The sequence below is a fragment of the Pempheris klunzingeri genome, chromosome 11 (assembly GCF_042242105.1).
Source record: "Pempheris klunzingeri isolate RE-2024b chromosome 11, fPemKlu1.hap1, whole genome shotgun sequence".
Taxonomy (NCBI): Eukaryota; Metazoa; Chordata; class Actinopteri; order Acropomatiformes; family Pempheridae; genus Pempheris; species Pempheris klunzingeri.
In genome coordinates, this window is record NC_092022.1 from 21,625,993 (window position 1) to 21,770,171 (window position 144,179).

General features: G+C 41.9%; 5 protein-coding genes across 7 annotated transcripts; 4 read left to right on the forward strand and 1 right to left on the reverse strand.

Moving 5' to 3' along the window:
- The first annotated feature begins 1,699 nt into the window (after positions 1 to 1,699).
- Positions 1,700 to 58,728, forward strand: plekhg5b (pleckstrin homology domain containing, family G (with RhoGef domain) member 5b). Of its 2 annotated transcripts, XM_070839664.1 has the most exons (20): positions 1,700 to 1,823; positions 11,489 to 11,565; positions 34,375 to 34,516; positions 35,431 to 35,530; positions 35,757 to 35,814; positions 36,235 to 36,326; positions 36,420 to 36,556; positions 38,222 to 38,388; positions 49,396 to 49,587; positions 50,887 to 51,057; positions 52,233 to 52,328; positions 52,553 to 52,753; positions 53,533 to 53,643; positions 53,765 to 53,914; positions 54,010 to 54,147; positions 54,240 to 54,359; positions 54,517 to 54,649; positions 54,961 to 55,076; positions 55,187 to 55,341; positions 55,442 to 56,504. In XM_070839664.1, the coding sequence occupies exons 1-20, from the start codon at positions 1,700 to 1,702 to the stop codon at positions 56,502 to 56,504; spliced, it is 3,543 nt and encodes a 1,180-aa protein (XP_070695765.1). The 2 variants fall into 2 exon arrangements, with proteins under 2 accessions (XP_070695765.1, XP_070695764.1); XM_070839663.1 differs by lacking the exons at positions 1,700 to 1,823; positions 11,489 to 11,565; positions 34,375 to 34,516; positions 35,431 to 35,530 and adding an exon at positions 56,951 to 58,728 and having other exon boundaries at positions 35,776 to 35,814; positions 55,442 to 56,500.
- A 6,756-nt stretch (positions 58,729 to 65,484) lies between these two features.
- LOC139209426 (ankyrin repeat domain-containing protein SOWAHC) lies at positions 65,485 to 87,451 on the forward strand. The gene is made up of 9 exons (XM_070839132.1): positions 65,485 to 65,622; positions 68,615 to 68,676; positions 70,517 to 70,738; positions 76,943 to 76,999; positions 77,430 to 77,547; positions 82,291 to 82,385; positions 83,583 to 83,655; positions 84,095 to 84,190; positions 85,171 to 87,451. The coding sequence occupies exons 1-9, from the start codon at positions 65,490 to 65,492 to the stop codon at positions 85,341 to 85,343; spliced, it is 1,029 nt and encodes a 342-aa protein (XP_070695233.1). The 5' UTR covers positions 65,485 to 65,489; the 3' UTR covers positions 85,344 to 87,451.
- A 6,759-nt stretch (positions 87,452 to 94,210) lies between these two features.
- irx7 (iroquois homeobox 7) lies at positions 94,211 to 95,776 on the forward strand. The gene is made up of 2 exons (XM_070838973.1): positions 94,211 to 94,429; positions 94,784 to 95,776. Exons 1-2 carry the CDS (start codon positions 94,211 to 94,213, stop codon positions 95,552 to 95,554), a joined length of 990 nt encoding a protein of 329 aa, XP_070695074.1. The 3' UTR covers positions 95,555 to 95,776.
- A 1,384-nt stretch (positions 95,777 to 97,160) lies between these two features.
- On the reverse strand, positions 97,161 to 103,628 carry cd40 (CD40 molecule, TNF receptor superfamily member 5). Of its 2 annotated transcripts, none has more exons than XM_070839567.1 (9): positions 103,481 to 103,628; positions 102,863 to 102,944; positions 101,600 to 101,725; positions 101,363 to 101,509; positions 101,172 to 101,265; positions 100,039 to 100,097; positions 98,887 to 98,979; positions 98,746 to 98,774; positions 97,161 to 97,879 (listed from the first exon to the last, which is right to left on the reverse strand). In XM_070839567.1, exons 1-9 carry the CDS (start codon positions 103,553 to 103,555, stop codon positions 97,598 to 97,600), a joined length of 987 nt encoding a protein of 328 aa, XP_070695668.1. In that variant the 5' UTR covers positions 103,556 to 103,628; the 3' UTR covers positions 97,161 to 97,597. The 2 variants fall into 2 exon arrangements, with proteins under 2 accessions (XP_070695668.1, XP_070695669.1); XM_070839568.1 differs by lacking the exon at positions 103,481 to 103,628 and adding an exon at positions 103,258 to 103,319.
- Positions 103,629 to 110,285: 6,657 nt separating this feature from the next.
- LOC139209324 (uncharacterized) lies at positions 110,286 to 139,891 on the forward strand. Its single transcript, XM_070838974.1, has 16 exons — positions 110,286 to 110,309; positions 110,459 to 110,533; positions 111,143 to 111,316; positions 111,502 to 111,659; positions 113,386 to 113,574; positions 113,849 to 114,479; positions 114,801 to 114,963; positions 119,727 to 119,838; positions 122,659 to 122,749; positions 125,114 to 125,200; positions 128,381 to 128,533; positions 130,155 to 130,284; positions 130,417 to 130,449; positions 130,820 to 130,917; positions 132,020 to 132,103; positions 138,554 to 139,891. Exons 1-16 carry the CDS (start codon positions 110,286 to 110,288, stop codon positions 138,662 to 138,664), a joined length of 2,313 nt encoding a protein of 770 aa, XP_070695075.1. The 3' UTR covers positions 138,665 to 139,891.
- The last annotated feature ends 4,288 nt before the right edge of the window (positions 139,892 to 144,179 follow it).

Sequence of the window (144,179 nt, forward strand, 5' to 3'; positions counted from 1 at the left end):
TGCTCTAATGGAGGCTGCTGCTTCCTGGCATTGCAATGGCTAGAAAACCCTCATCTCCTCATTAAAAGGTGATCTGATGGATGATGATGAAAGCGAGGCTGTCTAATGCCCCCTCTTGCTCCGCTCGTTGTTTCTGCAGTAGGTGGAAATTGGACCTTGTATTTGCAGCCCAGTTCTCATGCTGCACGACTGCTCTCTTCATTAAAAGGGAAGCCGCATGCTCAAAGCTGCTTCAGATTATTACCATATGTCTGCAAAGCCCAGAACTGAGCAGCAAACCGGCTTCCATCCTACCCTCTAATTTCTTATCCCAAAATTGGACATGTGGGTCGCTGTGTGTGACAACGTCCCTCCCTTCCCCCGGTCGGTGCAGTACATTCTCACAGTATTTCTTCTCCCATTTTTAGATATATAATAGCAGTGCATCAGCCTTTAAGTGACACTGGGGAAAATATTATGCCTTGCCTTGAGATATCTAACGCCATGTTGTTCTAACCCTTCAGCTGTTTTTATAAAAGATATTGGAGAAGTGGAGTGCATTGTCTCTGATAAGCGTCTAATAATGGGACTCTGGGTCATTTGGTGTTTCTCCTCTCCAAGAGGCCAATGTGTGCATTGTACTTCCACAGAAATAACTGAGCTCCATCACCACAGAGCTGGTGCATTCATAAAAAGGAATAAATCTTTGAGGAGACATAAAGGGCGAGGGCACTAATTAATGCAGAAAAATGTCAGCCTTTTACAGTTTGCGCAAAGCATAAAGAAAGTCCACTCTGGATGTAGGAGGAGGTTTAAAAGAGATCTTTGTGTCACCCAGTCCAAAAGCCATTGGCCCAGATTGCCTGTCCCAGCATGCAACTCACCTCTGCATGAATACAACACTTGTCTGATGGAGTGGGCAGAAAGCCCCCCTATCGCCAGGAGATCCTACACAGGGCCTTAACATGAGCAGCTTGCCTCACACACAAGTTTTGTACAGTTTGAGATACTTTGCCATGGATAAAGTCGGGGCTCAGGGAAGGCGACAACAGAGGACATTTTACCTGCTGGCGGAGATAAATTTGCAACACCTTTTCAGCAGTTGGGCGTTTGTAATTTGATCAGGAAAAGTGCTATTAAATGGATTAGGAGAGGGCAGCATTTGGTGCTTGACAGCACTTGGTGGTTGGCTTCTTCCAGAGGAAGATTAGTGGAGAACCGAAAAATCAGAAGAGTCAGCTGGAAGAGGCATCGAAATTAAGGCTAAGAGACACGTGTCTGCAGTTGGAAAGAAGTGTGGCCAGTTATATCACCTTTTAAAACCAGAACCAATGATATGGCCCCCTGGAGATGTAATGGATTGTACTTGAGGGAAGTCTGTTTGCTCGCTTGGACCGGCCTTGAAGTAGAATCAGACTTGGAAAGAAGGTTCAAAGCAAAGTGTTTTAAGGCTTAGTTGGATGAGGTAATTGTGCAGGTGTTGGCAGTTGGCAGTTGGGTTGAGTTAAGCTGGCAAGATTTATATTTTTAAGATGGTTGATGAGAAGGGTGTATTGATTGCCTGCAAAAGTTTAGATTCTTATTTTTTGGGGGGTCAGGGGGGGTCAGGGGGTGGTTAGACATGTGTGTAACACCATAGAATGAGTTCAGTTTTAGGGTAATGATTTAAACCGTTACATAATAAATTCCCATAAATAGTTAGCTGGTTGAAAAACTCATCATGTTCCTGTACTGGAAGAAGCGCGGGGCGTATGAGCTGGAGGCACTGCCGTCCTCTCTCACCCAAGTGGGAATAGAGCGCTACTCCTGGTCCTCATCCCTGGACGTCATCCATGATCTGTGTGGTAAGCTGGGGAACTAGGAGGATCACCTGACTAAGTGGCGGATTTGTTTTTGTGTGTGTGTGTGTGTGTTTGCCCACATTGAAACAGGAGGCTGGTTTGCGTTTGTTTTTCCATGTTATTTTTGATTATTTGTAAAGCTTTGGATGGCACTAGTTGAACCTTAGAAGATGTCAGGGGGAGTAATAAATAGGAAAATGAAAGATATTAAAATACACATGACAACATCCTATTCCTCACACAGGTGGGATAGTGTTATTGACTTAGAATTTGGTACACATGCAGCAAATGCCAGCATGCTAACATCAAGCTAAGATGGCGAATGTGGTAAACATTATACCAGCTAAACATCAGCATGTTAACCTTGTCATTGTGAATATTTTAGCATGCTGCAGTTAGTATTTAGCTCAATGGACTGCTGTGCCTCGGTCTCACAGTGCTGCTGGCAGAGCTGTAGACTTTCAGCCTTGTTTTCATGGTTGGGAAGGAGTAACCAGCTTTAAACTTGGTTTAGTTTTACCTATGATTGCATGTTGGAAATCTCTCTATTTATAACACAAGTCATTCAGCATAATGGAAAAATAACTAAAAGCCTTGTGTGTAGTTCAGACCCGCTGACGTAGGAGATACTGTGCAACATTTAACATGGATCAGACATTGCTTCACATTGTTCTGTGTAACTTTTCTGAAAGCAAATGATCTGGTGCACTTGCGCTTTTGAGCTAAGGATTTAAGCACCATCATGGAAAGGTTTTTTTTTTCCATTGCTCTGTTCTTCCGTGGAAAGCACTCAGTGACCTGGCATGAAGACAGCCTCACATGAGAGAGAAGACAGTCAAAGAGTGGATGAGACCAGGTCCACAAATGAAATATTTACCAGTGAAGAAGTGCATAGCTGAACTGAAATGCTTTCCTGTCTCCTCTCAGTGCATTTTTTTTTTTTTTTTTAAACGTGGCACAGGGGCACTTGCTTTCCGCTGTGCCGCCCGATTTATGCCATTAGTGAAGGGGAAGTGATAACACAGGGCCGGGGAAGAATGTTCTTCATCCTCTCCTCTCTGCCAGCCAGACTCTTAGAAATCCGGCTACTTTCTGGTCAGCTTAAGGACGGTTCCTGCTGAGGCACTGCTGTTTGGCAGAGACCGAAAAGAGGAATGCCACAGAGAGAACAGTGAGGCTTTGATCCTTACCTTTTCACCATCTCTGTAATTAAGCCATGAGCTTCTACTGAAAACATTTCCCAACACTGTTGGAGAGCTCGGCTTAAAGCTACTTCTCCTTTCTCCAAAATGAAACAGACTCAGTCCATACAAATAGTCCCTAACCTCATTTGTCTTGCCTTATTATAAGAGTCATAACTGCATTCCTGACCTTGGTTTATCATAAAAATGCAATACTTCAGTGCTGCAGGTAAAAATATCAAATTTGCATTTGTTTTCTTGAGATGCATACAAACCTGAGAGTCCTGTCTGTACTGTCTTTGTGCAGCTAGCATGTGCTAAAGCAGGCAATCTGTACTTTTCAATTCGATTTTCATGTGTACAGGTAAAAACAAGTTTCACCACACAATGAATTCTTGCTTTGCCCTTTCACCTTCAATGCCGCTTCAGGATTAAAGAAAGTAAATAAATAGATAAATAGGATAGTTTTGTAACAAGTCATTATGACTTGTCGTTATGAGCACAAATATGTATGGATCGTTTTCAAGCTGAAACAATCAATTAATCAATTAGTAAATTCCTTTGGGAAATAAATTACGTTGGAACACTTACTCCAGATCATGCCATCATACCTCTGCCTTCGACCGAGAATTGGGGGGGGTGATCTTGAATAGCAATAACAAACTGAGTTTGTTTGCATTAACTAAAATATTGCAGATTTTAGGGCAAACTAGGCTAAACGTATACAAAAAATATGAATATATAAAAATATACAGAAAATGAAACTGTCAGTAATGACAGGCTCCACCTCTTACAGAGGCTTTATGTCTTCAATAACATAGGAAAGATTGTGTGAAGTATTGGTTAAGCTTTTCAGATTGTTCACTTCACTGTTGGTAACAACAGAATCATTCAATTTGCAAAATATGTTACTGTAGGTTAGGTGAGGCCACTTTGCTGTTGTAGGAGGCAGTGCCATGATCACATTATCCTGATTACATTGTGACAGGTTGTGTTTCCGCATCATTTATTTTACAAAAGTCTCTTAAAAAAACGAAGACACCTTTAGTGTAATGCTTACTCTTGCAGATGGTGTTTTTTACACAAGATATCTTCGAGTAATGTGGATGGACGATTTATAGAATAATTTAAAAAACAACGATCAGTGGAAGCCCACAGTCATTTCACTGTCCATACGTAGTGCAATATTTTTATTTGGATAATCATGAATATGAGAAGATTTTTAAGTTGGTTTATTTAAGTTAGTATATTTGCATCATATAGGTCAGGTGACATGAAAAATATCAATACCATGATAATTTAATATACTTAATTGACTTTGATAATGAAAAAAATGCTTTATTGATATTATTTTTCTATTACCACAAGGACTCACCAATAACTACAAGTCTGACTAGAGACTGCATGTGGACCGGGTGTTGGCATTTTTTAGCTCTTAAAAGCGAAAGAGGAAAGATTTGGTTGCATTGTCCAGCATGAACAAAATTAGGTTGTTTGGGGAGTCCTAATTTGGGTTTCAGAAGAATTTCAGCTCATGGCTTTATCCCAGCTCTAACCTCCTGCAGTACACTACGTTCATCAGTCCAAAATATCTCCAGAGAGCGAGCACACTCTAACATTCCTCAGCTCATACTCAGCCACGGGTTCCAGTAACAGCAGAACAAGCTCCTATTTTGCTTGGAGTTAGCACCAATAAAGCCCATAAAAAGAATAGTCTGAAATAAAAGGCCACGCTATTATGTAATAATCAGCCCATACCTGACCAATTACTGTACTTTCTGGCATTAATGCCATAAAAAATTCTAGATATGCAGTAATCCCCTCATGACCGCTCTTAAACATGGTGACAGGGTATAGAGTTTTCGGCTAATACGTCGCCATAATGTGACAGTCATGGAGAACCCTGACATTCACAAGGAGACTTGAGAAAGCTGTATTGCTTTTCTTCTTCATTTTCATTAAATGATTCCAAAGTGAGTCAGCAGAATAGATCAGTTATTATTTTGTTTTCTTCCCTCATATAAATTGTAAATTGTAAACTGCTCCTCCGCCCTTCTCTGGAACAGTTTACACTTGTTGTTCTGTGGTTTCCAGTTTTATACACGGGGACCTTGGGTTCGCTCAGATGTGGTGGAGGAGGGAGAAAGATGGAGGGAGGGGGTAGGAGAGTGTGTGATGCACATGTGTGCGATTTAACCACTATGGGGGTAAAACAACATTAAGCAGGAGAGCTGTGTCCTGCCTCTGCTGCCACTGAACCCTCAGCATTAGAAACAGCTGCAACCTGCTCGTGTTTTAGCGTCTGCTCACAAGGCCCAGACTCACTCACCTGCAGAGGGATACTGTGGGGTTTCTGTAGTAAAGGTCTGGGTTGGTACTCACCGAGCCTTTTTAGGTGTCAGTGTTCACCAAGTGTGATTTCCTGTTTTAAGGGTAATGTTAGACATAATTAGCTTTGTCCAGAAAGCTAGGAAAGACCAATTTGTGTGTTCTGTCTTCAAAATGTTGTCAAACTTTCCTCAGTTTGCCACAATGGATTGAACAACTACATCACCTGACAGTCTTGCTGTCTTTCCAAGAGTTAGACAGGAAGATTGATACCACTTGCATATCTGTCAATTCAGTATGGAGTAACAGAGACTGCAGACGGTAACTGCTCCCGGCCGAGAAGTTGTTACACTTTTGTTGGACTTGGACTTTATGCTAAACTAAGCTATGCTCTCCCGGCCACCCAGATATGAGAGTGGTACCAATCTACTCGTCTCAAGTCTCAAGCAAAAAAATCAATACTAACCGTGCCTTTGAATTTGCTTTTCTGTCAATAGAGGCTTACGTTAATGAGACAGTATAACTGTTTGGTCCCAGATATGGACAAGATTCTCTTGATGGTGATGTTATAAAAAAAAAAAAAGATGCAAAATTGAAAAAAAATGTTTTAAATTAGCTATTCATGCTGCAACAACATTCACCAAAGCGTAGGCCTGACCTAACTGGAAATAATTTTTCATATTCTGCGAATTAGTTCAAATGGAAAAAAGTATAATTAAAGGTAGGTAAGTTTGTTTGAGTTGTCAGAGATGAAAAGTGTCCAATATAACTCTGGGACCAAGGCGGTGTCTTCAAATTCTTTGTTTTATCTGACCGTCAGTCCAAAACTAAAGATAATAACAGTAATAATTTGTGACGAACAAAAGCACTGGCATTTTTTGCTTCAGAGACAATTCGTCGATTATCAAAATAGTTGCCAACACTCCTCTAATATAAAGTGTGTGTGTATATTACTACAATATTTACAGCCAGATACTTTCCTTTATGTCTTTATTTTCATTTCTATATACATCTAATCTTTGTAAAATTAATTTGGGAGATGGAAGCTAGATGACTTGTGATATATTTCATTTATTAATCTTACATTTTAAATAGTTCTATTATTATTATATGTGTTAGTATATTATTATTATGGAAGTATTTTTCCCCTCTCTTCTTGCTCGTGCCCATGGATCTACCTCCTCACCTACTCATTTCACATTTATGTATAGTGTGGTCTCACATTTCTGCCCGTCTCCTACCCTGCATGTGCTGATATGGCTATCTCTTTGCCAGGTTTCCTAGTCCGTATGCCATCCCGCCTGCCTGCCATCTGTGTTCGTCTCTCAGGAGTCTTTTCATAACTATCTCCTGTCAAGGAGGGGCATGTTTCATTACATACGGGGCGGAGGGGCACTCAAGAACATGATGTGAAAATGAGGAGAGGAGTCGAAGCCTGAGCAAACACAAAACAAGCTCACCTCCTCTTTGTGTGCCATGATGAGATCTCACCAAATGGAAGGCAGAGCGAAGCATTCTTGACATTCCTCATAAAAACGTGCGCAAGGCTCGTGGCTAAACGTGTGCTCAGCTCGGCCTCACCCCACCTAAACAGGGAGTTTTGGTGAACACGGCGAGGCACGATGTGGCGATAGAGGACCAGGCTGAACCTTTTTGGAGTTTGATATTGGAGTGCATCTTTGACCATAAATGTGCAGACATTTAGCAGAGCATCCAAAGGTACAGCTGCAATCGAAAATGTATTGATCTCACCCCCCCTTAAAACTTGGTCACATTACATGACTTTCAAAGTCATCAGATCACTGCACTGTTCACACCACAGAACTTTTCTGTCTTGTAATTGTGAATCTTGAAGTCATTGTGGTTTGCACACTACATGAATGATCAGCGATAGGGTCACACATTACAAAATCTGTCACCAGGAAGAATCCCAGACGAGTCTGTCTGGTCTCTAAACTACTTTTTGTCATAAAAACGCTAAAAGAAGAATATTTTCCTCCGTATCTTGGGTCTCAGAAGTCCGTGGAAGTTTTCTCGTAGTCATGTTGTTGTCATGTTGCTTGTGGTTTCTGGCTGCTGCTCAGGTTCTCTTCCATCTCTCCTTTTCTGCTTGTTTTCTCCCCCAGCCGGTGTCTGCTCTGTGTTCCTGACTCTTTCCTGACACGAGCAGATATTCAGCCTGCTTGATATCTTGAGGCATCCGCAAGCTCTCTGATCATTGAACAGTTCACACATAGTGATCAAACACCAGTTTGCCTCTGATCTGGTGGTGTTTGTCGACGACTTCCAAAAGCTGTCTGTGAGTGAAAAATCATGGCTACAGTCTTGTTGTGAACTGGGCATTACTTGCTGTTGCCACACCTGTCAAGCTTTCCAGTATTGTGCTGGAAGTTTGCAGTTTACGGTGATAAAGGTGACACATTTACCATTCAAAATGGTAAATGATATATGAAATATGAGGGTTCCTTAACCCCAGACAATAGCCAGCCTCTGATTTTTGGATGGACTTGGTCAGCTGAAATCTCAACCGTTGCTGGCAGACTTTATCAGCCGTAGCTAGCTTGCTAATTAAGCTAACATTAGCTATATAGATGGGTTTGATACTCCATCTCTGGCGGACTTTTAAATGTTTCTAGGTGACTGATATGAAAATCCAGCCAGTGACATATTTCATATCAACTAGCAGTTAACCCTGTCACTGAAAGCTCGAGGGCTTCATCCAATGGATATGTTCATTCTCAATTGATTTCTTTTAACAAATGAATTGATAATATAAATGAAGGATAGTAGTGAAAATTGCCCATCACAAATTCCAAGAGCATGAGGAGACATATTCTGCCCAGATGTCTACAACTAAAAAAAGAAAATAAAAAGGTATTCAGATTTCAATAACATAAAACAGAGAAAAAAAACAGAAGTCATCTCTTTGGGAGGCTGGAAGCCACAGATTTTGAATCGCATTCATAGCGGCAGTATGGTTACAAAGTGATGAAGTGGAGGCTGACAAGTTGGAATACTTAGTACATCTTGCGTTTTGGAGTGTGCATCATTTTGAACGTACCCCCGCTGCTCTGGCTTATTTATGGGTGCCTAATGGGTCTTTGCCCCAGGCGGTGGCGAGCAAGCCAGCAGAGAGCTGCGTAGATGGGATGCTCCACTGTCTCTTTAGTGTGCAAACTCATTGTCTGCTGTCACGTGTGTGTTCGTGTATAGTGTGTGCTTGTGTTTGCTTTTGGCTTAATCAGCAGTGCTGAGTTCAGGAATTCCAGCTCATCAGAGAGAGAAAGAGGGAGAGTCAGCAAGATGTGAGCAAGTAGGAGAGAAGATGAAGCTTCACCACCTAATAGTGATTTTATGGCCCAACGGGACGGTCAAGTAGTAAAAAGAGGGCTAAGAGATTAAGCGGATAAGGAGAGGCTTGAGTTTAGGGCAGGAGGTAATAGAGGGGATTTGAGATTATGGCTCAGTTAGTGTTATCACCTCAGGTAATGTGTCCCAGGTAGCCACGTTCATTTGTGGTGTCTCTGCTGCACCTTTTGCATAGCGAGCTAATGACGACTCGTCCTGGTGTTGTTACTGTGAAGAAGAAATTGCAACTGAATTGCAAATTGAAACAGCCTTACCTTGATCCATCTATTTTGACAAATCATGGCTTCCATTGATAGTTCAGAGGATGAAATTCACCAGCTCACAAAGCTGGAGTGCAAGGCATGGCACATTGTGTTTATACGCTATATTTTAAATTCCGAATGATCATTATAGATCAAGTATTTACTTTTTCATGTTTCGGAAGTTTGAATTTTGAATAAGAAGTGACAATTGATTCTTTTGAATCTATTTCCCAGTTGGTAAAATATGCAGATGTTTGTATTAATCAAAAAACATTCATGTTGTCATTTAGCACATTACCAAATATAATCTTTCTGAAATATTTTAAGTTTTAGTTCTTTGAATGTTACTCTTAAAGCCGAGTTTTAACTGTTTAACCTGTAATAGTTGATTTTGTGGCCACTTGGGGGAGAGTGGAGATTGAACATTGGCATGACATCACCTTTTTAAGTTAATATCATGGCGACCTTGTTAGCAAAACAGTTTCGTATTTACTCATCCAGCGGATGCAATGCAACATTAGCGTCTATTTGTTTCTGTCCACCTCATGAACGTAAGTCATCTGTGAAGTCTCGCCGTGGTGAAGAAAGTTCTTCCTCTTTGGGAAGCACTCCATAAAAGCTGGAGGCTCCCTCTGCAGAGTGCTGCCTGTAAACCCTGAGGGAGCCATTAGCTTGAGGCCCGCTGGCAGAGGCCACAGTCAGAGCTGAGAGCGCGTCTCGGCCTGTTCCCAACACAGCACAGACGCAGGAGAGACTTTTTTACTCTTTTCCCAGAAGGTGGTGGAAGTTTGACACTCTGCATGATGGAATTGTTGAAAGGCGTTCAAAAAGGGCTTTTTAGCTACACAGTGACCCTAGGGATGGCGAGGTCAGTCGGTCGTTCACCATTTGGTCGCCACTCGATGGATTGGCATCAAAATGTGATACAGACATTCGTGGCCCACATAGGATGAATCCTCCTCTCCAGACTTTTCCTTTAGCGCCGCCAGCCGGTCTGGCTTATGGTGAAATGTCTTGCCAACTGTTAGATGGTTTCCCATGAAATTTGGTACAGACATTCATGGGATCCTCAGAATTAATTGTAGCATATTTGGTATTGCCAGAGCATCAGGACAAAATGTATGTAATTGTATGGCAAACAGTCCACCGGAAAAAACTACTAAATCAAAAAGTTTGCGTGCTGTGCATCAAATGTTAGCACTCTAACACTATAACCTAAGATGCTGAACAAGGTCAACAGTGCACCTCTTAAACATAAGCATGTTAACATTGTTAGCAAGTTAGCATGTGGATGTTAGCATTTAGCTCAAAGCTACAGCTCACCACTGTGCCGAAGTACAGTCCTACTGAGGTGCTGGAATGACCGTAGACTCAGTCTTGTTTTTATTCCTATTGAGTAAATTTCATTGCAGACAGGTTGACCCTTCTCTTCGCAGTGGGGAAGCTATGGGCTCTGTGGTATGCACCAATTACAGTGTTTTTCCCTCTTCCCCACAAGCACCCTTGACCGGTAAGTGTAGCTGTAGCCAAGTGGATGACTTAAGGTGACTTGTTTCCGTACGCTAGCTCACAGAAGGGCCTCGTTTGTTTTATCATTTCTTTCACGGTGACAAATTATTGTTTGAATTTGGCCTTAAAGTTCAGACACCAAGTGACTTCATTTTCTAGCAGCAGCCCGTCTCTATTACTGATGATTTAGTAATGATATTACATGTGTGGGTTGGCCAAGTAGGGAGACGTGACATTACAATGAACAGGTTATCTGATCTTGCTGGAAAGGTTTTGCTACAAAGTCCTGTCGTGCCTGGAAACTGGAGACTTTTTACAACAAGCACCCTCACTGTCGGTCACAGCCCACCCCCCCAGCTCTCTCTGCTTCCCTTCACTGCTCTTACTTTCTCCTTCCTGCACGTGTATTCCCTGTTTTTCTCATTAGGCGGAGGGATAAATATTGGTGCGCTCAGGGTCTCTGTTATGATATCTTTATCGTGTGTGTACATGTAGAAGATATAGATGTAAACTCTGCCTTTTATCATACCCTCAATGCAGCGTTGGCCAAGCAGTCAAGTAGATTTTAGAGGTTTATTTGACAACGGTGATTTGTTATTGTGGAGTGGAGTACGGCGAGCTTATCCACAATGAGTTCACTTTCGTACAAAAACCAGAATGGTGCTTCCTCTCATTTGCTCCATTTTCTCTTTGGTTATTATTCATTCCTCTCTGATCTCCTCCCGACATCGCATCCCAACCTCTTCCCTCTGTTTACCTTCGCTTCAAGAAATCTCTTTTAACCGGAGTTCTTTTCTGACATGGCTTCTTGGTCTCTATTACTGTGCGAGTGTTTCTTGCGCTCATAGTCATCTCCCTCCCTCTTTTCCACCCTGTCCTTATATAAACACAGGCAGTGACTTCAGTCTTTGTGTCTACAATATGTTTTTACAGCTTTACCAAGAAAGGTGTGTTAATGGACGTGTAGCTTGCTGGGTGGCTGGTTTGGTGTTTTAGTGATAAAGAGAGATGTCAAATTGACTGGTGTGTTCTGTTTCAGATGACAAGCCCGTCCAGGAGGAGGACTGGGTGGTGTGCCAGCACCCTGAGTGTCCTGAGCGCCGGAGGGCCTCTAAGGTAAGGATTCTTAAACCTGCCAGGTCAACTAAAAGAAGGTCAGGTACGACAGTTAGCAGGTTTAGTGTCTTCATGGCCAGGAAAATCTTAAAGCGTCTTTAATCCTATTTTCTTAACCCCAGATAATGCATTTGCAGTCTTACTTAAAGGAATAGTTGAGGCATGTTTGGGATACTAACACTTGTTCTCTTTCACTCACTCACATGTCAGTACTCGCTTGTTAGCTTAGCATAAAGACTGGAAGCAGATGCAAGCCTTAGCGAGCTAGCCTTGCTCTGTCCAAAGATACGACAATTCTCCTACCAACACTTGTAAAACTCACCAATTAGCGTGTTAAATCTCGTTTGGTCAATCCATGCACAAGCCGAAGTGTAATTTCACACTTCATAATATTCTCTGCTGGTTGCATGGTAACCTTGCAGTGGCTCCAGGAAGATAGAACATGTTAATAACTGAGCTTCAGAGATGCTGGCAGGCAGATTATTTTGCTTTTGGACGGAGCCAGGCTAGCTGTTTTCACCTGCCTCCAGTCTTTATGCTAAGCTAAGCTAATTGGCTGCTGTCTGTAGCCGTAAATTTAACAGATAGACATGAGGGTGGTATCAATCTTTTCATCTAAGGCTCTGCCAGAGCTTGAAAACAAAAAAAGTTAAACTATTATGTTAAGTTCCTGTAAGAGCTGTTGTCCTTGTGACAAATCAACTCAGTCACAGACCTATAAATTCTGAGTTATGACAGTTGTGATAGCTTGATTTTCATTTTCACTGTGGTTGCGAAACACCTCTTCTATTTTCTCTTTGGCTATTTTTGTAACTATCTTTGGGTGTTGTATGCCTCTCATTAGACAGGGAACGATAGATGAGAGTAAATGAGAGTAGAGAGAGAGAGACAGAAGGAAATGACACGTAACAAGGGTCCCCCGCCAGATCTCGTCTCGGCCAAATAAACGACATATTTATGTTCAAGTGACAAAAACCTCTAGCAGCAATAAGAATTATGAGTCCTATCTGTCTGAGCAAAGGAAGAAATAGTGTGATGTTGTTATAGAGCCACAGGACCTGGGGCGTTTGAATGGGTTAACAAAACATCAGACTTTGCCAAGGGATGCTGCTGTTCGTTTCCTGTTTGTTACCGACAGGCAACGTTGGTTTCTTTTAACCATGACCACAACCATTCCCTAATCTTAACCAAGCGGTTATTATAGTAACCATGATGATAAACGTCCCATGACCTTAACCAAGTAGTTATTTTAAACCCACATTATGATCATTCCCTAACCCTAACCAAGTATTTTGTGCCTAAACCTGACCAAACTTGAGCTTAAAAGTGCTTTTTTTTGCAAGTGATTTGGTATGGTTTTGGGAGGTGCTGACAAATGATACCCTGTTGATAGAGATGTCAAATCTGAAAATACTTACATGTGCCGGTTTTAGAGCAATTACCTACATTGTAGTAATTTGCAGGACTTGTTGGGCTTTTACATGGCCATCAAAAAGTGCTTTTCACTGTCTCTTCCTTAGGAACTAAAAACGAAATGGCTTTAAAATGAAGATTCACACACCCTGACTTTGTCGCCATGACACCTGTTGGTCCCTCTAAGTGTCTGACCTTCAGTGGATGTACTCAGAGATCATTGCATCTATCTTGTGTTGCATTACAACACAGCGGAGGTGAAGCAGCGAGTGGCGAAGCTGCTTTTCTTCCTTTCTTTTTCTTCTTCTCTTTTAGGTGTTAAAAGGGGCGTGAATGTCGGGGCTCTGTGTCTGGCCACTAGACTGTGAAATGAATTATTCCTTTGAAGCCACTGGTTTCTGAAAATGGGAGTCTGGCCAGAAGACCAAGAGAAACCGACATAGTGTCTGGTCTGTCTGTCGGCTGTTTTGGTTCGTCAGCTCCCTCCTGCCACTAAAGCTGAGCATTAGACGGATTTTCCCATTGAATCAAGATGCTGTCCTTTACTGTCCTCTCTGCGGAAAAAATGAAAGGGAAAATGACAGCCAGAAAAGATGGTGAAGAGAGTCGGTTATATATAGTTTTTCTCCATGGCAACCGGGAATAATAAAGTGGGGGAAGAAGAGAGAGCCAAAGAGCTTAACCCGAACCATCCTTGCTGCCTCTTTCCCTGCTCCTCACATTATTAAGTCTCCCAGCCCCACTTTTCCTGAGAGACAAAAACACTTGAGCCTAACTGGCCCCTCTCACACGAAATGATCCTCCCTTTTTAAAGATGTGTTTGCAGAGTTGTGAATGAGGGAGAAGGTTAGTTTGTGTGCTATATTGTTCTTTATAGTGCAGAATTATGTTAATGCATTTGCGTCTGTGAGACCTGTTGTTGCACAGGGGGCAGGTAGTGTGGGACAAAGCATGTCTGACGCCACCTGTCTCCTTGGTCAGGGTCAGGGTTGACATTATTATGTAAGGAGATTAGGGAAAGACTTGCAGCCCAGTGCGAACTGGGATAGAGGGACAGGCAGACAGACAAAGAGAAGGAGGGGGGCAGGTTGACAGCAGATACAAAGAGGATGAGACTCAGAGTGGTTAATCATGGGAAAAAAATAAAAATTAACAATAATTTCATTTCATTTCTAGCTTTAATATGTTCTTCAGGAGTCACGCTTTCTTCTTTTATTCTCTTAAAAACATGTTTAACTTACAAAACCATGGCCATTGCCTGTGTAGTTAGTAAGCAGTGTTGAATGAAGGGAACATATTCATTGGTTTGATTTATCACGTGACTGATGATGCATTTTTTTCTGTGTTCTTTTTGTACACTTACTTCTCATAGCTTGACCCCACAAGGATCCTTTCTGCCCTTGTAAAGAAGGGATATCCCAAGATGTCATAATTCTTAATATTTCTGGGGATTTTAGCACTTTGAGGTGTGAAGTAAGAACAGTGAGATGGTGAGTCATCACAGTTTGGGCATTTCCGGGCTATAAAAGGTTAAATTTAATGCGCTGTGCGATCATTTCTGACATTTTCTTTGGCCTTATCTTCATTGGCTGTTGCTCAAGAGGTGTGTATGTGCTGCCTGTAACAAGCTTTAAACAGCAGGGGGCAATGTCATGGCACCTCTGACCTACAAGACTCCCTCTGTTGCTTATTCTCAAGAGCTCACTCGCTCTGCATTTGCTTCTCAAGTTTTTTTTGGAAGAATGGCAACATAAATATATCCCTCGACTTTAGCCCACTCCACCCACTGCACAGATTTAGATGCTTCAAAGAAGGCATTTTTACACAGAAAATGAAAAAAAACATTAAGCCTTTATGTTTCACTTAAGAGTTCTTTAAAGTGCTACGAAAAGTCTCTTTGATATGCCGGTGGATTGGCAACAGGACACAGAGCAGACACAAACACAGACAGACAGACTGACAGAGAATCCTAGGCCGCTCCTGCACTGCATTTAAACCATTTTATTCCCAGACACGTCTGCCTTTGGTCTCCTACTTCCATATATCAGCTCCGGACAGGGCTGCATCTCTTCCAGTCACAGCACGACCGGCCTGGAACTGAATTAGTTCACCTGCACCATAATTTACTGAAATCACACCAGGTGTAACCCTAACCCTAACCCTGTACTTGCTCTGCTGTAGCTCAGTCAGCGCTGTCACATTACACAACAGCACTCAAAGGTTATCAGAGGGCTTGCTGATGTGTTTGGATACTTTGCTGTGGGTTTCTGCGAGCCAGTGGGATTTAACATCAGCCTGCAGGTGTCCAACTGGAAGATGACGTCGGATCCAGAGTCAGTTCTTGGCTGAGTTGGTGGGACTCATTTCAGCTTACGCTGGTTAGCACTCAATGCTAGTCTGAGCTTGCTCAGTGGATCTAGACTCCCACATAGACGGGCCTTTTCACTTTGCTCCCTGTCTCCTTCATTTCCCTCCCTCCCTTCCCCCTTAGCTTTGACAAGACAGGACCAGACAAGACAACTCTTAAGGTGTGGGTCGCCTTGGCAACGGGCCCCTCCCAGCCCAAACAGCTGGAGGCACTGGGATAATATGAAGAGAGTCAGGGTTTGACAGACAAAGGAAGGATGAGGAAATGTTTCAGTCAGCTGACTTTGACTTTGTGATTTCCCACTCACTTGTGGACGTGCATCACCGTTTTGCATAGAGAGAAGACCCTCCAACAAACTCATCCTCCACTCTTTGAATCCACCAGTAAACCCAAGGGCTCCCAGGCCGTCCGTCCCCGGGCACCGGTGGCAGCGCACCTAACCCTAAAGTTCTGGCACTCTTTTAATCATGCCAATGTGTGTCCTCTTCTTCTGCAGTAGTTTTGGTACCTGACTTGAGAATCAGTGCCACTGACTGCTTATCTCAATGTGATAGAGGATGGAAACATGCGTTAACATGCATTTTCTTTTGCCAATTTTCTGGAGATTCTGTTGAAATTTATGGATTTATATGGAAACCCTACTTTTGTATCTCATGTCGTCACTTACTCTTCACCCCCATTGTGTTTTCATTTGGTTTCCATTCTCTTTTTCTTCCTCTCTTCTGTCCCCATTCAGTCACATATTATGAGTAATCCTTTGCTGATGCTTTAGGGGAAGTAATATCATGTTAGTCAGACAAGCACAGACACACCCCCCGTGACATAGCTCACACAGAATCATCTTATTACTAGTGCTTGAATCATTCAGCTTTTACCAGTGCTCTTTTTTATAGTTGTCAAATGAGATTTTTTTTCTTTCTTTTACAAACACAGATGCATTGGCTCCTCCAACTTAACCTTGCTTTCAGTTCACCTAACTCACCTAGCTCACCTAACTGGCACTGACAGGGACCTGCTAAATCTTCTAGATAAACACCCTCATTGGGCTGAAGGGTGCCATTTCCTGATAGAGATGGATTAAGGCCTTCGTGTCATAAAGTTAATCTATCACCCTCCTACCCGCCTGACTAGTTCATCCTTCAGCCTGTGAGGATTCACTTCTCTTCAAGTGGGAGCAGTCAGTCTATCAGCCTGTATAGATTGTAGAACTACTTAAAACAGCTTTTGAGGAGTATTCTGTTGATGCTTGAAAAGGTCCTGATGGGCAAAACTTCCACGTATTAATGGATTGCAGGTAATTGATTTCAGAACATGGAGATGCGGTATGTTCATCACCTTTGCTTGATTGTCATCCATGTGTCTTTCTCACAGCTTGAATTGTACTTGTGTAACTTGAGTGACTGCAGACTCCATTTTAAATTAATTTTCTGGGAAAACATGTGAAAGGAAGTGACCTCAGTTATAACTTTAAAGACCTTGGAAAGTTGACTTTATGAAGTAATGCAAACACTGATGGAAATGGTGGTCTGCAGTGCTCCGATGACTCTGAAGTCATTTAGACATCAGGGGAGCTGAGGAAAAGTTACCTAATCACTTTTTCAACATGAAGCTGACCGTTGAGATACTCTGGTGTTAATTTGTTTATGAAGGGAAGGGTTCCCTAAGGCACTTTATTCCCTGCTTCACATTCATGGAAGTACTAATTCACACACATACACACACACACACAGAGCAGCTGCTCAGTAGACAGATTTTCTGCAGCTACACTGACTGGAAAATTCATAGTTGTTACTAAAGTGACTTCTTACAGGGCTCTACTGGAAAGGAAGCAGCCGTAAGATGAAACTACAGAAGCGTTAAACTCACTCCAGGGCTGCATGGTAGCTTTATGCTCAGTATGCTCAGTGCTCATCAGACTGCGGATACTATTCTTGGCTGCCTGCCGAGTTTGCTGAGACTTACTGCTGCGGTTTGGTTAATAATTAGACTCCTTGTAGTGTTTGTCAATGTTAATAACTGTTTTGTGTGTTGATTTGCATTCTTTAATTGCCCCCAGTTAATTTCTAATTACATAATCCAACATGTATACTGTGTGTATTGGTAGAATTCTGTTTATTTACCGAAGAAATGATACACACGCAGAATTAACTCAGTTATCACATGAAGTCAAATAAAATGCGCCGTGATTTTGTTATTAGCCATCAACTCCGCCCCCCCTAAATCACACTCCCACAAGCTCACACACATCCTGGCTGACGCAGGCAAAATCCCACTGAAACTCTGAAACTGAGCTCTTAGCTATTAGGATCCTTCACCTTAGAATATTTTGGGGGATAATGAAGCCATGCTAGCAGCTCTCTGAGGCTGTATCCAGGCCGATCTCAAATTACAAAAGGAAAAGTCAGATACTCATCAAATCCAGTAGAATATGTCATCTGGCGACGACACAAGAATGTCTTTATGAATTTTTGTGACAATCAATCCAATAGTTGTTGAGGTACGGTTTCTTACAGACTGAAGTGGTCGACGTGCCAATACTGCCACAGAGCCACACCGCTGATATGGCTGGAAAGAGTCTGGATATGCACGCCAGATTCAGTCAGCATATTGTGGCCCACTTGGCTGAGGCGCCACACAATGTACCAGGCTTTAATTAGACCTGTAAACTATCCAGTAAAGCTGAGATGCATTCAAAAATCATTACAAACGTTACAAACTGTAGCGTTATTCGGTACACCCAGGAAAAGTGGTCTCACGCAGATTCTCTGTGAACCTTAGGGTGTTTCATTTGGTGGAAAAATGCAGTCTGGACCAGACTGACTGGCCCTCTTTTTTAACACATTGTTCTTGATTCACTGTTAATCACTTCCACCGTCATTTGATAGGGCCCAGTTTGTATAATAGTCTGTGCTTTCATGTTTGAGAAACACTCATCCTTTACCTGTAAGTTTACCTCATATTTTTCACGCAGTAATCAGCTTTGTGACTATGAACGGTGTCAGTTTACTGTAGGTTAATTTGTCACCATCCATACGTGACAGGCCAAACTGATTATCAGTCTTGCTTAAGGACAAGCTTTTGTGTTGAGTGTCAGCTGGCCCTGTTGTACTCTACATGTCAGCTGATGGGAACTAAACATTTTCTTATTGAGTGTTTGTACCACAATACGTCAACACACCTATCGTGTTTACAGAAACATTTTCCCCCGTGTTCAGTCATTATACAGACAGGATATTCACATGTGTATGTGGACATTTCTCCCCTGTGGAGTAAGACTGTCACGATGTAGATCCCAGCCACCCCGGCAGGCTACAACAGGCTGGCGGCTCCCTCTTGCACAGTCACACATACGGGCCTCATCAGCTGCCAACCAATCACAGAGCGTCTTTCGCCCTACGTGACATGATAGCCCTTTCAGAGGAACGGGTGACTCTGAGACTGTGAGTCATTTTACGTCAGACCGCAGTTAACCTTATCTAAACGGAGAGGTGACTATAAGAAGATGGCTGTTGTTTTATTAATGTAGAAAATAAGTTTCATCACATTTGAGCACCACAAGCTGATTCAGATGAATTGGGTTTTGGAAATACAAACAATGGCTCTGTGACATAAAAAAAACTGTGTGATCTTAAAGGGAGGCTACGTCACTTTTTACAGGTGAAACAACACAATCTCCCACTTATAAATGTAAAAGCACAATTAATTACCAGCAAAACATACCCCTGTTAAAGTCAACACATTCAGTGTTGTTGCTGCTGACTTGGTCTAGTATGACCAGGGTATGGAGTCTACTGTCAGGCAATGTTAGCAGACTTTGTAACAGGCATTAGAGAGGCAGTTTGCTGATTTTATGACTCTTCTCCATTTCGCTACTGTTATACTACAACTCAATAGTTCTTTCCCAAAAGCAAAACAATCAGGAAATGTATTTGTCTCAAATATTTTCACCTTCAGTTATGCCGATATGGTAAACATGATAGCAAATAGTTGCTTATTTATGCATCCAGAAGAAATGAAGCAAAATTATGATTCATTTGGAGTTGTGTATGTTTCCATTTGACAAATGTATTCTTTTTAATATTATATATTTTGGGTTCTAGCAGCTCCTGAGGGGAAATAACTGCCATATTACCTGCTAAATACTCCACTATGCTCACTGGCTAGTCGATATGCTTATTCTGTTCGGTGTTAGGCAGGTAATGTAGAGTGAGTTCATCACAGCTGTTTCGCTGTAAACAGCTACCTGGTGCAGCTGGAAATGATGCTGATGAAAGCCCTAACTATTAGTGACCCCTTTCACAATACACATCATCCGTCATTTCATCTATTATTTTAATCATATTGATTAGAGCAGCTCTGAAGAGAATTGTGGGAAATTAAAAGAAATTCAAAGTGACATCATCCTGAAAATGCTACTTGTGGCCACAGTTCAGCAAATGTTACCAAGTCTGGCTTTGAAGTCTATTCATCTGGTATGTATTTGATTTTTTTAATTAAAAATATTTTTTTTCTTTAATTGAAAAATACCCCACTGAGTTTCAAGATCAAATACTGACCCAAAATGATGCAATGCCACTGAAATGTGGAAAAAGGGGGATGCTTTTCCCTCAAGGTCAGTGGAAAGAAAATCCATTTGACAGACATCCAGCCATAACAACCAAGCTGGGCACTGACTTATGTGTGTCCATCCATACATTGTCTCGCAGAGAAGTACAAACACCAGTAGGGGAGGTGTACAAGTGACGCCAGTACAACCCCCTAGGAGCACCCCATCAGGAAGCAGCATCGCGGCAGACATGGGAATAACAGGAAGTGGGTACCTGACCGACGCTTCAATGGAAACGGCCTTGTATGGGCCGACCGATATAGCCTGGGTTCAAAGACTTAAGAGAGGGCCCCCAGTGAGGAGATGGATTGAGAAAACAACCCCCCTAAATCCCTTGCATGCGAAGAGTCCTCTCATGGCAAACCCCACTAATTGTTGGTTTGCGCTGAGTGTTTTGAGAATGTAAACGACCGCTGCTTAATGAAATGCTGTGAGAATGACAGTCTGCACAGCTCAGTTAGAGAGGTGATAATAAGCTTTGAAAAATCTCCAATTTGGAACGTGTTATTATGGCTGTGGAAGCACTTGCTCTCTAAATCACTCTCAACTGGAGCCAGCCACGAAACCGTGGAACTTCCAGCAGCATCATGGGTGAAATATTTGGTTTTAATCTCTTTTTCTACACTTCTTTTTCTCACACCAACTTGCTCATCCCCGTTATCTTCACGCTCACATTTCCCTTTGTTTTTCCCCCTTATTTAACCGCTCCCCTTGAAGACTCAAGAAGAATTCGGAGCTTATTGAGGGGTTAATGCCAAGGTCAGGCATCAAGGGAAGGTCACTCGTGTTCAACCCCCCCCCCCCATCTCTGCCTCCAACAATGGCAATGCCAGTGGGGTCTAATCCTTTAGGGTAATTGCATCGCTGCTGTCCACTCTCTTAAATATAGTCTCCCCTAATTAAGGCTGACAGCGGGGGGTGGCGGGGCAGACATGGATTCAACAAGTCGCCTTGTTTTGAAGACACAGGACAAGGAGAGGTGGGGTTTGGGCATTAAAACCTACCCACCCCCTCACCCACTCCCACCCCTCCCTTGCCTTACTAGAAGCATGTGGCCCCCAGCCTCAGGGGTTTTGTTTTTGTGAGCTAGCTAATTGCAGGGGATTTAAACACACTTCATCTCAGATTAACCTGAATGACAAAAGAACAGAGTAGTGGGCTGGGTGTCTGTGGTCAGCGCAACAGACTGTAACAGGCTATAAATCATACCCGCCCTTACACCACACACACCACACCACATAAGGGCTGCAACTAACCATTAGTTTCATTATCAATGTAGGTGCCAATGATCTTCTTGAGGATTTGATCATTTGATGCCTAGAGCCTAAGGTCAGATGTCTTGTTTTGTCTGAGCAATAGTCCCAGAACTGAGAACAGAATGGTCAGATGCCAAGATATCTAGAGTTTGAGTTTCAAGCTCTAAAAACACTGGATCCTACATTCCCCACAATTCAACTGGCTAACCAGTTGTTTTCATTAGATGCTTCCTGCCTGGAAAATACCCACGTCTTTCAAATTCCACACCTCAATCATTGTAACGCAGGTAGGGCTTCAACCATCAGTTATTTACATAGTAATTCATCTACTGTTTTTTTTTCCAGATTAATCAGTGAATTATTTAGTCTGTGAAAGTTTTTGTTGTGGAAAAAAGCAGTGATGATCAAAATAGTCACTGATTAACTATCATTCTGTCAATCGAGTAATAGTTTCTGCTCTAAACTCAGGCTTACCGTTAGAAATGTGAAGTCATGCCCATTGGTTATCTCCAGTTATCCTATGTGACAAAGCTCCTCAGACATTACGCAACTGTTGTCACAGGTAAGTAAACTGACTTTGAGTCATTTCATCAAGGGGAAATCCACAAATTGAATATGACAAAAGTTAAGTAGTTTTCTGTCAATCGACTTATGATGTCACCACTTCACCACAACAAAGGCATTTATTTCAGAATAGAATATCAGGTCAATTTTCATTATTGCACATTTGATTTCAAAGTGAAAATTAACCATTTTTTATTTCTAGTTGTGTTTGAACAGATTGGCTTCCTGCTTTCTCCTCGCTCAGCACTTTTTTTGAAAGAGACCCAACTGAACTCCCTCATTTAACCTCCTTTCACCTCGGGGTCAAAGTTCAAATGGAGCACTAAATCAGGCTGCAGAGCTTAGCACAGACACAAATGTAAGGAAAGAAGTGTGATGACCACTTTCTGAATTTGAATTTGAGTTTCGTCGAGATAATCTGCAACATCACACAACTGTTTATCAGATGGAAAACTTTGATAATTCCCACAAGAGAAGAGCTCAGTTTCAGAGTTTCAGTGGGATTTTGCCTGCGTCAGCCAGGATGTGTGTGAGCATGTGGGAGTGTGATTTACGGGGGGCGGAGTTGATGATTTTCGGTGTGTGTATGTATGTGTATGTTTTGTGTGTGTCTTCCCAGTAGACTGCTGTAGTAAACGGAGCGAACCTCTCAGCTCTGTCGGGTTCATTTGATCCCACCGTCAGAATAACTCCGTCCGGTCTTTTTGCTGTGAAGATCAGGATTATTTTAGGACCTTGAAACGCATTGACACTCACACACACACTCATCGGAGGGACTACAGAGCTCGAGTTCGATTCGGGTTGGGACTAAAACTTTCACCACCTGCTGTCTGCTGTGTTATTGGACATTGGAGGTATTGATTGGTTCCTCCACTGAAACCCAAAGGGGTTGCCATTCCTGGGATGTTGAATCTTTCTGTGGTAGGTAAATATAACGTAAAGACCAAAGATTTCTCTTGGGTTCTACTGTGACTGCACTTTTATTTCTATATCATGTGCCGAGAATGTGTTGTTGGAGTTTGAGAGACACATTCGTCATCAGCATAGCTTTCATTCATCTACGGTAAAAGCAAAGGACAAAGCAGGACTAAAACAGAGCTGCAACCAATGGTTATCGATTAATCCTCTCGATTAATGGCTAGGTCTGTAAGACATCAGAAATGGGTGAAAAAAGCCTAAAGGTGACTTCATCAGATGCCTTGTTTTGCTCAACCAACAGTCCAACACTGAAGATAATAAATTGGTTTTATTGTAAGAAAAGCAAATGTAGCCAATTCTCCCATTGGAGAGACCATCGAACAGGATGAATCTTCTGCCAATGGACTAATTGATTAATTGACTTAATTGTTGCAGCTCTAAACTAAACATTCTGCATTTACATTACAACAGATCTTCCCTGACTGATTTTTTTTCAGTTTCTTCTTTCTGGGGGCTGTGATGGGAGCACACATTCACATCTGTGCAGACCAGCACTTTAATTCTGTTTTTCCTCCCATGTCTGCATATTTCACATCTGCTTCTTATATCAACAGACCAGTGTACCCCCTGGCACCAGCAGCCTTCTCTCCTTTCCATATTCTTTTAAACCAAATTGGAAGCGGTTTCCAAATAATCAATTTCCATGTCGTATTTGGAGCAGCTTGTGTCCAAATCACCATTCAGCTGAAGTTCTAGTTTAACTTTTCCTGTGACTTCCTCCTTTTTTGGTCTTGTTCACCGCCCTCTTGTCTATCTCTCTTTCTTCTCCTGCCCTGAAGCTATGGATAGGAAGGCTGGTTGCGTCATAGTCCAGCCGACGTTGCCTGAGACAGCAGTCAGTACACTTGACTTTGTTAGAGCAGAGAGAGACCAGCTGCTGGTGAGTGGTGCTTTTTTCCTGCAGTCCCATTGATCATCCTGAACTGAGTAGCGTTGAGCCCGGCTGTGTTTAGCTCTTCACTTCTAAGAGGATTTAGTGGTGTTTCTTTCCTCAGGAATCAGCTTGGAGTGTGTTGTTTTTCTCAGTGACGACACTGTGACAGTGGGTGTCATTTGGGTGTCGTGTAAATATTTGACTGTGCGACAGGGGTCGGGGGTTAGTTGTGTTTCATCTGAAGCAGATCAAAAAACAATTAAAAGAAAATGCTTTAAAATTCAAATCAAGAAATTAAGAAGGCTCTTGTTGTTGCCAGTGATTGTTGCAGTTTGAATGTATGCTTGGATTTAGTTGTAAAAAGCGACCACAGCTGTCTGGCTGTCAAAATGGGAAAATGAGCTGCAGAAGATGAGGAGGTAATATTTTTCTTGGGCAAACTTTGCTACATGCTGAAACATACCTTTCACTGGAATGTGTAGTCTGCTTTGCAAAAAAAAGTGGAGTTACTGTGTTTCCCATGAGCATGTTTGTTCCTGTGTTTGTTACTTTCTGTTCTTTTCAAACCTGCCTGTGTGCTGTCAGATGGACCTTTGGGCTAAAACTGTCTGATTACAACTTTAGGTTGTTTACATAGTATGTGTTAAAAAAAAAAGAGAGAAAAAAGGTAAATGGTAACGGGGATGTGGTGTTAGTGCACCATTAGGACGCACAGCTATGATTTGCATGTTTATTACTACAAGAGGAAATGCAAATGTTGTATTCCATAATGGACTATGGAGGGGTTATTTATCTCTGCTGTGCTGCAGTATAGATATGAAGGTGATGTCACCGTGTCAGTGTTACAAAATGGGCTCATTTCTCCTAAACTAAACATCTACAGTGTGCAATCTAGGAAACCCCCCCCCTTGTTCAACATGTGTCACTGTGCAGAGGAGGATGACATTAGGAAATACTGTAAACAGTTACACCTGATACAAACCGCAGTCTTAAATCAGCCTGACATACTTGATATGACATGTTTTTTTGAGGGTATTTCCAATTCAGAATCCCATTTCATCACAAGTTGAATTTAATTTCAGCTGTTAGTGATAGTGAAGTTGTTCACACCAAGTTAATTCTGATAATAGGGAAGCTGTGATATAAAAGGAATCCTGAAAGGGTGAGAAAAACGATAATCAAACAAACTTTTTTGAGGATAATACAACCATTTACTTTATTTCGTGATCCAACTTTGACTTAATGTACTTTGTGACTGACCTGCTGTCTTAGTTGTGCACATGTTCAGTGTTACTGCGATGAATTATTATTACTGTTGCACTCACTTTTAGTTTTATCCCCAGATAAAGTGATTTTAGGTAAACTGACTACAGTGAAGCTTAGTAACTACAGTAGTAGCCTAGCATTTCTTCCACAGCCATGCACCATTTCATTAACTAACTGTAGTTATGTTGTTTAGTTTGTTGTTTAGTACACCCCACTACCTGCAGCCAGGCTCGCTTGCCAAGATAGCTTTACTGTGCATTTGCCAACTCATCCTTTATTCCTTATCCTCAAATACTTTTCTCTTGTATAAGTGAAACATATGATTTGAAAATCTAAACAATAATGTACAAATCTAACCTCTTATTTACTTGTCCATGCATAGTTTTCCATATTAAGCATCCAATATGTATATATATATATATATGCGCTAAGGCTAACTGTCTCTACAAGGCAATACAGACACAATTCTGATTCATATTTATGATGACTCTCTACATGGATCATTAACTGGTGAGGATGCTGACTTTTTGCCTCAGCCTTTTACTTTTTATTGGATATATGCAGCCTTCAAATGTACAGTCACACCCTGTCACAGGGTTCTCAGAGTTTGCGGGAAACAATTAAATTAGCCGCAGACTGAGCCAGCTCATGAGCTGAGCATTAATGAGGTAGCTAGCTACAGGTCATAGAAGTCTGCTAGTGTCATTTCAGCCGACAAAACTGACAGTCACCAGCTAGAAATGAGGAGCCAGCTCTTCTAAAAGTGCTACTTATTCTGATTTTAAATCTGTCACTGTCTTCACTGTGCATATGTGCCAGCATAACTACAGTAACTAAGGGCTAGCGAAGGGTCAACTGTCTCATCATGTGACCGCCATGTTTCCCGCCCTGTTGGACATGTAGCGCTGCCGTATTTCCAGGTCTGAGTTGTGGGAGTTGGAGCAGAAATCATCCTGTAAAGTATCAGGTACATGAGGTTAAATGTACAGTATGCCTGATGGGGATCATTCCATCCACATGCTTTCATTGTTCTAGTTTCACTTGCAGTTATTAGCTTTGAATGACATCACCCACTGTTAAACACCGCTCCTCATCCAACATTTGATGTCTTCTAGAGAATGAATACGCACTAGAATTTTATCACTGCGGGTCCTTTGATGAACGTACTGAACATGTGTTTGGGTAACGCACACAGAAACACACACACACACACACACAAGCACAATCCTGGGAGGAAAAAAAGCACAACAAGTGCCTCTGTTTGAGTAAGCCCATATGTGTGTGAGGCGTCAGGAGTTTACGGCACCAGGACGAGGGAGAGCTGGTTAATAGGGAACAGGCTTGCAGACAGGCAGGCCGTCTTGTTGCATAACAGCCGCAGTAAAAAACACTGGCCCTGGCTCTCCTCCTCTGCCTCCTCGCCTGGCCAGAGGACAGATGGCGGCAGAAGAAAGCCAGCGAGCGGCAGCGGCCCTCTCCCATGCCACTCCTCAACAGATGCATCGTTTATTTATTGAAAAATAAATCAGACTTGGGCCAGGCCTCCCTTTTGATCTCCTGCAGCCTCACTGGACGCTGTTTTCAATCCCACCTACTGGGCCACAGCTAATGGCGACTCTGCGTTATGTTTAGGAAAGCAGGCCCTCTCCGACGTACATAGGGAGGCGCTCTGCGGTCGACTGCTCTGATCTGCTCCCAAGACGACAATGAAAATCAGCTCTTAGGAAAAGGTAGCAATAACATAACATATGGCAGAGTTTGACCTTCCTCGGTCGCTGTCAGTTCAGCTTGATGAAAAGCACGCTCACTCTGGAGGCATTTAGCTCTTTAAACTCTTCCTTCAATCATGCTTAATGCAGCTGCAGATTGATAACATTTTGTTGGTTGCAGTTAAGAACTCATCAATGTCTTGAAAGCAGGAAGGTAAGTGGCTGGAGAGAAAGTTACTGCCACCTTCTGATGGGTGGGTTGAGAGGATGCGGAAGGAACCTCAGTGGAGCTGGAGCACAGCTTCCCCCTGTAACTTCACATTTGTAGCTTCTGGCTGCTGCAGTGTAAGGATTTGTAACTTCATATAGCATTATAGAATACATTTTCAAATCTTCAAAAATTAAATATAATTGAGTGATTTGAAGATGATACATTGGGTTTTGAGAACTTGCCATGGGATTTTCTCCTTATTTCCTAACATATAGGGATCAGTTGCTCATTGACTAATTGGAAAATAATCAATAATTAATGTAATCAGTTACAGCCCTATAATGATGGTTTATTGGCTCAGCCCTAATATTGATATTAATATTAATATTCAAAACAAATCGAACTTGTCCATTAGGATTTTTGTTTTTTCAGCAGTATAAAATCAGTTCCATCCAGAGCGTCATTGTGGTTTGATCTGTTTTTAAAAATGACACATGAAGGTGTAACGGATTACAGTAAAATGAGGTTGCAGCTGACAGAGAAATATTTAGCTTTAATGACATGAAACATGGTGTGAGACACCTGTGTTTGTGTAGTGTCTGCACTCTGCACTGTACTGCGCTGTATGCTCAGGTCAAAGGTCAGTCCGTCAGTGCGTTTGACTGTGAAAACAAGACCCTGGCTGTGTCTCCTTCGGTCGTAGACTATGAACCACTGATGAGGTGTGCCTGTGTCTGACATTTGGGTTGTCTTAGATTAGTTTGATGTTGTAGACTGTGTGAGTTGCTCTGACCAAAGTCTGTCTGGATGTTTTACTGACTTTACTGCAGTCATACAATTTGAACAAGACCGTGCATGACTCTGCCTCGTCTAGCGCCAACTAATCATTTGCATGCGTAGGTGTGTTTTTTGGGATGCTCGTGAACTGTCGTCTTTTTAGTGTGTTTATGTGTGAGAAATGATAAAGCCAGGGTGGGATTGTGAAAGGCGGGGGGTGGGGTGGGGTTGTTGACTTGAGGCTACCGTGAGCCTCCTCTGGCCCCATGTGACTGATGAGGAGCGGTGTTAATGCTAACATAACTTACCGCTGAGGAGAATCTCGACCAGTTGCCAAATCAGCGATGATTTTCATGTTAAGACAGGACCTTAAAGCAGCCTTTTCAGTGGGAGTGGAGTGATGGTAAGCATTAAAGTTGGCCTGTGGAATTAAACACAGTGTATCTGGATGTCACCCTCAGTCTCAACAAAGCCTGAGGTGCTGTGAGACCTTTCGCTGTCGGACAGAAGGTTGGCCTGAACAATACACTTCGAGCTCAACTCAACCAAACCGTATTCCCCATTGTCCTCAATATGAAGCAATAGCTAAACTGTTGTGCTTTTTGTTGATTCAGGTTGGCTTTGATTTCATGTTTTCTATAGTGTGTGTGTGTATGTGTGTGCTTGGAACAGTGACAGAAACTGAGTTTGTTCTATGGGTGTGGGCACCGTTATGGCAAACAGCTGTGTGTGTGTGTGTGTGTGTTACAGACGGGCCTAGAGCAATACGTCTGTGGGAACTTGTGTTTTCACAATATGTCAATATAAGATAAGATTTAGTTTTTTATTCTCTTGCGTTATGTTTTTTTTTTCTATAAATTGCAGTGTATTTATGGGCAGTACATTAACTCCTACCTCCTGAACGCAGCACCACCCTTCCACTGATTTACAGACTGACACAAACACACACTCCAACAATAAAAATAAAAGCTTTTGGTTGAGCTGAAGCACATTCCCTTCCTGGGAATTTATCATTTATCATTATTTACATCTGGCTGGCTCATCCTTTAGGTGTTTTCTCATTCATGGACAAACTTCGACACTAAAGTACATTTCGTGATTCATTGGAATTTTTGGTTTTACAAGCAAAAAGACCACAAAGGTGAAGACTAACTGGTTAGTCTGAAGTGTTGGCCCGGTTGCAGTGCCCCACAGTTTTTCTATGGGGGGGACCAATGGGGAGAGGAAGACGGTTCAGAATGATGATAACACTAGCTCAGAGTTAGTGAGTGAAAAGACACATCACTCCGTCTGTAATATCCTTGAGTATGAGGGAACAGTGAGTTTCTGTTGTTCAGCAAAACAGAGTGGTGCCTCTTTTCTACAGAAATTATACGTCATGTCAGCATCAGGAGAATCGCATCAATCAGGGATTACAGTCAGTTTGGAGCAAGTAATTTGTGAAAAATTAGGTCAGAAGGATACAGTCGTTATTTCAGTGTGTCCCAATGCATGTAGTCAGTATGTCTTGTCGTCTTATTTTCAGATTTATAGCTAAAATGACTTTAGTGTTTATGGCTGCTCGACCAGTAAAAGGCGATTCAGATCTCGATTGAATCTTTGAGTTTTGCCAATTTAAAACTTCAGCTACCTACACATGCTGAAAACTAAACCTAATTAGAAGCAATATGGGATTCTGGTTTGATAAAATGCTATCAAACGAATTTACGCAACAACACAAAACACTATTATCTCTCTGAATATACGTCAGGATACTCTGAGAGACTCGCATACCCCATTTTTACTCCCAAACGCACACATGGTGATGTATGCTGTTACATAAGTGCTAGGTGTGCTCTGGCAGGACAAGCTGTTCCGGAGGAGGGCTGAGGGGAAATGCAGTCAGGTTGCAAACAGGCAGGCTAGTTTTGGCTTTACAAAACCATGTATCTTACATCATGTTATCGGTGTGTTCCCACTAGACAAGGAAGTGGAGATAGAGGCATCATTACTGAGCAGATCCTCTCCCTGCTCTTCACAGCAGCCCCGTGATGGATGATCCTTGTATCTCATTGAGTCAGATCTGTAATCTGGGTTTGAATTTATCGACAGCCTTCCCTTAATGCGTCATGTACAGTAATTCTATACACAGAGCCTGATTGCCCACGGATTTTCCAGCTTGCAAGGATGTGGCATGCCATCCAGACTTACTTAAAATTGTCCTCAGGAGCCAAAATTTTGATGGTGGTGAGGACTTTGCAGCCAAATAGAACTGCCAGGCTGTTGCTCTGAAGCCACAAGTTCCATCCTTAATTATAAATCATGTTTAGGACATTTGAATCTGAGGTTAACTTTAACCATTCCTTAGCTTAATGTCTTTAGCATCAGTTGTGCTCTGTAAAGCCATTTGTTTGTACCAAAATGAGATCAAGTTAAGCCAGTGGCTACAGAATGTGTTGTACAGTGTGTTTGGAATCGCCCTCATATGTTGCGTGCCGGCATATGGGGGATTAAGTGTTAAGGTAATAATCCTGATTCACCTCAGAAGACTCCTCATCTTCTTCCAAACAGGAACAGCTTCATTACAGCTGAGCGACTGGTGTGCTGTTCATCGATGACACAGCCTTGAAGCGAGCATGCCTGTGTTTGTAAGTCTGTGTGTGCATGCATGTGTGTTTGTGGGGGGGGGGGGGGGGGGGTGTTTGCGTGTTTGCAAGATGTGTGGAAAAAAGGGCTCATAAGCAGGTGCCACGTGGCATTCAATGTGTTAAGCCAGGACGAGGGCCACTGTGGGGCCAGTGTGTGTTCTCAGCTGTTAGGGATGGTAATGAAGGTTGTGTGTGTGTGCGTGTGTGTGTGTTATGGTAGCATGAGTGAGTGTAGGTGAAACATTGCATGCACGCACACACACACACACACACACACACACACACACACACACACACACACACACTAACCACTAATCCAGCAATATCTGAGAGCAGGCATGCGGTGGGGGACACGCGACACACACTCACATGACACATGTTGTCTCACACACATTCATACACTTGCAGCACACGGCACACATGGCCTCCTGTCAGCTGTCCGGCACAATCACATTCTCTTACAGCCAGCTTCACTTACACTCCTCATCCTCATTGTGTTAGGAAAACTGATCCAGATCCAGAAACGGACGGATAATGAAAGTCAGCTCGTCTTCGTACCCAAGTATCAATCATCCCTCTCATTGATAGGAATGTTGAGTATTGCAAAAATCCCTGTTGCACATATCCTGAGCTCAAAAGCAGTTATTTTAGGCATTATATCCAGGTATCTGTCATAAATGTAAGATTACAAGCTTTTCTAGGTTTGTTTGAGTATTTTTTTTTTCCATTCGATGCTTTTTGCAGCCCTCTCTTCATCCTGTGACGCACTCCTTTGTCTTGGCTAAAGCGTCAGACATTTTCAGCTGCTTTAGTTGCAGCAGGAATGTGAACGCCCCAACTTGATAGCGAGGAAGGCCTACCTATCTGGGCTATTGTCTAAATATGGCATTCGATTTGCTCACACTGGCCAGGCCGTCTGTCTCCACACCTCTCGGAGAACATACCACCTCTGTGTGATGGGACATTTGACTCTGTTACACGAAAATGTGCACGCATTCGTCAGCGTTGACTTCAGAGAAGCATTAGTGGGTGATGTTATAACAGATTTCTGTGACTTGTATGCCTCTGCCATGAAGCTGTCTCTTTGGCAGTGGGCTGAGGTCAGTGACTCAGTGAAAGGTGAGACTCTTTGCTCCTTTGTACCTGAAGTTTGTCTTACGTCATCAACTGCAGCAGTTGGGAAATGTCCTCATACCTCAATAGCATCATAATCACCACTCACTGCATACAGGACTGAGCAGGATCTCAGTTTGTGTTAAAAGGTACAACACACCACTTGTTCTGAAGTGATGTGTATCTGTGCCCACATTGAAATATCTCACAGTTATTGGATGGATTACCAGAAATGTTTGTACGGTCATTCATGGCCGACAGATGATGAACCCTACTGATCCCCTGACTTTTCCTCTAGCGCCATCATCTGGCCGAAATTTTTGAATTTTTTTTTTTACGATCAATTACCTGCAAAGTTGAAGTTGTTAAAATGTTACGCTGATATAGGCAATGTTAGCATTAGGGCTGCACAGTTAATCAGATATTAATCTCTTCCCACAATCAAATGAACAAGACTGACTTGAATATTTCAAATGCATGCTCCACTCATAGATAACTCTGCTGCATATTAAATGAAACGCTTCCTGAGCTAACAGCTAATAACAAAACAGCGCAACACTACATCTATTTAATTTTATTTAAATGTGAAAGTGCAATGAAAATATTTTGTCCCTAAAATCAGTGAATAATTGTGGTTGTTGTGATTTTTTTGATCCGAATAATTGTAACTGTCATTTTGCCCATAATCGTGTGGCTTTTGTTAGCATGCTAGCACGCTAATCTAAGACAGTGAACTTGGAAAGTATCATACCTGACAAACATCGTCATATTAGCATTTGATGTCTACAGCCTGTCTACAGTCACAGAGAAAAATAATGTATAACAGCGTGCAATTATAAATAAATCTGTGATTGAAATAGTGTCCTATTTACACACCCATCAGACACCAACTATGTTTGTTTGCCGTTTGCTGCTGGCCAGATGGCTTACAGTCATTTTTGTCAGAGCATTTTCAGTGAAAACAGCCAGCTGCTGCAGCCAAAAACGGTGCTGTGAGAGCGGTGAGAGTGAACCAAAACAGTCAAATTGCAGGCTGGAGGGCAGAAACAATGATCTGAAACACACTAAAACGTTCCATAGAGCCGAAGGGGGACGGCAGATTTCAGATGATTCTCTGTGGTTTCATCTCTACTGTTGATGCACAAGTAGACGTGTGATCCACTCTAAAGGCTAGTACACTAGTTCATTGTAACTTGGATCTTGATTTACTAGATTTGGCTGTTACTCCTATTTGTAATAATAACGTTAGAATCGTCTGAATGTCGCGTTTCTTGCTTTGTTGCACTTGGTTGTAGTGGTGTCACCGTTATTCCCAGATCTCAGCAATTACTATGAAAATTAAACCCAAGTTGCAATAAACCCGGAATTATCCTATAATGCAGTTGTTGGAGGAGAGCTTGTCATGTTCACCACAGTAAACAAGACTGTTCTCTTAGACTCACAGACTCTTGTCTCTGTGTCTCCGTCTCTTTCTATTTAAAACCTCTGTCTGGTGGGGGGGCTCTGCCTGGGTGTAGTGACCCTGGGTATGTGAGAGGAAGGGAGGAGTCGGTGCTGGAAGTGGCAGAGGACAGAGAAGAAAAGGGGAGAGAGGAAAAAGAGGAGAAGACCCTGGCTTGTGGAGCTCAGAGCGGGGCTGTTTAATCTCCGCAGGACTGTCAGATGGCTTTGACAGAGCACAGGCACCAATTAGGCTGCAAGATTAGGGGGGCTTTGTACTTCTGAAAAGCTTCTGGATGGACCATTTTTTTTCTTCCTTCCTGCCTCGGGTTTATATCTTTACTGGGACTCCTCACCCTCCCATAACCTCACCCCCTTTCCCTCCCCTCACTCTGTCCTTCTCCAGCCCTGCGATCCGCTCCTTGAAATCTGCGATTATACCTGGCTAGACATTGAGAGGAGTGGATTAATAAGACAGCTCGTCAGATGTCAGTGTGGTTTGACAGGGACACACTGCAGAGTGAATTAGCAGGCAAGCGAGGTGGCAAGTTGGATGTTTGTTGGGGTCCGTGGGTACCTGCTGGCATGGAAATGGAGCCGAGTTGCAGGAGTGATGGAGACTCCTGCTCCGACCTGCAGAATATGACGGTAGAGTACCGGGGGTGGGGACGGAGAGAGAGACGCTTGTGTATTCAAATCTGAATTACATGGTTGCACTTCAACTCTGTCATGTACAAGAGCATTTGGCAGTGCGTGTGTGTGTGTGTATTATAACAATATAGTTACTGAAAACATGCCTAGAGAACAGCACTATGTCAGGGGATGGCTACTACCACTTGAATGTCTATAGTTGTTGTGTTTACATGAAAGCTGCATTCCCTCGCTTATGCTCACCTCCTCCCACACCCCCCAAACACTACCACACACACATACACGTGCACAGACACATTGCTCCTCCTGAGTACATGGAAACAATGACAGGAAGTACATTAGCAGGACCTCCATTGTATCTCCCCATACATCCTCGCTTCCTTGGCCGGGTGTGGGCGATGGCGAGGGGGGATACAGGGTGGAGTGAGGAGATAGCCCCCTGGTGCCACTTGGCCCACTGCTGAGGTGAGGGTGAGGAGGGGGGAGGGAGGGGCGAGTCTGTCTGGGCCGAGACAGGGATCCTTAATCCTGCAGCCTTCTGCTGCCTGTCGGCTCGGCTGCAGGGCTTTTGGAGCTCTAGGGCCTGGAAGTCTCCCAGTGGCTGACCTGTGGTCAGTTTCAGTGCTTCGCCTCTCACGATACTATTTTGGATTATGTAATTGTAAGCTGGTCCCAGATCGGCACAAGAGGTGAAAAGCTAAGTTTAAGTCAATTAGTTGTCATCCCACAGACGGGGACAGATGGTGGGAAGGTGGGAGTCACCAAACCTCAGGAATGCCCGTGGCGGCCTCTGTGGTCATTTAATTGTGGCAGAAACAATAGTGAAGCAGGGAGCTGTTTATTCAAAATGTGTGTGACGCTTTGGCCCGGACTTTTAAAATGTTCTGCTGTTTTAATGCAGGGACCTTGTGTGCTTGGCAGCCATGTGATCTGACTCTCTCTGTTTCTCCTCTTAGGTTTGCCACCACCCAGACTGTCAAGACCTGAATAACAAGAGCCCCCTTCACTTGTGTGAGTCATGTGACTCACGCTGCCATTCAGAGAACACAGACAACATGCACTTTGATCGGCACCCCCGATTTGACTTACAACCTCAAGGTATACGTGCAGTATTTCTTTATTTGGTATTCCCACTCTCAGTGATGTCATACCCATTGCCTCATTACAGGATCTCTCTGTGTAAATATCAAGGACACTGAGTTTATATTGTTGGCCAAATAAGGCAACACATGTAAAACATTTCCTTTCACAAATTCTGAGTTTTAACTTTTATGAATTGTGTATTCTGTCTAAGTTGTGATGTGTTGATTCATCCAAATAATGATTTTGAAAAAACTTATTTACTGATGATCAGACATGGTTCCCATTTCTTGTCACTTTCATTTAACTTTGTCTTCATGTTGGCCAGTTTAGTTTTTCATCTCATCCATGCTATTTTTCTGTGACTATTTTTCATGGATGTTGCTAGGTAGGAGGCGTGCTCTGCAGGAAAATGATGTCATTCTTAATCATGCCTTTGAAGCTCTGATTGCTCGACTGTTTTTTCCAGCTTTGAAAAACTGCCCTCAATGGGCACATTGCAAGACCTGTATGAATTGTTGTAACTGCCTTGAACCAGGGCACTGCTAACTGGTCATGCAGGTTAGATGTGTATTTACGTATTTTTTTGCCCAGGCCTAATGATATTCATCCCTGAGACTCTGCCTCCACTCCCAACACAGTGGAGATAAACTGAATTGCATCAGTGGTGCTCACAGCATAAAATAGTGGTTTCTCCACTGTGAACATTTTTCACTGGGACTACTTTTTATCAAAGAAATATGAAAACTGTCCACAGCAGGCTTTAGCAGCATAGGGTTTTAGCCTGTATGTCAATCTATATTTGACACTATTAAAAATATACTGAATTGTTTTTAATTTGGGTGAACAAACCACTTAAAGCTTGATAAATAAAGGTTGCCTTAGTTGTGCTCCCACAGAAGGAATGACTGTTGTGTTTTCTTGACCTTTAGCCTCCATCCTGGCCCGAAACGTCTCCACGCGCTCCTGTCCCCCGCGCACCAGCCCCCCCTCCGACCTGGAGGAAGAGGATGAGGGGAGCAGTGACCGCGGGTCGGTAACCCTCTGTTACATCATGCTAGTGTTCATGTATTCCTGCCTGTCAGTAGAGCTCTTGTGTTTTTACACTGGCGGATAAGTTGCGGCCATGAAAAATGCGTCTCCTGATCACTTCTTTCTAAGTCTCGGTAGACTTGTTAAGCTAACTGTTGATATGCCGTGTTCTTTTGAAGAACTGGTACGTAAAAGGTACGATAATGGGTGTGGAACTGTTTTGCAGGGAGCGTAAAACAGGGGGGAAGATGATGAAAAAGAAGCCACGGAGACGACACACTGATGTAAGTAATCATACAGACACATGGGCTACAGTGTGCAACATAAAAAGTCCCCCTCATGAAACCACAGTTTCATTTCTGTTCCTGGAAGTAGTCTATTTCTTCTTAGCCTGAAAGACTTTACGAGATTTTGGGGGGAAATAAAGTCTATTTGTCACTTGTTCTGTGATGCAGAGTTAGTGCTGGCTTTTGACAAATGAATATGATACAAGCAGAGTTGTGCAATATGAAAGCAGCCACCATTATTCTCTGCAGCGATGGTATAACATGATGGTATCTCCCTGGCTGTACTGTCTGAGCCAGGCAGTGTAGTGAAAAGGAGCCCCCCTGTGGATCTGCTGAGAGCACATACAGCACAAGCCTGGGGCAGGCCAGCAGAGCTGCAGCCCCACCTGTGTAAACTAACATCTGTTACCCCTGCAGGACCCCAGTAAGGAGTGCTTCAGCCTTAAGTTTGATCTCAACGTGGACATAAACACAGAAATTGTACCTGCAATGAAAAAGAAAACCCTGAGGTAAGAGGGGGGAGAAGGAGCGGCCCCTTAAAATGTATTGCAAAAGTTTGATTTAAGCTGCAATTAACAGCTTATGGTGTTTTTATCTCTTAGAGAGGTTCTAGCTCCGGTGTTTGAGAGGAATGGCATCGAGCTGTCCCGGGTCGACCTGTTCCTGGATCAATCCAACACGCCGCTGTCCCTCAACTTCGAGGCCTACCGTTTTGGAGGACACTACCTCAAAGTCAAAGGTAAAAACACCACATCACCCAGAATCCATCCCACCAAGCAATTATGCCCGATCCTGGGGGACATGCTCGAAGGGTTTGTGGCCCTTTTTTAGCCACTGAACAATAAAATTGTCCGCATTTACCAAACTGCTGCGCTGAGATTTTGTGCTGGTAAAGTGAAAGCGAAGTGGGACAGATGAAAATTGCAACATGTTTTATATGGAGCTCCTTTTTTAGAGACACAGTAGAATGGGAGGATGAGAGGACCGGGAATGGAGATTCACACAAACAGCCTGATGTATCACTGCAGACTGACCACTGAAATAGTGTCTGAAATTTAATGGATGGAAGGATAGATGGAGGAAAAGAGTTTTTTTTTTCTCTTCAGTGCAGTGTATGCATTTTGTAGGCCTGTTCTATGTAGAGGATCATTGATTTTCTCTGTTGAGGTGACAACATAAGGCTGTGCAACCAATATTTCCCTCACATGTAGCCTTCCTCTTGCAAAATGTATTCTCACTTGTATTCACCCAGTATGTCAGGTACAACACTTTCTTCTACAGTCCATTCAGCCCAACATCAGATCTGATTTAGCTGCACTTTATCATAATTATCATTCAGTTGTTGGACTCTTGTGACAGGACTATACACTTCAGAATCAGAATAGCAGCAGTAGAAAGTGTTGATCTGTCACTTTGTTGATAGACAATAGTCTTTCAGTCTTTGCAGTCACAGTGTATTTTAGACGTCGCACCAGTTTTATGTGCCTTTAACAATGACTGTGTATGACATATTGCATAGGTCATTTTCCTCTCACACCCGGGTTTCTGAGGAAAAAGGAGTGGGCCACATGCTAACGTGAGATCAGGGAAAAGAACGGTCACTGTACTCCTCAATCTTGTTCCAGAAGTGTTATGAAGTGTCTCGTGAACTTTAATAACGCAGTAGCAGCGTGAAGACTCTTGCTGCTGTCTTCCCCTTGATGCCTGAGTGGAAAAACTGGGAATGGCGCCTCTTCTCTGCCATCACTGCAGTTACACTTGTTGCAGTCACTGGATCAAAGGCCTATTAAAGCGTTCCATAAAAGAGATCCTGTACCATGGCTAATTGCTATTTTTTTTTAAACTATTATTCCTCCCAACTCGCACCTCCTGACCGCAGTTTGGAGTTACATACATTCTGAAACAGACGTCAAGGGCAAACAGTTCACAGCTGTTCAGTCACATGGTTGTAGGGTTAAGATTTTATTTTGTTCAATATTGTGTCACTATGTCTCTATTTTTCTGCGTAGCTAGTAGCAAACGGCAGACAAAGTGTGCGACTAGCTGGTGTCCTTAACCCCGTGTCCAAAACATTCATTTATTACAGGTTTAACTGAAGTGCAGCTCTGGTTGGTATTGTCCTCTCTACGATGTTTACAAGAGCCTGTTAAAGGATTTAACTTCAAGAAAAAACAATGAGCCGTACACTTTGGGTGTGGTGCTTAGTTCAAAATGACTCCTAACTGAAAAAAAGAAAAGTGAACTTGAAAAGAGGGCGTGCTTTCTCGACAATTTGACTATAGTGGCTTCCTCTGCATTGAAAAAGTAAACAAATAATGATCTGAGGACTGTGCAAGTTTTCGGTTTTACAGGATTCCCTTTCCCAGACTGCTCAACCTCGCTTTTTTTTTCTTCCCCCATTTAGCACGACAGGGTGATGAGCTGAAGGTGGAGCAGGGTGTGAAGGACTTGCGGTCGCTCAGTCTGCCCAACATGAAGCCCTCGGGCGTTCAGAGCCCCTACATCCTCACCCCAGGCAGCGAGAGGGTGGAGCACGGATCCCTGGGACGCAGGGAGAGCGTAGATCTGTTGGTGAGTTGCATGTGGCCGAACGGGACAGTAGTATCATCTGTGGTTACGTTTCATGTGACGCTCCAGCTCACAAAACTATCTCTCAGACTCATCGAACCAAAATCTGCCACCCCTTCAGACCACACACAAACACAGACACACCCAGTGACTCTTTCTACTTTGCTACACCCTTTGCAATTTTCCATAACTTCACCTCCTCTTCCTTTAGTCCCATGATTCCTTGGGGCTGTGTACTATCTCATAGTAATCCCATCATGACCTCACTGTATTGCATTACCTCTATCTGCCCAACGGAACCCTGGGAGGGTATTTTTGGATTTCCGCTTCAGTCTGCTGCCAGCTGTGTGTTTGTCTTTTTCGTGCACACGCGTGTAAGTGCATGCCAGCCTGCTCGGTGCTGCCGACCGTTACCTCGAATCCCGTATGATGATGAGTTTACTCAGGAACACTCTGTGCCACTTCAGCACTTCCTGCAGCCACGGGAAGTGGTTGTTTTGTCACTGATGAGAGATGCTGAGAGGCTGAAAAAGGCCTGCAGGATCCTGATCCACTTGGCTGCCAAACATGAAGCATGGAAATAGGGCAGGCAGTCATCAGGTTCATGTTGCAGCACACACAAGTGCTACAGCTCTGTAACATGGGCCCTGAGTTCTAGCCCTTACAGATGATGAAGCTGTCTTTAAACAGCAGTAAGATACACTGATCACTCTTTAGCCATAGAGCTACTAACATTTAGTTACATTATTGCTCGAACTGTCAATTATTTCCATTATAAATGCCACTAAATAGTTAAAATGACCCAAGATGATAAATCTGAATTTGTAATAATGTAAATTTGAAACATTGCACCCATGATTGCAGACAAAAGTAGACTTCTCTCTTCTAGCTGACAGCTATCTATTCCACTGGTCGAAATGTCGAGTGTTGCTAGCAGATTTCATCAGCTATAGCTGGCCAGCTAATCAAGCTAATGTTAGTGTCACGAGATGGTTGAAAACGCTTTCTGCGGCTGACTGTTTAAAGTTTCTAGCTCACTCAATTTAAAACATGCATACATGGCGCGGTAAAGCATGGCGAAAAGTAGAATAGCTTGGAAATAAGGAGCAGCATTGTTCCTGCAATGGCAACATTGAGCTGGTTTGTCCTATATGATAAGGGAAAAACTGCGTATGGCTGCTTGTCTTACATACTTGTTTGCACTTTTAATGTTGCAAAATAAAAAACATTAAGTGTGAGGACCGATGGGCTCGACAAATGTAATGCTGTCTCGCTATCGATGGCTGGGATAACTCATAGACTGTATAAAAGAAGTGGATGTATCTTAGGGGTCTGAAAAAGTGCCTTAAACATACATTGTTTCTAAAGGCGAGCAAGAGGCGACTGCTGGTTGCAAAAAGAAGTCCGATCATATGCAAGTCTATGAAAAAGTGATCTCCCTTGATTTATTACCTCAGTAAACACTTTCCTAGGGAGTTTACCATTTCAATCGCTAGTTTCAAGTCCTCTTCATGACAGAATGATGTTCATTTAGTAAATTATGGTCATATTTAGAGTAAAGTAGGGGATAAAGCTGGGCATGCTTTAGGCGGGGCTATCTTGTGACTAGCCAGTCACTTTTATGTTTTATTGCCAGATGTTTAACAGTTGCACAACCATAAATCATCATAATGGTGCATTTCCTGTTTGGGAGGACACGAACACAGGGGTGTTTGGATGGATCCCCAAAATATCAGTGTATCAAAGTCTGTATTGATGTCACTGACGTTGGTATTATTACTTGGTATCAGACTGAAAGCCTGAGTGCCTGTGTCTTTGTGGTAAACTGCACTGTACTATATTTTTCGTTGTATCACTGTGGATCTTCAAGTGAATATTCTTATTATTGGCGTTCACTCGGGTTTAGGCAGTTAGCTTCTGAGCTGCTCCATTATGTTTCTGAAACAAGTCATCCGTTGTTAAACACCCTTGAGGCAAGTCTAGACCCACTTACTGGTTTGATTGTGTGTGTGTGTGTGTGTGTGTGTGTGTGTGTGTGTATGTGTGTGCGTGTGTATGCGCACACTGTAAACAGACTAGTCTTGCAGTCATCATTGCTCTGGGCAGGGAAACAGGTAGAGGCCGAGTTCAAGCATTTTACTGCCATCTGTGGCGATAAGTCACTAGGGTTAGTCATCAAGCAGAGACGTAAACAGTGGAGGTTGCTGAGGTTTAGTCAGACACTATCTGACGTCCTGTTGTTATGTGAAGTTGTTGTGTTTTGTTTGTGCTGTCATGTGGAAAGGCCGTATTGACTGAATGTGGAAAGAGTAATGTGAGTGACAAAATCAACTCTTGTGCCATCCACAGGGGGGCGGTAATGAGTTGCTTCTGAAAACTGGTGCAAATGTGGAACATGTGGCAAAATACACTGAGCTTCTGACTCTTAGTGTTGATGCTGTTGCAGTCTTTATTTCAATATGTTTGAAACGGTCGGCTGATTAATCCATCAATGACTGACAGAGAATTCATTTGCAATAAAAATGTGTTTTACTCACCGATACTACTTGAATTACACAAGGACACTTGAGGTGCAGATATACTTTAGCTGTATTAATTAGTAATTCACTTATTTAACTGTCCAATGGTCAATTCTTGCATATTCACAGATTCTGGACTTTTCAACAAGGGTGTCGGAGTAGATGCAGTTTTAACTATTTTTAACAAGGTATTTAAACTTTATCGACAAATCAAATCAAACAAGTTATTTTTCAGAGTAGAAGATTTTTATGTCAGTATCAGTATTTGCGGTTTCCATAGTCTTTTATGATAATAAATGTATTACCAATATATGTACAAAACAAGCAATAAGAATATGCCATCTTTGGCGTTTCAAACTTGTGATTGGTCACCACTTTTCTATTTCTAAGGTTTAACTGGTGAATGCAGAGAATATTCAGCAGTAATTGAAAATGAAAATAATTGTGAGTTGCAGCCCTTCATGTCTCATTTTTTTGTTTTTCTTAAACTGTTTGGTAAGAATGACTCATAAATTATTTAAATCTTGAACCCTAATAAGAGTGTCTTGCCATAGAGCCCAGGCTCATTGAAGTCTATTGATACTGTAGTCTTTAACAGAAAACCCTGTGATCCGTTTTGGGTGAAAGCTGTTTGGAGGACAAAAGCTCCACTTGGACATGCAGGCAGTAAGTGCGGTTTTTAGAGTTTCTATGGCAGCAGCTTTGACACTTACCATAAAATGCATCCATGCCTGCTTTTTTTTATGGAAGGGCTTTGCCCAAAGAAGTTTAGATATTTGCCTAGTGACCAGATTCATGGCCTGGCGTCGCAGCGACTTGTGCCAGGCTGCAGAGGTAACACAGCCAAGTGTTGTCCTTTTCTGTATAGAATTACTCTTTTGTTTGAATGGGGTATTTCAAGTTTAGTATTGCATGCATGTTACTTTTTATAGGCTCTGGCAGCTTCATGATACGCTGCAGAGAGCTTTGATGATCCAGATTGATTATTTTACAACAGGGCGCCTTGGCCAGGCTCTCTGATTGGTCAAAGAAGCATTCCAACCTTGCTGATAGTTCCCATAAAACACCATTAGCCATCTGTGCCTCGCACTTATCACACCATCCACAAGTGATACACCCTTATAATAGCCCCACTGTATCAACTCACCTTTGCTACAGAGAAAAAATAACTTTTACCCATAATACATTTATAAACATTAAACAATACTTTACATTGTTAAGTCATGAGATCTACATCCATCCAGTAATCATGCTTTGCTGCAGGCTAAGTTTGACCAATTGTGTAACAACATTAACAAAACTAAAACTCAAACCTCAAAGTTGGGATCCCCCCTTCTGTCAGTTGTTCTACTGTCACCTATTGTACCTATTTGGCATGCTGTAGTAATTTATCCCCTGGGTCAGGGCTCAGGATGTTTTTGATCCATATGCAGCAAAATATTACGTCAGATTGGAGCAAAAACAAAACTTAATACATAAGGGCTTTTCCAGTATATCAGCAGGTTTGGGGGGGCACACAGCTCAGGCTCTCGCTTTTCTTTCGTTTTCCTGTGAACTGGAACTGCAACTTTTACATTCGTCATAAAGATAGCTCAGCCGTCTGGGACCTTGTGATTTTCTGTAAGCACGTACAGTACACTGATCCTTGCTCTCCGCTGCAGTTGCGTTTTTTTGTAACACAACTATCAGTTACGACAGCACACTGGATACAACACTCTGCCACTCTGTTGCACTCCACTGTCTCTGAATCTAGTTCAATTCACAACCTCATTCACAACTCCATGTAACACTGTAACAGTTACAGTGACCAGTATCTCAGTACAGTTTGTTGTTGAATGGTTTGGGCTTATAATGGATCCTTCATATGTGTGTCAGTGCTCAGTGCTTAATATTGGAGTAATTAGCTTCTTTTTTAACATAAAAAGCAGGATTTCATTAAAAAATATGTTTATATTTCTCAAACTCGAGTATCATTTGCTCACTGTTGAAAAGGATATACTAACTAGTATTTTTGTTGCTATAACAATTTCTTCAGGCTTCACATTAGATGTGAAATAATTAATTAATTGATTTGTCAAGCAACAGGAAACAAACGATTTCGATAATCTATTAATTGTCCCTTTTCAAGCAAATATGCCAAACATTCTCCTTTTCAATCCTTCCTGAAGTTGAAGATTTGCTTCTCTTTTTTTTTTTAAAGTGAAAGTAAACTTCATATTTTTGGGATTCGGACGGTTTTAATACATCACTTTGGGTTTTAGGAATATTTCCACTATTTTCTGACACACTGAACAGACCAAATGATGAATTGATGAATGTTAAAAACAAACTACAGATTAATTGATAATGAAGATGCACCCTGTTAGTTCACACATCCAAAAAGAAGCAGAGACTTTTGGCTTTGCCTTGGGGCCAGAAGACTTTGTTATGTAGTAGACAAGGGAGGGAGTTAGTGTTGTTTCATAATAGACACGTCTGAGAACATACCATAGCTGACGAAAGTCCCAAAAAGCCTTCAGGGCTGAAGGCGCAGTGAAGACGTACCATAGAGAGCCCTCGTTTCAGCTGATTAGACAGTGAGAGGAGCGGCAAGTGTCTTTTCTCCTGTTTGTGAACTCAACCCAAAACAGAGTGACGCATGCATTTTCTTCACCACTGAGTGATACTGTATTCATGCAGCTGAATTCAGCTCATACAATGCACTGAGTGTGCTTTGTTTGGAAAGATGGAAGACATCAGTAGAAGCAATTGTCTTTATTTATTTCCTCTTTCACAAACTGGGCCATACAGCAGGTTTTTACCTGCATTACACTACTGTGGATGGTAGTGTGTGGAGCCAGGCTATCGCACCCTCCTCCCTCCACCCCCCTCACCATCAGGCCTCTCTGATAGCTCACAATGGGGACAATTGTCGGTCAACACAGAGCTGCTTTGAATGACAATGGTTGAATGAGCGGCAGTCACACATCTCAGCGTCTGATCTGAAGAATTGATCTGAAACATGAGACGTTCCATAAAACCGTCAGTATAGTTTGTTAATAGAGTGATTTGATTTAATAATTAATAATAAAAAGTCTGACAGAAAACCTTATTTGATGAGTTATACCATGATACAATAAGTATTTATTGTACAAACTAGATGGTAATATGTCAGAGCTGCAACTATTAGTCAGTCCCATTTTCTCAGTTTTATAGTATTGTAAACTGTGTATCTCAGGGTTTTTGACTTTTGGTCGGACAAAAGGAGACATCTGAAGACTTTTATTTTGAATTCTGGGCAACTGCTATTGCCCTTTTTCATCATTTTGTGATATTGAATTGATTTCAATTTAAATAAGAAACAATTAAAAGATTAATTGATGAAGAAAAACCAGCTGCAGCCCTAAACTATATGTTATTTCCATAGATTTCTTAAGCACTTAATATGAGGAACATGACTATTTGGATATTTCACACTCTTGCTCCGTGTCTTGCTCCGAACTCATTTCTAAAAGCTGAATCCAGTTTGTCCAGTTTGTGTGTGTGAAGAATTTAGATGAGCCATGTGTTTGGTGGAACGTTCTCTAATTAAACTAATTATATCAGGTGCTAGGAGACTATTATTTATTCCCCATATGGTGTGGGAGGAGCTGCGTGCAGGGGAGGCTGAGGGGTGTGTGTGCTGGAAAAACAAAGAACTTCCTTTGATGGCTAAAGGTGGAGATAGGCAAAGCAGGGTGAACACACAGCTTTATGATTGTTGTTTGTGTGACCGTTGGCCCGCAGTGCAGAGTACCTGCGGGACCAGGTAGGCAGTGAGACACACACAGAGGGGAAGTAGCTGCGATGCTTCACTCTGCTCTGCGCTTGTGTCTGGAATGTGATTTCCTGAAAATGGGTCATTCCTGACTTCTTGGAATTAACTCTGCGGTGTGTGTGCTTACTCAGGCCGTTCTTTAAAAACTGATTTGGGGAATTTTTTTTTTTTCTGTGGAAAATGGTTCGTTTCGGTCGTCTGTCATCCTGGCGCAGCTGGGACCTGCTGCATGTGGACTCGGAGATTCCTGAGTCACCTCTTCCTGACGTGAAGCCAACGCCAACTGGCTGTCAGGTGAGATGTTTGCTGACACGTCTATGCGCAGCGCCAAAGCTGCTGATGAGTTTAATAAGGTACCATTTCTTCTGGTTCTGTTGGCCGTGGCAATAACATGTTTCCAAGCTGCAATGGTTATTTGAAATAGTCGTCAACAGGAAATTAATCTGCAACAGTTTTGATAATCAATCAATTGTCTTGTTTTTAGGCAGAAAAAGCCAAACATCTGATTCCGGCTATTTAAATGTGTTGATTTGATGCTTCTCTTTGTTGTACATGATAGCAAACTGAATATGTTTTGGTTTTTTAGTGTTGATCAGACAAAGAAAGATATTTGAGGACGTCACATCTGGGTGTGGAAAATCATAACAGGCATTTTTCACTATTGTCTGACATTTCTGAACTTACCGGATCATCAAGAAAATAATTGGCAGATATAAATATAGTCATTAGCTATTGCCTGATTTGCTCCCCTCATTCATCCTTTGTTTAGTTTGAAATAATCTTATCTGCTCAGCTGAAAGATCAGAATGAAGTTGTGATTGTGTATTGGGTGAAGTGTGAATCGTGGCTGGGATCTCATTACAGTAGCCACTGGGATGATGGGGGTCAAGGAATGGGAGCATTGTTTTGCCAACTCTCATCATCACCTCTGGCTCAAAGTTTCTGTTTGTGTCACTGCTGTGGCGGTCACCGGGTCTTCATTATTGGAACTGGAATGGCCTTGAAATGTGCAGCGTGTGTTGACCACCGGGGGTTTTCTTTTAGTTTCTACTTCCTGGTTGTGAACATGTGGTGTGTTTGCCTGTGTTGGTGTGTATCCAGGCTTTCAGAAAGGTCAGTGTCACGCAGTTTTCCCATCGTTAATCAACCCACCTGATCAAGGGGAGTTGTTATCAGTTGACTAACATAAAGGCAGTAGCAGGAGGAAGAAAGAGAAGGGGGGGGTTTCTTTGCTCTGTTGCTCTTTCTTTATCACCGCTTTTTTTTTTAATACAATCCCTTCCCATTTAAAGATTTTCTCCCTTCTAGGCCAAGGTTAATGCCACAAACCACTGTGATAAGATAAGGCTGTGAGGGGACACAAGGCTTGATATCGTTAACCTTACTGGCCCCCTCCAAACCCACTGCACAAGTCGCAGTTCCCAGAGCGAGCGGCTTTGTAACAAAGAGAGCTCAGGATCTTGCTGCCCTCTGCCTTGACTGACAGGTTTACACAGGAGGCACGAGGGAAACCCTGTAAACATAATTAGTTAGGCAGATGCCAATAGAGGGGCTTAGTGTTAACTATGAGGGTATATTAGCTCAGGCAAAGTAACCAATGTCAGAATTATTACCTGCAGAAATATAACGACTCTGATTTAAATGATTAGAATGTTACATTAAGAAAAATACAAATCACAAGGAGGCATCTTGAAATCGTTTGTTTTGTCTGACCACAGTCCAAAATCCAAAGATATTCAAGATACTAAACAGAAAATCTACACATTTGACAATCTGGAGCCAAAGGTTAAACAACCAAGACAATTGAATCATATTTGCAGAATCAGCTAACTAGAGTGTTCAGACCTTACTGCTGCTCCTGAAGGAGGTAGTGTGCTTGTACTTATCTGCTGGCCATAAGCAGCCTATTAATGTGCTGAAACGTGCAAGTAAACAAAGGGACTTTCCCCTTTGGCCATTATCGGGGCATTTCTTTCCTTGTTTTGGCCAACTTGCATGGCATTGTTCAAACGTCTCCAGGCAAAACAGTGATTCGAGATAGCGCAAAGAATAGTGGACTAACTTCAAATAATAGTAAAGGAGGAAGCGCCCCATCTGTTTAGAGCCACCCTATCATTTTCTCGGCAATATCCAGGTAATTGCTTGGAATGAAAGCTAATCTTGCATTAGTTGATGGCTAATACAATAAGATAAACATAAAAATGGTATTTATTCTCAAGCAATGAGTGGTTAGTTTATTTCTTCCTCTGATCAGCCTGTTGAGACTGACCGCAAGAACAGTTGGCACCTTCATGCACCAGGATGTGTGTCTGGACCAGGGAGCTCCCCACAAGCCGTCACCCCGACTCCACCTCCAAATATTCAGATCTTTTTTCCTTTCCTGGCCCTGCCTCCTCTTTCCTGCCCAACACAATGAGGCAGGATCCTCCTGGTTGCTATGACTTCAGACCGGTGTCTGCGTGAAATGCAACCACTGACTGTTTGGACAGCAGGACAGGACAGAGATACGTCCCAGTTCAAAGAGAAGCTGCTGTCGGGCACGGCAGGACGCGGCAGCCAGACACCGAGCTCGCTGAGCGACCCGGACACTGTCAGCTGGAACCGGACCATTCAAGCCCGGATGAAGTTCCACACAAGTCTCTCGATGGGGGAATAACGCGGCAGTGTTACAGTTGTCACTTTTTCTACCACTGATTCGGCATCAACGGTCTGGATGGCGAGGACGCCGTGGATGTATGCGTTACATGGTTTAAGTGGAGAGAGCGAGGAGGCTAGAAGTTGAGACATCGCAGCAGCTGGCCTCAGAATGGGCTGCAATCCACGAATCCAATTGAAGGATTAGGATGGTTTTTGTTACTTTTGACATGCCTCTGGCTTCAATGGTGAGCACTGTTAATGTGGTGGGAAACTGCTGTGAGCTTCTGTCCCTGCGTGCTTCTAATTACAACTTCCTGGCCTAGTCTGTGTTTTTAAAAAGAAACTACCCTCTTCTCAAAGTGATGTCCAAGACGTTTGCTTTCTTTAGATATTACAGTTTTTAATTTTGTCAGATTTTATTTATATGTGCTATGCTTAAACACCTTATTAGCTCCAAGCTCCAATATTTGCTTTTTCTGTCTTTATTACGCCTGTTTCAAAAGGTAAAAGCTTCTTAAACACCCCAAACACCAGCAGGGTTTCAGTTTGCCCTGCAGAGTGCTGCACAGGGTCCAGACTTTCCCCGTTTGTCCTCGGAGACCCAACACTTCCTGACACCTGTGTCCTTGGCAAGTTGGCCCAGATTTTCCCCCTAAAAAAAATCCCTAAATGCGTCCAGGCTTGGTTCTCTTTCACTAAAGCGACACTAAATTTGTCCCATTTCCCCTTTCACTTGAAGTTTTTTTGTTTTAAAGCCAACATGTCTATTTGCAGTTAAGTCACTCTCCTCTTTGGTAATCATTCAAAAAAGATAAAAGAACTCAAAGCTGTTTGAAAGCCTGTAGGATCCCCCCCCCATCCCTACCCAACTCAGATTTACTATCTTGTTATGCAACTGTGTTCAGGCCACTTGTGTGCCTTTGCTGTAGTTAAGTGGCAGTACAAAGGCCTGGGGATGTTCCTCCTAAAATGGGAACAATTTCAAATGGAGAACAATTTGACTAGAGCTACTCATAGTTAGATGGAACTGAAAAACGATACCCTGATGGTCTGTTTTAGTGTTTAACAATCTTTTCCTTTTTATTCTGCATTACCGTCAATATTCTGATAAAATGATGCTCGAGCATGAATCAAAGATGAGGCGGTAAAGGAGAGTCCTGGTGCAAGTAAAGACGCAAATATAAGGTTTACCAGAAAGTATAAAGTGTATTTACTAAATGGGAGTTTAAAGAGGACTTTTATACATAAAAGTCTGTTTACAGGTCTGAGTGAGAGCTACTCTGTATGTTAAAAACACCATATAAAGACCTTTGTGGCGTCGGAGGGAGCCTCTGTAGTCTGCTGGTCAACTGTGAGCAGCACCTTGGGCACGAGTGTTTTGATTGTGTGCTTGTTTGTGGTGATCAGTAAAAGAATGTCGTTGGAATGGCCTCTCAGTTTCAGCCACAGTGTCAGTGTCCTGGAATGTGAGTTCCCTGTCACTATGTTTGAGGGTGGGGGGGTCGGTAGCCTGACTCTCGCCGACCCCTCACCAGCAGATTCCTCACTCTAACGGCAAAAACAACTGCTTCCTCAGATACAGAGTCTGTCCCTGTTTGTTTGCTTTGCTGCTGCTCGTAAAGTGGACAGAGATTGCCTGAGTGAGGGTGCGCGGTCGGGCCTGCTGACAGGTTGACAATGGAGGGGGAACAATGGCCAGACCCGGGCCGTCTGTTCTTATGGAACAACCTCCCGCTTGCTTCTTGTGATGTAATGAGCATTCACTGCGAGGAAGTGGCGGTCCTTCCCTCTCCTGTTTGTGTCTGATCATTAGGGTGGCTTTAACAGTCCTGCTGAGGTCATCCCTCACGCAGAATTCCCCTCCGATTTCCTGTTTATCCTGTCTTTGTGTATTTCTCTCTTTCCAACCGTCTGACAGGAAAACTTTTGTCCTTCCTCTTGAGATGACAGATAGACTCATGCCAGTCTGTCTTCTTTCATTTTTTGTTTTATGTCCTTTCCTTGTTGCTTTCACACTGTGTAAATTTTTCTCCCCGTCTATCCTCCTGTGCTTTGCAGGGTCAGGCGCGACGGAGGAAGAACATGACAGAGTTCCTGGGGGAGACGAATATTCCTACCCCGGATTCTCTGGGACAGATTGGTGGCTCTTTGCCCGGCATCGGGGCCGGGCCCGACAGCTGGAAGAATCGCGCCGCCAGCCGCTTCAGTGGCTTCTTCAGCTCCAACGCTGGAGCAGGACCGTTTGGCAAGGTAACACCCATCAGGCAGAGGTGATCGCAAGAGTGCTGTTTTAGTGTTTCTATTGGCGATTTAAAAAAAAAAAGTAAAGCCAAAATCTTTAGCCCAGACATGTCTCAGATTGAAAAAAAAAAAAACATTGAAAAGCAAACAAAACAGTAGCAAGCAGCAGTGGGAGAGGGTCGGAAGGCCGTATCCCCGGAGTCCTGGTGAGGTAATTTCCCTTCAACGTCTCCTGACTAGTTGGCTCACAAACTTTCCTCCCAGAGGCTCTGGAAATGTGTATGTGGAAGAAAGCCTCACTCAGTTCTATCCAGTGCTTTCTTTTTTTATATTTTAAAAACCCCAAAACCTTAAGGAACAGGTCGACATTTTGGGAAAATAGGCTCGTTTCCAAAGAGTTAGAGAATATCGATACCTCTGTTGTCTGGAAAGTGGTCGACGTAGTTAGCTTAGCACAGAGACTGGAAACAGGAGGACGCAGCTCAAACCAGTGGGAACGCAGTCTGCCTTCTTGCATCTCTAAAAAAGGTGGAATTTTTCATTTAACTTCTGTATCTGTAGGTTTTCTAATGAAGCACACATGCTGCCACACACACACACACACACACACACACACACACACACACACACACACACACATGCACACGCTCTCATTGTATCATCTCTCCTGAGGTCACATCCTGCACAGTAGCAGATGTCAGATAGAGACAGTATCTGTCAGTCACCTGTCACTGCCCGGCTCATCTCTATTCACCCTCAGTGTCCCCCTTAACCCCCTCAGGCCAGAGATCCCTCACCGGGACCTGGACCTCTTGCACCCTCTATAGTGTAGAGATGAACCACGATCTCTCCTTTCACAAAACTTTGTACAACAGATTTATGTGTTTCAATCTGTCACTATTAATGAATGTAGAAAAGTACTTACTGAAAGGCATCGTGAACCATCATGAAACCACTGGTCCAGCTTCCCCCCTCCATGCTGCAGCGTGCGCCCCCGCTCCCCAGCTTTCTATTGTTAAAATGGTCTCAATGCACAGAGCTCATTTTCATAACTACATAAGGCCTGCCAGTCTGAACAAAGGCCTGAACAGCAGCTACTGTTGGATTTAAGAATTAAGGGGCCAGTAAAGACAGGATTTATATGCTAATTTGTGGACTCGTCTTTACTTACAGTTTTAATGTAACAGTAAATTGACACACAAAGGACAGAAACACAGTTACTTTCGCATCTCTCCTTGCTGGCATGACGTTAACCTTGTTCAAACTAATTGCGCTTTTGTTTTTTTTAAATTGTTCCCGTCTCATCAGGAGTTGGACCGTCTGGAGCAGCTCCAGAGCAAACTCCACTCCTACACGTCGTTTGGGCTGCCCAAGGTGCCACGGCAGCTCTCCTTCCACCAGGACTCCTGGGAGGGGGAGGAGGAGGAGACCAACCTGGCCCTGGAGGACAGTTGGCAGACGCTACTGGACAATTCAGAGGTAGAGCACTCACACTTCATCTTTATAAATACTTTATAAATACGCACAATGATGCAACAACATTAAGGGAAAAAATATCTAAAATTAGAAGCAAAGTAAAACTTGTATGTATGAAGTTTCAGAGGTATTGTGGCGTCTTTCAATACCGGACACATTGATTAGGACAAATAGCAAAGAGCTCCAAGTTAAAAATGAACACTTGATAGTTATTGAGGTGGGGAGTGAAACTTTAACAATAAAAAAAGAGCTCCCACAGCATGATGGACTTGAAAAACTCATTCCTCCCTCCACTGTCTGTCTGTGTATAGATATGATATGAAAGCTTTGGTACAGCTTGAGAATTTTCATTGTTTTTGTATTGGGTCCTTTTTTTTTTTTTTTTTTTTTTTTTTTTACAATTAATCTGCAAGGGAAAATTAAAATAAAATATAAATCTGTGGTGAGAAGAAAAGGAAAAACGGTTGGACTAACCTCTCCCCTTACTTCCAGTCCCTTATCAAGTTTGAACTGCACATACCTCCATAAATGATCATCGCTGGCTTCCACCTGTTAATGTGTATATGACTAATGGGACAGCGGGACAGAGCAATATCACAGCTGTATAGTCCTGCGAACTGTAACTTACCCCTGATTGTAAGTTACATAAGCCGTATCACTGACTTCACTGCTGGCAACTTCCACGTGTTGTCTAGTAATCAAGTTGGTGATGTGTGTTACTGGAAAATATCATCCTGATGTTTGAGAGCACAATTTATTGACCTCATATAAGTATCACCAGCCTATATACGCTGTTGCCCATAAAGTTGGAATAATTTTTCAATACCCCCAATTTTGTTAAAGCCTGAATACACAGTTTGCTAATTGTTGTTAATTGTGGTTTAAGTTTCCCTGTGATATGTTTGGAAGAGTTTGATCAATAAGGTTGAGAAGATATACACTTTATTTATCAAGAATAAATCACATTTTATTCCAACTTTATGGGCAACAGTGTATAATGTACTAGGAGTTCTCCATCAATGGAAATTATACTGTTTAAACACAACATATATATATATACTGCATCTATACATCATTTCATGTCATTTAAAACATTGTCTGTCTAATGAGGGTTTTATTTTTTTGTTATATTTAATAACATGATCTGTGTGTGTCTGTGTTTCTGTGTGTGTGTGCAGACGTTGACGAGGCGACAGTTCCACCAGCAGGAGGCGATATGGGAGCTGCTGCAAACGGAGGCCACCTACATAAAGAAGCTCAGAGTCATCACTGATGTAAGTGCAAAGATCAGGTGCTGATACGATTGTGTAAGATGAACTGGCTTCTGTACTGAGATAGGTAGACGAACATTTAACCTATTTTTGAGATCTAAGAAAAGAGTACAGCCTTTATCTTTAGTGAGCTGTGTGCTGAGAAAACAATTGTTCTTAACCTTAAGGCTGATAACCTTAAAAGGTACATGTCAGCGTGGTGTCTTAAAGATGTATTATTCTGTCAGCTGTTCCTGTGCGGGCTGCTGAACCTGCAGGAGAGCGGGCTGCTGACGGAGGTGGAGCCCGCCAAGCTGTTCAGTAACATCCAGGAGATCGTCCGCCTCCACACGGCCCTGTGGAACCAGGTCATGCTGCCCGTCCTGAAGAAAGCCAGGCAGGCCCGGACTATGCTCGACCCCACCGACCTGCACCACGGCTTCAGGACGGTCAGTTGTAGTCACACTCTAATATATTCTCCAGAGGTATCACAAAAAGGACTAACTGTGCCCGTCTACAGCTAACTGACAGCTGACTAATAAGTCATTTAACAAGCCGATTAATTATTTTTATTTATTATTAGGTCAATCTAATCTTCTGACTAGTTACAGTATACCAGGGTTCAGTACAAAGCCTTCAAAGTCTGAACAATGCTTGAAATACAATGTTTTAAAAAGGTTGGGGACGTGCTTACATTTGAATATAGTCCAGGAAATAGGTTGATTTTCAAAACACCAAAAATCATTTAATATTTGAAATGAAAGAATCCCCTCATCAGATAATAATCATGATTAAAACATACATTTAAAGTTAACATGTACCGCTGGTAAAATAAACAAAGCGACAATATACTTCTGTGAATTATGTGCACTTAACTTTTACAAGGTGGATTTATAGTATAGTATAGTAAAGGCTTTGAGAGTTGGGTTTGGGTACCTTGAAAGTGCTTGAATTTATTTCTGAAATGAACCCTGAAATATGGTTAGCTGAATAATTAAAACAGAATGAAATACATATAAAACCTAATACTTTACTTTTACATTTGATACTTTAAGTACAATTTGCTGATAGTACTTCTGTACTTAAAGTAAAAAGTGTGCTGCTGCTACTACATTAATGAAGACAGAGAGTACAAGCCCTGATAAACGTAACAGGCAGAGGTAAATGTTTCCCTTCATGCTGCTGTTGGTAACTGACTCACATCTTTTGTTCATGTGCATGTTTTCAGTTTGGCTCCAGGTTCCAGCCCTACATCCGTTACTGCATGGAGGAGGAAGGTTGTATGGAGTACATGCGCACGCTTCTCAGGGACAATGAGCTCTTCAGGACCTACGTCACGGTCAGTTCTCTCTGCTCATCCCAGATACCCACAGCACACCCTGTACTGATCCTTGTTAGTTTTCTTCATACCTCTGGCTCATTAAACGTTTCGTTTCCTGTCTTTGTCTGGCTCGAATCAGTGGGGCGAGACCCATAAGCAGTGTAACCGTCTGAAGCTGGCCGACATGGTGGCAAAGCCTCACCAGAGACTGACCAAATATCCACTCCTACTGAAGAGCATTCTCAAGAAGACGGACGAGCCGTCGGCCCGTGACATTGTCAGCAGCATGGTAAGGAAGTGGGAAAATGTTTAACATGTGTGGTTTTTCTAACTGACACTGATAGAAGACCGTCTGAGTGCATTTCTGTGGTTTTCCTCCTCTAGGTGGCTGCTGTAGAGGGATTTATCAACAGCGTGGACTCCCAGATGCGACAGCGTCAGGAACAACAGAAACTGGCCACCATCTCCGCCCGTATCGACTCCTACGAGGCCGTAGAGGGCAGCAGTGAGGAGGTGGAGAAGGTAAGGGGCGATTTACGGTGCCCTGGTGTTTTCCCACATCTTCAAAATCAGATAAGAGACTTCACCTGAGATTTCTTCTTTTCCCCTTTCAGATCCTCAAGGAGTACAACCGCTTCGACCTTATGGCTCCCATGAGAGGAACCTCACCGGAGGAGACCCGACAGCTGCATCTTGAGGGAGCGCTGAGGATGAAGGAGGGCAAAGACAGTAGGGTAAGACTGACTCACATTAGCGCTTGTCTTTATATTCAGCATCCGGTTTTCTCACGTGTGCTTCACAGTCGCCCCCACACTTCACATGAAATGGTTGGCTAATTAAAGAAGACACGTTTCTGTCAGACCTGAGATGAGTTTATTGTTTCCTTTGTAGATGGATGTTTATTGTGTCCTGTTCACTGACCTGCTGCTAATTACCAAGCCAGTGAAAAGAGTGGAGAAAGTCAAAATCATCCGCCAGCCTCTCCTCATTCACAATGTCGTCTGTAAGGAGCTCAAAGACCCTGGTGAGTGCTCAGATGATCAGAGGGCTGCAACTATGTTCATTTTCATAATTAAGACACGTTATGATTAAATTGTACCAATGATATATTTAGAATATTGACAGGTGTGATGTCTTGAAATGTGTAATTTTGTCTGACATCAAAAGAAACGTATTAAATTTATACTAATATGAAACACAAAAGCAGGAAGTTCATTTTCATTTATGGATTTAAGCAATAAAAACAGTAACTTACTGATGCCTAAATGATCTAGAAGTCAGATCTAGAAGTTTTTTCCAGGCAGTGCTAAATGTGTGTGCTTTTTGTCACTGTAGGCTCATTCATCCTCATCTACCTCAACGAGTTTAAGAGTGCAGTGGCAGCATACACTTTCCAAGCCAACAGCGCCGCCCAGGGGCGAAGCTGGATCGATGCAATCTACAATGTCCAGGTTGGAAAGCCACTTCATATCTTTGTAAAAAAAATTTTTTTTACAAGATAACGTCGTAGTTTTATTTGTATTATTTGCATTGTAAATGTTCCTGTATAATTATACCGCAGAACCAGCTCCAGAGGCTTCGCACTGAGGAGGTCCTCCGACAGCAGAACAGTTTGAGGAGAGGAAGGAGGAACGAAGAGGAGGAGGAGGAAGATGAGAGCAGCAACTCCACTACAAGTTCCCCCTGCTTGAGGCGCAAAGACCAGCAGAACTCAAGGTACTAAATCTGTACATGTAGCTTCAGTTGAGCAGATTTTACTCTGTTGTTGTTGTTAGTCTGTCCATCAAATCAAACTCAATTAAACCTCTCCTTTCAGCCAATCAGATGGATCCACTGAGACTCTGTCAGTGATGGACATCGATGAACCAGGCGAACACCAAGAGCCTCCTGCCACCAACATGAACCTCGAGGGAACCACTAAGAAAGACTCCGACTCTGATCTGGCTCCCCTGTCTGAAAGCTCTGAGGTCCAGCAACCTCAGTCCACGAGCCCCCGCAGGGCTCACTCCAGCGTTTACTCTGAGCACGATCAGGAGACGGGGCCTGACGGCGAAGAGCTCGACCCCCAGTGTCGCTCTCTCTCCATGGACAGCGCCTACGGTACCCTCTCTCCCGAATCCCTCCTGAGAGAACTTCAGCCACAGCCCGGCCAGAGTGAAGGAGAGGAGACGGAGGAGGAAGAGGGAGACAGGGAGGGAGAGGAGGCAGGAATAGAGGAGGTAGAAGAAGAGCAGGAGGAAGAAGAGGAGGAGGAGGATGCTGCCTCACTGGGGTCCCAACTGTCAGTCGTCCAGTCCTCTAAACCTCGCCGGCGGCCTCACGTTCAGTCGCGACTCCACTGCCTGCAGAGGCTCTCCACACTGGCCTTGTCCCGCTCAGAGGACAATCTGCTGCAGCGCCTCTACGGTAAAACCCCCCTTTCCCACACACACTCAGTCAGCTCGAAGGCGCAGGACCAGTCCCAATGTAGGGACACGGACACATCACCACTGGCACACAGTAAAAGCCTGACAGAGCTGGGCCAGAACTGCTCGGAGCTGTTCTCCAGTGACCTCGACCACTCTGACGACTGCTTGAGCATGAGCATGCCCTCGGACAAACTCTGTGCCACCCTGAAGAGGGCGGAGGCCAGTCGAGGCAGCGGGGAGCCTGCCGTACCATGTGAGAGCAAAGAGTCGCAAAGCAACAGCTCAGACAGGGAAACAGCTCCATCTGCGTGCGTAGATAGGAAAAAGGAGTCACCGGCCACCAGTGATTCAGGTGAAATGTCACCCAAAAAGAGGAAATCGCCCGCCCAGCAGCACAAGAAGCTGACTCTAGCTCAGCTGTACAGGATACGCACCACTCTTGTCCTCAACTCCACACTCACTGCATCGTAAGTCATTGCTGTAATGACGCAGCAGTTTGCTATTCAGAAAATAGACCGATTTGTTTTCTTGTCAGGTTAGATGAGAAGATTGATCACTTTAATATCGCTGCAGTAAACATGAAGAAACCACCAGGTGTAGTTTTCTTAGCTCAGCATTGATGTGAAAACAGCTCACCTGGCTCTGACTACGACACCTTCAAAGATTAGAAATGAACACATTATGTCTTGTTGGTTTAATTCAAAGATCCAGGATGTTAACAGCAGCCAGCCAAGAAGTAGTCTGACATATTAGCTCCATAGATCCACTTCTTATTGGTTTTCTTTAAGTGCATTTCTCAAAATGTTGAACTAGTCCTTTAATTTGAAGAAAGCCATAGTGAACTTGGTTCCAGATGATGCTTTACTCTTTGAGAATTTCTGTATTAATGTTGCTTTTGTGTCTGCTCTTATTTGCAGGGAGGTATAACCACTCTTCAGACCAGTGGGATGTGGGAACAATAATGAACAACACTTGTTTTGCTTCAATGGACTGAATTTCTTGAGACACAAATGCACTCTTTCTCTTGCTGCCCTCTCCCTTCCCGTTGCTTTTTGGACACTGATCGTACAATTTTTTGCATTTGAACAATAACACTATTTTTTTTTCTTTTGCTGTTGCATTGGTTTCCGAACTTCTGGAGCGGAAGGGAGAGGCAGAGAGAGACGTTAACTGCTTGCACTTTGCAACAGAAGTAGCATAATGGGGGGGCGGGGGGGGGAAAGCGGCTGGGACCTTAAGGTGGAGTGGTGGGAGTGTGCGTGGCATGGATGGGTGTGCTGCCCCTGCAGAGAGAGGAGACATCCAGGAGCAGGTCTGAAAACCTCCTCCGTGAACCCTGCGTCCTGTCCGTCTCTGTCACCAGAGTCGAGGAGGAGGGACACCAAGTCTTGAACATGCTTCTGTACACGTGGCTAAAAATCAGCACCTGGGACGTCCTCCTGATATTTGTACTACTCCTGGTTTGCTTCAACAAAAGATGAAAATTGCACAGTTATCTATGTTAAGTAGAAGAATCACTAAAGGAGTGAATTTACATTTACAGTCACACAATGACTTTGAATTTATTGTTTGCTGTTGGTGTCTGCTCGTGTGTGTGTGTGTGTGTGTGTGTGTGTGAGAGAGAGCGTGTGAATGAATGCCTGTTTTTTTTTCTAAATAATTGACACATGGTCCTCGATTCCTGACTGAACCAAATCTGATCCCCACCTCCTGTGAATGCGCTAACACACCCAAAGGTGGAAGACCCGAGTAGGTTCACGACTAAAAACGCACCCAAAAGGTCCAACACAGCCAGTCACGTGACCACACTGACGGGCTTCCATCTTCATCTCGGTTGAACTAATGTCATTTGGTATGTGGAACTAATGAGAAGATGAGTTAATTTCCTTAAAAAAAAAAAAAAAGCAACGACTGAATATGGGTGACTAAAGTTTTTGCGGTATTTCCTGCACTCTGTATATCACGGCTCTGGTGCACACTCACTCTTTAGGCCTAAATGTATCAAAAACACATAGAAAAGTGCACAAACAAGAAAGTGTTCATAGTTAAAAAAAAAAAAAAGTCACCACTTGAGTAGCGCCTGTGTTGCAGCACCTTTTTCTCTGAGACATTTCATTGCTCGTGTTTCTTTACGATAGTGACACTAACAAGAGATTGAACAAAAGGGTTTGGCTTGGATATTCTGTCATGAGTGAATGTGCAGCGCTGGCTTTAGTTGAACACACACTTCTTTTTATTTCCAGGAGATTAACCAAACAAAAGCATCGACCACCACAGAAACATTCACACTTGACGTTCAGCTTTTCAGATCACTGATTTCTGACTGTATTCCAAACACTGCCCAAACCAAAAAGGTTAACTCTGTTTACTTTGGGATTTTTTTTTGTTTGTGTAATATTTATTATGCCTGCTATGTTTTATATATAAGATATTGTTTATATTGTTTGCTTCCATGATTTGTAAATGTTTTTTGTTGACTTAGTCTTAATAATTTCAACTTGCCAGGCATGAATGTGCTATGAACCAAAATCATGTGTTTCCTCTTTCAGGAATGACGTTAAAAAGTGTCTTACAAAATAAAAACGCTCAAATACTTTACAATCCCTCTTTTAATGGTTTAATCCATTGTAATGGAGTGATTTGGGGGGGAAAGGCTGAATCTGAATGGCAGCGCATTAAAACAACATGAACTGGTCACACTGCTCTCGTCTCTCATGTTTTTGAACGCAGCCAGACAGCAGGTGGCAAAAGAATGTTTTCATGGAGGTGAAGAAGAATTACACCAGAGAGGTCGTGACCGCGTGTGTGGCGGTAATTCGTTGCATCATCTCTTTTTTTTTATGTCATGATGATGTTAAGCCGAAAACTTGTTGCTTGGGGTCAGGTCAGCCGAGCAGCGAGTGTAAAACAGGGACAGGGCTCCGAGCTGGGCTGCACTGGAGGAAAGGAGCACTGAGATCAGTTACAATCCCACATTGGAAAACGACTCCCTTATAAGTAAAAGCCCTGCAGTCGTAATTTAGAAGACGGCAAAATATCCAAACTAGGAGTTCTCTGTAGGCAGATAACCAGTTAAATCTTTGGGTACTTTTTTTTTTTTAAAGCATTAAACATTGTTGTGAGGATTTTCTGCATGTCTATTTTGATTTAGAGAACAAATGATCAATAGGTTTCCAAAAAAATATTAATCAATGATGAAAATAATCATTAGTTGCAGCTCTACAATTATTATATTTTAGAAGTTAGTTACACGTTTTGTATGTCAGATCTTTAATATGATTATCGCTGTGAAATGAATGCAGTGAAGTATGTTTCCCTCTGAAAGGTAGTGAGGTAGAAGTCCAGTACTTTAGTAAATATACTGAATCACATTCCACCTTCAGAAATACGGATGCTTTGTTATGATTACTTTTCTCCAGAAGAGCAGAGAACATTTGCTGAGATGTCGTTCTTAAGTGTTTTACATTTTTATTTCATGCTACTTTATACCTCTACTGTGTTACATTTCCTCATGAACTCCGGTGCTTTTTACTTCTCCACATTTGTCTCACAGCTATTGCTAGTTTTAAGACTGTACACACAAAACAGCTGATCAGCTGATAACATGAACAGACTGATTAAATACCCAATAAGTTAAACAGCTGAAACTACATGTTTTACAATGTTAACACGTTAATGCCACAGTGATGATAAACACTCACATCACTGCGAAGGGGGCCTTTGAATGTGCACACAAATACCTTTAATACTTGTAGTACATTTTGCACATGATATTTCCATACATTTATGAATGCAGGACTTTTTACAGAGTAGTATTACTACTCTGATCTCAATACTTCTTCCACCACTGTTCAGCAAAATGTCCTTAAAGTATCCAAAGTAAAAATCATGCACAACGACCCCTTCTAGAGCAGTACGCTGCTTTATTAAACCACTGTATTACTATTAATGATGCATTTAAGAGTTGGCAACATTTTAGCGTTGCAGCTGGTCGGGCTGGAAATCATTTGGGCTCTTTTTATGCTGTCATATAGTGAATCTTTAAGTATCATATTTTTGTGACGCTTGTCGTAGTCTTGCATGTGAAATAACAACAATTGCAACTACAGCAGTCAAATAAAATGTTGTGTAGTAAAAAGTACAATGTTTTCCTCTGAAAATGACCTTAAAAGGTACCTCAGAATAGCATTTAGGTACTGCGTTCACACACTTAACTTTTTACGACATAGATAAGATAAGACAAGATAATATAATATAAGTTGATCTTATCTTAAGTATTTATAACCACTGTTTAAACATTTGATAAACTGTTATAAAACACTATAATGTAGCTGTGTGCAGATGCTTAATACATAATGTGTGGCAACAATAACTAACAACCTATTTCATATCCTTACAACTGTGTTTTACTTCACTCGTGGGTGTTCAGAGGACGGGTTACAGATGGTGTCAAATACATTAACAGACAAAGAAATGTCCATACATCTGCTTAACATTGTAACCAAGTAAGAAAAGTCTATTTAGCATAACTCCTGCCACAGAGCAAAGCCACAAGGTGCTTTAAAAAAGTAAAAAATGTTGTTTTTTTAAATTAACAATAAAGCATAAGCAACAACAGACCTCAAAAACACAAAAATACACTCTTCACATGCTAAATAGGGCGGCTGAAGTAAAGTTTTACCAAAGTGTTTCTGCTGGAGTTTAACAGCATTCATGTGTTCAGTTCAGTTTCTGGGAACTCAGTCAGATCACACACATCATGTCCAGCTGTCTGTCTGCTCCGACCGTCTGCTCCTGGTTCCCAGAAAGTTCACCCGAGTGGCCTCATATCAAAGTGTCCGGCCCACATGTGGGTGCCGTCATGCAGGGCCAGAGCGGTGCCCAATGGCCCGCAGTAACATCGTGGCCAAGGTGTATTTACAGGTGATTATATCAGCTAATCGGTGGATTACAGCATGTTGAGTCCACACAAGCCCCTAAGCTGCAGAGAAAAGACAGTGCGGCCCTGTGGGATTTTGGGTTTAATCTGGTCCCAGAGTGCAGCGGCCCCTCCCGTTCTCACATCTGGCCCGTCTGGATTTACTGTTGTAATCCTTGATTTTAAAACAATTTTATTATGCTTTATCGCTGGTACGCTGGACTGTAATTATTAAAATGCAGCTTTCTATTTTAGCAATGAAGTAATTACACGTCCTTGTTCTATTAGCCTTTACTAAGTAAGTAATGAGGCTGTGCCACAGTCGGCTGTGGCCGCGTGATGGCTGCAGGCCGCCTGCATGCCAGAGATCATTTTCAGGTATGTGATGTTATGATGAGGCAGAGTAGGCCACTTCCTGGTACCCATCTGGTGCATCTCACCAGTCTGTGCTCACTTTCCCACACAAGACATCAAATAAAGCTCTAAATGCAACAACAACAACAAAAAAAAAGCATTATTGACCCTAAAAGGGTTATTTTTCCAGTTGTGAATCCTGGTTTTAAGGATATTCTGTTGGTTTTCGGAGACACTTGACTTGTGCATGTATAAGACAGTCACACTTTGCGTTCTCTCCCCGTTAGTTTACATGTGCGTCGTGTGTTCAGCGTGAGGGTCTTCTGGAAACGTACGCTGCATTCAGCCGGGGCAGCGGACGGGTTAACACCACCTGCTGTGGCAGATGTCAAAAACCATGCTGTAAAAAATGTCCGATTAACACAAAGGGGCACTTTGGCAAATCCTGATTATAGGAGCACTTTCATTTATTAAACTCTGCCAATCCCCTGTACTCTTTTTGAGCGGGGATTAAAACCAGGTAGACACCATTGTCTATCTAAACAATCCCTCTTTAAGCTCTGGCCGTTTCCTGGTGCCCTGGCCAGGCTTGGCTGGCTGGCTGGCTGGCTGGCTGGCTGGTTGCCTGCCTGTAATCTCAGTAGGGGCTTATAGGTCACTACAACCACTACACATTCCCATTCATCAACATCATCCCCTTTAGAGGGACTAGGTGATTGGATTTAGGACATGTTTTACAGGGGCAGAAAAAAAGACAACAGCGAACTAAAGCTTGTTTACAAGAGCTTCGCTGTGAAAAGGCCCACGGACGAGTGGCAGCCATATGGAATGAATAACCCTGTGAACATCTGCCCCCGATCAGTACCACGCTCCGCCATAGGCTGGCGGCTGTGACCTTCACATGGTGCACGGGAACATCTGGCCGTGCCCCGTCTCATGGACCCCTGAAAACAGCATTAAGCAGACAAGTAGCTGCAGAGGAATCCATGTGGGGTTTGTAAAGCCGCCACAGCAATGATGGAGGGTTCAGAGCCAGGTTAGAATTAAGACTGGTAGCGGTCAGCGGTGCTCTGATTGGTGAACTCAACTCACAGATTCTTAGATTTCAGGATAAACGTAACACACCTCCAGCTTCAGCTTTAAAAAGAAAAAAAACAACAACACAAAAATACCAAAAAAATCCTCTTTGGGAACTATATAACCAGTAATATCTTTTTAAAACATGAGCACATAACAGAAATGAAGATAGATGAACTCTTCGGTGACCTCGAACCTACAATGTATTACTATCAGCCAACATGTGCACAGATACCACTGTATCTGCTATAGGCTGATATTTCTGTCAATGCTGCTTTGCTTTAAAGTTTACTAAGTTTAAAGCATCACCTCAGGTTATCGCACCAATGCTACATCTTTCAGTGATGAAAAGTAACTGATTACATTTATCAAAAGTAATCCATTTACAAGTTAAGTTGGTGTTTAGGTGCTTTACCTGAGTATTTCTATTTCATGCTACTTCACGCTCCACATACTTTGACTTCACTACCTTTATCTGGCAGATGTAATGACCAGTTATATTTCATGGTAAGATTTCACCTTAATAACAAAAAAAAAGATTTCACGTGAACAGGTCCCAGCTTGTAAAAGCATTGAATGTTTCACAAAAAGCAAAGATTACAGACTCTCTCACTACTGGACTCCTCAGGTGGATCCTGTGACTTCTTTGGCGGGGCCTGATCCTGTGGTGGGGGACCACTGGACTGGACTGGACTGTGTCTAAAACAGATAAACTAGTCCCCCCCCCCTCCGGCTTGACCAGCTGCTGCAGTAAAACACTATTCATGCGTTAGTATTAGCAATCTAATAAGACGACAAATAAGTAGGACAAATAAAGTCAGTCAGAATCTGGACGTTTGATTTAAATACTTCAATTTAAACACGTACATTTAAGCTGACACTACTTCTGTACCTGTAATTAAGAAGTGTTTGATCAGACCACTTCCTGAACCACAGGTCTGCTGCTGGGACGCCATGACAAAAAGAATCCCGGCTGACGTTCACACGACAGTAGCAGCAAGGTGATAATGTATTGCCAGCTGCTCTCTGGCATAAATTCATTCCACAAAGACGTGGCATATGCTAGAGGATCAAATTTCTTTATCCTCGTAAAAGTTGTGTTGTTTTCTAAATTGAAAGAGCATAAGGTCCCACTTTCACGCGACAATATAAACTGCTCACCTCAATAATTGTATCAGCTTATAAGAAGCTTACTGTAATTACAATATTGTCTTCTTAGAGCGGCAGCCTAAAACATGAAATACAAATCACCCATTTCTAAATTAAATGGAAACTCGTTCAAAGAGAAGCAATACTAGAGGGGGACAGAGGGATTAACATGTAAGTCCTGCGCATTTAATATTTACAGCACAATCGCACAATTAATCTGACAATGTGTTCAGTGTCTAATACCTGAGCCGACTGGGCCTCCAACATTATCAGTGGTGTGCGGAAGGGGTGGGGGCAGCAGGGCTGGTGTGAGGTGGCTGGGTGGGGGGGCTGTTTACCAGTTTGCAATTTGTTGCAAAAAGACAATGCAAAGTCGAGCGCGTGCACTTTGTCCCAAAACTTTTTCAAAGTGGTCAGATTCTGTGGTGACTCTGCTCCAGAGATCTAAACACACAGAAGATTCTAAGATTGACAAGAAGACCTGAGAACGGGACCGTGTGCCAAACTAAACCTGCACTAAGCCAACCAGACTGAACAGGGAGAGCTTGTGACAAAAGCTGTCGTTCACACAGTCGTGGGACAAATAACAGTTAGACTAAAATAAATGTTATCATGATGATGAACACTTTTATCTTAACAACCACGAGCTACACAGGAGGACTCAGGCTGCGTAGCCGGAGCTGATGATTATTATTATTATATATCAGTGATTCTACCCATTATTTTCTGTTTGGTCTATTTAATGTCAGCACGCAGTGAAAAATGTTGCTGGCGTATTGTTATATGGTTCACCTACATAAAAATAGATTATTTTTGATAATCAAGTTTGACTGTAGATGTCAACAGATACAACATTGTCCTCTGAAGTGTAGTAAAGTAAAAGTAGAGAAATAGAGTACAGATACTTTTCCCACCACTGAATATATTTGTAGAAGAAACCACCAGTTACTAGTGGTGGAAGTAACTATGTATATTTACTCAAGTACAGTACTTAAGTACGTATTTTGAGGCACTTGTACTTCAGGTGAGTTTTTCCCTTTTCTGCTGCTTTATACTGTGACTCCACTGTACTTCAAAAGGCAAATATTTGTACTTTTACATTTACTTTACGTTTATGTGATAACTCGAGCGTCTTTGCTCTTTTATTCTGCAGATTCTGATGAATAACGCAACACACAATCGACAAGTGGTGATCGGTTATAGAGGAGGTAAAACTGTATTGGTCCCTGGCAGCTCCCTGCTGGGTTCTAAACTAATCAAAGTCTGCTCCACATGTACCAACTGCAGCAGTGAAATTATATGTATTATTGCTGCACCAGTCATTGTAGTCCAGTGAAATAATGATTCCGCAGAGTGACTTTTTTACTTTTGGCACTTTCAAGCAACCTGCATTTGATTCTGATAGTTTTGTGACATAGAATTTCTTCAATGTGGTATTGCTGGTTTTATTTAAATAAAAAAAAGATCAGAGCACTTGTTTACACACTGAATACAATCTGAGAAGAAAACTGTAACATGGAGCACAAACGTCTCTTTTGGGAGTCCTGCATAGCCGTGAGGCGTTCAGGGCCGCTTCAAATAATGAGATTAACCCGCACACTGTCTGTATGTATGTATGTATGTATGTACCCTTTGAATCGGATGATAAACGCTGCAGAGAGAAAGAAAGACAAGCCGTCGGCTGTGAGAGGAGGGATCAGAGTGTGAACACCAAGATGCTGAGTGTCTTTAAAGGGTTAACAGGAGGAGGCGCAGCAGCGGTCAGCTCGTCTGGGTGGAGTGAAGTTTAGACTGTAACAAATTAGCCCAGAGGACTGCGCTATGGCTGGGTGAGGAGCACCAAGAGGGCTCAGAACATCTGTGAAACACAAACAAAAAGCAGCAGCAGCAGCAGCAGGTCCAGGTCCAGGTCCAGGTCCAGGTCCAGGTCGGTCCTCCGGTCCGAACCCTGCGCGGAGATGAGTGATGTGAGTGAGGAGTCGCTGCTGGATTATTTCTACTCCACCGGAGGAAACTCAGGCAGAGTGAAAAATGCAGACATACTGAAGACATTTAAGCCCTTTATTGGCCACAGTGACTCGCAGTTGCGTGGTGAGTATGGAGTCGCGGTGTCGTGGATTAGACGGATGAAATTATTCCGCCGAAAACGTGGAGATGTGCTGTGAACGCGCGGTAACGTTACAGAGCGGGGTGGCACAGATATGAAACGACCCCCCCTCCTCCTCCTCCCTCCCCACACTCACACACACACACACACACACACACACACACACACACACACACACTCACACACACTTCTCATATTTGGACTAATCTGATTCACGCTCTTCTTTAAACGCAGCTCTCCTCTCATTGTTCTCTGTTGTGCAGCAGACATCTGGTTTGCATTAAAAAGCCCCTCCATAGAGCTGCAGCTCCACCAGGAATTGTGTCACTTCCTCCCCCAGGCCTGTTGTAGCTGCTGTAGCCCATCAGCACAGTGTGTCACCATGCAGGGTGGCATGGAGGCCCCGTGCCCCCCCCAGGATGAGGAGTACTGCATGTGTGTGATGGGAACTGTGTATTTGCTGTATCTGCTGTTCCTCTCCACCCACTGTGCTGATTCTTATGTAATCCTGCTCTGAATCACCACTAAAGCCAAAAGTCTGCTCATATTTGGCTTCTTTACGCAAATATTTTTGGATGGAACATTACTTGTGTGTGTGTGTGTGTGTGTGTGTGTGTGTGTGTGTGTTTGTAGTTTAGCTGATGCAGCCCAACAGCCCAGCACACATCCTGTCTATTCCACTTTAAAGCTGGACTACGTCACTTTTAAAAGAACGAGTTACACGATCTTCCTGTTACGACCGAAAAGCTGAAGTCAAAATCAATAAGACACAGTATTGCTGAGCTCATCCCCTCGAGGAGGGGGGGGGGGCCCTGTGATGAATGATTCAGCCAGTTTTCAAGCAGAAACTCCAACATTTTGACGGTCACAGATTCTCAGATGTGACAACGTGCCGCTTGTCTTAGTCTTACGTGAGACTAAACTGAATTTCTGTGGGTTTTGGACGTCTGAGGAGTCACACAGGGTGGACTGGGGTGGACGTTACTCACTGTTTTCCGATCAATGATTAATCAGTTAATCAAGAGAAGAATTGACACATTAATCACATATTATCTATTACTGTCCCACCACGTCACAGATTACCATTTCAGCGTTTGGTTTTTTGCTCAGTTACACAGGAATATCTGTTTAAACGTTTGCTAACGTTAGAAGCCATTTGTCACACCAGACCAAGTGAAACTGCAGCAGAGTGCATAAACTGAGCAGTATTGCATATTATTGCACATAAATTCAATTTAATTTTCTTTATTTGTAATTTGTAAACAAATAAATGCCGCAGTCTGAAGGGACGGACGGGATTTATTGCAGGCCTGTCGTTTGAAACTGCTTTAGCTTTAGCAAAGTCGACCCACTGTTGGATAGATACACAAGAGATGCTAATGACAGAAGAACTGCAGGTTCATTCTAAAATACTGCTGGCACAGAGGACACATGTGTGTAGTACGAGTGTGTAAGGATTCATTATCTCTCCATTCAGCAGTGCCTTTACCTTTGGCACCGCTGAAATACAAATATATTTTAACCTCCCTCAATGATTATCCAAAGTGACCTTGTATTACAGTTGCCAGCATGTACTGTCCAGATGCGATGTCAGCACTGCAGTTGTTGACAGAGGTTTAGAGAGCTGCCTTGATACTCTGCCATCTGACATGGCCGTCCAATTAGAAAAGTGCTTCCCACATAGATACAGTCTGTCATAGCATGTGGTTGCAGATTTTCATGTCGTAATTGTGATGATAGCGTTTTAATCATAATTAAGTCCACATGCATGACTGGATGTAGACCGCTAATGGGGTTGCTTTTCCATCAGATTGGAAAACTGGGGCATGGTGGGAAGTGTCGGGGTGTTGGGGGGTGTGTGCACATGTGTGTGTGTGTGTGTGTGTTCGTTCCTTGTTTGTGCAGACCTCTGGCTAATATTTAACTAGCACGTCCACCGTGTTACTCACTGTGTGCGAGCAAGGAATTCTTTTGTTGAGACAGATCTAAGTGCCCGCTTCCTTTGGATTTCCTGTTGTTGTGAACACGAGTCGAGCAACTGTCTCACTACATAAGTTCTTTCCGTCCACATCAGGAAAAGGAAACGCTTCAATTGTCCCGAGCTGCATGCCCGTGTACACCTAAGGCATGAATGGAATACCTACGCCTGGAAAATGTCTTGCTTCTGTAGCCGAGCAGGCAGCTTGATAAGCAGAGTCTTAAACACACACACGTCTGAATATCTGCTCGCTGGTGTAAACAAAACCGATCGCTTTATCTGATGAGGTCCTTCACCTGCAGATTGTTTTGCTCTCACATTTACAGTGGGTCTGAAGTGACTTGGGCTTCTGCCTTTGGGGATGGACTGCGGTCCGTCTGATTTGTACCTTTGCTGGAAGGGAACCTCAATCCTCTCCAGCTTGTCTAGCTGCAGCCTTTTTCAACGCTGACCCCGACAGAAAGCCCAACACCTCTGATCCTGGTTCTGTTTGAGGTTTCTCCCCGTTGCCTAATATAATATCTGATGCTGCTCATGTGGGGATTCTTGAATCCTTAATTTTGAATTCCTGAATCGTTGGGTCTCTCTTTTAATTAAACAGTTTGGGTCTAGGCCTGCTCTTTATGGAAAGCTTGTTGAGATAGCGCTGTTATGAATTGGTGCTATAGAAATAAATAATGACTGATTGATTTTTCATTAAAGCAGCTGCTGCAGTGTGAGCTGCTTCTAGCTTTGCAGCAGACCTTCCCTTCTCTCACTCTTACTTCAGAAACGAGCAGCTCATCCTGCAGACTGTAACAACAAACATCACATCACTTGGAAACAGACACTATCCTACAGATACTTTGCGTTTTATGTTCTAGTTTATATTTCATTTTCTAATACTGTCTTCCACAGATGATTTGACATTTTTGGTTCTGGAGCCATTTATGTAATACTGATACTTATAATACTTTAAGCAATTTTCAGTTTTTCACATCAAATGTTTTTCCCTGCAGCTAAATACAGAGAGGAATTCAAGCTCATCATCGACCGGATCGCTGTGGTGAAGTCGGAGAATGTAAGTGAACTTTTGAAATACTTTTACCTTTTGTGGAATAAAAGCTCTGCTCCCACGTTTTCTGTGGTCATATTTCTACAGTGAGGCATAAACAGGCGAATGCATCACTGCGATGGAGGGCTGTGGTTCCAGCTAGACTATTCTAACTTAACGAGGAGTTGTGCGATCTGTTGCTCTTTGTAACTGTTTGTACCCGTTGGTTTGCCCCAAGGGACTGCAGCTGTGCTTTTCATTTTCCTTGAAACTATTTTTATGACACATTTTCACATGTTGACAAAATGTTTCTGTAAGGTTACTCAGTCCTAAATAAGCAGTTATTATGAAGATATTGTTATGTAGACTGGACTAATTTTGTGAATGACATCATATCTCACGTCTATTAAAAAGGTGCCTTGTGGAGTTTTCTTGTAATCAAACTAGAGTTATGTTTGCCTTCAGTGTTACTCATCAAAGCACATTGTGTTTATCCCTGGGCTCTTACAACCCTGTCAAATGCATTTCCTTCCTTCCTTATTTGCAATTTTTTTTTGTATTTACATTGTTTATATCCATGTTTACTAGCACACATTCTTCTTCTTCTTCTTCTTCCCTGACTTTGCTGACACACTGCAGAATATCTTGGTATGTTGTAAATCAGTGGAATAGTGTGAAACTGTTGTCCACGTGCAGGGGCGTCCCCGATAAACACTCACAGAACAACGTCTCCACAGTGCTGCTACAGGTCAGAAACTGCACAGTTTAGCTTAGTTTAAAACCTAGAAACAGCTAGTGTAATGCTTCAAAAATAAATTCCACCTGCCAGCTCCTCCACGTGTTATATATCGTTTGTTTAAACTCACACAAACAGACATTTAAAAGCTGCATGTTGCATTTTTATGAGCTCTAACTTTCTACAACCATAGTTGTAATTAGTTCATCTCCCTATTAAACCACAATTTGTCATTTTTACATTTCTGTTTGTATAAACGTGAACAAACTAGATATGATGAGTTTTTTAATGAACATTGGACAGACTGCTGTTTCTTGCCGTTTCCCCCTGCCTATTGTCTTTATGCTAAGCGGAGCTGATCGGCTCCTGGCTGTAGCTTCACACTTACCAGACAAATGCAAGAGCGATATCGATCCTCTCATCTGACTCTGACTGTTATTAAACTATTCCTTTAATGGGGCAGCTTTCGTGAAGTCAAGACCAGTTCTAAATATAACGTATTATTTCTTGAAAATGTAAATGGGGCCAAAAAGTCAACTAACCTGACTTGTCCTCTGATCCCTGAATAGTTGGATACAAAGCACATTTGAGATCTGAGCTACAGCAGCATCTTTATATAACAAAAAATTGTTGTGTCTGATTTTATCTAGTTAAAAATTCAAACCACATCTATTCTATTCCTTCCCGTCATGACCAAAACTTCAGAATCTATGAAAAATGCAAATAATGTTTCCTGCTTCACTGAAAAGTCCATATGGAGTGTTTGGACACTGGAGGCTTAAAGTTTCCACATTAGCTGCATATTTAAGCTCCTCTGAAACAGTGTTAATGTAACAAAATCCTCATTTTATGTACACTTCTTAAACTCAGCACAGGGAAACTTTCCCCCTTCGGCAGATGAACGAGAAAAACAGCCTTCTAGTGTCAGACTCTGCACAGGGAGGGTCAAACATCTAAAGGACGAGACAATAAGCAACACAGTATTTAGCGGAGGGGGACTTTAAAAATAAAACATTCCCATTATTGGACAGACGCACAACGTGTGACCCACATGATCACGATTTCTACTGCGGAAACTTTTCTTCTCCTCAAAGGCATCTTTATCATGATCACTGGCTCTGTTTGTCGCAGGGGGAGAAGTATCTCGTCCTGAAGAAGAAATACAGGCAAATGCTGCATGAACGAGACTCCAAACGTCCCGGGACAGACGGGGACGGGCAGAGACATTCGAGCCCGGCCAGGACCCCCGCCACTGCGCGGTGGGACACGACGGACGCCGCGACTTCTTCGCCTCACCGGAGGGAACAACAGGATGAGCCGATGGCATGTGAAGAGCCCGACTGTGCTGCAGAGGTGAATTTAAAAACAGCTGGCTATTCTGCTCTATTCTGTTGGTAACAGCAAAATAAACTGTGGGACAAGCCGAGATGATTCAACAACAACACTGGGTGATAAAATACAACTTGCTGAATGTGCCCTCGCCACAGCTCACCACGTTTACTCTCTATGTGAATGACGCATCTATTTCCAAACAAGGCCGTCTTTGTCGGTGTACTCTGCCTTTTCTCTACTACTGTGTGTCAGCATTCAGTGATGGTTATGTAGCGCGCACATTTACACAGAGGAATACTGTGGAACACAAAAAAGCTCTTTTACTGGGGCAAATCGAAGTTAGTCACCACGAGAAGAAAGGGAAGGTCAGAGGGCTTATGTAAAGTTTAAAACAGATGTATGGGAGCACTTTACTGTTGTGAAAATAAACACTGTGTGTCGCTTTAATGCACACTAATCCTTTGGAAGTACTTATACATATTGTTCATGCAATAAACTTAATCGTAGATTTGAAAGATTAATATATTTTACGCTGCTGTTTGAACATCCTCGCATGTGGTTTGTTCAAACAGGCACTAAGGCGAACATTATCTGTCCTCCACACCCAGATGGTGACGGGAAGAAAAGAGAGAGCAGAGTGCTAATGCTGCCTGCTAACCACAGCCAAGCGTTTGGTCTACAGATCACACACAAACATAGAGAGAGTTTTTCTAGCAGGTTTTGTCTGTACTCCTCTAGGAGCAGCAGGCAGGAACAGCCTCCATGCAGCAACGTCCCGTCATCCACATCCAGGTGCCCTCTGCACAAAGCGACGGGCAGGATGAGCTGGACAAAGGTGACAATCTGGCTGATTGAGAGGCTTTGCTTTGATACTGGGCTGGTGCTCACAGTACAGTTGCCCTCCTGCATACAGTCGATTCTGTGTGTCGCCAGTTTTGTAGGTCATTTAAGTCTCAAGCTTCATCGCTCGCTCTCTCTCTCTCTGGCCAAGAGGAAGGAATGTGATGCTGTGCGATATAAAATACAAACAACCTTATTGATCCCATAAGGGGAAATTAGATGCTGCTCAGTCGCTTTGTGAGGTGCAGCACATTAGTCGATTAGGTGATTCAAAGACAATTACTGACAGTTTCAATAATCAATTCATTCTTTAAATCATTTTCTAAGCTAAAATGTCAATAATCAACTAGTTCCACTCTCCTCCTCCTCACTGATGTGCAGCCTTTCATTGCGCAAACAGATTAACGTTACTGCGCTGCTATGTCTTCTTCAGAGTTAAAACGGGCAAAGACACATGGAAAACACACAGAGCAGGTGTACAGCTATCATTGGATAACTGTTTGGAGAGGATTCCAAATCTATTGAATAAAGGGATGGAGTTTTCATATTCAGCGTCCAAGTGCGCCCCCCCCCCAATCCCCATCCCCATCCCATGTACCATCATTATGTCGGGAACAAAAGAACAGATATGTCAAAGAGGCACATACAGGAAATACAAGTACTGCATCCATCAAATGTGATAACTGTGACAACCTCACTTCTTCAGCAGGCCAAAGGGCTCAGTTTGCACAGTCAGAGGCAGCAAATCAATCAGCCTCTGACTGTTCCCACGACACACGTCTTTGAAGAACAGTTTTCTAGAATCATGAAGTGTTTTTACGCCGTACTTTTCGATTCCTAACTGGGGATGTACTTGGAAAGATTGAGGAGTAACTCTGTTATAAAAATAGAAATTCTGAACTATATCCACATACCCACACAAACAGGATTACTAAGTGTGAGACTGATCATCAGTGTATTTACTGTCACTGTGACCAGTAAACTACCAGCCACGATGATCTCACTGCACTGGACACCTCCCAACCAGCCAGTTGTAACACCTCAGCAACACACGCTGTGACTACGAGCGTTAAAATTACTCAGCAAGCTAGCACACAAGTCAAAATGGAAAAGTAATAAATATACTGTACGGTTTGAATGTCCAACTTCAGCCTCTCCAGGTGGGAGTTAGATGAATGTAAACTTGACCTAAGCTGGTGAAAAAAGAGAAAAACAGGCCTAAACATAGACATTCCTTGGCCGTCTGTGTCTCATTTAAAAACAACATTCAGTTTTATGTAATAATGTTAGGTAACGTCCTCTGACGGGGACGTGAGGGTACGCCAAACAAACCACACACTGGAATAATTACCCCCAGAATTCAGAGGGTTGGACACACTGATCACAAGTTTGTATTTTGAAACGAAGGCCTCAAATGTCACATCGGCCCTGTACAGCTTTGTTGTTGCTGCTGACAGGAATGTGTTAAAGAGTCCATGCACTTTATGAAGAACATAATAAGAATTTGTTCCCTTTACTTACAACAAAGTTCTTCATTTTTTTGGAGCCGACACACAGTATTTTATCTCACAGTCTCATCACCAACTTCAGTGTCGACGCTGCGGTGGTTTCTCCTCTGTCCACCAGGTGGTGCTAAGTAATTTATAACCTACAGTGTGCAGAATTTGAGAGGGAGGAGAAGTCATTGGGGGAGAAAGGAACAATCTGCATTTAAATTAAGCTCTCTGTTAGTATGTTAAGCAGCAACACGTTGGAAGTCATTAGAAAGATAATAATCATTTGTGCCCATTAAAGAGGCCGAGTTTCATCCCAGAGAAGGACATGTGGCTCCTTTCTGACCCGCTCAGTAGTCAGATGAAATATGTCAATATAGCACCGCAATCAGATTGAGTGTGTTTGCTTAAGGCACCAGTCACACCACTGATCTTTGTACAGTTGTTTCACACCACAGGTTCTACCTGGCTGGTTCACTGTAGTGTAAAACACCATTGTTAATCACAACACATGAGGCTGTAGGTGTTGCTCTTATGCAGGACTGCAGGACGACTCTCTGGGGCCCGATACATTGTTGTTCCTTTAAAAGCAGGATAAGAAGGATTTTCTTTTTAAAAAAAAGTATCGTGCAGACTCATACAAAACTACTTCCTCTCAATCTTCACTTAACTCCCCACTAGAAGTGTGTGGCGGTGTCTGTATCTGCAGAGACCCTGCTGCCCTCTGCCTGGATTTTCTTATTTTGTGGATATTTCTGGGCGTCAGCCTTCGGGCAGTGGGTGTGTAGCCCCCAGACCGCAAGCATGCGTCCAAGCTTCTCAAATAGCAAACACAGCTCCGAAAAATGGAAATATAGCGAGCCAAGACGCAAAGCAGACAAAGCTCCCTAAAAATCTAGAGCGAATTGATCCGCTGGCGAGCGCTGAAGGGGCAGAGCGCAGGTTTCTGATGTCATCGAGGGGAGGAGGGGCTAACTTTGAATGTTGTGTTCACTAACCACAGTTGACAACTGCTACTCATCCGGCCTTTAAAGGTTCAGTGTGTAGGATTTAGAGGGACCTATTAGCAAAAATGGAATACAAGATTCATAAGTATGTTTTCGGTAATGTATAATCATATGAATATAAATATGTTTGTAGTGTTTAATCACCTGACACTTAGAGTTAGCTTAGAGTGAGCCTTGGGGCATACATGGGGAGGTCCTTTAGCGTCTTTATGTTGAACTGGCAGCTTCAATGTGGTGGCATAAATGCACCGGCTGATAGACGAAGAAGAAGAAATAAGAGGAATATCATTTAGTGCCAAATGGAGGATCATTAGTTAGCAAAAGATAAAGCGAAGGATACTGTAGCTTCTCCGCCTGAGGGGAAGGGAAGGGTGAGGTGAGAGGTATTCAGCAGGTTGCAGTCTGCAGCCTCATCACTAGATGTCAATAACTCCTACACACTTCCTTAAAGTTTAAATTTGAATCAGGAGGAGAGCATCGTCCTTTTCTGGTATCTGGGTTTTGGACTGAAAATGTCTCTCACGTCATTAAAACCCACATTTGACAGTTTTTATATAAATTGTGTGTTTATGCGAAAAAAAGAAATATCACTATTGAATTTTTGAAACACCGTGAAGAAAAGAGGAGCTGAAGGTACAGATGGTAGATCATGCTGCAGGAATGGTTTGACCAGTTTCTATGGAGATTTTGACATTTTGTTACCCCAGGGGTTAAACCTGTTGCCGTAGGGATCCAGTGTAACGGACATGAATTCAAGCAGCAGCTACAGTTCTCTGCTGAGAACAAAACTACCAGCTTTTAACCGCCTACGGGAGATTAGCATTTGAGATTAAATCATTTTGGTTATCGTCATCTTGGCCACAGGGCCGACAGTATTGTTCGGTTGGTGGTCCTCCACTTTGGCCCAGACTGAATTATCTCAGCTACCACTGAAAAGATTGCCATGCAATTTTGTACAGACATCGGTGATCCCTGGATAATGAATTCTTTTCCTTAGTGCCACCATGAGGACATTTACAGTTTTGATTCAAATGTCTTGCCGGCTATTGGATGGATTACCATGAAGTTTGGCACAGACATTCAAGTCCCCCTCAGGACGCACTGTAATAACTTTGGTGATCCCACTAACACCAACAAACTGGAACATATTACTTCAGCTGTCAGATCCTTACATTGGCTTCCTGAACTCTTGATTTTAAGATACCACTGTTGGTTTTACAAAGCACTGAATGGTTTAGTGCCAAAGTACATTTCTAATACTCTGCTCCTCTGTGAACCATCCAGAACCCTCCGATGATCTGGGACAGGGTTCGGTTTTTATGCACCACAGATCTGCATCAAAAACCTCAGGTCTGCTGCGACTCTCAGCTCTTTTAACTCAAGGCTGGTCAAATTATTTATTCATCTTTGCACCGGAACTTTTATTCGTGTAATTTCACACATGTCTTATTTTATTTTAGTTTTAATTTTCTGTTGTCTCGGCTCCTTGAATTGAATTTAAATGTCCTTACATTTAATGTCATTCTGTTGCACTTTGTCATGCAATTTACAGCATGTTTTATGTAAAGCACTTTAAGTTGCCCTATTGTTGAAATGCACTATACAAATAAACCTGCTTTGCCTTTAACTCAGTCTCATGCTAACATGTGCTAATAAGCAAATATTAGCATGCTAACACGCCAAAGCCATGGCTCGACCTGACCTAATTGGACAGAGCACGAGGAGAATCCCCTCATCAGTGACCTCTTCCTACTCCTGGTCAGCTGACGCCCCGCTTCACTTTGAAGACTCTCTTCATTCTGGTTTTGCTTGTTAAAGGAAAGTTTCGCTTCACTCTACATCTTCTCCACAGGCTCCAAAATGCCTCATACCAAACAAAACAACCGGGGTTAGAACAATTGGTGGATTATTTAGTAGTAGTTTAGCTGTTTTGCTGGCTTAATTTATCCAGCCATGCATTTGTTGGTTCCACTTCCTCTTTTTTGTCACTGTAAATGATTATCTACTGGTTTTGGGCTGTTGGTCGGGCTAAGCTTTAAAAGATGTCACCTTGAAATTTGATAGTGTTTTCTGACAAATTAAAGACCGAACAGATGAATCGATAATTAAAATAACCGTACTAAAAGCAACTAAAATGACTTTTTATGGGAGAAAAGTGGAATAGAAAGTGATGGGAGACTATTTGGCTTCTTGTAGCCGCTCAGTCTTTCCCTTCATACCCAACTGTATTTTTTCTCTGCTTGTTATTATTGGTCTCCACCAAAAGTGCAAAAAATGGACATGTGCTAGAGTGGAATAGGCTGGATAAATACAATCCCTCCACTTTTCATGTTCAGCTCGCTGACGTGTGGCAGTTTGTGCGAGAGACATGAAAGGGCGGAGTGTTTTAACATCATGTCTCTGTATGATCTCAGAACAATTTGCAATCAAGTCAAAGGCAAGAAAGATGAAGAAAGAAAAAAAAAAACCAACTCTGCCCTCTCACATAAATCAGCCAAAGTGACACTTTTACGCACTGCTAGAAGAGTTTTCCTCTTGACCCTTTCACTGAAATGGTGACGAAAACACATGGCTTGACTGTAGGCGTGTTGTTTTTTGGTTAATTGTTAATTGGATTGTTATTCATTACCTCTTATGTGTGAAACCAGCACCTCTGTCTCGCTGTCTCATTACCTCTCTGTCTGTCTGACACCCTTTGGTCACGTCTCGTAAGCTGGAAAAGATCACAGCAGTGTGACCAGGGTGTGAAAATGAGTGTGTGTGTGTGTGTGTGTGTGTACCCTGCGATGCTGGATCATGCTGTGTTATGACAGTACAGTCAGGTTGTGTCACAGTCAGGCTTTTTGTCACCACTGACTAATAGTCGTCTGCTTTCTGTCTTTCAGTCCGAGTCGGAGCAAGACGAGGAGTGTACGGGCAGCATGGGCTCGGCTGGTGTGGCTGTAAGTCCTTTTCGTGTCTTTTCCAATGGGTTTCTTATTACAAAAGGGGTAGAAGAGTTCTAAGGAAAACATATGAACATTCAAGTTCCTCTTAATGTTAGATGACCTTCAGAGAATTTGGAAATACACATTCACTCTGCCTGTGGTGTTACTTCTGTCAGCTCCCTTTAAACCAGCAACAGGAGGAAAAGCATCAACTGTTGCACTTTGTGCAGCGTGACCATGGGTGTCTCCCACAATGTGTCAGTTGGCCATGACTCAGTCGTTTGTAGGAAATAGATTAGAGGTTTGTAGCTTCAGCATTAGCAAAAGAGCCTACAACAGGATGTGGACAGTAGGGTGTGTGTGTGTGTGTGTGTGTGTGTGTGTGTGTGTGTGTGTGTGTGTGTGTGCGCACACATCTGAGCTCCCTCTCCCCTCTCTGTGATAGCTGGATCCTATAGAGAAGGAGTGGATCTACTCCGCCGCCGGTGCTCGAGTACCTGACCTCTCTCAGCTGCTCAGACAGGACCCCTCGCTGGCAAACAAGAAGGTAGCGCCGCCCTCCGCTCGGCCTCTTAAAAGGATCATTCCGCTTTATCGCAAATTGGATCTTCAATTCATATTTCAGAACTCTATTTGTCATATTAACTTGCGGCAATGTGATGATAGACACCACAGAGTCTGATGGGGCAAGAAACACGAGCCGTCAAAGAATCAGAATCAGTGCCGTCCAAACACCTGATATATCTGTCCCATATCTGTCAGAGACACTCTTGAGGGACCCCAGGGCGAGAGCCACAAACAGCTGAAGTTGCCAAGTTAAGGGCATCTCCACTACAGGAAGTCTCAACATACGTTTTGTGTTAAACAGGAACTGTGTTTGGCCTTGAAGAACCACAGACTAAATTCAGTTCCTCTATTACAGCCTCAAGTGCCAAAAACGCTCTAATGGTTCAGGAAGTATTGGGGAGGGGCCGATTGAAGGCACAGTTCATTCACAAAAGAAGGAAGCACTGGGTGTCTCTAGCATCAAACCATCACCAACACTAAACAGATTATTGCTTCTGTGGAGGGAGGAGCTTTGAAGTCTCCTTTTCATCCAATCAACCATCAGCGTCTCACAACAGCACATGCAGAGAACAACATGATGTTGATTCTGGGTGTTTTGGTCTTATTTGCCTTTGTGCAAGTAGGAATGTGGCAAAAAGGACTTGTTAGTTCCTAGTTTAGTTCCTTTGGTGTCATAGTTCCTTGCCTTGTTAGACTTTGTGGATGCAAAACTAATTGAACTAAAAACAAAAGCCATGCAAACATGAAGTTTTAATAAACTTCACTCATTTTATGTAGATACATAAGTGAACAAATCTGAAAAAAACCAACACTTTTTCAATAACATTTCAGAATCGTTTCATGTGGTTGGATACATGATGTGCAAGGTCTCACTAATATACTTGTCTTTGTGTCTTTTATTGGGGGGGGGTCAAACCAGGACTTCACCTCAGTGAGTATTTGATGTAACATGTTGCATGTTGTGGTGCAGGTGATGTTATCATCAGCTCTTATTACACGGCTTTGTTGAATACTCTATTCTGATTGGTTGATTGTGGCATTTTACGCTCCGTTATTTCAGCACTGAGTTGCTATGGACGCAGTTTTATAGCGGAAGCAACAAAATCATTTTTAAATCAACATTTTATATCAAATTATAGATTTCTGCAGCCTGAGGCCGTGTAATAAGCAGGATAACGCACAGAAGATCAGTCGTTATTGCTAAACGAACTCCTTCGGGATGATTCAAGTCCTGCGTCACCATGTTGGGCTTCGTTTAGCAATAATGACCGGTTCGCGGTATGCTTTCCCTTTCATATAATTCCATTGATGTCGTTTATTATCACATGATTTTTGTCTGACTTAAAGCCTCTTATGTTCTCATTTTGACACCCCGTGGCTCCTGACTGTGACCATGACCATCCTTCTCAGGGGGTAAGTTTCACCACCATTACTCTGAACACTTTCTGCGGCCTGTCGGAATAGAAGTTCGTTTACAACTTGCATTAAAAACTGCCCACATGTCCGCCGATGCCTTTCTTGATCTCTCATCTGTGATTGCGTCGCTCATAGTGTGATCCTACACTCCTCGCTCTCAGACCTGCGCTTTTGCTTGCGTAACTTTCACAAGCTCATTCTGCAGAGATTTTGCCCTTAATAGTATTCTGAGAACCCTGTGTTAAAACATCCAGATCATGCATTTCAAAGGTCCACTATCAAAAGGATTATGAAAGATAGCTTTTTAGCTCCTGTGCCCCCCTGACAACCCAAATCCTTTTATTTGTCTCCCTGTGCGCTTAAGAGATTTGAGCTCATGTTTGTTGTCCCTCCCCTGTGTCACAGTTCTCACACTGTCCTGTGGCCATGGCAGACCACCTTCTAAGAGTAGCCCTAAGCCTCCGCCATCCCCACCCGGACAAGATAGCATGGCCGCCATTGAAGTGTTGGGAGATCGGGGAGGGGGGGGGGGATTAAGGAGAGTCTTAATGCCCCACAAAGACTTCGCCCACTTAAAGATAATCTGAAAGTAATAGAGCTGGCTGGGATTAATTGTAGAACAATGCTGGTTGTGTCCCTGGGAAGGTGCTAAGTCCCCCTCAGGCATCTTTGATGTTCCCTTCAGCCCTCAGCCTTTCCCTGTTGAGCAGAGGTGGATGCCTCTCCAGAGATAACACGCAGAGATAGCTAGAATCGCTAAAGTCACAAGACTTATGCGAACCTGAGACTCTAAAACCAGGAGTTATTACATTTGATCTGCATCTGTCACGTCCTGACTTTGCTCAACAGAAGCTACATGAAGTGTACCAAATGTTAGGCCCTAAACCGCATGTTTGACCAGGGCTGAGGGGATTACTCTTCATCCTGGGAGGACTTAAGTGTTTCCTGCTCTGACCAAATGTTTGTTGGGATCAGGTGGCTTTATAGATATGCACTTCAAACAGTGGTTTAAAAGTGAAGACATAACACAGGTCAGAACAGTCACAGATCTCACCTAAGTCAAACACTGTTTTCTCTCTTCCTGCTCTGCGTTCTCTCCGTGACGTGGGCCTCCGTTCCTGCTGTGACGGACTTCCTCTGCCACACAGTTTGTAAGTACATCATTAGTCCATCATCACCTCTCCATCTTCCCCCATATCAACTGTCAGGCACACTGGCCATTGTGTCTCCTGTTGTTATGAGCCCTCTTTAGCCACCACTTCCCTCACTGGGGAGCGTGTGGTGGGGACAGAGCCGTCCGTGAATGATTGGACAGGTGGTGGTAGATGGGAGGGTGGGGGGCACCCCAGTGGGCAGGAACTTAAAACGAGAGGTGCAGGAAGGGACGACGGCGTATCCTGTTCAGCCTCGTCCGTCACCCGTGCCCACCGGGAGAGCCGCCGAGCCGCCCGTCAAACGGCCCTGTGGCCAATCTGTCTTGAGATGTGACGGGGGGCAGACAAAGGAGATGGAGATACTTGAGCCAGACAGCATCCATCACAATCTGTCACCCAGACGCCCGACACAGAGAGGTGTAGCTACCCATCGCTCCCTCGTTCCCCTCAGTGGATGCAAGCAGAATTTTCTTCCCTTGCCAGCTGCTGGACAGGTTTGTTGTGCTGCTATTAGCACAATTAGCGCCAAAAGTAGCCTCTGAGCACAAAAGGGCTTGTGTCCTGTTCAGGCAGCGTACTGGCCCCAGGTCGTACCTCTCTTGTATCACCAGTGCATCCCAGAGCTGAACATCTGTTTGTCTGGAAAATAAATGCAGGCAATGTCGTTTTACAACACTTACAGCTGTTCATCAGGTATTTCCACAATCCTCAAACACATTGACTAGATTAAGCAAAGAAATGTCATTTCTAGATGCCTTTTTTGTTAGGATTAGAAAAAAGAGGCACAACTTAGGAAACAGGTCAAATAATAATAATTATTATTATAATTAATAATCTTAATATTTAATCTTAATCTATTTTTTTCATACAGATGGTTTAAAGAGTCCTTATGGACGGTAATGAGCTCTGTGACTGGGACGAGCCACACACTATACATGTGAGAAAATACTCACAGGGTATTGCTACGATTGTTTTTAGTGCTTACGGCACATTTCATACTGAGAAGGTGGCAGTGATGAAGTCTGAAGGTGATTCAGAGGAGTTTAAGACATCAACAGATGATTTTTACTGCAGACATTGACTCAGGTGTGATTCCTTTTACAGATGCAAAAGCTTTAAAATGTTATGGGGAGAAACTTCTTCCATAATGTCTAAACTAAACTAAACTAAAAAGACTTGAAAGACTTAAATAATAAGTCTTTAAAGTCTAGATAAGATTCTGCTATATTATAACATGAGGACTTGTTTGGTTCTGGCAGCATGTGATCATTTTTCCCGATTAACTATTTAAAGTTCAATATTGTTGCTGTAGGACAAACTTTCAGCAGAGAGAAAAAGTAGATTTCATTTCATCCAGTTGGGAAAGACTCTCTTTCTTAAGCAGCATTATTAAGACATAAAGACGTAGAATAACAAATCTTCAGGTCATAGATTTTTCATCCATCCACAGTTAATTGGTAATTCTGAAATGGTTACTGTTTGATTTGCTGTGTGAAGGGTCGGCCTCAGAAGGGCTGGATGTGGTTACTTAGCCGACATCTGCACCCGCGCTCTGCTTTCACCTGTTGATAGCCCATAATTACACAGCTTAAAGTGTGTCGGAAAAACTGTGGAGATCACAGTTACGGGCCGACAGGTGGATGTGGTTTGCATGTGGCTCGTGTTTTCAGCGTGCGTTGTACATACGCGTGTCTGTTCCTCACACATCCATGCACACCTTTGGGTGTCTTAGCATGTGGACATGTGGGTGTATCTGTAAGAGTTGTGTGGCGGCGGGGGCCCCTGTTTCCCTCCTTGACGTGTGCTGACAGTAGTGCGGTGATGTCTGGGTGGGTCTCCACTCTGCAGGTCACACCAACATCATCAATCTTCCCCCTGGTGACAGCCGGCCGGGCCCCCCAACCGTGGGCACAGTGCTGTGTTGTTTTGTAATTAGGCTCTGTTAGATGGCAGGAAACCATCTCTCCATCCCTCCTTCTCACCATCCCTCCATCCGTCCACTCCCCTCTGTGCACAGCTGGCCCTCTGCCCTCACACAGCCAATAAGAGGCTGCCCTGCTCGGCTTAGACAACTTGTAATGATGCTACAGTGATTGCCGTGCCTGACAATAGTGCAGAACATTGTTGCAGAAGAATTTTACGAACAACTCTTGTTTCCTTCCTGCACACAGACAGCTCTGCACTGGGCTGCCAAGCACGGCAACGAGGGCATGGCCACTCTGGTGGCTAACGCTGGTGCTGATGTCAACACCAAATCAGTGAGTGCATTTCCAGGTTTTCATTCTTATACAGTGATTATACAGGGGGCACTCCGGCTATTTAGTTTTGCACAATATTTGAATTCTCTTGTTTGGGCAAATCTGCAGTGACTGAAGTTCTTCGACTACCTGTGACCAATTGAATACATTAGTAAAATAAACGGAATTGTACGTATTTAATTTAATTTTTTGCCAAGAGATAGATGAAAAGATCAATACCACTTGACAATGATTTTAAAGGGGCATTCCAGCTATTAAGTACTACTTAAGGCTGGGGGGGGGGTGAATGCGGTGTTCTTACATCTGGAACAAAACCCCCAAGTTCCAGTTTAACTTTGACTCTGGTTTAGACTTTTCCTGCCTGATAAATTCCCTCCTCTTTCACACTTCATCCCCCAGTTTGTAGCACAGACCTAAGGTCAAACCTTTGACCAGAGTTACTTCTTCACGGGGGGACGCCTGTAGAACTCTCTATGATGAGTACACTGAACTTCATGTGTCAACTTGGTGGAGTGCCCCTTTAGTTCTATGGTGCAATGCAGTTTAGTTGTCTGTGATGAGCACATTCACTGATTTATTCTTCTTTCTTGCAGCATGTGAGTATGCAGACCTTTTTAATCAGGAAGTGATGGGTATGTACAGTAAGGCGTTTGATTTAATTGGATAACGACGGGACAGCAACACGGCTGCTGGCGTCTTCTTCTGTGGCCCTCAGTGATGTAATGCTCCTCAGTGATCTCTATGAACATCCAGCTGTGCAAATGTATTACGGCAGCATGTGTTGTCGGGCTGCAGGAGTTCTCTGCTAATAAATCATGTCATGTCATGTTAATTGTTTCCCAAAACAGTGCGTCTATGTGCCAGCATGCACAACTCTACAGCCATGCAATTTTAAGTGAATTACCAAGCAATTATGTTTTTATCATTATCTTCTGTTTCCATAACCTTTGCTAATTTGTGTATTTTTTTTTTTTCCATGCTGTTTTCATTGGCTGCATTTTGGCCTGGGAAACTCTAGGGGGTAGGTACTAAACCCTTCCAGCACTTTGCCACAGTCATTCCCCCGAATTTTAAGCTGCCTCAGCCTTTTAATGTGTCACTGAAGTCAATGTCAAGTCTGCAAAAATTCTGATCTTTAGAGTAAATGTTTGGGGTTTTTTTTTAATATGCATGTTTTCCTTTTGTTTTCCTGTTGTTCTGCAGGGATATACTCCTTTACACATTGCAGCGTTACACGGTCATCGGCATATTCTAGACCTGCTCATAGTGACGTATGGTAAAGACTTTCATTTAACCTGTTGGTTGCTGGGGTGACGTAGCTATAAATGCACAATAGCGGCGTTGTTCAGGCACATCTGCACTTTGAGTTATTGATCAAATACGTAATTGAAGGAACTGAGTTATGAGAATTTGAGTTACATGATTTTAAGTATAAGACTCTTTCACACACATGTTTACAGTCATTACTGGTAAATCAACCTTTTACTAGATGAAAACCAAGCTTCAATGTAAAATACACGATTTTACAGTATAAATGTGGTTAATCCGTTTCAGAGTGACAGCAGGTTCCAAGCCTTTGTGTGTAGTTTTGTTTGCCTTTGGATCACGGGCTGTTTCTTAAAGCTTTAGGTGTAAGGTGTCAGTCAAGTAGCTTACCTGAAGCCTCCCATGGTTTGTCTCAGTTCTCAGAGATTTAATTTATCTTTCATCATCAGGGGCTAAAGAAAACTTAAGGGACTACAGTGGCCATCTTGCCTTCCATTATCTGAACATGAAAGAACCAGAGGGGCCTGAGGAAGAATGCGAGCTGCGTGAGTCCCTCATACCTGTGCTACTGATTTACACATGAGTTGATGGATAATAGTCGACAATTTTATTTAGGCTACACGTTTTTATAAGTTTCTTATACTTTATTACTTGAGTGATTTAATGTCAGATTTTCTTGTATTTTAAATGCATCTGTGAAGCACCACGCAACACTGATTTTAAACATGCTATAGAAAAAAAAGTGCACTTACTTGCTCACTAAAGTAATATAAGGGCAATTCTGTAACATTTTATTTAGTTTAGAAAATTAGTCATGGGCTCAAATTTCACATGACAAAGTTGTTGTCTTTGTGCAAAACAAATTACTGACTGAAGTACGTGCCACAATGTAAAAAATAAGATATCTTGATTTAAAAAGGAATAGTTTTGTAATTTTGTGGAATAACTTTGGTGGGAAACGTTGTGTGTGTGTGTGTGACAGATAATGAAGCTGCTGCCACCAGCAGCAATTAGCTTAGCTTAGCATAAAGACTGGTAGCAGGTGGATCCAGCTAGCCTGGCTCTGTCTAAAGGAAACAAAGTCTGCTCTCGTCTGATTAACACCTTAAGTCCAAAAACTGAAACATAAAAACTGCACTATGCACATTTACTTGGCAGACTCGTGTGCCCAACTAGTCTTTATGCTAAGCTAAATGTTTTTCTTGCTTGGGCCTAATATTTGACTATCAGATATGCGAGTGGTACAAATCTTCTGATCCAACTCTTGGCAAGAAAGCAAAAAAGTTGTTAAATGTCAAACTGTTCCTTTAAATAGATTGTCATGTCTGAAAGTTGCATCTCTGACGTGGAAGTCCTAAAAGGCACATTTCAGATATTAATCAGATATCCTTTACTGTTGGTGTGTGCACATTGGAAAAATGAAAAAGAACCTCCCAGCTGATGAGCTCTGCTATCTAGGAAGGGATGGAAATTAATGAATTAATTTTTAATTAATCAATTAATTTATTGTTTGTTATGATTTCAGAGTTTCAAGTCACTCAGGCCAGAGAGAGGAACAGGAACAGGAAGTTGGCATCGTTGTTTCACTCCAAGAAGAAGTGGGGCTCAGCAGAGGAGCTGGCTCCGATAGAGGAGGAGAGGACGGCGTCACATCAGCTCGCCCTTCCTGCATTCAGACCCAGAAAATTCTCCCGCTGAGGAAAAACCAACACCGGGGACGATTTCTGACTCTGCAAGCTCTCCTACGTTCACACATCCTTACATTTACACACATGATGTAAACCTACATGTATAAACAACGGAAGTGTCCGTGTGTGTGCATTTATCACACACACACACACACACACACACACACACACACACACACACACACACACACACACACAGCTATGCTTACCAACACGATCACACAGCGATGCACCTCCACAGCTCATCCAAGTACTGAACGCAAGTGCTTAAACATTGAATAGGAAGTGTTACCGCTGATGCTTGTATGTGTATTAGCAATATTTATGCTTACCATAAAAGTATTTCTTGATGCCTTTAAAGTCTAATAATGTGGCTAACTGTTACTTATTGCTTCGATTTCAAATGAGCTCAGGCTGCATGGATTCTTTAAATTTGTCATTGCCTTTGTTTGTGTTTAAGTGAGCAACTCGCGACTGCAAAAGTGTCCAGATGATCAAGACTTGCTTTCAATCTCAGTGAGGAGTTAAAGGATGAGGCTGGAGATATTCTATATATCATTGTTAAAGTCTACGAAGCCACTGAACTCATCAAACACCAAACGCAACAGTGTGTTTGTCGATACTTGCTGACCTTCCTATCTGTGGCTGCCAGCCCCCATTGGTTCCTTGGTTTGGTCTTTTCATGGGGTTTATTGACAAAAAGAAAAATATAGAAAAAACATATATAAAGTGATCCTTTAAAAGTACCACGCTGGTGGTTTTGTAATTTTTTGCCATTAAAAATAATTTGTACTTTACATGAACATTTTCCAAAATACACTACAAGTTGTTACTGATTTGCCAACTTTTACACAGCCATTGACTTACACTCATGCCAGTATTACGCTATAGTCAATTTACATCCATTAGGGTGGAAATGTTCATTCTGCATTGAATTAGCCATTTTAAAAATCACAATTGCACTAAGGGACTGCACAAAAGTTAAGACTTGTGTTTCACTCTTTAAAGAAGTGAGACCCTCTTAATTTTCTTTTATTTGGAAGCTCCCCTTGGTTTCGAAAAAAGAAATATCTTAAACAGCATTGGCACAACTTAATTCATTATCAGTAACTAAATAAGCAGAAAGAATTTAAGATGCCGGATCCTAATCTTAAACTTCACATTTACCTAAAATATGTTAATAGAATAATATTCTCTTTTTTTATAATTCATCTGCAAGGGAAAAACTGAATAAAATGTAAATATGTGGTGATGAAAACATCGCCTGTTCCCCCAATAAGTCACGCTACCTCCCTCCCTCCCTCCCTCCCTACCTCCTCCTAATTTTTTATACGGTCCCTAATGGCAACAGAAATCTTATTGATTGTCCAGCTTCAGGCAGGAAACTCTGACAGTGGAGTTTTAAATGCAAGAAGAAGAAAAAAGTTCGGAGACAAATAATAGATCAGTCAATCATTAAGATGTTCAATGTTTGTTGTCACCGATTAGCTACTTCAAGTCCGACTCAGTTTCCTACAAGTTAATTTTCAAACTACTGAAGGTAGTGAACTCTTGGAAGGTAACAAATGAGTCTTAAAGGATACAATGTCTTCTGCAAAATGGTTGGCAGTAGTGACGAGTGTGCAAAAGTGCAATTTATAGTTAATGGGCTTAAACATTCAAAACCATCAGTGTGTTACTTCAGTTCACCACTACAGTTCACTGCTTTGATTCAGACTGTGTTACACCTCTGCTGGTTAGCGTCAGGCTGTAACGGCTGTTTTTCTCTCATAATGCAGCTGGTCTCTGCTCGGCATGTATCGTCATGAATTTAGTTACCCCAACCTCAGGGCAGCTCTGTGGCTTTATTTAAAGTTCCTTTAAAAACTTGTGTGTCAAAGCGGTGATTGCCAGCCGATTGTACTTTAATTCATCCACCTGTGTATCAAAGTTCTGCATTAACTTTTGCAAAAGTGCTTTCATATTGTTTCAGGCGTCATTTTCATTTGTTGATTCTCATTGTAAGTTCTTGTTTGCAATTCAGTAACTTAGTTCTTTTTTTTTCAAGCTAATCATATAATCTAAACTTAAAGATCTGCCTCCGTTACATCTTTTGCACAATATTTATACAATGATGATATTTTGGTAATAAACAGTATTTTATATCAACTTGTATACCTGTGTTTTATGCCTCTCACACTGTTTTTTTTTTGCCCCTGCATTGTTCACTTTAAGTAGCAAGCCATTGTGTTTCTACCTCACGGTACAATGAAATGTTCTACTTCAAACTCCAATCTGTGTGTGTGAGCAGCCGACTCTCTCAGTCCGGTCTCTCCTTACACCAAGCAGAGAAGAAGAACAACTTGTGATAATGCTTTTTTCCCTTTCATTCATTACAATAACCCGAGTTTTTTAAGCTGCCTTTGATCTCACTTTAACTACCTGACTTTGTGGGCTACAGATGGAGTAAATATGGGCCCCGCTAACTCTCCATACGGCTTTAGACCTTAATTCCTGATTAGCTGAAAAGGGCAGCACTTGCTTTTGGGTCTTGGATATCAGACGACACAGAGGGGAACAGAGGCAAGTGTTTTTGTGCTTCATTTTTGAAGCGAGGATGTTGGGGGGATAAGAGGGAGTTTCTGTAATAGATACTTATCTTACTGCCCTCAAGCCCCTCAAACAAAGTCCCCCTCTGAAGAGATTATAACCCAGGGAGGGCACATTAACTCTAATCCGATGCTTTGAGGCCTCGCACCCCCATACCACCCTCTGCCCCACTTATTTCAACCCTTCTGTTGTTGGGGGGCTACCTTGTATCTAGTGCATGTATGAGTAGGGCCTGTGGCTACACACGAGGGTTGTGTGTGTGTGTGTGCGCACATGTATGTGTGTGTTTGTGTGTGAGTCAAGGGGGTGGAGTGGCTGGTTGAATAGCACGCTGACTCTAATGAAAAGCATTGAGGGGTGCATACTGCTGTGTAACTGATTCCTCTCTCTGAAGAGATTAGGCGCTACATTGTTGGTTCAGTTGCTCATTTCCATGAGAGCACAGCCTCCCACCAGCGGCTGCTTGGCTTTGTTATTTTGAGTTGGAAAACACAGAGCCCAATGTCCCTGGATTCCTTGTTACCATTGTTTCACAAATAGGCCAAAATGTAGATGTCACGTCACAGATGCCCAATAACCTCATTAGCTGCTCACTGTGAGGCTGTAGAGAGAAAATAATAAATGCATGAACTTCAGTTTGTTCAACTGTATGGAGCTTTTGCATAAAGTTAACACGACTCTTAACTTTATCAACATTGTTATATTTCCAAGGGAACAAAAGGTTTAAAGTATTTTAGGTAAAGATTAGACGGAATGAATAGAGAGGGCAACATCCTGGGAAGGGAAAACTGCCATCCCTGCTCTGTGGAGGTGCAGCTGAGATTGGGAAACATGGAGCTATGAGGTGAATAAGGTGAAAAGAAGTTTTTGTCTTACGAAGATAAATGCAAGGAGTTTTTCATTTGACGTTGCTTGATGTTACACCCAGAAAAAACTGCAGCATTTAGCAAGAAAGAGCTGTTTCTGTATTTATGCTGTACAAACAGTGTGTGGAGGTTTATGTGTTGGGTAAAAAGGCAACAGCATTCAGAAATATAATAATTGCCTTACGAGATGCTAAAACGTAGCTGTAAGCAGATGTAAGTGTTTATTAATGTGTCTGCCAAAAGCTATAAGTCATCCTGTGGGCACCCATAGGTGGAGGCTGCTGTTTAACTCGGTCAGAATAATGAAAAATGTGTGTTCATAGGAGATATAACTGTTGACCTGTCCTTATAGGTGCTGTTTAGAAAAGCTGAATTGTATTAAGATTTTTCATTTATCTGTGTGCTACTCAGAAATAACCCGTACTGCTGGGGGAAAATAGCATCCCTGCAGCTTGCTGCTCGTGTGCAGAAACAGGGTGCAGTGAGCTAACAAGCTGATCTGCAACAACGAGCACGCCGGGGAGCTGCTCTGACCGGGCTCCAGCAAACTGGGCCAGGGCTCTGGCTGAGGGATCCTGGGGGCCCAGCATGCACCCGCCGGGGCCCAACACAGGGAGACACCAGCAGCAGCACCAGCTGTCACACCGGCCATCACTGGCTAACCCACGCTGCTGTCACTCACCCAGCGGAGGGCCGTCAATCAGGCTGCACCCAGGAGGGAGCTGGGAGGCGGGCCACTGCCCGGCCCTAAACAAAGACATACTTACATTTGCAAGCGGTTTCAGCGCCACTACTATTTTGAAAGAATGATAGAGTGGTCCTGATAAGAGTAATGACAAAGGACAAAGAGTGGAAGGGGGTCTGGGAAGAGGGGGGTCAGATAGTAAAGAGGTGGGAGAGCTTGATAACATTCACACTTTGCTTACATCTCTCCATTTGTGTTGGTGCCCCAGGAAAATCTCATTAGGGAGGAAAATTGGAGTTCTGCTTGGAGACCATTATGCATTTGATGTCAATTGACCCTCTGTGCTGCCTTTTTTAAATTCTCCTCCTTATATTTCTGGTTTAAACCTCTCTTTGTTGGCATTTTGATCTGTGGCACAATTTAAATGTTCTGAGAAAATACTCTAAAAACACACAGTTTTCATCTGCTCATTTAGCTTCTTTAACATCCGAAGCGCTTTCAAGGTTTCCTCACAACGTACTTAAAATAAATACAATTCATTTGCCTCCTCTGGTGCAGTTTCCACGAGTCTCTGTCAACTTTCTCCCCTTTCAGTATCTGGTGCAGTAAAGATAAACTAACAAGCAATAAGGTGTCGAAGACTCTGTGGATTCTCTTTATGCCTTCGTTGTCTTGTTCACACCTACCGAGCTATTCTAATTGCATGTTTAGTCCCTTTGTAAGCTCGCAGGTAGGGGATTGCCTGTAATTGAGGTCACACCTTAACCTTTTGTCCCGACCTGCTCATTAGCTCCTTGCACTGTCATTCTGTGCTTTTACCCAAAACTAGAGCCTTACTCAACTTACCTTTCTGTTCAGTGAGTTCTAATGTGGACTATGCAGAGGATTTGTAGATAAAGGAGGACATACGGCGCTGTTTCAATACAGAGGAATGGCTCAGGTGTTGTCAGACATCAAGATAATTCCATCCTCTTTGCTATCTTGTGCTGCATCTCTTTGGGCACTGAGGACAATCGTTTTCCATTTGGTCACTTTTCTCTCCTGTAAACGACTGACATCCTAACGGCAAACACCGCAAACTCGACCTGTCAGAGCAGCACCAACACCTGCATTGTGGCGGAGCTGCCAAAAGAGGAAGAGAATGAAAAGAAGTTCTACAAGAGGGACAAAGGCCGCTGCCCTGAGCTGTTTGTGTTGTGAGATGTAGACTATTGATGCCATAAGCCTCCTTCTCTTTGCACTCTGGTCGGCCCATTGTTGCCCTTGTTCAAATTTGCTTTAGGTACTGTGGACCCCACCCAAATAAATTCCTTCTTTCCCTCCAGCTCTACCACTTTTTACTCCCAGTATCTTTCTCCTTCTCATTTGGGCTCAAGATAGTCTACCCTCAATTACATGACTAACGCCTCTTAGGATAATACCAGGGGATAAAGTGGGCGAAACAAAACAGGAGAGGTCAGCAGATCACTTTAATTATCAATTCATCTACTGCATTATCCACTTGAGGCCTTTTTCAATTTAAAATAGTTTTAACAATATATTAGCAGGTTATTTTCCTGTCGATCTACTAATCGATTAACCGTTCCAGCTTCAGTCAGCGGCAGCATTTCCTCCAGAAGGTCTCTGGTGTTGCATTGAAAGACAGGACAGTACTCACACTAACATAACATTCACTTGGCACATTCTCCCCTAATTGATGATAATCCAAAACAGCTCAAGGGGACCAAATCCCCATTAGATTTAGTGTTCTTCATGCCTGAACATCAACTCAGTTTCAGCAGTTTTGTTGTAGGAGAGAACAGAAATTGGCCATTGAGAAGAGAGTCACTGCCCATTATCAGTATTCAAATCCTTCACTTAGGTAAAAGTGTCAACGGTACATGGAAAAAATACTGAACTACAAGTGAAAGTCCTGCATTCAACATTTTACTGAAGTGTCTGCAGCACAAAGTGATTCACACGTCTAACTGCCACCTTAGAAGGAACTGAACTCAGACACATCAGTTCTTCAGCTTCTTTAAATCTTTCTTTTAATCTTTAAATCTTCTTTAAATCTTACATTTTTTCTCTTTGTGAAAGCTTTTGGTTATGTTTGATTTTTTTTTTTATCTATCTACAAAAGTTTGTGTTTCTTTTTTATTTCCTTTTTATTCTTTTTACTTCCCATGTGCTCATGTCCTTTTGTTTTATTCTCACTTTAACCACCGTGTCTGCTTTTCTTTTGTTTTGTAAAGCACTTTGTAACATTGTTAAGAAAAGTCTTGGATAAATGAAGCTTCGTTAGTAACTATAGCGATTAGATTAATTTAGTGGAGTAACAGTGTAAAGTAACTGAAAATGAAAAAATACATAAGTAAAGCACTTGAGTAAAAACATACTTTACTAATTACATTCCACCACTGTTAATTAACATCTTCATAATGTCTCCGTATTGGTGAATAATGAACTAATGTTTATTTGTAGAAATTGTTCAGATTCAGGAATTCTCCAGAGACCAAATTCCTTTTTCAGTAAATCATTGCATGGAGATTCTCTCTCTGCTTTTTCTGTCTGTGTCTCATTCACTCTTTTACAGTGTCCACACAGAGACATTAAGGCATAGTAATGCAACTTGAGTCTCACACAACGACTCTCAAAATGACCATTAAGTTCAACCAACACCTCTTGCAAAGAGCTTCAACAAAAACTAAAAGTTTTCGCCTGCATGACAGATTTGTTGCAGGATTGTTGCATGAGCCCACAGTAGTTTTAGCGAGGTGTACCTAATAAACTGACAGCTGAGTGAGAACAGTCGCTGCAACATGGGAATCAGTGTATTACACTGCCTGTGTTCAATTCTAATGTAACACGTGGTTGAATTGTTTTTCCTGTTTGTAAGCTCAAAGTGTTTTCCAATTATTATGAAAAACCCATAGAAGACGACAACAAGGATTGTTGGGATAAAGTACATAGTCTAAAAGATCATCACCTTTACAGAGCTAAAATACAGTGTGTGTTTGTGTATGCATATAAGAGTAATGCCAGTCTTTATTATTACAAATCAATTAGAAAGCATGTTGATTTCATTAGACTACAACTACAGGCAGGCATTTTTCAAATTAAGGTTGATTTGAATTTCCTTAAAATAAGGGCAAAGTTATGAGACTTTATTGAAGTTAAAACATGTCTCATGCCACAGTATCAGGTTTAAGATGAGCACTATTCAAATGAGTTTCATCAAAGACAAGTGAAGAGGAAAAGCCTACCAAGTCTGAATGAGAGAGTAAATAAAACAGGGACAGGAAGGAAAAAATAATCAAAACTGAAACATAAATAAGACTCATTAATATAAATGGAAGATTGCAAATACAATATCTTAATAATTGTCTGCAGGTATCATCTTTGCACGCTTCGATTTTTACACTTCTTTCATAATGTTCTCACTATAACCATTAAATAAAAGCACCACTGCCATCACCAGCAGCGCTACACCTCTTAATGCTCTTAATATAATAATCAAAACGATGCAAGATAAGCGAGATGCGCTGCTTCTTTGAACTCAAACACTGAGCTTAGCTGTGGAGCTTTTGAAGGGCATAAGGGAGAGGGGGAGCACAGGAATAAGGAGTGTAATCTTCTCCTCTTATCTCTAACAACCCCCTCCACACACACACACACATTAGCATCTGTTATCTCACAATTATCATATACATTAGTCAACACCTGTTTCACTTAACTTCGTTTAATTAGGGCCATTGAAACGCTGCGCTTGGCTCTAAACAATGCCATCCGACATGTAAAGGGCAGTTTGTTATGATTCAGTCAATAAATTAACAAATAAAAAAGGCATGGCTGAATGACAACGGTTGCACTGTTATATGCTTTATTCATTTTCTCACTTATTCAATGAAAGAAGCGGCGGGTGGAAAAAAAAAATCCCGGCGAACTTTTACGCGTGCGTAAAACGCACTCTATTTGTTTATTAGCGTAATTTAATGCTGCTGAGACGGTTAATTAAATTCACGAAAGTACTGATCTTTAGGTGATGAAGTGCCAGAAGCGACAGAGGAGACTGCCAGGATGTTGTTAACTGAATTCAGGTCATTTTCTAAGCTCTCCAGCCGATTAGTGCCAGACATGAGAAGTGTTAAATTCGTCCTAAAACTACATCAAACTGCCGTGTCGTGAAAACAAAATGAGAGGTAGAATGAAAACATCATAAAAATGACTAAAAACACACAAATGGGAGACATGATGTCGCCCTGAAATGTTTAAACATGGGAGAAGTCTTCTTCTTGTGAGCTGCAAAATGAATAAAAAGTTATATTTTGTGTTGTTGACAGAATCGTCAGAATAATGATACACAGCTAAAGACTCTGTTTTTATTATAAAATATGAGCTGTTGGGTTGTTGCACGGAGCTGATGATTAATACCACGAGTCTTTATGCGCCTCTCCAAAGAAAAGGCTGCATTTGAATTGAAACTTCAGTTCTCTCCAGAAATCACTGTGTCGCGATAAGTAGCACATATTTAGCCTCTCCACGAAAACGCTAAAAGGAACAGCGGAGGGGCTTCTTTGATGGGATTTACTGCCAGTGAAAGCTGCAGGTCTTTTGAACGTAGCTGTCAGTCAATACCAGAGGGACCTCCCCCCCCTTCCCACCCCCTCGCACACACAAGCTGGCAGCTGGGTGTATATAAATAGATCCAGGAGGCTGGTTTGCCACTCAATCCCGAGCAGCTGGGACGCAGGAAAGATGCCCGCATCGCAAACTGGATTTGGCAACTTCTTCTTGGAGAGGAACATCAGCATGCCGACTGGATATCAGATCCCGGTGCTGGGATGCCCGCCGGGTGTGCAGCAGCAGCAGGCTCAGCATCTGGCAGCGATGGCCGCCGGGGTTCCCATCACATACTCAGGACTACAAGGATACAATTTTATCCCCTATCCGCACCACAGGCACATCACACACATGGTGAGTTGAAAATTCATTAAAATATATCAGGCATCTCATGAAAAGCTCAAACACTTCACTGATCAATCATTGCAACAATATTTCTAACAAAAATATGGGTGAAGTTTGGTCTTGAGTAGATGAAGAATATCTTGGAGAGTTTATTCTAACAAACGGAGTTGCACTGAAGTTGTGTTAGCCGTGTAACGCCTAAAAACTTTTTTACCTCGTGGAAATGTGTTCATGAAGATTTCTCCTTCATTGCATCTCTGTCTGTAAATGTGTCACTCATTAAATTGTGCTCTCGGGCTCAAGGGTCACCACCAACTCCATGCGTAATTGCGCGCTCTTAACGTTATTTCTATGCCTTTGCAGAACAGCGGTTTCGACTTGAAGGCCGCCTCTCCGTACCATCACGCTCTCCTCGCTCGCGGGGGGGCCTTCTACCCGCCGTACCGCCCCGGAGCAGCCGAGGAACCCGGCAGGGTCGCCAAGGTGGCCACCCGAGAGAGCACCGGGGCGCTGAAGGCCTGGCTCAACGAGCACCTGAAGAACCCGTATCCGACCAAGGGCGAGAAAATCATGCTCGCCATCATCACTAAAATGAGCCTCACGCAGGTCTCCACCTGGTTCGCCAACGCGAGGCGACGCTTGAAGAAGGAGAACAGGGTCAGCTGGGCGTCTCGGGGGAAATCGGATGAGGAGGATGAGGAGCAGGACGGAGAGAGCGACGACGACGACAGCTCTCTGCAGAAATGTCATTTGGACGAGCGGGACGTGGCTGTGGAGTCTCACACCGACCGCGCAAACACAGCGGAGCAGGTCGAGGGCGAGCTGGACAGCCCAGCGCCCGTGGACGCGCGTTTGGAGACGCAGCCAAGCAGCGGACAGGAAGACAGAGAACTCTCACTGGGCAAGAAAGTTGACAAGAGTGACTCTGATCACACGCCGTCCGCCTTGGAAAGTAAGGAAAACATTGTCAGCCAGAAACCCAAAATCTGGTCTCTGGCAGAGACCGCCACCTCGGAGACTGTGAAGAAACCTGTGGACAGTATTTACCACCCGGCCGGGAAACTGTGGGCTGAATGGGCTTCAAGAAACGGACTGTTTGTTCCCTCATGTTACTCCCCTCATGAAATTGTCTAAACTGGCATTTAGACACAAATTAGAGACATTTTTTTCCACCTATTTTGCACTTTAAAACTTTCAAACCTCAGGGATTTGATGGAGAATTCCCGAAGTTTGCAGTGAAATGAAAATGTGTTTTGAGACCAAAGACTTAACATGTTATTGTACATAAATGTAGATGTATTTTTCCACCACCGACCTGTAAATTATGTTCCCTTTGTCTAATCATGAAGAAATATTTTTGCTTAAATAAAGTTCAGCTTATAGCGAAATTCACACACGTGCTTCGCTGGTCTGTGTTTCATAAATACAAGGAAGTTACTACAAAGTTGAATTTAATAAGAGCCTTGAGCAGAAGGTGGAGATTTCTCCAATGTTACTGAATTTCTGATGTAAGACTGAAACTAATGAGCAGACGGCTTATTCATGCAGGCTAAATGGATGAAGGCAAAGAGACTACATTGGCCTTACTTTGCATATCAAACCCAGGACCATTAAGTCTTCCCAAACAGGTTTTGTCCCCTTGCTGCTGTGGCATGTCTGCCATTAAACCTCATTTAAAAGGCTTCCCATGTTAGATGTTTCTTTTGGGCACTTTTTAAAAGAAATTATAGCATTTACTTCAGCTTAGACCACAGCAGCAGGCCCACAGGTCTCCTGAGGTGTTAGAATATTATATAGTAATATGCAGGGGCTTGCAGAAGGGGCTCTGCACTATCAGTCATGCAGGTTTCCATGTGCGTTCAAAGGGCTGTACCTCCATTAATCCGGGGATGATGAGAAAGCCACCGAGAGCAGCCGGCCTGAGGTGCAGTTGTCCTCTGGCCTCACCTCTCCATGCAAATCCCTGCGAACAGGAACGCGCACAGGACGGATCAGCTCTTTCCTGGGCCCCTTGTCACTGCAAACAGATGAATGCAACTGGATATCATACATGCATTACTGATAAAACTGGGCCTGTTTATGATTTGGGCTTTCAGTGCTACCAGTGACACTTTTCTACTCCTTTTATTTCCAGTTTCAGGTTTATGGAATATCACAGGGCACCAGTAGGGGGCTCTATTTGGTGATCTGTGCTTTCAACAGTCAACAGTGAACCTCTAGCACCCCCCTGTGGAATTCAAGAGGAACTGCAGTATGTTTTATTCCATTAGACCAGGGTCCTCAAACAGGTGCGTCCTTGAAACCTGGCTGCCCCCCCAAAAACATTTGTTTTACTCCTTCTCTGAGTCATAACACTGTCAGATTAGGACACACATATTTCTAGATTCAATGTGACTCACTCTCCCTGGGGACGCTCCCACCACCTCCAGGACCTGCCTGAGAATATTCATGTTTTTCGGTTTTCGTCAGTATCACAGTAATCCTGTGATAGCTGTCTGTGCATCCATGGGTGCAATGCAAACAAGAACTGCTTATTGCCAATTCGGCATGTTTTTTAGGCTACCATCCTTCCGAAATGGAAACAAACATGAGCTCAAACCACCGGGTTCAAGCTAAAGCCCACAGCTCTTAGGCGGCGTTATACTTCCTGTTTATATCACCCAAAGTATTATGGGCCCCGATTTAGTATGTGGTGGGGGCGGCGGGGGTAGTGGAAACACACTGAACCAACACCAGGAAATGTGAACACTAGCAAACATTTAATTGCATTTTTACATGCAGTTTTTTTTAAACTTACATGCTGTTTACATGCAACAGTCACCGTAACACACTTTTGTACTTTGTGCTAATATTTACATAATTTTGTACAGAATATGTAAGTTGACAACAAACATAAAATAAAAACACTTTGAAAAATGAGCCTAGTCTAAAATAATGCTACACACACTACCAAATCATGTCCTGTAGTAAACATCATTATATTCTAATATTGCTCCAGTGCAACTCCATCACTGAAGCACATGCTTTTAATTCATTGTTAGCACTTTCCTTTATAGTCACACTATCTACATCCTTAGGTAGAGAATTACATACACGTAAAATACGTGGCAACAATACACATCAGGTTACAATCATAATTACACACATTCACAATGACGACCTTGCTGACAGCCGTCATCAGTCTGTTGATGGCTGGGATTCCTGTCGGGAGATTTTTTCTGTTTCCCCATCCTCCTGCGCCACCAAGTTTCCTTTATCAGTAAACAGTTCATCTGCTGATTCCTCCTGAGGTGGCTCATCCTCGGTTTCCTCCGGCGTCCTCGAAAAAACCTCTTCTTGTAAGACCTGCATCTTAGGCAACATGATCTCCTCATCAATAGCATCAGTTGGGGTTTCTATCAGTAAATTGACTTCTTTCTGTGGCTCCTTTTCTTCTCCCAGACATGATTCAACACAACCCTACAAAAGTGAAACAGTGTTCAAATGCAGAAACATTAGCAATGATGAATATTATCATTATAAGAATTCAAGGCAGCAAAGGTAGTTTCTCTCAGTGTGTTTTGATCTGTATTAATGAGATCCCTCCTTGAGGAAAACTTCCACATAAAAACAAAACCTGGTTAAGGGATTAAGTCTAACCCTGCAAACACAGCTAGATCTGTGCTGGAGACCCTACATTTGATGTAATTTAGAAGAACAGTTTGACATTTTGGGAAACACACATTCGCTTTCTTGTCAGTTTAGACCAGAGGATCCATACAGCTCCCATGTCTAAATATAAGGCCAGTGCCAGCAGGCAGTTAGCTTAAGATTAATAAAGATTGGAGACTAAGGGAAACAGCCTGGCTCTGTCCAAAGGTACACCAATTTAAGTTTTTGGACGAATTAAATAAATTAGATATAATGTGGTAATTTTGGACAGAGCGAGGCTAGCAGTGTCCCCCTGTTTCCAGTCCTAATGCTAAGCTGTAGTTTAGGCTTAGGCTTCATACTTAGTGTGCAGGTATAAAAATGGTACGCTGTTCTTCTGATCTAACTCTTGGCGAGACGGTGAATGATCGTGTTTTCCAAAATGCCAAACACAAAGAAACTGTAGCGGCTCATGTTGAAAAGTAACATTGCTTTAGGAACATATCCTCCTGTGAACTACTGGCGGTAATGACTTTCGAGGTGATTTCCATAATAGTCGTTCACACTTTACTGTCTTTTTGAGAGAATGTGAACATTACGTGCAGTAGTTTGCATTGTTTACACAGTATTCCTGTATATTCTGCACGAGTGAGACTAATGCAGGTGTCAAAAAAGCAAGACAAAAATCAAATTACCTTCAGCTTTGTTTTTGCGCCTTGTTTACCTGAAACAAAACGAAGGAGAAAAAAACAGAGAACATGAGTGTATTAAATAGGCTACTGGAACCTGAACTCATTAAACATGTTATAGGAGAGAGCAGGCAGAGCACAGCATACCTTTGTGTAGATAATAAATGACTATCAGGATTATAAATACAATCCCAACAGACACAACGCAAATCACCATCACACGCACCCGTGAGTCTTTCTCTGCAAGACAAGAGGAAGAGAGAAAACTGTTAACCACACACTGACCTTTCCAGCAGTATCTCACACACACTCACAATTTATCATTTCCATATCTGGTGTGCTTTTTGGAGACATGGCTGCATCAGGACATTCCCGACGACAATGTCTCCATTGGTGGCTTCCAAACTGTTCGGACCGACAGGGACTGCACCAGGAGCGGTAAGCGGAAAGGAGGGGGGGCTTGCCGTTCTGTTGAACAACAGGTGGTGCAGTCCTGCTCATATTACTATCAAGGAGAGTATCTGCAGGCCGGACATTGAACTGTTTGCTGTTGGTCTGCCACGGGAGTTTTCACATGTTGTCATGGTGACTGTTTACATTCCTCCTTCTGCCAACCCGACTTCGGCGTGTGACGTCATCCACTCCGCCATAGCCCCGGTACAGACTCTACACCAGAGTGCACTCACTGCTATCTCTGTCTTCAACCATGTCACCATGGCAAAGGCACTGCCCAACTTCACCCAGTACGTGAACTGTTTCACCAGAGAGGAGAGGACCCTGGACTCTGGACTCACCTGATTTACTTTTGTGTTTGAAGTTTATTCTTATTCTTTTGGAGCTGTGTGTAACAAAAAGCAATTTCCCCCTGGGGATTATTAAAGGAATTCTGATTCTGATTCTGATTCTGAAATGCAGGATAATTAGATAATTTGAGTAGAATGTGGAGTAGAATATTTGTTTAGAAAAACAGAGAACTCTCAATAAATGTGTTCAGGAAAGAGGACTTACAGCAAAGTAACTAATAAGAAGGTGTGAGGAAAAGACGAGCCCACACTTAGTTTTTACTTCTTCTCTGTTTTAATGGAGTCTGCGTGCAAATGGAGTATAAACAATGTGTAGGTGACAAATGTGTGTTGTCCCACGCTTAAAACCACAGACCAACATAGACTTAGGAGATGTAGCATCTCATTGTTTCGATAGTTTCACTTTGAACAAGACACCACTAACCACTTACATGCAGATAGCAGCAGAGCTACAAGTGAGAAATTTTTACAATTCATCTGCCTACGCAGAACTTACCGCAGACGTAGTCAGACGTGTCTGTTCCTGCTTCTTTAGTGTGGAATCCAGTCTCACATCTGCAAAGAATTTCACAGCTTTCAAAGATAATTCCTGGTTTCTCATCATGACCTTAAGATTCAGGTGATTATTTGACCTGAGGTGTCCGTGTAGAGGGCGGCAGGCTGCCAATGCTAATGTTAGATTGCATATCTTTTTGGTTTGCACAGAATAGAAACAAATTCAAGAACTAGCCAACCAGTCAGGTTGCAGTTTACATCCATGTCTGTCCAGATCCCAGATTAGTGTCACCAATTAAGTATTCGAACATTTGGTCCCCTCGGATATGAAATGTCATCACTTCAACATTTCATCCTATTGGAAGTTTGTGTGAGATGTTGCCATAATTAGCGTACGAATTCTTTGAGCAATGGCCAAAAGGTCACAGTGACCTTTCACCTTTGACCGCTGAAATCCACTCAGCTCATCCTTGAGTCCAAGTGGATGTTTGTGCCAAATTTGAAGAAATTCCCTCAAGACATTCCTGAGATATCACAGTCCGAAGAATGGAACGAATGGACAGAGAGACGTACGGATGGACAACCTGGCGTGGAGGCATAAAAACCTACAGAAGGTAATAACACCAGTACTGTCTTCAAGAAGAGCTTCAGTCATAGATTCACCAAGTGTTTGAATCTCTGTCACGTCTCTCTGATCTCTCCCAATTTCTCTCAGTCTGGTTGAGTCATCAAACCATTTCGTTACCCCTGGTGCCTTCTATGGAAGCATTTCCTATGTTTCTCCCTTATATTATTCAGGTGTTTCCCATAATGCGTCAGTGCTTTTTATGTCCAGTGTAGATTTGCCTCTTTGCATGACAGTTTACAGACATTACACGAAAAGCTGAACATAAATGTACTCAGTCCAGTGCCAGGCAGGTATGCTTAAGGTGACAGTGTGCTTCAAGTGTAAAAATGGGTGCAGGGGGGGGGGGTTATGTGCATTCTTGGCCTGCTGCTGTTTACAGCCTCATATTGAGCAGACAGATATGAGAGCCCCCCACGACTCCTCAAAGGATGAGCAGGTACATCTAGTGGATGTGGAGTGTTGCGCTCTAAGTTCGTATGTAAATATATTGGAGCTTCCATACTTACTCGTTCCATTTCTCACAGTCACTGTCCCATGAGATCTCATCAGAGAACGTGCCAGGCGGACATCTCTGACACACCGTGTCATGTGTCTGATTGCCTGAAAGCCAAGCGTGACAGTCAAAAAAAGATTCAGCAGATCACTCTTTATATTCTGCATAAAAAAGGTTTCACTGCATCACAAAGACGTAGCGTACCTTTGGACTGAGCTCCATACCCTCGTTCACAGACTCTGTGCTGCACACAGGTTAAACATGCTTCACTGGAGCAGTGGAACCCCAGTTCACACCTGCAGGCGCGTCGTTTCTTCGGGGTCACGCTCACATCAACCTCAAAGTTTCCCTCTGAAGGAATGGACATGAGCTGTCAGTTGTGGTACATAGAACACAAATCTATCAATATCTAAAGGTGCAGTTTCGTTTGATTTGTCTTACTTGGGTCACAGTATTTCTGGCGCTCACATTTAGGTTCAGTTGTGTATTTATCCTGATATTCATCCCACCCACATTGTATGCAATGAGGTTCCTGACAGGTGCTGAGAGGCAGGTGCATCCTGGTCCCTGAAAAACAGGGTGTGCTTCATAGTAAAAAATGCAGTACTTTGCAGTATTATAGTATCTGTCTCAACTGTATGTAGTAAATGGGGACCTGTGGCTTAAAGGAATAGTTTGACATTTTGGGAAAATTATTCACTTTTACACACTTTGCCAGCAGGTCAATACCGCTCTCAAATGTAGCTGCTAAGTACAAATCTACGGCTGGGAGTAAGTTAGTTTAGCTTAGCATAAAGACTGGAAACAGGGGGAAACAGCTAGCCTGGCTCTGGCCAAAGTTAAAAAAAAATCCATCCACCAGCACCTCTAAAGCTCACTAATTAACACGCTATATCTGTTTTACTTCATCCGCACAAAAGTCAAAGTGTAAAAACAAGAAGTTGCCATTTACTCTAAGGTTCTGTAGGGGACTATTTCTCAGTGGGGGCATGGACTTCCGGGTACATAGGGAATCTCTGAGCAAAAAAACAGCTATTACAATTTCCCACAATCCAAGGTAACTCCTTAAAATGTCTTATTTGTTCCACCAAAAGTCCCAAACCTGAAAGATATTGAGTTCACAATCATAGAAATCCTCTAGTTTGAGAAGCTAGAGCCAAAGAATGTTGGGATTATTTCACAATTTCAGAATTAACAAAACGATTGAGATGATTTATCCATTATCAAAGTAGTAAAATAATACCAACTAGTCATCTCAGCTCTGCCTGGAGGTAGCTTAACATTTAATATGAGAGGGGTATCCATCTTCTCCTCTGGGTCTTGGCAAGAGAGTGAATAAACGCATTTCCCAAAACGTTAAACTACTCCTTTAAAGAGCTGTGGGGAAAGTGAAAGGGGATCCAAAGCAGGAAAAGTGGAAAGCTGAGTGAAAGCAAAAGTAAATGTTCTTAACATGACATGACATCTGTATAGCTTACATAAGATTATTTAACTGAAGCAGCTGTTGGAGGAAATCAATACATTTACACCAGGGTATAAGTGGTACCCAAATGTTTGTATTTAGACTTAAAGGAGCCCATTTCCTACGTCTTTTACAGGCAGTGAATGGGACACAACCCCACAACAAATAGTGAGTCAGGGGTAATATTAGAAATGATCCTCGATGATTTTTAATGATGCAGCAAACCAGCAGAAGAAACTTACCTGGCTCGCACATTTTGCAGCACTGGCCATTCTGCTCATACTGAGTTAGAGGGTCACAGTGGGGCTGGGCAGCGGTCATCGCCTGCAGATACATCAGAGGTGATACACAGATCAGAGGCACAGTCTTTGGGCCTGTATCTTTTGTCTAGTGATGGTGGGGCTCTCTGTTGTGACAGTTGCTCCACTTCCTTAGACCAGACTGGAAGGGGTGTGACGGAAAGTCCCAAACATTCAACAGACTGCTCAGCCTGAAACTCACTGACAGCCAGGTGCGTGGCGCTTTATTCCTCATTTTTGCTTTAAATGGCCTTCTTTTACGTATTTTGAGTCAGATAAGGTCAAATGTTTTTCTAACTCTTTACTTATTGCTGCGAGGAAAACGAAAGTGAAAGTACTGTTTAGGAGACCATCACGTAGGCTGTGAGGTTGGAATAATATGCGCAACTACAACCTGCAAATCAGATGAAACTCAGAGAGATCGGATCAAATCAGAGAGAACAATCTGAGCCTAGTTTAAACCTATAACCTATAATAACGTCATCAGATGAAATGTGAGCGCAGCTACTTTCCTCAGTCAAAACCTTCCGTACAGTGACACACAATAATCAGCTTACTCACCTTAAAAGAACCCATCATCATCATCATCATCATCATCACCATCATCACCATCGGCGGCGGCACCAACAGACGCATCTTAGTGAAATGGTCGCAGCGTGTCGATGCTCTTCGTGTCCACAGTGTCAGCTTGTTGCCGCTGCTCTGGGCTCAGCCCTCTTCTTCTACTACACGAAGGGAGGAGCTGAGCCGGGTGTGTGTGTGTGTGTGTGTGGGGGGGGGGGACTTCCCACACTTTCTCACTGGGCAGTTTCCTGTAAATTAAGACCATGTACAGTACCTGTCACAGGTTAGTCCCGAAAAAGTTACACGATTCTCCTCCTACATCACTATGGACCAGAGGGATATTTCAGAATGCAATCAACATCACAGTGCGCTGAAGTGCATATCCTGCTTTCTTGAAACAAGTACTTTCATCAAAATGCACTTGTAGTATTGTAAGTAAAGGTACTACTTAACCCCTTGAAGGTCCTCAGAAATAATCACGTTAAAGATCCTTACACACATAAATGTGTATGCATAAAAACAAGCCATAAAAATGTTAAAAATCTTTCTTTTTTTTTAATTTTTTTTAAATAGTTTTTTAGACCAGCATCAGCCCTAATCATACATATCAAATTTTAATTAGTTTTTTAAAAAATTAACCCTTAAATTGCCATGTTTTTGTCATGATGCGCATCATTTTATGGTCTAAAATACACAAAAAATACATGAAAAAAATTGAGAACTCTGAAAAATTCACCATCTTGCAAAATTATAAGCAATATGCATGAAAAACTGATAAAATATGCTAAAAATAAAAATTATAACACACTAGAAAGTGCTGAAGACCCTCAAAGGGTTAAGAATGGCACCTGTCAGTGCTACATTGTTGTACACAAACACACACACACACACACACACACACATATATATATATTGGGAAATATTGTGATTTTCACTGGATTACATCCATTTGCAACTATAGTTAGTTTCTTTGCATACAAAATGTACAACCACCTCATTAAACACAATGCACTGCTTTAAAATAAACCAGCCAACTCCAGAAAAAAGTTATAATTAGGTCCAGCTTGACCATCTGCAATTTTAAAAAGATGTTTACACATTGCTGATTTTGTATATACAGGGTCCACAAAAAGTTAGGGATATTCGACTTTCAGGTGAAATTTATGGAAAATGTAAAAAGTTAATGCTACAGTGATATTATATCATGAAAGTAGAACATTTAAGTATCAATTCAATTCAATTCAATTCAATTTATTTTGTATAGCCCAATATCACAACAGAGTGTCTCATAGTGCTTTACAAAGTTCACTGAAATAAACAAGTGTAATGCAATGGTAGTTTCTTCATCTTAAACAATTTATTGAAAGAAAATCTAAAAACAGTGGAGGGTAAACGTAAAATTGGTATGTGGCCAAAGGACGTCCACTCCTCTCCTTTCTGTGACTCTTCCAGTCTCTGTATCTCTGTTGCCACCTGCTGATGACACTCTGTGACCCTCTAAGCTCAGTGAACACCTCCGTCTGAGGACCTGTTTGAAGCCTCCAGTGTTGAGGTGCTGCTGATCAATAGTTAGGTGTCGTCTTGGTCTCATGATGTCAGAATGTGAACAGCATGATGAGGAGGACTGTTAAAATACCAGTTCTAACTGAACCAGGAAATGTATTGGTGGTGGTTCATCCTGAAATTTCACCTGAAAGCCGAATATCCCTAACTTTTTGTGAGTAGTGTATATATATATATATATATATGTGTGTGTGTGTGTGTGTGTGTCTTCTTTTTAAAATAGCTGCAAATGGATGTAATGCAGTGAAAATCATAATATTTCCCTCAGGGAGTAAATACAAAATGGCACAAAATGGAGATACTCAAGTACAGTACAGGTGTGTACCTCCAATACAGAAGGCCTGTTTGAGTAAATGCACTTACAGGCGGCCTGATTACAGTCCAATAGTGGTGACGTGAACGCTGTATTTGAAAAGGATTATAAGTAACTTTTATTCGGCTGTTGTCACAGCAACTTAAAGTTCTGACTGAAACGTGGATTTCATGTTTTATCCACAGGGAAAATACAATACATGTATTATTCACAAACTGCACCGCTTCTTGGGAAATTTGTACAAAAACATTTCATGCAGTGTTGTCGGCCTGTTCTGTGGTAGGGCCTGAAACCCCACCAAATAACAGTGAAGGGATTCCCCATCAAGTTATGTGGGGGTTTCCTCTATGGTCACTGTGTAACCACACATGAAAGAGTCCTTTTGTTGTGCAATAATCCTTTTCACTGCGCATGCGTACTGACACGTCTAAAACGATCAAAAGCGACTATTTTCTTTATGTACGAGAGGAACACCAGCTGCCATGAAGTTTTTGTTTCTGCGCATGTATTCGACTAATTACGGTACAGGAACCGAGTGCAGCCAAAAAGGATTCGCATTTAATTTCTCACGACCTTTTCCTTACTGGAAAACGCTTCTGGATTCTAAATAAGAGAGCCCACATTAAAGAGGATCTATTAGTTAGTTACTTGCTGGCACTTCTGGACTTTCCCCATATATTAAAATTTTTTCTTAATAGGTTTAGTAAAATCCCTGTTCTGTCAAAGTCATAATGTCCTTTAATTACAGCTATACAATATGATTTTACTGTTGATACAAGCTTATAGTTGTTACCTGAGCTTTGGTCAAATGTTGCTTCAGTTCAAATCACTGACTTCACCTTCATGTTATTTGTGGTTGTGTGATCTCTCGTCATTCCTCAAACTTGAAAAAATGAAATTTGGCCTCAGCCAAGTCCCTTTGGAAGCACATGTTCTACTTTTTAGAGGCCTGTCACAGCAGATGTATTGGTGAGAGACGGGTTATTTTTGAATAATGAATTATACAGTCATACTGGGACCTGGAGACTTCAATTTCTTTAACCCCCAAATTTAGTGTTTTTTTTTTTTTTTTTCTTTTGTACTGTCATTTGTGTGTCTGTTTCTATTAGGCCAGCTCTGCTACTATATTCTTGAAATACCCTTGTGCATTGTTGACCATTGTTGGGGAGGGAGGGATGAAGGAGGGGTGGGTGATAAATGATTAAATGTAAATATTTTATTACTTATCCCTTTTTCCATTTTTCATTTGTCTTGAATAAAAAAAAAATCTAAATAAAAGGTCTAATGTGTTCCTACTCATGTACTTGTGCTTCTCTGTTCCTGCATAAAATATGAGATCAAAACAACATATCGTAATAAATATGCACAGAATAGCACAGTACACAACTATTGATAAATAATGATAAAGCTACAATCAGCAATTAGCTACAGCCCATACAAAATAAATAAAAAAAAACATGCAAAGACAGAATTGGCAAGGACAGACAACAAGATGGCAGCAGAGAAGAGTGTGTCGTTATCAGTAAGGCATAATGTGGTCAGTGAATAATTGGTGATTATATTCTTATTTTGTTTGTGAATTGCATGAAATGATACAATGAACTGATGTCATTGGATCATTAAGATCAGGAAAATAGTGTGTTCACTATTTAGTTAAAGGTGAACTGACCTGTGTAAAGACGATGATTAGACAGAGCTGCTGCTATGCTTCTATATATTGATCATATATATTTTATATATATAGAATTATATATATTTTGTTACATTGATTGTGGTTGTAAAAATTATTTTATAAGCATGTGATGTGCACAAATTAAGTACTCCACATGCACAAATAATTACATCGAGGGCACGAATCTTGAATTGCTAATCTAAGACCCGTTTGAATCCTATGAGGACTGTAAACATGTACATTATGAGGCTTACTTTCTTGCGGCACCTTCAAAGTGAATGTTTTGTCTATTCCTGAGGTTTTTCAGTAGCACTTTTGGGGTTCTGTTATTGGCATAAATGACTGAGCCCTTTGACCAAGCGACAAAAAACGAAAAGTTAGTAACAGCAACTTCATGCAGAGGCCCTGGCTTAGGGTCCCACGAGCCCCAGGGCTCAGTAGACCTGCTTGGTAATCCACCCACGTTCATTGCGCCTGGATTTAACTTTACCTGGATTTTCCTTAAAAAAAACTACAGTCATATTTCGTAGCGGTAGAGACAGTTCCATTCTGAATTCATAGGAGATAAAAATGTTATTAATGGAGTATCTACAGCTTGCTACATCGGTATCTTCTTTTAAATCACTTTTGAAGACTTTCCTATGATTTTCTTTTATTTTTGCATGTGTACTTTTAACCTTAACTGTAACCTACTGCATTATATTCTTGACCTGTATGTTATTAATGTATTTTATTATTGTGTTTTATGTGTTTTTGATAAGCGCTATACAAATAAGCTTTCCTCTTATTATCATTATGTTATTGCGGGTGTTGGGATAGGAGCCACAGGTCTCCCAGCACTCCCTCCTGGTTAACGCTGGGTGTGCAGCAGATAAGCCACATTTTCCTGCAAGTGGGGGCATGAAAAGTGACTGGAAATGTGTGGTTTTCCGCAGAGAAAGTCTGTGTGTGTTGCCACGGGCGTGGCTGAACTTCCGCTTCCTACCTTACCTAGAGAAGGTGTAACCTGAGATGAAAGAGGGAGGTGGTAGAAAGACTGACGTAAATCACAGCAGTTTTTCTCTTCTCCGAAAGCACAACATCTTTCATGTCTTTGCTCTACAACAGGATCAGGTTGGACTGAGTGGTTGCATGGATTTTTGTGTGAAATCTAAAGAGTTATGATGCCCAGTTTAGGACTGAAGAAGAAAGACAATCTATCCAGAATGGATACACACATTGGTGACTTGCCACAGGTAAGATTTGAGTTTATATACTTGAAGAAAAAAGCAAGCTTTAAGAAGTAATTTCTTTTAACGGCAAGTGTCAAGCTCTGATTTGCCACGTCTATGAAAGTGTGAAATCAATGCTTTTGCAGGTGTCAGTCACTAAATAAGAACAGCTTTACTGTGCTCAGCCCTCTCGCTTTCATTAACGTCTGGGCTGTGCAGCACCAGGTTCAGTATGTTGGAGTCTGTTTTACTTCCTCAATTCTACCTGATTTCCCTGCTGTTAGTGCTGGGGTTTCCCACAAAGGAGCGCTTATTTACTGAGAAGTGTGACAGACAATGACTGATTTAAGGAAGACAGTTGGTTCCTCTAATAGAACGTGTTTAACAGATGTAGATTTTGATTGCAACTAAATGCTTCCTCTTTACAACTCCAGTGAGCTGAGACCGACTTAACTAGCCATACACATCTGAGAGAACATTACAGTAGTGCTTTGACTGTGGTATTGTTGAAGCAATAATGCGTGACAGTTATGTGGAAGAGCACGAAAGGCCTAAAGGAAGTTTGAAAATGGTTTTGTTGTTGTAATCCATTACTATCTATCATTATGTTTGTTTACCAAATGCAAGGACACTTAACCATGCATATGCTGGCAAATATAAGACTACAAATGTTCATATTAGGTAAGCTTGGTACACAACAGGGGTTACCTCCTAGATATAAACATAGAAATTCCCCCCACCCTACCAATTGCATATTTACCGAGTTGTTGTGCTTCCAGTTGAGCAATGAGATGCAACTGAGCATCATGAACAAGGTAAAGAGTGGGGAGTTGTCCATCGATGATGCTCTGAACCAGGCCAGGAAGGACCGGAAGCAGCTCTTCAAAGACAGGAGCCCCGCTGAAGAGGTACCAGCATTTTAAACCAAGTTTTCTGAATATTTTGTGCGACGTGATCCCAAAATTATCTTGTTGCCTCTGGTTTCCTTTTCTATTCTGAGGAAAAAGGGGAACTTACGGTTTGGTGCTGAACAGGAAGCACCAAGAAACATTTGCATGATTCTGTTCTGTGTACAGATTTAACAAACAAGATAAGCTACAACTATAGTCTGTATATATCTTCGATTTTAACTTTTCGGCCATCTTTTTGCTATCTGCGTTTTGGAGCCAGAGGGGACATTCACTCCACAAAGACTCCTGCATCTGATTGTGGGGCCATAATTCAGTAAAAGAAACAACATGAAGTATTGACGAAAGCTCGCTACATCATAAACTCATTAGGAAAGTGTTTACTGAGGTAATAAATCAAGTACAATCATTTTCTCATAGACTTCCATACATATTTCTTTTTGCAACCAGCAGAGTCGCCCCCCTCTGCCGGCCATTAGAAATAATGCAGGTCTAAGGGACTACCGCATTGGCTTCACTTTTCAGACCCAAGGCTACGTCCACTTATTTTATGCAGTCTAAGGCTACAACACGTCGGTAAAGTTAGCAACTAGCCAGTGAACATAGTGGAGTATTTAAGAGCTACTAAATACCTTCTAAGGCAGATATTTAGCTCAGGAGTTAATGACATATTCAGCATCCATTCATTCCAGAGCCCTGATGGAAATAAGTCATGCGACTCTTTTGCGATATCCTGATGAATTCTAGTACTGTATGCACATTTGTGTGATAGATTTTAATTTATAAAATAAATGATATGTCGGCTTACCTCTGCTGCCCTGGCCTAAAAAAACTGCAGGCTCAAGAAATAGCTTGTGTACTGATTAAACAAACCAAATGTAACATGTTATTTAGTGTGTTGGTAGGTCTATATTTTAACTTTGGAGGGAATGGGGCAAGCTGCTAATATCCTCATCTAAACTCTCTCAAGTTTAAAGACATCCTTTGCATCCTATATCGCTTTGTGAATGACCTACTTGAAAAAGGCTGGAGGTAAACGGTGGCATGAATGAGGACACGTGTCCTCTGCTGCTGTTGAAACATTGTTGTGTTAATAAGTTGCTCAGCCTGCTGGATGGCTTTTAAAACCCAGTACATGGCCAGTTTGATTTGCCTGGAGGTATTTTTATAAAGGAATGTGGCTTTTGTTCTTCACCTTAACAGGAAAGAGGCAAAGGACAAAAGATAGTGTCCCTGAAGTGACTAAAAGCTTTTCCTTGTATGTATGTATTCATGTCTAACAGTTGGGTTTTTTGGCTGTTGTTGCAGGAACAGCAGCCCTCACAGCACAACTTCAGTGTTCACAAGCACAGCCGCTACAGGTGGCAGAAGCGAGTTATTCAGGTGAGTTGGAAGAAAATAAAGAACAAGACCAAGAGGACTGAGCTCTCAGCCACCTAGCAGCAGCTCTATCAAGCTGTACTTTGCCACAGCGGTGCTTAGTGAGTCTAACATGATGTTTAGCAGGTATAATGATTAGCACATTCACCATCCTAGTTTAACACTAGATATACTTCTAGATTTTATCAGACAGAATGGTTTAAATTTTGAAGTAATTTCACGGAGGTTGTGACACTCAAAACAATGTAGCCACTCTTGTAAAGCTGTTTCTTTTCCCATGATTGTATGCAGGAGAAATTATTTTTGGGCCCAGTGGCATCATATGATGGACCCTTTTGGCCACTGTGTCAAATTGGCCCTCAGGCCCAATGTTGTTCTTGGGGGACTGGGACCAACACGTCATTAGGATCCATCCTCTGGGGAACATGAATGCCTCTAAAAAATGTCACGGCAACCCATCCAATAGTTTATGAGATATATATTTTAGCCTGGAGCAGCTTTTTTGCTTGGCTGAAAAATAAGAAAATTAAATCGGATAATTTTGACTGTGCTATGTATCCAGTAGACATGCGCTAATACACTAATCTAAACCCTTCTTTTGCGAGCATGCAGATTGATTTCAAGACCAAAATGCTGTGCAGCATTGAGAAAGGCATCATCAAGCGACAATTTCCCTTCTCCAGTGTCAAGAGTTGTGATGATGGTGTTGGCTCCAGGTTCTCCATTTCCTTTAAAGGACATCATGATTATGAATTGGAGGCCACTTCACTGGAGGACAAACACAAGGTACATTTATACTTAGTGTGGGAACATTTAACCCATAAAAATAAGTCACTACATGATGAACCGCTGTACTTATATCTATAATCGTTAAAAAGTATTGAAGATGAAATATGTACTTCTTGTATTCCTCTGTGGCCAGTTGTGACTGATGCTTTCACTGGGATTTTTTTCATGCTGGTGATTCTCAGATAATGCAGCTTGTGAATCAGATCATTTATGGGAACATATACAGTGATCCTGAGGAGGTCAATGCTGAGACACATCAGCAGCCTCAAGCATCACTGAGCCTTCGGGAAGGGGTCCTGTTACTGCACCGAGGTGGCCTGGCATCGTTCAGATGGGTGAAGTATGGATGTCTCCTTATTAGTGTCAAGAGCTACACAACAAATGTGCAACATCTTTAGCTATTACAATATTTGTAGTGACATGTTCAGATTCAAATTCTCAGTTATAAACAAATAGTTCTAAATACACCTTATAAATAATTCAGAAAATCAGAACTGTGAATTCTGAGCAGGTTTTGAGTTTTCATTGAGGTCACACTGGAAATGTGACAAAATTAGGACCCTCTCCAGATGTGTTACAGTATACTGCTGTGGACAGGGGCATCAGAAAAACATATTTAGCCACTTAAAAAAAAGCCCCCCTGAAGAAATTAATATCAGTTGAAGTGCGTGCTACACTCAGACTGGGCTGTTTTGCTTGCTTCAAACCCACCAGACTCCATTGTCAAAATTTTACCTGCCTGCATCAATGAACTAACACAGTAGTTCAGAATAAAAACTGACAGATCGATGCACTTGCTTGTTCTGCGAGGTGAAATTACTTTGGTGGAATCTGGTGACTTTGAAGCAAATGAAGAGAAAGAGAGAAAAGCTTCAGTTCTGTCTGACTGGCTGACTAACAGCAATACAAAGCAGTGAAAATATCTGCAGCAGTACATCGCTTAGTGTCCATGCCAGCTTTTCCTTACGGAGGGCATGCCGACTAATGTAGATAATAACTAACTATAGATAAACATCATAATACATACAACCCCCACTTCAGATACTCCAAACTATCCCTTTACAAGACACACGATGTGTCTTCAAGTTCCCACATGAGGAACAGTTTTTTTTGGAAATAGTCTTATTTGCTTTTTTGCTGAAGGTTGATGAGAAGACTGCTACTACTCTCATGTCTGTACACTTAATGTCAAGCTAGACCCAGTAGGTGGTTAGCTCAGCGTAGCACAAAGACCAGAAACAGCTCGCCTGTAACCAAAATCCACCTACCAACACCTGACACACTGTCAATGCTTCCTTGTGCCTTTGTGTGATAGCTACTACCTGTATCTGAATCTGTATCTCTACCTGTATCTGCCATCCCTCTAGTCTGTGAGTCAGCTTCTACTTGCTGTTTTGGTCTTGTTCTTGTACACTATCAACCATCTCCCCGAGTACCTGAACCTGTTCTGATTACAAGTCTGCATCTGGCTCCTCTTCTACGTTTCGTCACACACCGCCTGTGACGCTCACGCCAATTAGTGATCTTTAGATTTTCTGAAATAATTGTACTCTTTGCTGTAGCTCCATTTTTAGTTAAAGGACAGATACATGAGAGGCAACGATCTTCATTACCCAAAATGTCCAACGTCAACAAAGTTTTGCTTTCTCTTTGTTAGGTTGAATTGACAGAGGCATTAAAAAGTCACAGTTTGATCATATAGTGTTTGTCCAAACTAGAGACGGTACTCTTAATCCAGGGCTGGAAATAGGTTAGGTCGATTTATCAGTTGATATGAGTTTATAGCAGATATTTCGATATGTCAGCTGATTATTATTCCAGCAGTTTTTTATCCGAAATATCAATGTCAGTATTGGCCTCAGGAATCCAGTGTTGGTGAGTCACAGCACAAAACAGTAAAATACATGGATAGAAAGTATATTAACTGCAAAAATTACACTAGAAAATATATGACAACAATATATTGTACCTACTGAATACAATGGTTATGTAGTGTGGAATTATTGGACACAGGTCCTATTGTGGTGGCTTGCATTAAACATTACCCTTTCTCCATTATGTTCCAGATACGAGGTCCAGCTCCACCCAGGTCAGCTAACACTGGTCCCCTTCAGGCAGCGAGGCCCCGCAGATGGTGAGGTGACATCCGTGGCGCCCGTGCCCATTGTGATTCACCTGTCAGACGGCGACACCAGCGTACGGACGCCTCACAGCTCCGACACTTTCACTCTGGTCACCCACAAAAATGAATACCAGTGAGTGAGGATTATTAAGATGTGGAAATTATAACAAGAAGAAGAAGCAGCTAATGACTTTTGTCTATCACATCAACTGTGATTATCTACAGCCTTGTAAAAAGGTGTCATTTCAATCTGCAGTCTCTTCTGCAATCCATTTGTTTTTACTGTAGCAGTTATGACACAGCCTTGTTTGAGTGATAATGTCACAAACACAGGCCCAGGGTGTTGATTATCAGATTTGTCTCAGCTAATGTGGGAAGTTGAGTTAAGTTTTGTTGATTTATTGCAGGTTCCGGATGCCTTTGCCAGATCAAACAACATCCCCTGGGGCTGTACAGAGGGATCGAGATGCTTGGGTCCAGGCCATTCACAAACTGTGTTCAGACTGGAAGAGGAAGTCCAGGGGTGAACACATGTTTGTGGAAACAATGGGTCTACGACAGCTCAGCATAACCGAAGAGGACACAGACACAGACCTTGAGTCAAGTGGAAGTTTTATTTATCCTCCAGCTAATGCAGACCCCACTTCTGGTGGAAATCATTTGTCAGCTGCTGGCACAAGTCAAAATTGCCCCTCACATGATTATAAAAAGCCCGTTCCTAAACCTCGCAGCACTGTGAGGATTGCTGCTCAAGTTATCGGGCCTGACATTTTGCCTCCCGTCCCATCACCAACCTCTCCTGGTGCTGCTGCCTTACCTTCACCCCCCTCTCCTCAACCATCACCCATCCACCATAATGCCCCCTCATCCTCTTCCACAGTCCCAGAGTCTCTAAACCACGAATCAGAATCGCCAGTTGTGAAAAGGCCGTCACCTCCAAGAGCCCCACCCCCCCCACCTTTACTCTTCAAATCGATGACGAAATTGGCAAAGCCACTGACCAAGGCTTTCCACTGGGACCCCATTGGCTCAGACAAGGTAACGCTGTCACTCATCAGTTTAGACTGCGTCCAGCAGAAGTCACTAAATTACATCGTGTTCACAGTTATAACTCTAACAAAGGGTCTCAGTAGTGTGAATTACTCATGTTTGAGGTTTTGAGGTTGATGCTTTTGTCAAACACAGAAAATTTCAGCTTGGTTTCAGTTCATTATTTCTCTTACTGCATCATTGCTGGGAATTATTTTTCGTTTCGTGTGTCAGTTATTGGTTTCACAGTGTTGCTCTTTTGTAATGTCAACATTGATTTCCTCTTAGAATGGAGTTGTCTCACTACTGAATTAATTTGTTTCTTGGCAGATTGCAAAATCATTTTGGATACAAGAGAGCAGCAGGAGGATTGAAATCGACACATCACGCTTATATGAGCAATTTGCTGTTAAAGATCTGGGGACGTTTAGTGCAGCAGAGCCGAGTAATACCCAGCATATTATGCTCAACCACAAGATTGCACACAACTTCAGTGAGTAGCTCAACAATGAATATGTTTTTGAGTGTTGGGGTTAAGTTGCTGATAAATATTGTCCACTGCAACAGATCATTTTCAGCAATTTGCAACGGAGATCGGATTTCCATGGTGTAATGAAAAGGACTTCTTTTGGATTAAGCCCAATAAGGGAGCTTATTCCCTCTGTGAATTACAAGCGTCGGTGTGAAATAAACCCACACTTTTCGCAACCACCAGAGGGAAGCACCCCATAGAAAGAGTAACCAGGATCTCTGCAGAAGTTGTGTTAGTGTCAGGCTTTTTAATTTTCATAAATTAGACTTTGATTGCCCAATTAAAAGGAAGCTGCCCTGAGAACTCTTTTAGGGAGGGCCTGTAAATGCTGCCATTTTGCTCCTTTAAAATGATGGTTTAGACTATAATGACGCCACTGCAGCTGTTAAGCAGATAGATGGATGTGCCTCGTAAGTATCTGCAGGGGGCAGTGTGTCACCAATCCTGCGGTGCCATAACTGCCCATGCAATCTGCAGAGCTATTGTGGAGTGGAACATTCTATATCTCATCTAATGGCTTTTCACTTTTGATTAACTGAGTGTACGTGGTTTGTATATTTCAAGACCCAAGCCAGGGGAGAACATTTCAGAAGCTTCTATTCACAGCTCATCCAAGGAGCTCAGACACTGTGAGGTGATACAGATGTGGTGGCGGTGGGCTGCTAAATGGAATCAGAGTGAGTGTGCAGACCGGCAACATAATTAGAGCTCACATGTTGATAAAATATGGATTGGGGATCTGAGTGACAACGACAGCGATTTCCTGTCTTGATACAGAATACCCCAGCATTCAGAGTTTGTGCTCCTTCCTGACTTGGAAACTTTGTTGTGTCAGGAGCTGAGCGATGACAGCCTGCAGGCAACCTGAGGCCATGTATCTTCCTCCTGCAAGCTTTAGAAAAATTTAGACATTGAAAGAACAAGGGAAACTCTCTGTTGTGCTGTCTCTCCTTCTCTGGTCCTATTAACACCAATATAGAAAGTGACATTTCAGCAATGATATTCAGATCCTTTACTTAAGCAAAAGTTGGAATAATGTAGAAATACTCAATTACAAATAAAACTTCTCCAGGGAAACTGCAGCTCAAGTAAAAAATATGTAATATTAAAAAAGTATATTATCAACAAAGTATACTATTAAAAGTAAAATTTATGGCACCTATGAGTGTTATACTATGATGTTTTGTTATTACTGATGCATTAATGCGTAAGCAGCCTTTTATGGCTGTAGCTGGTCAAAGTGAAGCTAATTTTAGCTGTTATATAAGCTCATAAATTTTGTATGTAAAATCTAATCTACTCATAACTAAACTGTCAAATAAAATCAGGGGAAAGTAAAAAGTGCAGCATTTCCCTCTCAATTGTAGTGGAGAAGACGTATAAAGCAAAGTGCAAGTACCTCAGCTGTGAGTAAATTAACCAGACGATAGACAGAATTCACTGACTGCTTGTTGCTGTTAACTGCACTTACATTGAGGCTGTTGACCTACTGCTACTATGACCCGCACAATAAGCAGCTAAAAAGACGAGCAGTGAGAGATTTTATTTTGTCATAAAAACAGGATCAGACCATAGGTGGTTTCTACCTGTTTACACAACAAAGCAACTCCTCCAGGATTTAATTTCTCATTGATGCCATGTATGAAAATCTTTTTTAATAGGACTTCTCTTTCTCTCCTCCTCTGTCTAGCTATTCGTATCCCCCACACAGACACACACACACACACACACACACACACACCCTCCCTGTGCTTGTTTGCATGTTTATCACCACAAACCTGCCTAAATTTGTGCTGTTTATTCAGCTCATCTCACTCTTTGCCACACTATTTATTCATGTGATCACGCTACACTGGGAGACGGTATGCATGCTGAATGTTGCATTGTTTTTTACAAAGAAGGCAACAGCTCAGCAGACAGTCAGACTCCACTCGCATTGCAACCATGTGATCAATAATTAACGAACAAATTCAGAACCGTTAATTAGCATCAGGCATGAGACTGGTAGTCTTACTGTCTGCACTGTGACTTTAAAAACATAATGTTGTTTGCAGTTACACTCTGAGGCAGATGGACTTAGACAGCTTGAGCAGGTGGCTGTATTACTGTTGTACTGCGGTTTTGAGTGGTTTCCTCTGGTAATCAACATGATCCTTGCGGGCAAGCAGGAACATCAGCTGCATCAAGAGTCCATAGGCCAATGCTGTAATGATCCATGTACTTATTTATAGTATTTTAAGTGCTCTACAGGAATCCAGAAGACCTTTGACCACAACACTGTGGCTCATATTGATTTTTTTTCATTGCATTTTTTAGAAAAATACCTACTTAGCAGATTGAAAAAAAAAAATGGATGTGTGAATGTGTGTGTTGGGATTCTGTAATGGCCGCGAGCAGCTCTTCCCTGCATGCCACCACAACATTTAAATCCATTTAATCTAATAAAGTCTGATGAAATGAAGTGTCTGCACACAGACTGGCTTCTGCAATATGCCACCCATCACCTTTCATAAGATCAGTGATGGAACAAAATACATATGTGTTCAGAACCTTTAATTAAGTAAAAGTAGCAATATAAAAATGTAAAAATACTCTAGCATTCAAAATTCTATTTAAGAAAAAGTAGGGAAACTTAAGCAGATGATTGCAGATACTCACAGTATCAAAAGTAAAAGCACTTCTGTATAAAACGCCCTGTGTGACTGATATGTCACTGTATTTAACTTAATACTGCATCAGTACATAAGTGGCATTTTACTGTTGTAGCTGCTCAACGTGGAGCTCAGGGTCGTGCGCCTCTGAAGGGTCACAAGATGAGAGGTCCTAAGATGATTCAAGAAAGAAGTGAAATGTAAATTCTGCTACTGTTTTAATTTTTGGGACTTTTCTCCAATATTTGTCTCCACACATTATATGTTATATGAATGAGTTTTGTCCTATTCTAAGAGGTTTAGAGGGGAAATGTCTCTTTGGTGGAACTGCTAACTGCTGCATAGAGATCTGAAATGTGACAATGGGCCCCATCTAGACACGCCTTTTTTGTAAGTGGTCACAAGCCAAAAACATGCATATGTAATATGTTCTTTTTGAACTCAAGTAAAACCAGTTGTCAAATAACACTGAGACTGGATTAAAGGAATGACTGTTTCCCTCTCAGATAAGCGGGCTACAAGTATAAAGTAGCACAGAATTTAATGCTGGAGTTCAAAGCACAAGTACGTAGAAGTGCACTGAAGTATATTAGTAAATCTCTCCATTGTGGCTGCCACCATTGTGGGTTTGTATGACGATCACAATGCATTTCTGTTTACAATGTGAATAATATGGTTATTTACCTTGAGAGCCCTGGTGCATGCTGCGTATTTAATGAATGGAAATGTCACGCTCCTAATTAAAAGTACACCTGTGGCTTCCTTGGCCCAGTGGGATACATTCTCCAACACCATACTCTAATTTGCCAGGGCAATGCCCAGTTTGTCTGAGTGGCAATCAGCAAAGGGCTTGATTTGCACATGTGTGTTTTTTTGAAGGCCAGAGGCCTAACCTTCACTCTTGAGGACACTGGTAGCGCTCAACATTTCTTGGATGTTTGATTGTAGTGATTCCTCATTTGAAAATATGACATGAAAGCCTCTGTTGGTCCTGGCGAGGGAATTACTGTCTCAGGTCTTTAATGTCAAGGACTTGGAGATGTGTTGATTACAGCTTTATGCGTTCAAAATGCTTCTCATTTAACATGATTATTTTATTCGCTTTGTCATGAGCAGATTTTCAATCAGGTGATTTAGATTCAGTAGTAGACTTCTATTTTGGAAGTCAACCCTTATGGACAGTCAGTAGCTCGACGTCTTGGGAAATCTGCTCATCCGCTTTCTCGTACAGAGTAAGATGAGTAGATCGATACCACTCTCTTATCACTATGAAGCTGGAATCAGCAGCTACTTAGCTTAGCTTAGCATAAAGACTGGAAACTAGTGGAAAAAGCTAGCCTGGCTCTGTCGGAAGGTAACAAAAGCCTCCTAGAAGCACCTCTAAAGTGTAGTAATATATATGTATTATGTTTTGTTTGTTTTAGTCTGAAAAAACAGACATGTAAAAACGACAAGTTGAAGTTTTATGGCACTGCATGGGAGAACGAATTTTGAAATGATTTAAACATATGCAATACAACATGTTAATTACTGAAGGTGCTAAGAGGCAGATTTTGTCATCTCTAAACAGAGCCAGGCAAGCTGTTTTTATGTTTGCTTTGAATGTTTGCTGTGCTATAACTTGCAGTGCAGGAATTCATCAGGAATCAGGGCCACAAATTAGCTGACAACATCACAATGGAGTAAAAGAAAGTTGGAAGTCACACTTCCAAATCAATGCCTGAATGTCTGATGCTCAAACATCTCAACTGTATTTTGTAAAATCCACCATGTATTTTACATACATGTCTAAAATTTCTGAAGCAGGCTCCTAATGAATGCCTCTCACAGCTCCTGAATTATGCAGAGGCATTTTCTGTAAAACAAAAAAAAATCACATCAGCTTTGACTTGATAGAATGCAAATTTGTGCATTTCCCTTAGGCATTTGAGGGAAAGTAATTAAGCAAAGGGCCCTTTGTCTCAGAATGCTTTTTGAGTCATTTCATCGCAGGATAAGAAGACTATCTGTCAAGAGAAAAGCTTTCATGTACCATTGAGTGTGTTGACTTTTTTTAATCTATTGTTCTTCTAGACATTTTCCTCAAAAGTTTTCCAGTGCAACCGGGAGAGCTGAAGGACAAACTGTTCATCATTAATGAGGAAGATGGAGGCCTGTCTGATGAGCACATCACCTCTCTGAGGAGGTATGACTTTGCGCCAAAAAAGCTGATTTGTATTCATTCCCACCAGTGTCACAACCGAAGCTGAGAGGTGAATGACTTTTCGTGGCTGAGTTGTGCGGCTGATGAGTGGTTGATGTGTGGAGAGGAAACCTTTGGAAACTAGCAGCCTAGCAAATCACCAGCCAGTGTTGTGAGTGTGTGGTACAGTCGGGACTATGAGAGGGAGGGGAAAGCACTGTCAGTTCATGTGAGGAAAAGACACACTTTGCACAGCAATCTTCACGGTGTTCTAATACTAAAGAGCAGATGCCAAAACCTTTTACTAGAGCAGCTTACTAATAAAAGTTTTATCTTGGGTTATTTGTGGAGATGGAAACTATTGACATACCCTCAGGAATATAGTGGTGAAAGCGGCTAAAATGCTTCTTTATTCTTACCTGCTGTTTACTTTGGCTCTGGATGCTGACCCCTTGGAAGGCAAGAGTGATCTAATGTACCGGAGGATTTTATTTATTCCATGAAAACATAATATATATTTTAATGTGCTGTGGCGTAGGCCCGAGGAATACAATCTTGAAAGAGCCACTCCCAACAGGTGCTGCAATATTAATGGCCGGTGCTACTCTAGTGGCACATAGGCTGGCTCATGAAAAAGTGAAAACCTTTGGTTTGAGGTCAGAACATACGGAAATGACAGAAGGAGGAAGTCCAATTTCAGATGAGCGGGGTTCAAATTCAGTGCAAACGAGTAAATGGCTGTTCCCATCAGCGTCTCGCTGTTTTATAGAAGCTGGCGAAGACCATCAGCGTTACTTGGCTTTTAATCACTCGCCTTTCCCCAGGCCACGGGAAATCAATGTAATGGCCTCAGTCCAAGGAAGGGAACTACAGAACATGTGATGACATGAAGAGGCAAAGGTCAAAGTGGGAAAGCATGTGTGATTGAAACAGAGATACATCCCCAATGTTCACATACATTTTTTAAAATGAATTTATAGTTCTGTATGTACATCTGTGTGTGTTCTTTTTCATGATGGATAAACACAAAAATGACGCAGTTGAACTCCATAACTCCATGAACAGTAGACTCTTTGAGGAGGCCATACATTTTCAACATGCACTCTTTACCCCAATAAAATATTCACTATGGCACCTATAGATGTCAGCTCTGGAGGAAAAGTTTCTACTTTTGTGATTGCTGCTAAGCTTTCCTCCATTATTTTCGTTGAAGGTCTGATTTTTTTATTTTTAGTTTTTTTGGCATGTGTGATTATTTTTGTGTTGCTATTAACCATGTTGTCTGATGTGGACCCTTAAAGCAGCTATAATCAGTGTTTTTTTTTTTTTATCAAATTACTACAGTATGTGTGATGTGAAAGCGGTCACAGTGTAGTGATGAACTATATACTACTAGCTCTATGAGCTATAGAGATTTTTTTTAGCTCACAATTTTGTTTTATGGCCTGCAACTTTACTGTTTTGGTTCAGTCATTGCTGTCATCTGCATCTGTTTCAGGGGCAGCAGGCAACTGTTTTAAGCAAAAAAAAAAGCTCAGATAAACTCACTGTACAAAACCTGCCCAGCACCAAACGGCAGACAGACACAGTTAGCAGCTAGCTGGTGAACATAGTGAGGAATTTAGCAGAGTCACATATTTCCCTTTGGTGCTTTGAGAGACCAAAAACAAAGTGAAAAGAGAGTGAATACTGGACTTAGAGTTATTACGTAGACACAAACATGGCTACAAATTCATTTTAAGGTTGCTCTGTAACTGCAGGACATGCAAATAAGCAACCATTTGGTCAGCAGCTTTGCCATGTCATCACAAAGTGCTCTGCTGGACCTGTAAGCACACCCACCAGTGATGTCACAGTGTCCACCACTGGACCACCTGGACCACACCACTGGAAATCAGCAAAGACCAGATTTTTAGAGGTGTTAAGACACTCTGTAATGACCTCTGACGCTGTTTTAGTGATGAAGTATCATACAGATGAACCTGATGTTACATTATTGATTTATTTAGAAGACAGCCTCATGATGCAAATGTGTTATATATTAATAAAGAGCACAAAGCACATATGAGGGGTACAGCATTAATGCCAGGAAGCCTATTAAAAACTATTACAGAGCATTCAAGACACACACAGGTTCATATGACCTTTGCAACAACTGACAAGAGTAAACATCACTAAGATTGACAAAAGTAGTCTCACAAGGAAATGAGAATGATGCATGAAGCATACAGATACACACTCATAAAAAGAATAAAGCAGCCACAGAAGGAAACTAAAATTAGCTATGACATATTGCAAGCAGACTAGCGAGATACTAAAGGGCAGAGAAGGATGAAAATACATTATTATGTTGCCACTTTTATTTCTCCAATTGCAAAATATCACCCTTTCAGCTAAAGTACCACAGGTTGTTATGTTAAATTGGAAGTGTGTTCCACTTGGCTCACTGGCTACACTGGATAGTGCTTTTCCTTATTGGTAAGATGCACACACCTCTATTGACATATTTAGTGTACCTGCTTTTAATTTTCTTCACAAATTCACACAAAATGGAAGGAATAAGACTGTTAAAGCGTCTGAAAACAGTCAAAAATCCAAAAAAAGATTTGATTGACGGATTAGATTTGATTGACAGTGACCAAACAGTCCAACATCTCTCATTAGATCCTGATTCAAACGTTGCTAAATCCTGATTGGTGCTCAAACGTATGTGACATCACCTTTTTGCAGCAGAACCCTACCCACTTCAAAAGTATATGGAGGCATTTTAAAAACTAGCATCTACGAAGAGTGATATTGTTACTGTTTGTTTTTATGTTCAAGGTACGTCCCCACCCCGGATGATGTAGAAAAGTACAAATCCTACACTGGACCGGTGACAGAACTGCATGTTGTGGACCAGTACATGATGGAGGTACAGTTTTTAATTCCCCAGATTAACTAGAATTATGATTACAAGAATTAAGATAGTAATTTCCCTTGGATTTGACTTGTGGCACTTTGACGCAAGCAGAATCTAATGCACGTCTTGCAAATGAAGCACTTTCTTTAAGGAGGCCTTGTCGAGTCATCTTTCTGCGTCCTCATCCGCACACTTGTGGGTGTCCTGTCAGGCTCCTACCATTCATCTGGTTATCACCTTCCAGCACTGATTGGCAGTCATCTGACCCATGTGTGGTTGGCTGAAGGCCACAGGAGGGGTAACAGATAAACAGCAGGATCAGCCCACAGTGCCTTTTCAGGGATATTTGACACCAGATATAAGGGATTTCATATGTAACACACAGGATAGAAACCCTGCTCTTCTGGAAGCACATGCTGTCTCTGGTAAACTGCAGTCAGCCTGAATGCTGAAACAGACAACACAATCAGTCCTCTTTGTACCTACCAATTAAAACTGATCCACATTCACATATTACACTTAATAGACACTGAAATGGCATCAGTTATAGTGCCTAAGATTAGAGGTGATTGCTCACTCCTATGCACTTTGTATCAAAATGTAATGTTCTGCAATTTTCACTTATTCCACACATTTCCCCCCTAAAACCCATTAGATTATTAAAGAAAATGAAAGGGATGACACATTCTTTCTGAATTATCACCATCTCAGCATCATTACTCGGAGTCAGGTGTGTCCTCCACATGACGCGGAGGACAGTCACCCTCAGCTGCTTTCTGTGCAGCACGCTAGCAGTTTGACTCTGGGGATGGCAATGCTGGTCTAATGGTCGATTTGTCCACAACCTGACTGAGACATCTCAACCAATATGATATAGATGGTCATTAAATTTTCTGCTGACATTCGTGGTCCCCAGAGGATGAATTGTGCTCACTTTGGTGATCCCTGTGGCTTTTCATCTAACGCCACCATGAAGTTGAAATGTTTAGTTTTAGTTGAATGTAACTTTAGTGGAACAACTACTACATGGGTTGCCTTGTAATTTGGTACACGCATTCAGGTCCCCTTCAGGCTGAATTTTAATATCTGTGGTGATCCTGATTCTTCATCCAATTATCACCATTACTTTATCACTAAATACCTGCAGCAACATTCCCATTAGCCTAAAGTGTATTATGTGTTAATTGCTAAATAGCTAATGTTAGCACGCAAACACACTAAAATAAGAAAGTTAACATAAAACCTACTAAACATGAGCATGTTAGCGTTGTCATTGCGAGTGTTTTAGCATGGCACATTAACATTTAGCTCAAAGCTGCACACCAGCAATGCACAGCCTCTCAGAGCTGCGACTTCTCTTAAGTCTTGTTTTCCTTTAGATGATTGAAAGTAGTCTGATTATCTGTATAACAGCTCTGAATAATCACCTTTCACTCAGGATGTCTGTGGAGGAGACAAGACAGGCATCTGGGAAACATTACCATTACCATTAAACAGAGCTATCAGTATATTAGCGCTGAAGGACTGACCTTTTCCTTAAGATGAATCAGATCCTAAAAATGCTTACATTCTGTTGCATTACACTGTATATGAGGTCTTTGTGTGTTCGTCATGCCCATCATGCTTTCGCTGCGAGCTTAAATCCTGTGCTGTGCCACAGCAGAAATCCTCTTAGAGAGCATTTCGTTTTATATCTCAGATTTAGTGAACATGAGGGTTTCTAAGGAAAACTCAATGACTAATGTGCGAACACAATTTTATCCCAGCAGGAATTAAATTATAACAGTGCTACCTTGGCATGAAATCAGTGTGATCTGTTAACCTCCCATTAGAAATTTAAAATGTGTCAGAAAATGTGACAAGACGAGGAGCGCGGTGCTCTACAGTGTGGGGGATGACATTCTGGGATATTTTCTTTTAAATAAATAGCCAAACGATTACATGGTCTTGATATCTAACGCTAATATTAATATCTTTCTTTAACCATCCATCAGACCAAGTGCCCTTTGGCTTTTGGGAGACAGTGCTTGAGCATGAGCGAGACGGTCTGACAATGTGGAGTGATTTATTAGAGGTTAGCACCGACTCAAAGGTCGACTAGGCAGCTCAGCCAATCGTTTCAAGGTGTCAAGCCTTCAGTTTCTCTATTAAATCAGCCTGTCGACAGGCCTGCAGCACTCTGCTTTTGCCTGAGGTAATCTCGCCAAAGAGGTTGAGTCTGGGAGAACAAGCTGCAGCCATCCGCTGACTGTCTCTTCCAGCATTTTTAGATAATTCGGAATAATGACATGGAAATAGGCTGTTTGATGATGTGATAATTGCACTCTCCTCTGTATACACACAGCTGATTACGCTCACATCTTTTCCCTGCTACAGATGTGCAACATCCCCAGCCTGAGCACACAGCTCGACCTGCTGCTGACTCTGAGAGAGCTCCCGATCGGCATGAACGACCTGCAGCCAGTGAGTTTACGCCATCACCTGTGGAGTCAAATCAAAGGTTGAATCAGATATCGAGCTGTTTTAAAGTCTGTCCCATTCCCACGAGCTGAAAAAGGGTAAAAAAAAAATTAAAAATGGCATCCACAGCACACGACGACGCACGAACATGCAAATGTATTCGGTAATGCAAACGCTAATGGTCAGATACCTCGTGGCTTTAGACATAAATGAAAAGAACATCTGAGGACAAACTGACATTAATATATGAAAGCCTTTTTTCCCTGCAGTTTGAACTTTATGTTTGAAGTGGTGGGTGAAGTAGTTTCTATTCTATTTGCTAGATGGTTAAGAGTCTTGAAAACTGAAAGGCATGAGAGGCACTTTAAGACAGCTCTCTTCATTTGATGGAGAAGGAAAGATGACTCTTAATCAAATCAAGCATTATTTTTCCGTAGGTGGTGTAAAACATACAAAGTTTTTATCTTTGTCAGAAACCCAATGAAAACCCACTTTGAGGTTTTCACTGGGGAGAGCTGTGGAAAAATTCCTGAGTTTAACGTCATTCAACAAACTTCTGAACTCGCTTCAAAGGCAAATGCTCTCAAATTAATACAGGTACAACAAAATAAAAAAGCATTTTAGCATTTTCTTCACCCCTACACACAACAGCCAATTGTCTAAGGCTCATGCATTGCGAGTTTCTAAACATTTCAGATTTATCATTAGTCTGACTAATCGTTAACACTCCTATAGAAGATTGTTGTTTATTGGCATTGGGGACTGCAGGGTGTGAAGATATTGCAGTCAGACAAGAATACCTCCCAGCTCCTCTGTCGTTTCTCTTTTTCTTTAATGCGATTCTCTCAAGCTTCTGTTCCTTTCAGCATCAGTGCTTCAGTCCTAATCTCTTGTATGCTGACTGTCTGGGAATCAAGAGAAACAATGGATAAGAATGATGGCACTGTAATCCACTGACTGTGACAGCAATTTTTCTTTGTCTAAGACACAGAGACAAGCATATCGTGTGCTGCGAGATGACTCGACAAGAAAGATTAGCGCTTTCGTTAAGTTTCAATTCACTCCCAGCTCCTTGTTTCTGATGTTGTTCCTCTTTCTACTGTGTTGTACAGTAAACAAAGGTCAACTTCTGACCAGACTTTGGTGTTTGCGTGCAGGTGCTCTGTGACAAACAGCATGCTGCTTTCTAATCTACAGTCCACAGTGTAGTGTGTAACTGTTTTACAATAAAATGTGTTAAAACATGGAGAGGTTAGGGTCCTCTCTGTTGCTGGAGTGCTCTAAATCCTTCAATCCTCTGACACGACAGACTTCTTAAAGCCTGAACATTAAGGGGGATTTATTCGCCACCTGACAGACATGGCTTGAAGAGGGAAAATGGAGAAGTGGCCACCTGGGGGATGTTTCTCCCCCAAAATGTGCTTGTTGTCGCTGAGTTTCACTGCCAGGATGACAGCTTTTACTCTGCATTGTGGACCTGGTGGTGTCTTTAAACTGTTTACTGTGCTCTGCTTGTGTGAGGCCATTTCCAAATATAAATAAGAGAGTCAAAGACACAGAACCAAAGCCAGTGATGCAGGAGACAAGAAGAGCTCTGGACAGGGAATCATCCCCCGAGGCTGTGATGTACTGAATGGTAAAGTCAAATGTAGCTTTTTCAGCAGTTTCGTTAATCACGTCTCTTTTTTCCAATAAAGTCACAATGAAAGGGAAGTTAAGAGTATCTTTAGCTTCCGTAATGTGACATTTTTCCAAATGAAATGGAAAATGAAGTGGGGGGATAGTCACGAGAGGGATTTAAATCCATCTTTCAGATTTGATTGGATCCCAGGGGATGCGAATACAGAGCGACATGGAGCTGTAGTGAAATACTGGGCTGTGCACCTATCGGCCTGCACCAAGCCCCGTTTGGGACTTTCTCATTTTCTGCGTGGGAGATGGTTGCGGAAGGTCCCGGAGGAGAGCTTAACCAAACCAAGCAGTTAGTGTTTATCCTTTAAGACTTTTCTCATGTGAAACTGAAAAAGACTGGCTGAAAACACTTCTCATAGAGCACAAATCTAAAGGTTGGCTGAGCACCGCCCTTGCTGGGACCCTTCCTGAATGGCGCTAGGTCTGGGGCTGAACTGCCAGATCAGGAGGTGGAAGACGAGGGAGAAATTGGTAAAATAGAGCACAACCGTGCTCTTTCAGATATGTAAACAAAGCTTCTGCCAACTGGAATTTCAAACACCATACCTCCTTCTGTGATATTACCCTGCTAGCTAAGACCACGCATGGCTATAATCCACCAGTTTTACATGATGGGAGGGGTTAGCTACATTTGATTAGATACATTTATGTGTAGATCTTTCTTATTTTGGTTTTTTTCCATTTTGTCTTTAAAGTAACAAGCTGCATACAGCATCACACTTAGAATTTGTTCTATAACAATTTACTTTTTGAATTACTGTTGTGAAATAAATATTTTGAAATCAGATGGAAGTCTAAAGCTGAGCTTTCTCAATTATGTTTGATAAAAACTACAGTAGTTTGCCATGAAGGTACAGATGGTCCTGTGCAAATCCAGTAGATGTAATGGAGCTGGATATATTATGCTTTCTCCTCTTTGTAATTTAGGCTGTCCCACTGCTAGGTTTTGGGAAGTTATTCTTAAAACAGGAGCATATGGTGTGAATGTTGTTTCTGGCTGGCATGGACTTTTATTTGGAAAAGTTAACTCTTTGTCAAGGACTAGGATTCCCCTAGCATCAACTCCTCTTTTCTCCAACACCACTGGCAAAAACCTAAAATCCCATGTTCATTTCTTTTCAGTTTTCTCAGTATGATTTCTATCCATATTCAACAGGGTCCGTTCAGGACTGGTTAAGAAGGGAAATTGTGCAATATTCTAGAGGGATATTTGTACTTGACACAATTGCATACCAAATAATAATCTTACCAAACAACAAGGCCTTGATTATTCATTTTATGAGGTCAAATGAGGTGTTGTGAGATGTAAAATACTAAAGCCTTGAGTTATTTTTGTCTGCGCTCTCAGCACAGAGAGTCCAAAAACAAGCTTCAGCCTTATTCCACTTAAATTTCCCAGTAGTTATGTAGAGAAATAAACGTGTGAGTATGTGTGCGGCTGGATTACAGAACAGAATGACTTTGCTCTGTGCCCCTGTGTTTGTCTTCCAGCTGATTAACCAGAAGATCACAATGTGCATGCAACTGAACAACTGCAGGTCATTTGTTTCCGTGCTGGAGTACCTCCTCGCCATTGGCAATTACCTCAATGAGAACGCCAGAAAGGAAAAGGCCAAGGGATTCCGCCTCTCCTCCTTAACTAAAGTAGGACTCCACCACTGTTGCGTGACCTTTGATTGAGTTGCAGCACTAGGCTAATGAGACTACTCATTGATATACACAGCAGGGCTCCTCTGCATCTTCTTACAACTTTTTCTCTCATCCTTCCTGTTGTGGTTGCCCAGGTTCACTCAGGTCTCTGACACAGTCCTTCTGACACTTGTGTGATGTGTCACTGCCTGGCGTTGCAGGACAAATTAAACTCTGCATAAAGTGTGGCCACCAGTGGCTGAATCTTTTAAAAGTGAAACATCATTAACTGCAGTCAGCAAGAGGATCTTTTCATTAAAACAAAATGTCTGTGCCTGTTTTCCGGTTCATTTAAAAGAACAGTTTGACGTTTTGGAACGTTTGATGTTTTGCTTATTTGTGTTCTTGCCAAGAGGTAGATGAGAAGACTGATTCCTCTCTTTTATCTGTCTGGCAATTATGAAGCTGTAGCCAAGTGATGGTTAGCTTAGCTTTGTATAAAGGCTGCAAACAGGAGCAAGCAACTAGCCTCAGCTAGTTCAGGAAGTCATTGAAGAAAAAGTCCAGCACAAATGCACACATACATTACATAAGGTGCTAATTAGTAGGCTTCAGGTGCTGGTTTCCAGTCTTTGTGCTACGCTAAGATAACCAGTGTCTGGCTGTACCTTCATATTTCCCTTATAGATATGAGAGTAGTGTCACTCTTCTCATCTAACTCTCAGCAAGAAAGCAGGCGTATTACCAAACAAACGAACTATTCCATTAAAGTTTTAGTAGTTGTTGGAGATGTATAGTTTTAAGTGTTATCCAGGGTTTCTGGGAATATTTTCTGTCTTCCTCTAAATTTAGTCTGAACCACTCTTTTGTGTGCAAGTCTCTCTACTGGGAAGGTTTAAGGGGCAGCGCTCTTGGCACAGAAGTAAAATGTCCTCGGCTCCATTTAATGAAGCTGAGGCCTCATGTTCCCTCAGAGGTGTTTCCAGGTCTAATTGAGAATAGTAAACTGTTGCTGCTTGAGACAAGCTCTCCTCAAATTAATGGCTGACTGCTTCCAAGAAAAATACATCAAGGTTATCTCAGATCTTTCTTTTATTTGGTTCTTTCTTTTTACTTGTGAGCATCAATACTTGGTGCATGTCTTGTACATATGGTCCTCAGAGGCCTTAAGCTGGTAAACAGCACAACCTCGAAAAATACCATGAGTGCCTATCACAGGATTAGAGAGGTCTCTCTTACATTTCAATTACGTGGCACCAGCAAGTGCAGCATGGCTCGAGATGCAGAAGTCACTATTACCATTTTATACAAATACGTGAAAGTGTATAATAGTGACATTTTAAGTAATTTCAAACAGAAAATCCAAGGTAAACCTCTGCTGACAATAAAGATACACAAAGCTATGGATGTGTGGCGTAGATGAAAAGCATCCTATATGTCTGGACAAAACCTGTGCATTAACATCCTACACTTTCCCCGGCCTTCACTGAGTAAACTGCATTTTGCAGCAGCACACACAGGCGTAGATATCACAGTGTTGCTTCCTTTGTCTTGTGAGTCCTTGCTTGCTATGTGGCAGGAACTAAACATTCGTAGAGGTTGTGCCCTGTTTTCATTGTGTTTTCTCTTTCGCCAGCTCTCGCAGCTCCGTGGGAGAGACAAGAAGTTCACCTTGCTTCATGCCCTTGTGGAGCAGATCATGTTGCATGAACCGTGCTTGGCCACTTTTACTCAGGAGTTGGCAGAATTTGAAACTGTCCCGGGAGGTATTTGCTAATCAAGATTTGATCAAAGCTGAAAAAAATCTGTGTGGTACTTTTCAATTGTGGTCTGTTAAGTGAAACGTGTATTTTCTGTGTGTGTGTGTCACTGTTTTTTTTCCCTTCTCTTTTGGAAAGCTTCCATCAAAGGCCTGACCGCAGAAGTAGATGGTGAGTAGATCACATTTTACTACCGTATCCAGGCTGTTGCTCTCCGATTTGCTGAGATCACTGTAATAGTGACTTCACTTTTTTGTGCCAACCTAAGTTATTTGTGTGGAAGTGTGATAGCAACATTTACGAGATCTTACTGCAATTGTACTTTCGGCATACTTTATTGCATCCCACTGTTTGGGGAATATTTGGGCGCAATCCAATATATTGTCTGTATGATGACTGACAAACAGTTGCCACAAGCACAAATACGGCACTTCACAGGATCACACAGGAGACAGCTTCTGATTTAAAGCAGCTATTTGCTTCACTGGTCAAATATGATGGATGTTAACCAAGGTGTGTGTGTGTGTGTGTGTTGCTTCAGTCCTGAAGAATGAACTGCAGAAAGTCATCCAGTTTAGCAAAACTTCAAAGAAACGAAATGCTGGAGTCCATCACCCAAGCTTCTCTAAAGACCTTAAGGTGAAGTCTATTATTTATTTACACATTCATTTAAAGGGTCGATGTGTCTTCTTGTAAACAAACACAATATTGATTATGTTCATTGTTTCTGGCACAAATGAATTGTTTACAATGTGCTTTGTATCCATCAGCTAATGATCTTCTTCTCTTCCTTTACTGGCTGAATGATGCCACCGGGGATGTAAACAATAACAAATACATCATTTGGATATGCACAGATAATGTGCTCTGCATCCAGTTTTTTGCAGTAATATTTTTGCCAACCCTCCCCCCTACTGACCTGATATCCTGATATTTACCATACATCTCCCTCTCACACAGACCTCATTTACACTGTTGACACAGTGTTAACAGTGCTGACAGGTTCTCCCTTGTCCATTTAGGATGAACGTCCATAAATCTGTCCATAAAACTTATAGAAGGAAGTCAAACATAATCCTCGAATCCCCGTATTCCCCCGAGTTAGATGATAAGTTTGTTCAGGAGGTGGAGCCAGGGGTCAATTAGCTTAGTATAGCGGAAATACTGGGAGGCATAGGGGAACAGCTAGCCTGGATGCTCCAAATCATCCACCTAACAGCACCTAAAAACTCTCAAATTAACACATTGCGTCTTGTTTTTTTAAATCTATACACACATAAATGTGAAAACAAGAAATTTGTGGTTGTATACGGGGGCCAAGGTAGCTATTTCCCCCTGCCTTCAGTGTTTATGCTAAGCTAAGCTAATAAACTCTTGGCTCTAGATTCAGTTTTAAAGCACAGACATGAGAGTGGTATTGATCTTTTCACCAAACATTTTGCAAGAAATTAAATACAATATCTCATAAAATGTCAAATGATTCCTTTAAATTACTCCTGGATTGTGCTTCACAAAGCAGCTTAAACCTATCAAATCATGCAATTCAAATTAGAATAGTCTTGATGGCAGGTGGCCCGGTTTATGATGTTTATTTGAATATACAATTGTGTTTGTATCCCAGCTCTAAATATAAGCTATGTAGAGTTCACCCCAAACAGACAACATCAAAGTTTGAGCAGTGACTGACATAATGAATGGGTAAACTCACCAGGCATTCCTTGCGCTTCTCTCTATACCCTAGATGGCAATTGAGAAATACAAGACTGATCTCTCTGCGCTGATGAAGACGTGTGAGGAGATGAAGAAACTCTACTCTGTCATACTGGTAATCCTTGAGTTATTATTTCAATATCTCCTTTGTACAGCCTCCGAGATGGATTGTCGTCTGTTCCAGTAGTGTCTTGATGGCCCTCTTCAATTATTTGTCATCTTATCTCCTCACCCTACTTCGAGAGAGTACATATATTTCAGAGGAGAAAGTCCCCAAGGTTACTTCTTTTTCACAGCGTGTCCCTCAGGGCTTACATGAGGACATAATGCATCGGGTACACAGTGCATAGCCATGACCTTTGCATCGTTTAACAGCAAGCAACCACTGATTTGCAGCTTTGAACAATGCTGCCCTCACTCCTTATGATAATTTCTTCTGGATTATTGAACAACTGTTGCTGTCTTCTGTAGCCAAAAAGTGTGAGAGATAAGTTCATCCTGACCTTTAAATGTGTGATGTCATGTCGCTGGATGGTCTACAAAACATTCAAAATGAGGAGCTGTAAGCACACTCCTGGTGGGTTTCTGATGGCTTTCTTAAAAAAAGCAAATTATTTGCATACACACCATTAAAGTTCTTAAGTTTATTGATTTTGCAGAAAAATAGTTCATACTTTTTTTTTTCATTTAGTGACCTCTTATTTTGAATATATTATTAACATGCCACAATATATTAATTCATACTGGCACTATTCATGATTTAATACTAATGTTTGCTAGACTCGCTGAGACAAAAAATAATGATATATTTTTTTAATGAGTTTGTCTGAGAACTGCATTTGTCTCGGCGGCAGAGCTCTCATAAAGAAACTTCCTCTGTCACACACATCATCAGATTTAGTGGCGGTACCGGTCCCTGTGTATTCTTTTATCACATCGCCTATGAAGGAGGGCATTTTCTCTGCTCACTAACCTGGTTAGATTAGGTTTATAGAGCTCAAGCCTACTTCTGACATCTTAACAGGTGCTATGTCTTTTTTTTATCGAGTCCCCACCAAAAACAATCAATACAAAAGTGGTGCCTATTTTCTCATCTTTCCCATATCTCTATGGACAATCCATCATCATAGGGAGTTCGCTTACCCTTCCTGCTGTGTTCGAGCACTGAGATATTATAGCCTGAGCTGGGAGCTTTAGGCCTGGGAGGGAATTGTTCTATGTTTGGCCCACAATTAGATTCCTGTGCTCTGCAAACTCTTTCCACAACTTGCACATGAGTAAGCAAAAGGGCTCAGCAGCCTCTTACTGAGCACGTTCAAAAGAGTGCACAAAGAATAAGAGGGATAACCTCTGCAGCCAATATTGTGTCAAACCTTCAGCATCCGTCGCCAATTGTCATTTCATTTAAAATTTTATTCGAAACAGGGACAGTATCCAATAAATATATTGGACCGGGTATAGCACACTGCTAATTTCCATCTGTTGTCTGTGGATGTGTATGCAATGCATATATAACAATATATACAAAAATTCCACTTAACACTAATAATTACACTTGTAGGACAGTGATTATATTGTACATTCAGACCTTAATGACAACATGACATTCAACAATTTTTTCATTATTAATAAACTGATTAAAACTAATACACTCTCTCATGTTTTAGGCTGCAGCTCTTCCTTTGTGACTAGTGTAAATGTAATAAGGGTAGTAGAATTGCTTTTATGCATGGTGCTTAGGCTTTCACAAGGTAAAGATTCAACATTTGAGTAAAAATACTTGTTTGTGTCCTTGTAGAGAGATGAGATTTTAGAAAATCGACTCCAATGTCTGCATGATGAATATGAAACTACAGCCAGATGTTGCTTAGCTCAGCATAAGGACGGGAAACAGGGGAAAACAGCTATCCTGGATGAAATCACTGCCCCCCGATAAAGATATAGTTTGACACATAACACCAGTGAATCCACAACTTATCATTTTCTCACTTTGATATTTGTACAACTGAAACAAACAAAAATAACGGATTAATAAGAGAACTTTAGGAGTGCGGGAGGGTTGTGTTTTTCTACTCCTGGACAGAGCAGGACGAGCTGTTTCTGCCTGATTTGCACTGTTTATATTAAGCTAAGCTCACTGACTGCAGCTTCGCGCAGTATTTAGCGTATTAATGTGAGAGTGGTAGGAAGTGAATCTTCTCCTCTTATCTTCTCGTCTTACTCTAAGCAAGACAACATCTGTGTGATGACAAGAACCAGCACAGAAAAATGTTTGTCCCCCAGTGAGGAGATTAATGTGTGTAACCATTCATTAGCTTGAAGCAACATGTAAAATTGATCTGATAATTATAAAAACCTGGGGCAAGACAGCATCTAGTCGTTTTTTTTAGGAAAAATGCACCCAGGGTCATCTTCCCCCTCTCCTTTTTAGTCTGAAACTTGCTGATGAGTCAAAATGAATTAAAGACACAAACAACATGATGGCATTATGGCATTATGTACATAATGTTTCAATGAAAGTGACAGGAAATCTAGTCATGAGATGATGTTGGACTAAACCATTTAAAGCTACACCTCATTACAGCATCCTCTTTAAACGAACCTGGCCTTTTAAAAAGACTATTTCTCACTCAGTGTAAGTGGGAAGTCAATAGCAAACAAATGCTCTTGATGAGATAGTATACATAATTTATACTACTACATTACAATACTACATTTAGTATTATACCAAACGTTACCCCCCAAACTGGATTGGTTTATGCACAATCAAATTGTATATATTGAAACCATATCCAAAAACCTTATAAATAGACAGTCCTCTTAGGGATGGCATCTACACCCATATATAAGCATATTTTCCAAAATGTCAGACTATTCCTTTCAAGTGAAACATCACAAATCCTTAAGGCTTCAGTATTATTCCTTATTCTTCTCATTAATCACTCTGCCGAGTATTATTGAAAATAGTCTGGTGGTGTAGTGCTGTGGCCTTTTAAAGTTTAACAGTGTGACCTTTAACTGTAGTGTCTCCTTCAGGCCAGGAGTTGTTTTTAATCACCAAGCAGTGGTGCCAAAGTGCGCCATCCTCCCTGCATGTTTAAATCAAAGGTGCACCACAGGAATCCTGACATATTGATATATATTTCAGAGCGGTTTTCTCACCTTTGAATAATTAAGTTTGAAATGTACTTTTTTGATTGTATGGATCCTTATGAGCACATTTTGTGTCTGCTTTGAATCTCAGAGCCCAACGCCATCAAATAATTGCTCGGCCAAGTTTAGTCAAAGTTTGAAGCTGGACAAACCCGAGGCCCCAGCCCCACCTGCACCCCCCCATCCCTCCTCCCCTAACTTCACTGAGTAGGGACCCTGTTCTAATAATGTGTGTGTGAAGCCTGCTGCATATACAATAAAGCCCTTGAGGAGCATTAGAGAAAATGATTGGGACTGACTGGGCTGCAGTGTTGTGCAAGGGAGCAGCAGGTTGGGGAATAGGCGTCATATTTAGTCACATCTTGTCACGGGGGAGGAGAATTCATAATGATGCCCTTGAATAACCAACATGCAAATTTATTAAACATAGAAGAAGCTCATGAAATTTTTGGGGGTTTGGAGAGGTTATTTTTTGTTTTGTAGTTGTTATTCTGGCTGCATGATTGAAAAAAAGCAAAAAAGTATCAAACAGAAAGAGACATTTTATGTAACATGCTTTGCATTTTAGATATGTTGCATGTCTCATCATAACAGGCTGACAGCTATGTCACATTACCAATTCCTCTTCATATAATACATATCTATAATACACCACATCAATAAGACATGACTTTACAGAATCGATTCCACCTCAGCGCTTGCAGGTAAAATGCTTTTAATCTTGCTTCTAAAAGCAAACAACTCAAACCTGCAGATTAAAGATGACACAAGATGCCTCTGTTAGGTGTAATGAACACTTCAGTGTCTAGTCTTATACCTTTATTTGTATCTATGAAGTTAACAGCCAAGCACAATTTGGCTTTTTATAAGCACATATGAACATGTAATAATTGGCTCATTACACACTATAATGTAGTTGTGAGCCAATATAAAGATAAGGACACATGTAACCTCACCTATGAAGAAATATCATAGTTATAGATGTTGGCAAATTCATTAATAAACACTTGTATCTGCTTATAGCCACTGTGTAGTGTGTTATACACCATTTACTTAATGGTCGTACTGAGGAGTGCTTAGTAATGCTTTAATCAGGAGTTTAAGTGTACCGCTGTGCTACTGGCTTTGATGGATTAGATATACCAATTATGCTTTTCTGATGCCAGCGTGAAGATGAAGGAGCTCCAAATTTTATTTTTGTGTTTGGTAGCTTAGCATTTACCACCTCAGTACGATAAACATGCAGCCAATGCAACCAGCAGTCATTCCTCATTAATCCCTCTCATCCTCACTCGTTAAAGTGGAAACACGCTGATTAATAGAAGAGGACAGAGCTTTACTTTCCCGAAGCCATTCTGAAGTGTGATGGTAGACTTGAGGGCCTTTTTCTGGGCACAGCATGTGCGTGTAAAAATGCATGCAAATATTTAACATGCACCGAAAACAAGGAGGCCGGTCAACGAACGGGCTGTGCAGAGGATTGTGCCACTCACACGGAGTAAAATAAAAACTCTTTGTGACAGATTGTACAAAATATTGGGTACAATATGGAAATAGGCTGATTTACACATCTGAGGTGAGGGTGTTGTATATTACAGAGAGAACAGGTGTTATTAATGAGCTGACATCACGCTCCATCAGCACTCAGCTAATAAGGACTTTGCTCAAAACAGGCGTCTTCCACCTGTGTAAACCTTTCAGAAATGTCAGCAGACACACTAATACAAACACACTCACTGACAGCAATTACATTTTGAGCTTTTGGGGGAGCTGAGCAACGTCTCACAGACAATATAGCTGTTACTCTGCCAGTGTAATCATTTATAGACTGATTAGTTATTATCAATAAACCACTATATTCTTGCAATAACCACTCTTCACAAATCCAAGCAGGAACAAAGATTCTGCTGGAATATATATATACATGAACATTAAATCTTACTTAAATCAATATCAAATAGGTCACATATAGATTGGGTTGGTAAGCAGCAGAAAACAGATATAAGCATGAGCAAGGCTCAGTTTGTAATGGACGTGCTGTACAATATAATGTATGAATATAATAGTGACTAGTCTGTATGACGGTCATACATTTGTGAATCAGCCAGTGATTGTGGAGCCTGGATGAATCAGCTACTACAAGTTCAACCTCAGTGCTCTGCCTGAAATCATGCTTCGCTTCATTGGGCCGGCCCCAATGATGAGAACTGGGTGATTAATGAATTAAGTGATTTGCCAGGCTCTCTTTCTCTCTTGCTGAGTCTAAATTTCTCCATGCAGAGACATTTGGTTTTTATTCAGCACACTGAAACTTAAAACCTTGAAATTGTAGTAGTTCGATCTGCCATTGACCAATGACATTATTTCTACCTCCTCAAAACCTCAGTCTGCCCAAACCAGCTGAAACTAGCTCTTGTGGCCATGAGTATTGTTAGCTTAGCAGAGAGACTTGAAACAGGCTTGCCTGGCTCTGTCCCAAGGTAACAAAATCCTTGTTACCATTCAAAATCCATCAACTCGATAGAGTAAAGAGTTTGTTTTAGTAAGGTGTAAATTCAACAACAATTCATCGTTTTACGTTTCATGGGGGAAGGGGTGATGTTCTGGGCTATTTCTTGGCTGGAAGCCGTGACTTCTTGGAGTCTCTCCTCCTGGCTCCAGCTACATACCTACAGTACAGATGTGAGAGCGGTATCAATCTTCTCATTTAACTCTCAGCAAGAAAGAAAAAATGTCAAACTAAGCCGTTAAATAGTCTGTAATTAATCTTTCTACGATAAAAGGAAGTAAAATGAAGTCCAACTGTGCTGAAGGCTGCCTGTGTGTGTGTCTTTGTGTGCAAGGCAACTGCCTGGTACGGCTGCTGTAAGATTTATAGCACACAACGATTTGCTGGTAATCTTAAAAACAGAATAAGGAAATAAAGCACCTAATGGGATTTTAAAATCTGTTAAACATAATAAGGAGTAAAGAGAATGAGGAGAGCGTGAGAGCAGCGTAGCTCGAGCCTGAACCTCAGGTTGCACAGTCAACAGCATGCAATAAGCCCATTAGTACACTTACCCACTGTGACCCTTTCTCATAAAGTTTGATTTGAGAATTACTAACAGTTTTGTGCCAGTGACCCCTAACCACCAAGGTGTAAGCATTAATTGAGCTGTGCATGTCTGCCTCATTGTATAAGTGCACTCAAGAAATGGATCGCATGCTGAAGCAGTATATGAGTTAATTATACCAAAAGACTATTGTCGAGAAGAATATGCACGACCCGGCGCCAGCCCACTAATGAAAGCAAATGAAGTTGTTTATTATAAAATATACCTTATAGGCTCAAAGGTCTCACAAACTGCAACTGCTGTCAGACTAAAGTTTTTAATTTCCAAGACACTAATCCTGCTTTTCCCTTGTCAAGGTCGTATTCGGAGAACCAGCGGGTCAAGACTCTCAGGAGCTGTTTGGGTTGATCTGTCAGTTTGTCCATGACTTCAAGAGGGCCCATGCTGAAATTATAAACACTGTTTAGTGTTCATATGAGTAACCGCTGAGACTGCAGGGATGCTTATTAAGCAAACCAAACAGATCCTATCTTCTTCATCACTGTTCAGAAAGATAGAGGATAATGCAGCGTTTGATGTTCTTCTTTTGTGTTATTCTGTGTTTTGTATTTTTCTCCTGTATTACTGTACAGATAGTTTATTTTATAATGGGCAGTGGATGCAATTCATTGTGTGGGGAAAAAAAAGTATGAAGCGTATAGTGACGCTAATGCACCTGGACGACAGGACGACAACGTCAGTGGAAATCAATTCTGTGAATATAAAAGTGATCTAAGTCGCAGCATCCCGTGTCAGAGGTTGGTTTGATTTGGGTCGACTTTGTGTTTGCTAACATTTGTTTTGAGACAAATCAGTGCTGAAAGATTTGAAAGCCCTCGGTTGTAAGACACACTTGGATGCTGAAGTGTGCTGCTAATACCCACAGCTCTGTGCTGGCACGGAGGAACAGAATAGACAGCACTTTGGGCCAGCTAAGGCTGGCGTACTTACTACTTGCGATTATTTTGAACATGCAATCGGGCTTTGGTCTGGGGCATTTCCTGTCCTGGTGCTCCAAGGAGGAGCTCCAAGGCTGCCTGTGATTAAAGACCACGTCTGCACTGTGGCAACGTCGTGATTAGAAACATTCAATTTGCCATCAACAGGAAGAAGGGTATTCCTTAGCAGTGGGTACAGCTGATTTATGTGTTAAACCGCTTCTGTGTGTGACATTTTAATCAGTTGACAGCAAACACTATTTGTAGTTGTGAGTGTGAACTGATAATGAAGCAGACCCCACACTGAGCAGGAAAAGATGCACGTTTTCTTGTCAAAGGACAAACCACTGGTTTTAATTAAAACTTTGCATCTGCAGGAAACATGCAAAACCATTTCATTAACTGTCTCCTTCACACAGCTTTATCTTATTATTATTTTTTACATTTCCAATTTGTCAGAATTGTAGCTGGATGGATCATTACGGTCTTTTTTCCCCATCATGTAAAGTCTTTGTGCTGCTTTTGAAATTAAAAAAAGATAAGTGACCTAAGTTTAAGCTTGTACACAAAATCAACTAAAACTCAGCGTGTCCATTTTCTCCCTTACTTTGGAATTAGTTTTACTTTTAGAGGGACACAGATAAACATAATAGCTGTGCATTTATTGTCTTCTTGTTATATAGTTATACAGTCTTTACTGCTTTACTTTTCTTTTCTTTTTAAAACACTTCCATTTCTGTTTGTTGTACACTTCCTCCCATTTGACTTGCGGGTTTTCCCAGGTCTGTGTAAAAAGGTAAGACATTTAATTTGACTTCCTCCCCATTACAAGTTCGTCTAAATGTCAGGATATTTTTATACTACTTCACATGAACTTTCAAAGTTCTGAGAACTTTTGTGGCCTGTTTCATACTGACATTTTTTTCTCTCAACTCTGTAGACTTAATCTAAAATTAAGATGAATTTACAACATCTACACTAGTGTGAATTCCCAGCTTTTGACCAAGGCACTTCTTTATTTGCTCCAGTAGAGAAAGCAATGGCGCAGGAAGCTGTTGGTGTGAAGGTGTCATGATTATCATAATCACTCCTACTGTTAGAACAAAAATTTGCAACATGTTTGCAGCTGAAAACAAAGCTTCATATTTGTCGTATCTGAGCTATTAAGTGGAGGAATTCCTTATACGCTAACCTTTACCGGTTTAGAATACCACACCTCATGCTATTTAACATCATATTTATTTATATTTTCTCTTCCTGTTCTTTTTTCACTCATTAATCATCATTTTCAATCAGATGATGATACAGTTATTTCACAACAGCCATAGGTCTTTTTCACAGTCGACATGTTGACTTGTCACAGTAGGAGAAGCACAGGTGTTACTAATAACATTAACTACGGCTCCGCTCTGTTCAAGTGTTCCAGTAAGCCACGACGGTGTGACAGTGATCCAGCGTGCACAATACCAGCACAATGAAACTGAAGCAGCTGAATGAACTTGTGCTTTTCCTACTGTGACATGTCAAATGACTCAAGAGAAAAGTACCTATTGTTGTAGACTTTTGATCAGAGTTGCAGTTTTCAGTTTCTATTTAATTTTTGTCATTACAGAGCGACTTTGTATAAAAATCTGTTTTAAATCAAGGCCCAGACACACACTGTATGCAAATCTGTATGTGGTGCCATGTTGGACTGCATTTCTATTTTGGGCCATTTTGTTCTGAGTATACTGCCTGCTTACAGTAATTGGCAGCTGAGGGAATAAAACAAATTCACATTTAACCAAAAGTACACACACTTCAACAGCCTCAATGTGCCTGTCTTTAAAGCTGCTCCAATTAAAAGGTTTATATAGTGGAAGCTGCTTATAGTGGTCACATCTGTCCACGTCAAATTGATAACTGTAAGTGGGTGATTATTGTAACTGATTTTTTTCTTTTTAATTATTTTGTTCATGCCAATTACCATCTAGTATGACAGTGACATTTGTATATTTATTACATACATCATAAAGTAATGAAACAGACAGCTTCACTGTTTATTATGTTATGTTATCACATTCATTTTCTATCTCTTTCTGTGTCTTGTTGTGTTAGTTGACATGGTCGCCTGATGAACACCAGGCTTCACTGATGCATCTTGTTGGCTTGGTTTTAGCAGTTTGTCATAAGCTTCAAGGAGACTTTGCTTTTCATTGAGAGAAAATTACTTCCTGACTTTCCTGTGATGTTTTCAGCGTGCACACAGCACCAACCTCAGGTAGTCAGCCAACACAGATGGGTTACTGTGAGGCAAAGCATCATAGGACTAAAGTAAGAAAAAAAACAAAAAAAAACAAAACATTTTTATACCCACAATACAAATACACACTTTACTTTACCTCCTCCACATCAACAACAAAGTTAGCATCTAGCAGGTGAATGTAGTGGAGAATTACGACCACAGAGTCACAAAGTCAGTAGGAGTAAGTGGAGAGTAAACAGAGCTAAAGGAAGAGTGAATATTTGACCTGGAGCAGATGCTAACGTTGCTACGTGTCTGCTGGTTATTTAAATGAGCAACCGCTTGCTAACATCACCATATCAACTTTAAGTGGTGAAGTGTCAAGTTGTGTTTGCAGTGAAGACATCAAGACACATGCACTTCTAAAATTGTTGACTGAATCTCTGGAAATCTCAAAATGTCAAAATATTACTGTGAAGGATAGTGGCTGCCTCTGTCAGGGATTGACAGCCTGTATCTCTGATTGCCTTTGGCATATTGCATATTATTTTGCTTTGAAAAGTGGCACATGCACTACTTTGGATGTATGTTTAATTAGTGCAAAAGTATATACAATTACTTTGTAAAAATGAGACTGCGCCTTTTTGAAGATTACCAAAGCAGCTCATTATGTGCGACTGGGCTGTTCGACATGATCAGTGTGTTATATGCAGAGTACATGCTCTCCTTTTGACCACTAATTAAATTCCTTGGAGACGTGTTCTTTTTATCAAGATTCAGTGATGGATCTGGATTATTTTTCTTTCTTTTTATTTGTCCCTTTCAAATGATAAAAGGATCTATGTCCCCAACAGACTACATTTGTTTCAAAGAAAATAATTGCTGGAAAAAGCAGGTAAGATGTATTGTTCTCTATCTGATCAATTTTAATATTTTTAGAGTTGTCGTCACCAGGGGTTAAAGTGGTGGCAGGTGGGGAAACTCTAAGATCCATGTGATGACTCACCTCAAAATAACTCCTAAATTGATTTATACTGTGTGCTCCGGTGGAGTTGGTTTCTTTGTGACAGGCTATGTGATCCAGTGAGGTAAGAGTATTTACATATGAGATAATATGCTGCCGTCTTTCATTGAAATTGGCAGATGAACCGCTTAAGACATTTAATCATTTAGCAAAAATATAGTAGAAGGTGGAACTGGATTTTTCCAACATAACAGAGGGTATGGCTATGAGTGAGGCAAAAGCCATAAGGGGGACCCCAAAGATGGGGCTATCAAGGGGCTTCTTCTATTGAGGGCTTCTTCTATTGAGGGCTTCCCCTAATGTATAAAGAAACAAGACCAAAAACTCAGCAAATTTCGATAAAAAAAACATTCAACTTTTGTGAAATGCACCTAAAGCAGGACCTTAAACTAAACTAAACTCAGATGGGAACATGTAGATGTAGAGCTGACCCTGACTAGTGCCACCCCCACCATTCATCTGTCACATCAAGCTCAAGCTCCATTTCCCAATTGCCCCTAACCCTACAAGAGAGGCCACATCTGAGGATGAGATAAGGTCATATAAAATTGAGGTCACACCACGTGCCTTATGGAGAGAAAGCATTTCAGCGACAAGAGAACAGCTGGAAGTTGAAGGAGGGATGTACAATATATGGAAGCGAGCTGGGCCTCTCTCTCTACAGTGGAAGGTTTTTCAAAAGTAGAGGTGAGAAACAAGTGCTTATAACAAATAGGGCAGCATGAGGAGGGGGCAGAACATTTAAAATATTATAATAATATAATTTTCAAAGTACAACTTGGTTTTTAATGTATTTGGGACAACAAGAAGTCAGAGGGGCACAGACCAGAACCGCAAGAGATCCTCCACCTCCATCATACAGCAATCAAGGTTGGTAGGAATTCATTTTTTGGATTATGGTGGCCCAATAAGGAATTAAAAAGATGTCCTGTTTGGTTCTCTGCAGTACTGCTGCACATGTTTTTGGGTTGGGTTGCTTATTGGAAGACACTAGCAAAGAAACCAGAGTCTCGGCAGAGTGTTCACTTTAATAGAATTGATTCTGCCCATCACAGAGAGGTCAAGCGCCCCCGTACTTCAGATCAGAATTAATTTCCATAAACAACTTTGCAAAATCATTTTTTATTGATATAGGGAAGTCTAGGGCACCTGGTGGAATTTGCTTAGCTGCCTTATTAATAGGTAAAAATTCACTTTGACTGATGTTTGACTTATAGCCCAGAAATGACCCAAAAGTTGTAGAGATTTGTAAAATCTGATCTTCACAATTGCTCAGGTCTGTGACATAAAGCAAAAGCTCATCAGCATAGGGAGATACTCCATGTTCCAATCCAAACATACTGGTGAAAAGTGAGGAGAGTTGGGATTTGAGAGCAGTGGAATTAGGTGTTATTGTTACAGCAAAGAGCAGGGAGAGATTGGGCAACCCTGCCGAGTTCCTCCAGTTAGAAGTAAGTAGTCAGTTCTTTGAGAATTAGTTGTTACACAAGCAGTAGGGGAAACTAAAAGAGTTGCATTCAAGAAATAGATTTAGACCCACAACCAAATTTCCCAATAACAGAAAACAAATAATTCCACTCTTGGCTCGATAATTAGGCACCCTCTACCCCCGTGGTGACTCCCGCTCTGAGCAGGACACAATATCACTCTAGATAGCTGATAGTGTTAGCCAAAGTGTGACCTCTTATACCCGTAGCTAGCAAGGCAGACAGCCAAGTTGCACATAAAACAATTTGTGTGATTGTTGATATTTGATG

Excerpts from the sequence above, each read along its gene's own strand:
- plekhg5b (XM_070839664.1), top strand. The coding sequence starts at position 1,700 with ATGTTCCTGTACTGGAAGAAGCGCGGGGCGTATGAGCTGGAGGCACTG. Across the intron at positions 38,389-49,395 it reads GGGAGAGCGTAGATCTGTTG|GGTCAGGCGCGACGGAGGAA; the intron begins GTGAGTTGCATG and ends TGTGCTTTGCAG. Across the intron at positions 52,754-53,532 it reads TGCACCACGGCTTCAGGACG|TTTGGCTCCAGGTTCCAGCC; the intron begins GTCAGTTGTAGT and ends GCATGTTTTCAG.
- LOC139209324 (XM_070838974.1), top strand. The coding sequence starts at position 110,286 with ATGGCCAGTTTGATTTGCCTGGAG. Across the intron at positions 119,839-122,658 it reads CACATCACCTCTCTGAGGAG|GTACGTCCCCACCCCGGATG; the intron begins GTATGACTTTGC and ends TTTATGTTCAAG. Across the intron at positions 128,534-130,154 it reads GCCTCTCCTCCTTAACTAAA|CTCTCGCAGCTCCGTGGGAG; the intron begins GTAGGACTCCAC and ends CTCTTTCGCCAG.
- irx7 (XM_070838973.1), top strand. The coding sequence starts at position 94,211 with ATGCCCGCATCGCAAACTGGATTTGGCAACTTCTTCTTGGAGAGGAAC. Across the intron at positions 94,430-94,783 it reads ACAGGCACATCACACACATG|AACAGCGGTTTCGACTTGAA; the intron begins GTGAGTTGAAAA and ends ATGCCTTTGCAG.
- LOC139209426 (XM_070839132.1), top strand. The coding sequence starts at position 65,490 with ATGAGTGATGTGAGTGAGGAGTCGCTGCTGGATTATTTCTACTCCACC. Across the intron at positions 70,739-76,942 it reads AGCCCGACTGTGCTGCAGAG|TCCGAGTCGGAGCAAGACGA; the intron begins GTGAATTTAAAA and ends TCTGTCTTTCAG. Across the intron at positions 77,000-77,429 it reads TGGGCTCGGCTGGTGTGGCT|CTGGATCCTATAGAGAAGGA; the intron begins GTAAGTCCTTTT and ends TCTCTGTGATAG.
- cd40 (XM_070839567.1), bottom strand. The coding sequence starts at position 103,555 with ATGCGTCTGTTGGTGCCGCCGCCGATGGTGATGATGGTGATGATGATG. Across the intron at positions 101,510-101,599 it reads CCAGAAATACTGTGACCCAA|AGGGAAACTTTGAGGTTGAT; the intron begins GTAAGACAAATC and ends CCATTCCTTCAG. Across the intron at positions 101,266-101,362 it reads GTATGGAGCTCAGTCCAAAG|GCAATCAGACACATGACACG; the intron begins GTACGCTACGTC and ends CTTGGCTTTCAG.